Source organism: Heterocephalus glaber, unplaced genomic scaffold (genome assembly GCF_053883595.1).
Source record: "Heterocephalus glaber isolate CG9 unplaced genomic scaffold, H.glaber_assembly_v1.0 deba00001452, whole genome shotgun sequence".
Taxonomy (NCBI): domain Eukaryota; kingdom Metazoa; phylum Chordata; class Mammalia; order Rodentia; family Bathyergidae; genus Heterocephalus; species Heterocephalus glaber.
In genome coordinates, this window is record NW_028258302.1 from 17392470 (window position 1) to 17534861 (window position 142392).

At 46.9% G+C, this 142392-nt stretch overlaps 3 protein-coding genes across 10 annotated transcripts; 1 reads left to right on the forward strand and 2 right to left on the reverse strand.

Annotated features, from left to right (window-relative positions):
- Positions 1-8117: 8117 nt before the first annotated feature.
- Nipal3 (NIPA like domain containing 3) lies at positions 8118-52680 on the reverse strand. Of its 3 annotated transcripts, none has more exons than XM_021263070.2 (12): positions 52388-52479; positions 34960-35028; positions 34498-34690; positions 33070-33241; positions 30275-30334; positions 26242-26387; positions 24641-24737; positions 21467-21602; positions 19611-19699; positions 18261-18324; positions 16083-16177; positions 8118-11780 (listed from the first exon to the last, which is right to left on the reverse strand). In XM_021263070.2, the coding sequence occupies exons 4-12, from the start codon at positions 33155-33157 to the stop codon at positions 11581-11583; spliced, it is 975 nt and encodes a 324-aa protein (XP_021118729.1). In that variant the 5' UTR covers positions 33158-33241; positions 34498-34690; positions 34960-35028; positions 52388-52479; the 3' UTR covers positions 8118-11580. The 3 variants fall into 3 exon arrangements, with proteins under 3 accessions (XP_021118729.1, XP_004850650.1, XP_004850651.1); XM_004850594.3 differs by lacking the exon at positions 34498-34690 and adding an exon at positions 14811-14842 and having other exon boundaries at positions 11596-11780; positions 52388-52680; XM_004850593.3 differs by lacking the exon at positions 34498-34690 and having other exon boundaries at positions 52388-52680.
- A 3414-nt stretch (positions 52681-56094) lies between these two features.
- Stpg1 (sperm tail PG-rich repeat containing 1) lies at positions 56095-106564 on the forward strand. Of its 6 annotated transcripts, XR_015452786.1 has the most exons (8): positions 56095-56265; positions 57123-57266; positions 60974-61073; positions 66605-66742; positions 73352-73471; positions 83350-83451; positions 85208-85283; positions 87079-87172. XR_015452786.1 is itself a non-coding variant. In XM_021263071.2 (6 exons), exons 1-6 carry the CDS (start codon positions 83449-83451, stop codon positions 104683-104685), a joined length of 714 nt encoding a protein of 237 aa, XP_021118730.2. In that variant the 5' UTR covers positions 83350-83448; the 3' UTR covers positions 104686-106564. The 6 variants fall into 6 exon arrangements, 1 of the variants encoding a protein (XP_021118730.2); XM_021263071.2 differs by lacking the exons at positions 56095-56265; positions 57123-57266; positions 60974-61073; ... (1 more) ...; positions 73352-73471; positions 85208-85283 and adding exons at positions 91680-91788; positions 94624-94786; positions 102327-102517; positions 104609-106564 and having other exon boundaries at positions 87079-87249; XR_015452787.1 differs by lacking the exons at positions 60974-61073; positions 73352-73471; positions 83350-83451; positions 85208-85283; positions 87079-87172 and having other exon boundaries at positions 56097-56265; positions 57123-57253; positions 66605-67387.
- Positions 106565-109975: 3411 nt separating this feature from the next.
- On the reverse strand, positions 109976-140529 carry Grhl3 (grainyhead like transcription factor 3). Its single transcript, XM_004850591.3, has 16 exons — positions 140288-140529; positions 128915-129101; positions 126361-126422; positions 124733-125078; positions 124411-124484; positions 123817-123970; positions 123527-123638; positions 122351-122445; positions 120599-120757; positions 119993-120071; positions 119739-119872; positions 118492-118526; positions 117361-117449; positions 116361-116446; positions 114481-114545; positions 109976-110822 (listed from the first exon to the last, which is right to left on the reverse strand). Exons 1-16 carry the CDS (start codon positions 140302-140304, stop codon positions 110708-110710), a joined length of 1809 nt encoding a protein of 602 aa, XP_004850648.1. The 5' UTR covers positions 140305-140529; the 3' UTR covers positions 109976-110707.
- Between the last annotated feature and the right edge of the window lie 1863 nt (positions 140530-142392).

The following is a 142392-nucleotide window of genomic DNA, read 5'->3' on the forward strand; positions in this document are numbered from 1 at the left end:
CACATCGGAGACCCTGCCTTAAAATAAAAAATAAAAGAGGCCTGGGGGGTGTATGTAGCTCAGTGGTACAGTGCCACAGAGAGCTACAAACAACGAGGAAGGGAATCTGTAGTTCGAGGATGCCCTAGCCGTTTTGTTCCTCTGGCCCCTCCTCTTCTAGGAGGCTGCAGGTTGGCTACACAGCTGCCTCTGCATACGGGTCCTGGTCCCGGTCACCCTGCCTTCTTCTGCCCTGGGGGTGGCAGTGGCTCCCCTCTGCTGCCATCCACAGGCTTCTTCGTCACTCCCGCTTGGCTCCCTCAACCCTCCTCACTTTTGTGTCACCCTTACCAAACCCTCTGCACATTAACCCTCTGCTGGAACCCGGACGGCTACGTCCATCAAAGGAAATTCAAGTTCACTACCACAAGAGAGGAAAATGAACAATGAGCAGGAGACAGCGATAAGATTGTGGTATTGGCTTGGGAGAGGTCTGACATAATGCAGACCAGAGATGACTGTGGCCTTGATGAAGCTATGAAGGAAGAAATGGGGACAAATAGTAGGATTCTATTTCAAAGGCACAGTTAAGAAAATTGACTCAGGAGTTATATGTAAATTATGAGCAACAGAGCTGGGCATGGTGGCGCACACCTGTAATCCCAGCACACAGGAGGCTGAGGCAGGAGGACTGCCATGAGTTCGAGGCAAGCCTGGGCTACATAGTGAGTTCAAGGCCAGAATGAACTACTTAGCAAGAGGCTGCCTCATAGGAAAAAAAAAAAAAGCAACAGAGAATTCACAGACCAAAGCAGGTGGAAATCATGTATCTGGAGCCTGAGTGTGACTTGGGAGGGAAGCATGGTGACTGCTTAAGCTCCTGGGTTTAAACGAGGTGACCCGGGCAGGGCAGGAAATAGAACACAGCAAGGCGAAGAGCAGAGTCCAGAACAGCACCAGTCATTACCAGGTGGGCAAAGGAAGCATTGGCATTTCATGTCTATCAACTATATGGGGGGCAACTCCAGAACTGGAGAACAGAAATGGAATCTGCCACATCCTTCTCTCCCATGGCGGCTGGCAAGGTGAAGGGCACACATTGTGTCACACATGCTTGTTATGAATGAACTTGACACAGTTTCGCATTTCTAACCTGCCCTCCCTCTCCCCAGCCCCAAGAGGGTTAAGTTACAGGCAGAGAGAAAGAGTGCGAAAGTGATCCCTTGTGGCCAGTCCATTGAAACCCTGGCCAAGGTTGATAAGTGCTGTGCTGGCCTGGAAAACGCGAGTAGAATGAGTCAAGTGACACCACCCCGCGGCTCTTGCCGAGCAGGATAATTGCCAGACACGATTTCCTTATTCTTTGAGTAGATTTAACAGTCAATACTCTGCAACATCCTTATTAGGTTTGTATATGGCAATCATGCAAGCGACTGAAGATCGCAGGCTCACACTCATGGTGCTGGTGGAGGCCAAAGGAATGAGAGTGTTTTTGGAAACTGTGTTTATCAAGCTCACCTAACCTATGACCCAGAAATTCTACTCCTAGATATATGTGCAAGAGACATGCAGGCAAATAGCCACTGAAAAAAAGCCTTATACGAAAGCCCTCTGACATCTTTATGTATAACATCCCCAAGTATCCATCAGCTGAAGATAGATAAGCTATGCTGTGTTCTCTCCCACCCCTTTCAACACTGGAGATTGAACCCAAGGCCTTCACACCGGGCCACATCCTCAGCCCTTTTAAAAAATCTTTTTTTATTTTGAGACAGGCTCTTACCAAGTCACTAAATTGCCCAGGCTGGGCTTGAACTTGTAAACCTCCTGCCTCAGCCTCCCAGAGTACCAAGGTTACAGGTATGTGCCACCACACCTGGCAAAATAAGGCATATTTCATATTTAAACAACAGCAACAAAGAATGAGCAATGATATGTATATAACAACACAGATACATCTGAAAAATTTTTGTTGAGCAAAAAGAAGCATCTATACACAGAGAGTATAGATGTAGGATTCCTTTTACATGAAGTTCAAGAAGAGGCAAAGCGAGGACCAGGGATTTAGCTCAGTGGTGCCACTGCCTGCCTCGCAAGTGCAAGGCCCTGAGTTTGATCCCCAGTACCAAAATAATAAAAAGAAGAGGAAGAGCGAATCTCTGATGATAACATCAGAACAGCACTGCCTCTGAGGAATGGGCTTTATTGGACAGGGACACAAGGGACCATGGGGATTATGTTATTTCTATGAATACATTAAGCACTTACGGACTGATTCACTGGAAGCTGGTCTTGGCATTGGGACTATAGTGGAACAAAACAGTCCAAGTCTGTGCCATTATACAGATCTATCTTGGTTTTCTTAATGGACTGATAATGAGAATACATTTTAAATTTTAAAAACGCTTCAAAAAAAATACAGCTAATGACAAGTCTGAGGCAGTTTTTTCTTTCTGTTTTTTATTGTTTGTCCTTTTGAGACAGGGTCTCACTTATAGTCCAGGCTGGCCTTGAACTTACTATGGAGCCCAGGATGGCCTCGAATTCACAGTAATCCTCCTGCCTCAGCCTCCTAAAAGCTGGGATTACAGGGATGCACCACCATGATCAGCTTCACTTTTTTCTTATTTCATTGTTTTTAGTTGCTGGAGGAAGGCAGCAAAATATAATGGAAAGGGAACAGGCTTTAAGGTGTCAGCTCTACCACTAACTGTGTGAACTTGGGGCAAGTTTTTAAAACCTCTTAAGTCTTAATTTTCTCATCTGTCATAGGCAATTGATGATACTTACCTTGTAGGGTTTTTTTTTTAAAGTGCCAGACATATTATGGGTGCTCAGTAACATTATTTGGTTTATAATCAGTTTACAAGTAAAATTTTAGTTTTACCCAGTGGGATATGAGCATAAGGAAGCTATCTTAACTGAGAGAGGTAATCATTACCTTTTGCTGTTCCTCTTTTCTCTATTGTGAATTGTGAATATGATGGCTGGAGTTTCAGCAGCCATTTAGACCCAGAGGTAACCTAAAAGTTGGCAACCACATGTTGGATGGTGGATGAAAAAGATGAAGAGTCTAGATCTCTTGTGATACTAGAGCTTCCATACCAGCCTTGGGGTGCCTTTACTCAGGAGAGAAATATTCTTTTATCTTGTTAGGTATCCACTGCACCCAAATACAACCCCAATTTATATACACTGGTGAGTGATCCTGAGTTCTCCTACTTCTTATTTATTTACAGCATTGGTCACAACTGTAATTAAGAGAATAATTGTGAAGTTACTGGCTTAGTGCACAAATCGCCAAGTAGAATATCCAGTGTAAGGACTAGTTTGTTCACTGATAAATCTCCAGATCTTTTTTTTTTTGGTTTGGGGGATTGAATTCAGGACCTTGCGCTTGAGAGGCAGGTGGTGGCACCACTGAGCTAAATCCCTGGCTCCCCAGAGCTTTTCACAATAAGTGGCTCTGGTAGACAGTAAGTGCTCAACAAAAGTGGGAGAGAAGAGGAAGGAAGAAGCAGAGCTGCTCTGGATTATGAGAGGGGTCAGCTCACAAGAGAGCATATAATGAGAAAGGAAGAGAGGAGAAACCACAAGTCTGTCTGCTTTCACTCCACAGGTCCACTTTTCTCTTGCTCCATCTCTCTCTTTCTCTCCCATTAATCAGGGCATGCTGGATATTTAAATTGAGGATCTGCCACATACTCCTGCTCTCCTGTGAGATTTGGCTCGTAGGCGGTGCCTTTTTTTGAAGTCCCTTGAAATTAACCTGGCTTCCAGGTAACAGTGTCCTGAGCTCCCACTCCTAGCCGATTGGTCCCCCCACAGAGGCTGCAGCACCATCCTACAGTCTGCAAGCTCCAGCAGTTTCACTGTTTTTGTTGTTGTTGTTGTTATTTTTGTTTTGGTACCAGGGATCAAACTCAGGTCCTTGTGCTTGCGAGACAGGCAGTGGAACCACTGAGTTAAATCCCTGGCCCAGTTTGACTGTTTTAAAGTGTGGTTCCTGGCACTAAGCATATTCACACTGTTGTGCAACCACCACACCATCCATCTCCAGAACTTCTTTGGTCTTGCAGAACTCAAACTCGGTACTCATTAGCCATTAACTCCCCATATCCCCAGGCAATCCCAGTCTGCCTTGAATTTGCTATCCTGGTCCCTCACCTAAGAACATCTGTACTCTTTTTAAAAATTATTTATTTATTTATTTATTTTTAGAACATCTGTACTCTTGTGCCTGATTTATTCCACTAGTCATAATATCTCCAAGGTTCATTTGTATTGTAGGATGTGTCAAAATTTTCTTCCTTCTTAGAGCTGAGTAGTATTTCATTGTGTGCATGCACCACATTTTGTTTCTCTATTTATCTATTAATGGATACTTGAGTTGCCTCTATCTTGGTTATTGTTGATAATGCTGCTATAAATGTTGGTGTACAAATATGTGTTTGTACACCAATTATCTGCTTTCAATATTTTTGGTGTATAAATTCTGAAGCAAAACTCCTGGATCATATGATTTGTTTCTTTTGGTGGGGGTAGTGGTACTGGGAATCGAACCCAGGGCTTTCACAATGAACTACATTCTTGGCCATTTTTATTTTTTATTTTGAGTCAGGGTCTTGCTATATTGTCCAGGCTGGGCTCAAACTTGTGATACTCTTGCCCAACCTCCCAGTGGGCTGGGATTATGGACATTCACCACTACACCCAGCTAGCAATTCTATTTTTCAGTTTGTTGTTTTTTTCTGTTGTTTTTGAAACAGCATACTTTAGACCGCCCTTAAACTCACTGTGGAGCCCAGGGTGGCCTCAAACTTGCAGTGATCCTCCTGCCTCAGCCTCCTCAGTGCTAGGACTACAGGCGTGTGCACCATACCATACCTACTTTTAAATTTTGAGAAACAGCATAGTGTTTTCCATAGTGGCTATGTCATTTTGATTCTCACCAGCAGGAGTGCATGAGGGTTCTGGTTTCTTCACATCCTCAACAATACTTGTTCTTTCTTCTTTCTTTTCTTTTTTGTTTTTTGAGGTGAAAATGTTCTAAAGTTGTCCGTGGTGATGGTATTATCACTGGACAGTGTCTAGGGAGGTTCCCAAAGAAGGAGGTGAAGAACCTCTACTTATCCTACACATAGAATAAGTCTTTTGACTTCTGTCACAGAAAAAGAATTTTCAGGACTAATCAGTAAGGGGCATGAAAAGATTTAATTAGAAGAAAAAAGTACACGCTCCAGGACTGTACGGTTTCAGAGAATAAGATGCTTTGTTTTCTGGAGCTGGGAGTATCTGTTTATTTATTTATTTATTTTTGAGACAGGGTCTTGTTATGTAGCTCAGGCTGATCTGAACTCAGTACGTAGTCCAGGCTGGGCTCGAACTAGTGGCAATCCTGCCTCAGCCTCCCGAGTGCTGTGATTAAAGGCACCACCACGCCTGGCTAATCTAAAATATTTTACCTAAAATTATTCTTTGAACTCTGTCAATCTGTTCCTCTATCTTAAGATCAGGTTTCTGGGGCCGGGGATTTAGCTCAGTGGTTCCTGCGCCTGCCTCGCAAGCTCAAGGTCCCAGCGCAAGGTCCCGAGTTTGATCCCCGGTACCAAAAAAAAACTAAACAAAAAGATCAGGTTTCCATCCTTTATCAACTAAACTAATTTACAGATTTAAAGTATCTCTAAGGGATTTTGGGTGTGATAGGCCTGGAAGAAAAGAAGCATAAACAAGCCCAGGAAGTACAGATATAAATGAACTTAATTATAATTTTTCCTTGACTCTTTTCTAGCTATCTTTATCTATCCTATCTTTACCTTTACCTTTACCTATCTTTACCTATCCTACCTAAGTTGCATACATCTGTAGCTATACTAAAAACCACTGAACCGCACACTTTATTTTTGTGATGGTTTGCAAACGCTAGGGAAGTGCTCTACCTCTAAGCTACAGTCCTGGCCCTAAATTCTATGCTTTAAATGAGTAAATTATAATGTTATGTGAATTCTATCAATAAAGCTTTAAAAAAAAAAGATCAGAGTCAGCTTTTCATTGCTGAGATGAAATACCTGACCTAACGCAATTTAAAAGAGCTAGGATTAATTTGGGCTCCTGATTTCAGTTCATTGTCCAGGGCTCCAAGGCAGAGGGGGGCTTGGCGGGGGCCTGGCGTTACAAAGCTGCTCCCTTCAAGGCAGCCGGAAGCAGAGAGCGGGAAGACAGCCAGACAGGGAGGAAGGGGACAAAGTGCACTGGTCCAGGTCACGGCCACAGTGACCCACTCTCCTCCACGCTTAGAGACACACATCTGCAGCTGACAGTGTGACAATGTCCATTTCTTGTCTTGTGTTTATTTTATATTGATAACCCTGATGTTTTACCACAAGCATTTTGAAATTTAATGAGGCCGTGGCAACTTGACAGTGCAGATGGGCCAAACACAATGTTTCCCTTACACTAAAGACTCAGACTCTGTTTCCCCTTTTATCTTTTTTTGTTTGGACAAAGAAAGTTGAATTTATTTTGTAGCAAAAATGAATGAAAAAGAAATACATTAAACAGAACAAACTTAACTACAAAGAGTCATTAACCTTTTGCCAGTCTCTGTTTTAAGAGCTGTTTCATGAAATTAGAAAGCAAAGACTCATCAAAATAAAGTAACAACTGAATAAATAATCTCCATTTTAGAGTTGTGCTGTTCCATTAAACAAAGTCTGAGTTTCCTGGATGATTCTAAAATCCCTTCTAGCTCTGGGGCAGGCTTAACTGTAGCTCCTGGTCTGGTCAGAAGTCAGGGGGCCACTGACACTCGGGCCTTGGACACTCAGGGCAGGACCTTCTGTCCTTTCATCCTGTCTCCTGGGATTGTGACTCCCTTCCTGTCCAGCTGCATGGCAGACCTCATGGCCCCCAGAACCCCACTCCAGCACCCTCAGAAAGGCAGTGTGACTGAGAGACCAGCTTGAGTCTGTTCAGCTATTAGACCTGTTTCTTCATCTGTAAAATGGGGATAAGGTGAAAGCTTACCTTGGAATTGTTATAAAGGAGAAATAAGACATACATGAGATTTTTTTTTTTTTTAACACGAGGGGTTTTTTTTGAAACAGGTTCACACTTTGTAGTGCAGGCTGGCCTTCAACTTGCAGTGATCCTCCTGCCTCACTCTCCCATGTGCTGGGATTACTGGTGTGCACCAGCATGCCTGGCTCATGAGGTCTTAATGTATTGTATAGTATATAGTGAGTGCTTAATAAATGTATGAGTATGTATACATGACTACATGTATATATGGTATGAATATGTAGGCACAAGACCACGTGCTTTTGTGAACTGGAAACCCAGACAGAAGAGAGACACGTATGTATGGCACTGCTTTTAAAAAGTCACAAGTATTCATTATATAATTAAAAACCCTTGAGCCAGGCATAGTGGTGCACATAGCCCTGCAATCCCAGAACCAGGGCAGCTGAGGAAGGATTGTGAGCTACACAGCCAGCCTGGACTACAGTGAAGCCCGTCTCAAAAACAAATACCCATTGGGGATGATGCCACACACCTGTAATCCCAGCATTTGGGAGGCCGAGGGCAGAAGGATCCCCATGAGTTCAAGGCCAGTTTGAGACACATAGTGAGACCCTGTCTCAAAAACCCAAAGGGCGAGGGCCAGGGATTTAGCTCAGTGGCACCGTGTCTGCCTTGCATGTGGAAGGTCCTGAGTTCGATCCCTGATACCGGAAGAAAAACCCACCACCACCAACAAAAACAAACCCAAAGGGCAGGGGCAGTTAGGGATGTAGCTCTCACACACAAAAAAACATGAAACTAAGCCAGAGTCTATGCTTTTAACCACTGTCAGGGGGCTAAAAAAGCTCAATTCAGCCTCCACTGCAACTATAGGAACATTTAGATCTACAATGTTAATATAACAGCAACTAGCTATATGTGGGGATTTAAATTAATTAAAATTAAGGAAATTAGAAATTCAGCTCCTTGGTCATGTTTGCCATATTTAACATGCTCAATGTATTCCTGTGGAAAGTGGCTGCCATACTGGACAGCTCTACCATCACAGGAAGTTCTGTTAGGTGAGGCTCTTCCAGACAACTCTATAAAACATTAGCCAAACAAAAGACTCCAACTCAACACGTACTGCATGGATTTTTTTAATTAAATACACTTCATAATGTTATTTGCACCTAGTACACATTTTTTGAAAAATAAGACATGCCATATTAGTCATGAAGTTAACAAAATATAAGCATCCACACAGAATATATTCTAAAGTGACTTCATTTACACAGCTTCTCAGAGAAACACCCAAGCAACTTTTTGGCTGTCAGACAGTGTTGGACTGGAAATCCAGGAGGCTGCAGGGAGGGTTCCCTAACATCACTCAGGTGACTACTGTGTCCACATAGTGGCATCAGAAGGACATGTCAGTCCTCTCTTCTCTCCTTAGCATTCACCTCTACCCTGCAAATCCCCAAACCTACAGCTTAAAGTGAGGGCCTCCTTAGACCTGTGGAGTATCGGGAGGGGTTAAGGGGCTCCTGTCCTCGAAGGCACCAGTCTAAAGCTGAGTCCCAGCCTGTGGAATAAAATGGTACAATGCAGGTGGGCGGGAAAAACCAGAGAACAACTGTGAATGACTTTGCTTTGGGTATCTCGCTTTCTACCTAGGAAGGAGATCGAGGACTTGAGAACTTAAGAGGGCTTGGGGATGTCAGAGCCACAAGTGACAATAAACCAGCAGGGCTGTGTGCGGAAGGCTGGTGTTCCCCTCCCATCCCAGCAGCCAGTGCCGCATGGCCAGTAGTAGTCCATCTACATCCGGGACATTGCCTGTGGGTGGTGAGCCTGGGACACTTCAGAACTCTGGGAACGATGGCTCTGCCGGCACTGTTTGCTGACTTCCCAGCGGCCGAGCCCTGGCCTCCACTCAAGAAGCTACCATATTGCTTTCTGCTCCGCCCGTGTGGTTCAGCTTTGTGATGCCACTGCACCAAAGCCAAAGACTGGAGGCTGCACAGGGCCCAGGGAAGTTCCTGGGTGGCACCAGCCCCTGGATCTGCAGCAGACCTAAAGTTACAGCACACTTTTGTCCATTCATCTCCAGAAAGCTGGCTGACCAAGGCCCAACAGCCTGTAACAAACAGGAAGGGGATTCAAGGAAGGTTGGGAGCACATACGTATCACCCCACATTCTTACAGATCCCCTGGGATCAACATGTTTAAATAATCTCCTGCTCACCTTCATGTCCATTCTAACCCCACCCCCAGGCTTAGAAAAATCACTTGGGAAATGAGGAATACCTGAATAGCAGTGAAACCTGATTTTAATTTCCCCTTTGTATTTTGTTCTTGCAGGCTCAGAGACTGACCTTGAAGGTGGTTTATTACCCCTTCTGTTTCTACCTCCACCATGAACAGTCTCCTTTCTAATCACTGCAGATCCTGCCATTCTGTTCCTCATGAACCATCAAAGGCTCACATGTTCTCCCCAGTCCGTACTTAACCCCCAGGATTTGGCCTCCATTGCTGATTTTTTGAGGCTCAACTCCCACCATCCTCCCTGGCTCTTCTTTGACAACTCCACCTCCTAATCCCTGTGCTTTGGAAATGCTGGCCCCTTTGCCTGGAGGGGGGAATCACCCCACTATCTATGCTTGGTGCGAATCATAGCTGGCTTTGCCACCATTCATCAGTGGAGCCCAAATCGTCTCCAATTCTGAATAGCTTTGGGTTCAAGGCCACCATGACTGTCACTTTCTGTCACCGCCCACCCTGCCAGAGACTCCAGGGCCACTATGTCTCCTCCTGCTGGCCTGGATGGCAGGGACTAAATCTTATGTTTGTAGCTTTGCCCTCTAAATTTGTAATACACAGTAAATGCCTCAAAAATATTGTTGAACTGAGTGGATATTCTTCCTAAGGGGTAAAGCTCCTTGTCTGTTGCCTTCTTGGGCATTTAAGACACAATACAAAAGTGGGTGGCTAAGACAGAATATGAAGTGCTTATCACAGGCAACGATGGCAGAGCTTTGGAAGTCAGGGTCCTACATGGGCATTGAGCGAAGTCCAGACGGTTAAGTGCTGGCTAACACTGGTCTGGTAACACTGGTATCTTGGCTGTTAGTTAAAGGCTGTCTAGGGAGGCAGTAAGCTAGTCCTAAGTGTATTTACTAGGTGGAGAAATGCTACAGATCCTCCAGGGCTATTTCACCTGCCAGAGGAATGCCGAGAGGAAATGGAACTATAATTCTAACTTTCTGGCATGCGTCTCGGAGGTCTTAGTGGTGTCTTCTCCAATTAGTAGGCTTTTGAGGGGTGTGATCTCTGGGTATTAGCATCAGAATCTCGTGGTGCCAGTTCAAAATGCAGATGCTTAGGCTCCACCCCATTCCTACTTAACCCGAGTCTCTGCAGTTGGGGGTGTAAGAATCTGTATTTTAAATAAACTCCTAGGGGATCCTCATATTAAAGTTTGCAAATCTTTCCCTGCCATTCTCAGAAGTGCACAGCCTAAGGCATTGATGGCAAACCTTTTAGAGCTTTCAACGATACAAACAGCCTGGTTTGTCACGAGTGCCATAGATTTGCCGCCACTGGCAGAGGGGAAGACAGTCATGTTCGAAGGCTTCACTGGGTCACAGCGCTCACAGCCGAAGACCTAGACAGTCTCTCAACTGCAGAGAAATGAACCAACAGTTCCGGTGTGGTTTGTGGGTCTATAAAGGAAGGATGGAGCGGAAGTGGGAGAGGCTGAAAAGTGAGGCCCCCCCTATCTTCCCAGATGGTGGCAATGTGCAGGGAAAAAATAACCGATCAAACAGCCAGATTTCCTGCCTATCGTTTATAAAGATGGGCAGGAAGATTAAGAGGGACTTTTCTTCCCAAATGGGCTCAGGTATCATCACCCTTGCTCCCAGCCCTCTTAGTTTTTCTCTTTCTTCTGCTAACTTCCCGGCTCCTTGGTGGGAGGGTGGGGTGGGATCAAGTAGTTCCCAGAGAACAAAAACCAGGTTTGTTTTCAGAGATGATCCAAAATAAACACACACCATCATCCTCATTGGAGGGGCACGGACAGAAGGCAGATGTACACTGCCAAGACACCAAAGACCACATGTTCAGGGCTGGCCTGCTGTGTGTGAAAAGGTGGACATGAATACTGTCAAAAACAGAGATTCAGGAGATGACAGAGACAAGGCATGCACGTGTGGTGGCGGAAGACCAGTGCTCACTGTCTCCAGACTGGTCAGGGTGGAATCTCTGACTTGGTTTTGCTTTGAAGAACGTTGCACTGGCTTTGGTCACAGGCTGGGGAGGCCCAGTGTCTGTCTTTGAGGAGATGAAAAGGCTCCCAATTTCTCTGGACTAAGCCCACCTGGAATTCTGCTTTCACCCAGCTCCCCCCATCCCCATTTGAAATTTCCAAGACCAAGCGAATGTTTGCTTGCCAGAAACTGAGGCTTTCCAAGATCTGCTTCCATAGAACTTGCAGTCTGAAAGGTAAGATCAGGAAGGCAAGTTGTAGAATGAAGGGTGGAGCCACTGTCGGCCAGGCTTGAGCAGTTAAGAGAAGGCAAGTCACGTGGAGGTGGCTCATTCCTTCTTGCTGTGCTCCAGGACACGGTAGGGAACCCCAGGGGTGCTTCTGGAGCTGTGCTCTTCTTGCATGACTGGCAGTGTGGCAGGGGTGTAGATCTCGGATATGTTGTCGTTGTTTTCCAGGGCCCCATAGGAAAAAGAAGCTTTGAGGTCAGGCTGGACTGTCATGCCCTTGTCATGCATGTTTTGCATACCTGGAATGAAATCAATTTCCCTGTCAGGACAGGGTTAGGGGGCCAGGAGGACTGCATCTTCCTCTGTCCCACCACTGACCACCAGGGAGCACAGGGGCTGGTCATGCATACAATTTCCTCAATGCTTCAGATTCAAGAGAACACCCATTAATACACAGTAGAAATATTACAGTTGCTAAGCAACAGGGACACATCTTCAGGAAATGTGTGCACGCACCAGCCCTTGTTGGCCAGGATGAGGTGGGGATGTGTGTTTGGATGCAGGTGGGGTGGGAGAGCACTGTGCTTTGGATGTGGTAGATGCCGACACGTCACTGATGAGTCAGCTCAGGACAGAACCCATCACGCTGCTGAGGGGAGAGGTCATCGGACAGCGAGGGACGAATTGTGGTGCTCAGGGGAGGGTTTCACCTTTAGCATCAACATCCCTGCTGCACATGCAGGGTGAGGTGAGATGTGACTCTACCTATTTCTTCTGGGCACATGGTGTTGGGTTTCTACCTACATTTGAGGGCAAAGACCTTCATCTTTCATTCCTGTAACTTTCCCTATAATTCCTCCTGTCAGGAGGGACTTAGTTACTTTGAAGGCCAACTCTTTTCCTGCCAGGGAATAAAGGCCCTCAGATTCTCCTGCCTTCAGGCAGTCAGAAGAAACAACACAGTGTCTTTCCTAAAACTGTGCTGCCATCTGACTGCTGGATGTGCCCTAGGCACTGGGCTAAGTGGTACCAGTCCCAGCCACAGCAGTAACAATAATGGCTAAAATGTATGAGTGTTTACACAGTAGCATGCCGGCTGGGCATGGTGGCATATGCCTAGAATCCCAGCACTCTGGGAGGCTGAGTCAGGATGATCAAAAATTCAAGCTCCGCCCAAGCAATTTAGTGACTTAGCAAGACCCTATGTCAAAAGAAAGAAGAAAGAAAGAAAGAAAGAAAGAAAGAAAGAAAGAAAGAAAGAAAGAAAGAAAGAAAGAAAGGCAGGCAGGTTGGCTGGGGCTGCGGCTCAGTACAAAGGCCCTAGGTTCAGTCCCTAGTAATGAAAAACAAAACAAAACCCCAAAACCAAACAGAAACAAAACCCAAAAGAAAACAAAATAAAAAACCAGAATGCTATGTGGCTTCCCTTGGGGACCTGCACTTAGTCCCCAAACAATCCTATGACAAAGATGAGTGTCCACCTCATTTTCTAGATAAGAAAACAGAGACTTAGAGAGGTAAAGTGATTTCCCACGGACACAGAGCTGATGAGAGACAGCTGAGATAGAACCTTAGGGCCCGTGTTCTACACAATCTGCAGATGGCCTGGGAAGACCCAGTCTGTGGCAGGGCCCCTGGCTCCATATCTCACAAGACCCAGCAGAAAGAAATAAAAAGACCCAGCAGATAGGCATCTGAAGGCCAGTTTCAATGTCTGAGGTTGTGATTTTGGGGGGAGAGGGATGAGGGGTACCTGTTCCTCAGGGAACAGAGCTGGCTCACCAAGTGCTATTTAGCTGTTGGATTTTGTCAGTGTCCTCCCACTGAAGACCACCAGGAATCCACTTCCAGTCTAACAAGGTGGGGTATACTGACTCACCTCGATGATGAGATGTGCACCACAGGGAGTCATGGGTGTGTGAATAAGGGCTCTGAGAAGGATCTGCTAGGGGATTTGGGCTTGGCTTGGGTGATTTGAGACAGGGATCAAGGAAGTGAGTCTTTGCTTTGGACTCAAGCTGTAGGGAAGTGGGGACACTTCTGAAACTGGGGAGCTTAACAATGAAGAGCAGATGGAGCTAATGCGGTGGCAGGCACAGCAGCAGGCGTCTGCACATTAGCCAGAGTAGGGCCCTTTTTGGTGGCTTGGACAATGTTCACATTTCTTCTGTGCTCAGATCTGAGGGGGTGGTCCTGTTCATGTGGTGACCAATTACAGTCAGAGTGGCCTTGTCTGATGGTGGCATTCTGTGAAATAGTATCTATTCAGCCAGTGACATTACAGCAAGTGGAGGGCCATGTCAGCTGCCAGAGGATAGGGCTGCTCCTCTTTTTCTCCTGCTTTTTTTTTTTTGAGACAGTGTCTCACTATGTAATTTAGGCTGGCCTCAGCCTCTTGAGTACTAGGTTTACAGGCACACGCCACCACATCCAGCTTTTCATGTTTAAAAAGGCTTTGGGGGCTGGGGAGGTAGCTTAGCAGTGGAGCACTTGCCTAGTTATGTGCAAGGCCCTGGGTTAGATCCCTAGCACTGTGAGAAGAAAACCAAAACAAAAAAATAAAGGCTTCAGTTTCTTAATACTTGAAGCTTCTCCAAATTATGACATGTTGAGAATTTTTAGAATTTGAAGTCCCTGAAGATCTCTTGAACATCAACTACTGGTCTATTATACCAACCTAGACAGACAAAAGGCCAATTCCTTTTGCTAACCAGGTAGCAGGAAAAGTGCCTCTGCCTAAGCTTAGAGTACCAGGCAGTTTTATTCTGCATGTGCTACCTGGCACCAGGTCAAACAAGTGTTTGAAACTTTCAAAGTTTGTTAAAGCAAAAAGGAAGTGAAACCAAATATAACCAGGCATCTACCATGTCCCAGACACAGTGCAAGAGGCCTCTGCAATCAATCTGAACCCACCTCCCTGAAAGCAAGAATCCCAATTTACAGGTGAGAATGAGAGGCCCTGGGAGGCCACAGGGCAGGTGCATGGCAGAACTGGGGTTTGAGTCCAGGTCACCTGAACTCCAAGTCCATGCATTTAATCAGAAGTGTCCCCACAACCACTGCAATAGGGCTGGGTCCCCACTCTTCAACATCTGATTTCCAACTGGTCACAAGGTACAAAGAGAAAGCCAAGAGCCACACCCACAAACAGGCCACAGAATGTTGATATCTAAGATTACCTGAGATTACCTTCTACTTTCCACCACAAAATACGTCTGTACATACATGTACACACAAACATGTGTATAGATATATACACACGTATAGTTATAGGTACACAAACACACATATACATACACATACTGGCACACACAGAGTTGACACCTCACCTATCTGGAATTCAGCTATCCAGCGCCCTCATCTATCCGGAACACAACCAAGAAACAAGGAAGTAAGCAAAAAAAGGCATCTGAGCAGCCCGATTAGATGTTTAAAAAGTCCATGCACTAAAGCCCATGCATTTAACTCCTGGGAGAAACCTCAGGTTCCCAACTCGGAGCTCATTCATTGTGGTTTTATTTTATTTTATTTTTTTTGGTACCAGAGATCGAACTCGGGTCCTTGCGCTTACGCAGCAGGTGGTGAAACCACTGAGCTAAACCCCTGGCCCCATTCATTGTGGTTTTAATACACAATCTGAACGGGTGGGGAAAACGAGGAGACGGACATGGAGTCGCTGTACTCTGGGAGGCTGGTCACAGTGAGAATGGCAGACAACAGCTTAATGGCACGAGATGAGGAAAGAACATAAAAAGGAGACAATAAACTAATTTATTGGGATCGTTTAATACAGGGGCACCTCGGCCCACCCTGAGAACACAGCGTCACAGCACAATGACTAAGAGCTGCTTTTGACTAAGCAGTCATCTCTGCCATCAGTGTTGTTTAAATTTTGTTCACTAGCCTGTGTTAGTGGAGAGTGGGCAATTCTGTTTTGCAGAGTTCCATCTTACATATTTAAAATAAAAATTAATTTTGAGTTAACCTAGAGAATTTTGGTCAGCAAACTTAGCTGGGTCTGCCTCAAGGTCTTCATTCTCTGGATTTGACTCCTTTAGGCTGGACAGGCACCCTGTAGTTCTCCCCAGCCCCCACTCCTCCCGACTGCACAGTATTTGGCTGAGTCATCTGCATTACTGTCAGAGCTGAAGGCATTTGAGCTTGTGCTCTTCAGTGTGAACTCTTAGCTCTCTGGAAAAAGAGAACTGCCTGTGGAATCCAGGTGGTGAATTTCATTCATCCTATTTTCCTCTCTGATCATTCCATTCCAAGGAGATGGATGGATTTTTCCATTTGCAGGCACGAAGCCTGGTGCTACAGATCATGATTACATCCAGTGTGAATCAGGATTTTCTTGAAAAGATCCCAAAATAGACATGGGACCTGGTGAGATGTGCTCAGAACTAACCGAGGCACCTCTGCCATTGCCTCTGCTTTTGCATAAGATTAAAAAAAGAAAAACAAGACAGGGAGAGGACAGCCACACCAGGAGACACCGCACACCTCTCCTGTGCCACGCCCAGCGCCTGCTTCCTGTTTCAACAGGAAGCCGCAGTACTCTATAGGGACGGCCAGCTGGACACGTGGGGTGGTCACGTTACCTGGCATGGCATCCATGGAAATGTAGGGCTCAAATGGAATGGCCTTCTTCCTGTTCCGAGTGATTAAGAAGACGCCCAAGAAGGCGATGAGGCACCTGAGGAAGGGGGACAAGAGAAATAAGGGAGGAAGGCTGAGGCTGGGGAGGGACCCGTGCAACAGCAGGTGGAAAGGGGAAGGTAGAAGAAGCCTGCAGAGGAGGCTGCTCCGCAGAGAAGCCCTGAGGGGCTGCAGGCCTGAGATCAGTAGGCAGCAGATGTTGGGTGAATTATCACAGCTGAGGATCCCCATGCCCTACACCCCATTTAGGCTAGAATCAGAATAAATTAGACTCTCCCAGAAAAACTCTTTCACTTCTATTCAGCCAATACTCCCAGAACCTTGCTTTAAAAAATGTTCCTTACATATGCTTTATGGCCCAAATTCAATTACTACATTAATATAGAAAAGTAGGGCCGGGGATTTAGCTCAGTGGTTCCGCTGCCTGCCTCACAAGCACAAGGACCTGAATTCGATCCCCAGTACCAAAAAAAGAAAGGAAGAAAGAAAGAAAGAAAGAAAGAAAAGTAAACATTAGTAAAAACTGGGAGGTCCCTGTACCCTTAATTCTACTTCTGCAGGTAGGTATATATTCTTCCAGAGTATTTTTTGTTTTCTTTTCTTTTCCTTATAAACTTATGTAAACAAGCACAGTTTCTAAAAACTGAGGTATAATTTGTATAGACTAAAAAGCACAAACCCAGCTGGGTGTGGTGGCACTCTGGGAGGCTGAGGCAGGAGGACTGAAAGTTTGAGCCCAGCCTGAACAACTTAGGGAGACTGTCTCCAAATAAAAAATAAAAAAGGTTGAGGATGTAGCTCAGTGTAAAGGCCCTGGCTCAATCCACAGTACTGGAAAAGGAAAAAACAAAGCAAAAGCACAAGCCTTAAATAGTCAGCTGGATGAATTTTACCTGGAGGTACACTTGTGTAATCACATCCCAGGTTAAGGCAGATATATATATTTTTTTTCTTTTTGGTGCCAGGGATTGAACTTGGGTCCTTGCACTTGCGCAGCAGGTGGCAAAACCACTGAGCTAAATCCCTGGCCCAAGGCAGAAATATTTCTATCCCTTCACAGGTCTCGTGCACCCCTTCCCTGTTCACTCCAAGTCTTCATCAGAGGTAACCACTGATTTGCTTGTCTCACATTCTTGTGAGTTAACTCTTCAGTGTGTGCTTTTATACCCAGTGTAGTTTCTAAGATCCACTTATTTTACTGCATGTATTAATTCATTAGTTTTAATTGTTGTGTAGAATCCATTGTCTGAATATTCTGTACTTTTTCTTTTACCCTCCTCTCGGCAGACATTTAGGTTGTTTGCAGTTTGGGCCTATGAGGAATAAAGGGATTACAGACTCTCCTGCAGGAGTCATTCTGTCAATACCCACACTCATTTCTTAGGGGTTAAAATCTAGAAGTGGAAGCCTACCTTTCTTTTTTTTGTTTTTTTGAGGCAGGGTCTCCCTTTGTAGTTCAGGCTGGCCCTGAACTCACTATGTAGCCCAGGCTGGCCTCGAACTCACAGCAATCCTCCTGCCTCAGCCTCCTGAGTGCTGGGATCACAGGCATGTGCCACCACGCCTGTCTCTTACCCTTCTTTTTTTAAAGGGTAAGCCATACTTCAAAAAAAAGTTTGTAAATGTTTGTCTTTTAATGTGTCCTAGATGTGCCTGTGGGCTGGTCTCCATTTTTCGAAACAGCAGCCTGCCACTCTGTAATATGGGTATACCTTGACTAATTCAACTTGTGTTCTACTGCTGGACATTTAGGCTGCTTCCGATTGTCAGCTTATACATAGGATAATTTAAATATCAATAAATAGCTTCATCTAATTATCTTTGTGTCCCCATTCAAATGTTTTCATAAGAAAAATGATGACATCTGGAATACTGCATCCAAAATCGTGCCCATGTAAAGTTATTACTGATGTTGCTACATTGTCCCCCACACTAACATGCTGCTCAGTGTGACAGGCAGTGGCTGGTCTCCTTGTCCTCTCGCCAGCATGGAGTATTATCAGTCCTGCTGGGTTTTGCAAATGACTCTAAAGGACCCAGCGCTAAAGCAATCACATGGACAGGGCCACCTGCCTGCAGTGGACTCCACATGTACACCTGGGCAGCAGCAGGTGACTCACCCCAGTGCAAACATGCAGATGTGCAGCACATCCTCCCCGACGAAGTCCAGGTAAAATATTGCACCTGGACAGGGAGGAAGAGAAAAGATCAGTGAGCTGCTTCCCGAGCACCTGCATGCCAGTCTGACTAGGGTTTGGCTAAGCTGTCTTCCCTATGGGAAACCAGAGTGGTCAAAAATATTGTGACTACGCCCGTGGCTGTAAAACAGCAGAAGAACAGACTACAAGCCACTTAGGGGAGCAGACTGTCTTCATCCCTCTATGCCCCTAGGCTTCTCTTATCTCTATCTTGTTTTCATGGCTTCCCTTGTGTTCTTGAGCTCCTGACCCATCACTTGACTCCTCTCTGACTCAGCCAGTGTTTGTGCTCCTTACAGTGTTGACTGGTTTTCAGTCTTCTTGGCTAAGGCTCTTGACCGTGACTTGACTCAGCTCCTGGCTGTCGGGGGTCAGTGCCCAGTCCAATACCTGGTCCTCAGAGCGCAGGTCCTGGAAGGCTGTACACCCTGCTTGTCCTTGCCCCAAGAAGCAAGTACTACCTGTGCCAAGCACAGTGCAGAGCATGTAGCCAGGCCTTCTGCAAGGCAGCCCTGGGTTTCAGCAGCCTTTACCCTGAAGATTTTAGTAACACTGCCATTTAAAAAACAAGCCCGGAACAGTGGCACCTGCCCATAATCCCAGTACTCTGGGAGGCTGAGGCAGGAAGATCACAAGTTTGAGCTCAGCCTGTACAACTTAATGACTTAGCAAGATCCCGTCTCAAAATTTAAACAAACAAACAAACAAACAAGCAAACAAACAAACAGGGCTGGAGCTCAGTGCAAAGGTTCTGGTTCAATCCCTAATACCAGAAAATAAACAAATGGACAAACCCTCAATAATATGCTTGTAGTCTTTGAATCTACTTCATATAAAAAATTAAGGAGAGGGTAGAAGAAAAAGGAGTATAGAAATGATATTGACTGCTTACTGAGCATCTATGATACTGCAGATGGCTCAAATACTCATGAGCTCTAAATATCATGTAGGAGAGAGTCATGCTGACTCAGCCAGTGGGGGCTGTGGAGTTAGCATGCTGGCCAGAATTTTTGAAGAAACCTTGCCCACAATCCACAAGCAGTATGGAGCGGGGCCGTCTGGACTGTACATACTGCAACCCCAGGGCATGTTATTACTCCCATTCTAGGAACGCAGAGCTGCAGTGCAGAGAGGTTAGGTGATTTTCCCAGAGCCACACCACTATTATGCCTTTGTGCTGGGCTGCAAACCCAGCTTTCTCTGGCTCCACATCCTGGGCACCCTCCATAAAACCAGACAGAAGACAGAAATCTAGCTCTCGACCATCCTTACCTGCTGTGATAGCCACAGTGGTGGACAGGATGTAGCCCACACTGGCGATCAACGAGGAGTCATAGATCTGTGAAGCTTGACTTAAAAACCTGCAACCAAAAGCATTCAGATCAGTGGGCTGCGGGCAGGCTGGAATGGTGCAGTATGGCCTGGAATGCGGGAAGAAGCGTCCCTCAGGGTCATGTGAATGCCGTCTTTGTGTCACGGGCACCATGTGTCCCTAGGTCTGAGGTCCACAAGAGGTTCATGGCTTGGGGCCAAGTGGGCCACACCTTCCTGGTCTCATGCCTTGGACCCTGTGGTTCTTGACACCTCAAATGGGTTCTCCTCATCCCATGTTCCCACCCCCCAAAAAGACCCACTCCTCGTCCCGTCCACACACACCAAGACACTCAGATATGTGGGTCACATTCTGTCCAGTGTTGTAATTATTTTAAACATTTTTTCTTTTTGGTTCAAAAATAATGTGATTATTGCAATAAAAATAGGAAAAAAGAAAAAAAACATCAGTCACCCCAGTCTCATTTGTGCTAGACATTACCTTCATTTCGGGATAGATTCTCTGCCCTTCCTCTGAGTGGCATTCTAGCCAGCATAGTACAGATGCACACACACAGCCACCCTCAGTCACAACTGCCTGTTTATGGCCTGGCCCTGTCTAGGCTCCGGGTGCCCGGAAGGCAGTGGCTGGTTGTGTGCACTGGGCCCTCAAGTGCTGTGCTGACTGGGAGATGAGAAGCTGTGGCCTCTAGGTCATTGTGTGACCCCTGGCCACTTGCACAGAGCCTTGCCATTCACAGGGGCTCCCTGGGGATGACTGGAATTTTAAGTAGGATGAAAAATATTAATAGTGAAAATGGTAGTCGCAGTAACAGTAATCATCATACAGGAAACTAGTGGATCTGGAATGCCATCCTGGGGACTGCAAGGGATGCTCTTAGGTCAGGACTGTTTTTCTCATCTGTGAGTGCAGATTCTGAGCCTTGAAGATTTTGAGCAGCGGAGAGGAGTGTGAGCCCTGGGCTGGACATCAGGTACAACTCTCAGCTCCACCTTTCCTACCTTTAACCTCTGCCTCAGGTCTCCAGGTGCAAAATGGGGATAGCACAGCTCCTTCCCAAGAATCTGTGAGGACCAATGAGTTTGTTCCTAAGCACAGAGCAGAATGGCCTCGCTGAGCTCCCATTAGCAGCAGCTACTGGTCTGTTCCCTTGAGGCCCCATAGTTGGGGAACACAGAGCCCAGGTCCGACCTTCCAGGTGGACTCGGCCGTGTCTTATGTACTGACACAGGTTGCCACCTGCTCCCTGCCGGGCCTTTGCCTGGTCTCCAGGGCTCAGCTGGGAGCAAGACATAGGACCTACCCTCAAGACTGCTGAGTTTTAATCAAATCGTAGGCTTAGAGAGAGAAACAAGCACTGGCTTTTCAACTTGGGAAGATTTGGGGGAGCTTTCTTGAGATGAGAAATGACAACGCTTATTCCCCACCTAGCAGTCAAGCGGGGGTCCTTCTTGGCTGCCAGAGCTTCTCCTGAAGCCCCTGGCATGAACAGATGCCTACTCGGAGAAGGTGGGAAGCAAGGTGCCTCTGACCATGCAGTTCTCATGTTGTGAGGTGGACAGAAAACAACAGCACACGACCAAAAAGTCCACTCCAGGCTTCATGTCCCAGGTGGCACAGAGCCCCACCATGGGACAAATCAGCACCCTCATAGCTCCTCGCTCCCTGATGGAGGCCAGATGCTGGTGATCTGAATGTTCTTCCTTCCCCATGGCTTCAAACCCCAATGTAACTGGGCCCAGAAAATGGAAAATCTGAGTGGTGAGGCCCAGGGGGAAAAGAATTTGCTACTCACGCAGCCTGGTAGACAGCGGTGGCCACCATGCACACGAACATCACGTAGAAGATGGGGTAGTCGAGCTGCAGGTTCCCCTGGATGGATAGGACCAGCATCCCAGCCACGGCCTTGACTGTCACCACTGTCATGGAGCCTGAAGATGGGGAACAAGGGCATGAGGTAGCCTTAGGGAAATGCAGGGAGCAAGACCCAGAAAGTCAGTTATAATCCCATAGGGCTGTGTGACCGAGATGAGAGGGAAGGCTGGTAGAGTCAACTGGGGACTTGCATGGATTGGGTCTCTACCTCCCCCGACTGCTAGCACAGCAAAGTAGGGAGGAGAACAAGACACTGATAGCTATTTTCAAACATCGCCTCTAAGCTCCATAAGAGTGGGCAACACAAGTGCCTGGCACTGTGCTCAGAACATGGTGGGAAGCCCAAGGATCTCTGAATGAACAGATGAACTTCTTTTGACATTAGTCTCATAACAATCACAGGAAGACGTGGATGTGTGGAGAGCTTAGGAGTTATGACTTTTTAATGCTCAGTAACTTGTATTTTTAAAAACATTTCTTTACTCTGAGAAGTCTCTGATGTTTTGGAGCTCTGTGTGTATGCACATACATTCCTAATAGATATGTGTGTACTTATTTCAAATTTATAGTCTGCACTTTTGTGGTGTGGACGTTATAGAACATGGACAGAAAATGTAATTTATAAGGTGGAGGAGAAATTCTCTAAGTTTTAACACTTTCTTCCTATACACTGCTGGACCACCTGTCCTCCTCACAATGGAGACCATCACTTTCCCACGGTACGAAAACAGCATCTGCTGGAAACCAAGAGAGCCCTGTCAAGCAGGAGTTAGCCCACGTATTTGGCGCAGGAAGCCCTCGTCCTGGCTGTGCAGCTGTGCTTTGGGGCCCTGCCAGCTGGCCAGTCAGCTTCTGCCAACAGCCCACCACACCCAGCCTCTTCCAGGCCTTGGCCATGAGGCTACATTGTCCCAACTGAGGACAGCCCTCGTCACCACCGTCCTGTTAGTGACAATGAGACTGCCCCACCTTGGTGTGGCCTCACTACTCCCAAAGAGAGAATGTCCAGAACCCATGTCCTTCTAACCCACTTTAAAAACAAAGTCACCAAGAGACACAGGGCTGAGTCACACTGTAACACAGATGAGCCTCAAACACACCCTCCCTGAAAGAAGGACGCTGGTCACAAAGGGCCACAGAGTACAAGGTGTGGCCAACATAGATGGTGAATATTTAAATTTTAAAAAATGATTACTGTAAAAGATGCACTGCCAATAACCCTAAAAATGCACCCTCCCCCCTTCAAAGACACTTTTTCCATTGTTAGTGCCACTTTGGTCTTTTTTTTCTTTTTTGGTACCAGGAATCGAACTCAGGGCCTCATACTTGCCAGGCAGGTGCTGTGCCACTGAGTTACGTCCCCGACCCTGTTAGTGCCACTTTCTGAAGCAGTTTCATGAAGACCTCTTTCATGAGTGTCTTTAAGAGGTGTGTTCAAAAATATGGTGAATGTAGGTGCCAAATGCCATCCAATGCAAAGACAGGCTCATGAGAACATTACAGTGTGTTCTCATCCACCTCATTCACTAGATCTGGCACTGTGCAACTTCTGGCTCTTCCCCAAAGTGAAAAAGACCATAAAAGGTAAATGTTTTGAATTGATTCAGGACATTGAGGCAGCCATAACAGTGTGACTAAAGATACTTGTGAAAAAGGAGTTTTAGAACTGCTTCAAAAAGTGGTAAGAATGATGGGATATGTGTATTCAAAGTGAGAGGGCGCATTTTAAGGGAGATTAATGGAAATGTGTCTTTTTTTCTTTGGCAATGTGTCTTTTATCATAATCATTTAAAAAAATGTAACACTCACCATAGTTTTTTAATCACACCTCATACATGATTCTATTTATGTAAGATGCTCAAAAAGGCAAGTCTAGAGAGACAGAAAGTAGGTGAGTGATTACATGGGGATGGGGCTGGGAGCAGGGGGCCAGGGAGTAACTGTTAATGGGCCCAGGGTTTATTTTGGGTGTGACAAAAAGTATTCTAAAATTAGAATAGGATGAGGCCTGCACAACTCTGTGAATATACTAGAAACCCTGGACTTGTATACACTCAATAGGTGAATTTTATGAATTCATTCTCAATAAAGTTATTTTTTAAAAAATAAATCAAAATAGCGCAAGCTTGTGCTCAGTGACAGATGTCCATGTGGTTATGTCCTGTTGCATCATGGGGCTCTTGGGGAAAGACAGAAGAGAAATAACTCACACTGGGCCGTCGTGCTCATTTCAATCTCCTCTCTGCCCTGCCATCTGGGTGTTCTCATGTGCCCATTTTTATTTTAAAAATATTTTTATTTTGTTCTGTTTTTTGAGACAGGGTCTCGCTATGTAGTTCAGACTTGCCTTGAGCCCACTATGTAGCCAGGCTGGCCTCAGATTTGTGGTGATCCTTCTGCCTCAGCCTCCTGAGTGCTGGAATTACAGCCATGCACCACCACGCCCAGCCTCAAGTGTGCATTTTTAGAATGAGGACAGTGTGGGTTGGAGGGAGAGCCACCAGTGGGGGCTGTGGTGTCCACAAGGGGCAGTCCTGTTCCCCCTTCTCCTGCTGTGTTTAGTATATGAAGCAACACACAGTTATGTCCCTGCCTCAACCCAACTCAGGAGCCATTCTCCCCCCTTACCTGTCCTCTAAACAGGCAGAAAAAAGAGAGGCCATGAAGAAAATCTGCTTCTGGCTCTGGATTCCCAACCTTTGCTGTTGGGCACAGACTCCTGCGGTGGCAGCACTTGCTGAGCTGCTTCCGCCTCCATCTGCTCTGGGCTGACCTCTGAGCTCACTTGCCACCAAGCTCTGCTTCATTCTTCCTCACTGTCACTGCTGCTCCCAAAGGTACTGCCGTGTGCCCACCTTTCAGAATGGAGCTCCCTGGGGTGGGTGTGTCTGTTTCCTTCTGGGCTATGGACATAGGCCCCTGGTCCTTGGGAGGCCGGAGATTTGAGCAAGATCATGATGGGAGCTGCCATTCAGCAGCAGGGACCCAAAGAATGACAGTCCTGAGCCAGCCTCGAGCAGCTTCTGGAAACAAAACCCCCAGCTCCTTCTAGGGCTAGTGCTGGTGGCAAAACTCCATCCCGACCCCCACTTACCAAGCAAGGCCACCAAGAGGAGGATCACGACGACGTTGTTGGTGTTCTTCTCCTTGTAGAAGTACAGCAGCAGGCAGAATAGGATGATCTCCACCAGCTACAAAGGGACAAGGGGAGGTCAGGGGGCCCCAGAGAGGCTTGGCTGCAGATCCTGTCAGGGTCATGGACACTCTGAGGTGAAATGGAGTCAGACACCCCACATTTCCCAATGTGCTGACAGATCCAGAGGGAAAGGGGCAAGCGGAGTGGACATGTCCAGCCCCTGCACAGCACAGAAGGCGACTCTGTTCGCCTCAGGCTGGAGCTCGGAGTGGGGATACTGACCACACCTCCGCCTGTCCAGGTCAGCCAAGACGCATCAGGCTGAGACCGTCACTCCCCACTTCACCACTCAGGGGTCGCCCCATTAAAACAGGGGCCAGTCAAAGAGGGAGAGGCTTGTTCCCTGAGCAGTTTGATCAAGAATACGCCTGCACACTCCCCTTCTTCATCCAAACCTTGGACACTGAAGAAAGGGGAAGGCATCAGGAGTCTCAGAGACCTGGCAGAACTTGGATCTATCTCTAAGCCTGTTGTGTGACCTTGGGCCTGGCGGTTAACTTCTGTAAACCTTAATTATTCCTCTGTGAAATAGGGTGAGAACTGTAACTCACAGGGCCCTACTCAGAGCTGACACTTAATGAACCCTCATTATAGGCCAGGCACTGTTCTAAGCACTTTACATTAAACTGTTACATTGGCACAATTGTTTTATGAAGTAGGTATAAGCACAACCCCCAGATAGGCCCTATCAGCAGGACCTGGGGAGGATGGTGGCACCAGGGGCCAGGTGGGCCTGGCCTTCACATCTGGCTCTGCTCTAGGACTCTGTGCAAATCCACTACCTCTCTGGCCCTCAGGTTTCCCACCCATGAAGTGAAAAGAAAAACACTTCCCCTATAGGGCTGTGGAGAGACTCTGGGATGAGATCTAAAAACATGGCCGGCACAGGGCTGGGCACAAGATAAGACTACACCTCTGCTGTTTCCCTTACTCCGTTTATGTGTAGACCTAAGGCAGGAGGTAACCAGGGCAGAGGGCTGAGCCAGTGCTGAGGCTCATAAGAACCTCCAGTGTCTCTGGGCTTTAGATCAGATTCTACCTGCTGTGTGACTGAAGGGAAAAATAACATTCTTAAACTGCTTAAAATTTTAACTTTTTTTCTCATCATAAAAATTTTCAATGGTCACTACAGAACTTTTGGATGATGCAGAAAGATGAAGAAATAAAAAATGGAATCCTAATTCCATCTTCCAAAGATAACTACTTGGAATTTCTGCCTTTCTATTCAGTCTTTAATAGATATGTTCTGTCTACAAACATTCACGTCCCTCCAAAAACATAAAACCTGGCATCCTGTGATATGTGGTTCTAGACATCATCACTCAGGACACGAGGGAGGTGGCATCTCCCTGAGAGCTCTGTACTCACATGGGTGCCATCTCCTGTCTTGGGACCTCTGATTGACTGTTGGGTCCTTGGGGTTCTGGTGACTGAGACTCCATCCCCTGCCATCCTCCATTCTCCTGCCCTCTCAGGGAATCACTGGGGCCGCCTCTTACCATATACAGGAGAAAAGGCCAGCTCACGAGGTGCCTGGTGATGTTCTCGCCTGTCATCTTCTCATGACTGTTGGGTGCGAAGGTCACCAGCAGGTAGGTGCCCATGATGGCCAAACCACAGCCAACAAAGGACAAGATGTAGCGCCCTGCGGGAGGGACAGGCTTTCAGGGACTTGCCACAGGGCAGGCCCAGGTGAGCAGGAACTCTCGGCAGTGAAAGAGCAGTCTTCCTCTTCAACACATCAAGACAGTCACTCCCAAACGAAACTCCACACTATCATTTTTGTTTTTGTTTACAGTGGACCCTTGAGTCACGATCAGCCTGACATATGAACAATTTGGGTTACGATTGGAATACACTAAGAAAATTGTTGGTGTTTCTGTAAATTACGCACATTATACAACCCCTTTTAAAACATTATGAAAAAGTTAGTTAAGGGGTGCTTTGGGAGGTTTGGAGAACGCATTATGGGTATTTCCAATATTTCTTATGGGAAAAAGAATCTTGACTTACAACCAGCTTGAGTTGCAACCAGCCTTTGTGAATGAATTGAATTCGTAAGTCATTCATACTGTACTTTAAAAAAGAAATGATTGTTTTTAAGGTTACTTTAAAAATGTTACTTTAAACCTTAGAAAAGCTTTAATAAAGGATGACATGGGTGCACAGTGTGCTGTGTGCACTCTCACAAGGGACAAGGCAACAGCCACGAAACTAGCACCAGGTCAAGAAAGAGGACATCAGGAGGACCCCATGTCTCCACTTGCACCCTCCAATCCTACAGCACCCCAACAGCATAATGTGACTGGACTTCCATTTCGCTGATTCTGTGCTTGCCATTGATGGCTGCATGCAGTGTTCCCTGTGTCTGGTGGCTTGGCACTGTGTTCGGGAGGTTTGTCCATGCTGTGTGTGACACTGCACACAATTCACACCCCACCGTGAACAGCACTGGAGCATCTCCACTCTCTGATCGTAAATATCATGATGCCGTGGACATTCTCGTACGTGTCCTTTGGGAAATACACATGTGTATCTCTGCTGGGTATAAAACCAGCAGTGCAACCCCTGGGATGCTGGAGTTTGCTTTGGGAATTACTGTCAGTTTTCCAAGTGGTTGTGTCAGCGGGGCATGGTAATCCCAGCACTCTGGAGGCTGAGGCAGGAGGATTGCTGTGAGCTTGAGCCCAGCCTGAGCTACACAGTGAATTCAAAACCAGGCTGAATTACAGAGCAAGACCCTCTCTCAAAAAAATAAGCAAAACCTCCAAAAACAAGTGGCTGTGCTAATTCACACTCCCAGGAGGAGAGTGTGAGAGCTTTGGTTGTGTCTCTGTCAACACCCACGCTCTGTCTTTTCACTTTATCCACTCTGACAGTGCACTGGGGTTTAAGGTGCACTTTTCAGGGAATGTTTTAAAGCTAACCCCCCCTTTACAGGCACACTGATAAACCAAATGAAACAAAACATCAAAAGCGAGCCTTCAGAGCCTCAGACCCTTCTTTAAAAAATTACCTCATCCTTTCCCAACTGGCTGTTACCCTCACTTCTGGGGGAACAACAGAAACACTGTCACTATTCCGTCCCACACTCCTGCTGGAGACTGTCAGGGCCTGCCTCTTCCCTGGGGTCCGGTCACATCCTTAGAGGACTTGGTGAGGTCGGGAAATGTCTCAGGGCATCCAGCCCAGCCCCAGGCAGGCTGAAAAGGGCTGAGAATGCTGAGCTACACACGTGATTACAGGCCTCTTGGATTTTTCTGAGACAGAACTGAATAAATCTGTTTTATCCACTGACTCCAGAAAATGTCATGTCCTAGCAAATATCTTTTAAAAAAATTTTAGTAGTACTAGGCCTAATACATGTAGAAGGTGCTCAGAAATAGGTTGTTCAATTGTTTAGTGAATGAATGAGCCCAGTTAAACTGAACAGAGCAAGCCTGTTGTCTTAATTTTTCTCCAGACAAGAAAAGGTCATACTCACTTCCACACCTGCAGTGTACAGCACAGGTCTAGTGCTGAGTGAATGTTTGTCAAATTGAATGGAACTTTAGGCAGGGTGGTCATGTATAGTTATGCAGGTTGCTCACTGTACAAGGTTACCTGGCTCACAGAGTGAGGAGGGTTAAAATCTAGCTCATGCTCTGTTCACCAAGGCTTGTGTCCACAAAGCTACAGATACCCAAGAAACCATCTTTTTCCAATTCCCATAGGGCATGCCTGGACTAGAGTAGCTTTCATTCCAGAACTACCTGGAGATGCTGGAAGGAAGAGAAATCTCTGTAGTGGTCTCAAACAGCCCAAGGTTCCCTCTTGCTCCACCCTGTCCCATCAGGACAACTGCAGATCAGACTCTTCTTGGCATCATGGGTTTGCTGAGCAGTTGCCCCAAAGCCTCTGGTTCTGCTTTTCTCAGTGTAAGATTCTTTCCCTTGTTGGCCTCCTTGCCCCAGCCTGATCTTGTTCAGCACCAGAGATTCAGAACAGTGGTTCCTGAATCTGGCCGGGTGGCCATGACATCTTGGTAGCCTCTTCGCCCTGAAATTCTTTTTGCATTTTTCTGACACACAGAACAGCTGAGAACACTGTACAGTAAGCCCCGATGTCCCATCACCTAGGTCCGCACTGGACATTCGGCTACGCTGGCTGTAGCAGGCATCTACCCACCTCCATCCCTCTGCCTGCTCACTGCTCCATCCTGTTTGTGGATGCATTTCAGATTCAAGTTTACCCATCAATATAACCTCACCTGGGGCTTTATAAGAATGTCACTGCCTGGCCAAGCCTCAACTTCATAATCTCCGGGGACCATCATATCCCTCAACTCCTCAGCATGCTATCAGGCTCCGTACCCTCCAGGCCTTTGTGCCTTCTTATCCACCTCTCCTCACTCTCCACCCTCCAGCTACACTGGTCTAACTGACACTGAGCACACCAAGTTTGTCCCATCCTCAGGGCATTTGCACCTGCTGCTCCCTCTGGGTGGCACACTCTGCCTACAGACCTGGGGACGGCAGCAAGATTGCCTCTTCAGAGAATCTAACCCTTGAGCAGTCTGGGCAAAGTTTCCCCTTCTCCCCAATCTGCCACCAAGCATTCTATTTTCTCAGAAGTATTCACTCTGATCTGAAGTTATTTTGCTTTTTTAGCTATCCACTTGTTTATCGTACCCCTTGCCCCAACACTTGCTCCCATATAGACTAAACTCTGTGAGGGCAGGAGCCCTGGGCTGGGGATTTAGCTCAGTGGTGCCACCACCTGCCTCACAAGCACAACGTCCTGAGTTTGATCTCCAGTACCAAAAAAAAGGAAAAAGAGAGCAGGAGTCCCATCTGTTCTACTGCTGTAACCCAGCACCTGTTAGAGTGTGTCACTCAGTAGGTGATGTTGGGGGAACCCTTCTTCCCCACTCCTTAGGTTTCCATGTGGGACCTCCATGAATGTAACACTTCTGCCTCTTCTCTATTGGTCCATGTTTCTCAATGGGTGGAGCTAATCTATCAAAAATGTTTAAAAGTGGGGACTTTGCTCTCTATCCCCTAATCTATGTAAAGCAATATTTCTGGGAACATATCTCCTCTATAAAGCCAAATGTTTCTTTGGTTGGTGATATAACTAGCAGCTGGGGATTTATGGGGGTGGGTGGGCTGTGAAGAGTCCATCGGGCTTCACACCTGTGCTGCAGGCCCAAATCCTCCTGGTACTGGTACAAGAGCAGAATGTCTGGCCTCTGGGTTTTATTCCCATCCCTTCTGTCCCCAGACAGGGAAGCAGTGTGCCTTTGATCAGGCCTCCTAAAATCCCTATAGATGCTCAATTATTCCTGAGTGGAATGAATGGAGGTCCGTTCAAAAGTCTCTCAGGAGATTCTGATGCCAGCTCGGCCTGGGATCATGGATGTAGGAACCCACTCTCAGGAACCTGGAGAGAGCTGGGCAAGAGGCAGAGGGCCTCTCAACTGGGAGAGCTGCATTTATAGCGAATAAAAAGCATGAGTATAAATGAAGGAAGGGCTCAAATCAATGAACTTACTCAGGAAATCTTTAGGTTTCCATTTTTCTTTGATGAATATGATTCCTATGATGGCACTAGCTGGAAAAAAATACACACAGGGAAAAGAGGGGTGAGGTCACTGTCAGCTATAGGGGTCCCTTTGCCCATGCCCTATGGGTTGACTCATCTGACTGGAAAATGCTACTTCCCAACCTCCCATGGTGCTCTCAGAGCTTGGTCCCCTCCGTTCCTCTATCTCAGGAAGGGGGAACCTCTCTGAGCCTTCCTTTTAAAAGCCAGGAGCACTGTGTTCTGAGTTCTGGGGTGTGACAGGCAATTTACACAAGCTATTTTGGACACACTCATCCTTGCAATTGGGTGTGTTATTAATTCCACCTGACAGATGGAGACATGGAGGCTGGAAGAAATGAAGGACCCACTTGAGATTATATCGTTAGTATGGAGATTTGAACCCAGGACTGGTGGGCCAGGGCTCACCTCTGACATGGCTGGTTCTTTTCTCTCCCTACCTCTTCCACATTCACAAAGGGACTCAAGACTCCCTGTGGCCAGACAGGGCTGGCAGCACTGTGGGTGGATCTGGCTCGCCAGGCCACTTGGCCTCTCTGGCTGTATGCCCTTGCATGAGCTGCTCGCCCTGCACCTCAGTTCTCAGGTAGTGTGCGGTAGTGTGCTGGATCCAGCTGCAGTGGCAAAAACACAGAAAATGGGCCAGAAGACAGCAGCAGAAGGTGGAGACTAAGCTCGATGATTAAATTGCTGGCAGCTTGAAATCAACCACAGTGGGAGTAAATAATTTCGCCACCAGATAAATCAGCAAACACAATGAACCAGGTGCTCTTGTTCTCCTTTCCCACTTCTCAGGCTTTTCTCCCCATCCCTTCCTCCCTCTGCCTCCGCTTCTTTCTCTTCCTTTTTGTCTCTCTTTCTGAGAGGAAGTTTATGAGACTAACACTGAAAATAAGTGTCTTTCTGAGCTGCTGGGGCGATCAAATAAGATAATACATGTAAATCATTTGGCACAGACAGAATGTGCCATAACTAAATTATTGTTATTATTAAAGTCCCTGGAACAGTGACACAGAAGTCATTAGTACTTAATGAGTGGTAGTTATTTTCAATATTATTTCAATATTATTTTCTGAGAGTAGCCTCAGGAGCTGTAAGGGCCCCTTATGTTCAGTGGCTCATATATGAAATCTCATCATTATAATTCATTCTATTATTTTCATTTTATTTTTTATTTTCTATTTTTTGGTACCAGGGATCAAACTCAGTACCTTGTGCTTGCGAGGCAGGTGGTGGCACCACTGAGCTACATCCCCAGCCCTATTATTTTTATTTTTTAAAATTTTTTATTTTTTCGGTATCAGGGATCAAACTCTGGACCTTGCACTTGGGAGACAAGTGGCGGAACCACTGGGCTAAATCCTTGGCCCTATTATTTTTAAGAATTTGGCTATTTATTAAAATTCAAGGACTAATATTGAAAGCACTAGACACCCAGCCACTAATTCCACACTGTGAATAAAGGTCCTGGGACCCCTTCGGAAATCCAAAAAAAGGGCAAAGCAGAGAAAGATGGGTACAAATCTAACTATCTCTAGCGGCTGAGCAGTAGCATGAATGCAGAAAATGGTCCAGAAGACAACAGTAGAAGGTGGAGACTAAGCCAAATGACTTGCCTCAATGAGAAGCACTTTAATTACATCTTTAAAATGTTGGGAAAAAACACAGCATATTGAGGACCCAATCATCTTGTAGGCTTTTAGTTTACCAACACTAATCAAAAAGAAGAGGGGGGTCTTATAATAGGATCAGAGACAGCGAATCGGATTCCACCCTTTGCCACCTCCTGCTGACTGGTAGCAGCTGCCGGAAGCTCTGAGGATTCTCAGGTCCTCTGCAGGCTGGCTGGGGAGGAAAGCTAAGCCCCAGAGGGGGCATCCATTTCTGTGGCTGTGTCCTGCCCTGTGGTGGGAGAGACCCTCTGAGCTCAAGGAGGAGCCGGACTCCCACGTGCCACACTCCCTTAAGAGCAGGGAAGGACTAGGAGGTCGAGCTTGCTGGCAAAATGGAAGGAACATTCAGAGCAAGTTCAGGGTCCCTGCTCCTATGTACAGAAAGCTATTGTTCACTAAACCCCCAACATCTTTTTTTTTCTTTTTTTAAGAAGAACTTTAAAAAATTCTGCTTAATCTGTGATCTCATGGAGATTAAAGCTCCTTTGTATTTTGGTTGGCTCAAATGCTCTGAAACACTGGTTCAGTGAGGGCAAAAATCATAGAAAAACAGCAGGTGAGAAAGGGAATGATGTTATTAGAAAGGTACCAGTGGATGTAAATAGCTCAGAGCAGGAGCTGAATGTGCGTGTCTGAAGAGGTGCACGAAATCTGAACCCTGTGAATGCTTAGCTTATCTGGATGATGTAAAGGAAAGTTTATCTTCCTTCTGATATAGCAAAAAAAAGTTCCAATACACTTCCTGAATCTTAAGCGGGTTCTGGAGCCAGAGAGCCCAGTGCACATCTCTGCCCTGTTACTCACTCCCAGTACAATTTAGGGGAAGTCACTTCATCGCTTCGAGCCTCAGTTTCCTCATCTGTAAAATGGGGAGCATGTTAGTTATGTCCCAAGAAATCCCACTGGGAGGGTTAGAAGAGCACCAGAGCAGGCCTGGTGTGTTTAAAGCCCTTGGGGTTACCAGCTATTATTCTTGAAGCAAAAGCTGTTTGTTAATGAGTCCCTTTGATCCCATGGTCATGTTCTGGGCACACAGGCAGTGTCTAGGGTAAGGGTGGGGTCCGGTCTTACCTATCACTGAGACTGCGCTGAGGGGCACAATCAGTGAGAGTGGGGCAAAGGCGTAGGAGGCGAACACACCCAGCTCGCCCAGCAGCATCAGGAACAGGCCCAGCCACCATGTCTTGGTCTTGAAATAGGCCCGGGGGTCCTTGGAGCCTGCCAGGCGGATGTGGCAGTACTTCTATAAATCCAAGAAGGAATTCGGCTTGCTCAGAGGTTTGGAGAAAAAAAGTGCTGTGAAGCGTGTATCCTGAATCTACACCCACTTTAAACATGAATACAGTTAGACCTGTAGAGAAGTGTAAAACAGTAGTCGTCTAAAAACTAGCAGGCTATTCTAAGACAGTTGTGCTCCAGCTGACTGAAAAGCCTTAAAACTTCCCTGGGGAGTTTTGCAAAACTACACACTGGGCCTGATCCTCAGATGGGCTCAGGAGAGGTAAGGACAGGGCCTGGAGATGGGGATTTCTAATGCATTGCACAGTGAGCATGGCCCAGTGTGGGAACCATAGTCTGAGGATCCCCACTTTGGCCAGGCTCTTGGTTGACTTCTCCCTCTGGCTGCAGCTCCCAGGAGTCCCCACATTTGGGGAGTTCACTCAGCCATGCTCCCTTCTGCAGGAGGGCTGGCAGCTCCCATGAGCAGCCCTGTGGGTAGGTGAGCCCTGCCCTCCCTGGGGCACACACATGGCTGAAGCATGGCCAATATTCTTTTCTTTTCTGGAAATGTGAACTTGGGAGACAGAAACCAAGGTAGAAAGTAAAGAAGACTAGAAAGTCAGATTGACTCAGAGGTCAAGCTTGCAATCTGGGGAGGGTCACGCCCCGGCCACATGGATGCAGATAAATGAGCAGAGAGGCTAGTCTGCAGAGAGGATGAAAAGAACCAGACAGGTGGCCAAGGGTCCACATTTCCCCAGAAACACATAGAGATGCTCACACGCACACACACACACACAGCAGTGAGATACGCAAAACACAGATGTATGAGACACACATGTGCATCCACAGGGATTTGGTCTCTTGGCTGCTCCATGAAGGCCAGTTCCTGCCAGTGGGAGGCTGGTAGGAAGGAAGCCAGTGTGCTGTGGGATTTATCCTGCTAGTGGGTGTCAAGTCTTAGTTTGGGTTTCTTAGAAGCAGTCCCTGAGACAAGAATATGGGAGCAAGTAGTTTCTGTGGAGATGCTTCTAAGAAGTACAAGTAAGGCAGGAAGAGAATGAGGCAGAATGGAGAAGAACCAATGAAAGCTGTATTAATGATTTTTTTTGATACCGGGGATCGAACTTGGGTCCTTGTGCTTATAAGGCAGGTGGTGGAACCACTGAGCTAAATCCCCGGCAGAGGTGTATTAATGAGCAAATTAGTCCTGTGGGCACTGGGACTCAGGGCTCCCATTCTCCAGGGGTGTTACCACTTCCTCCCTGCAAGACGTGCCTTCGGACAGGGAGCCAGTTCCTTGGTGCCCTCCAGAGAAGCTCCTCCAGCTGCCAGCTTGTCCCAAACCACAGCTGTCTGAACACAGCTGGACCCAGGGGCTGTGCTTAGAAGCTGCTACAGGGTACCCTGGAGGCATCTAAGTGAGGAGCAGTGCTGGAAGGAGAGTTGAACACTGGGATATCCTGGTAACCTGGCAGCAAGGCAAACAGGAGAGGGCAAGAAGCCCATCAGGAGGAGAGAGAGAGAGAGAGAGAGAGAGAGAGAGAAAACAGGAGGCCAGGGGTGATGGTGAGGAGGGAGTGGGGCAGAGTCCACAGACTCAGGAACAGCCCACAAGTAGTGACCCAGGAGCAAACTTGGGTGGAGCAGGCAGAGCCCCAGGGAGGGTTCGGCTGGACCTGGACAAGACACCTGACTTACCTGCCGCATCTGTCCCAACCGTGCTGGTGACTGACTTACCTGGAGGTTAAGCGCAATGCTGACCACGAGGTGCCCAAAAATCGCCAAAAGGGCACCAATCAGGTTTTCCTAGAAGGAAAAGTCACGGAGCAGACATGAGTCACACCCAAGCCAAAGGGACCCAGGACACATCTGACACCCCAACGTTTGCTGTCACCCCCAAAACCAGAACAGTGTTCATCATTCCCCTTCACCCCTCATTCCCAGAGGGTCTATTGGAATTTGACTACCCATGGTTAACTTGGCCACCTTGCTGGTTTCTAAAACCATCCTGAATTGGATACTTCTGGAAAATGCTATCCTTTGGCTGCCCGTGGTCACCATGACCTGACAAGGCCTAAACCCGCCTGCTCTTCCTGGCCCTGTGCTGATTTGCCACCATCTTGCCCAGGAACACAACTTTCACAAATCAGAACCTGTGAGAGCAATACAGGATATATTCTCCCCACCCCCTGCCCCGGTACCTGGGATGGAGCTCAGAACCTTGCACTTGCCAGGCAGGCGCGGCACCACTGAGCTACATCCCCTCCATCCCCAGCCCCCTTTTTGCTGTCTTAACAAAGAGAGTTCATGTTCCCAGAGGAGCTCAGTGTAACCCTTTTATCTTGCTAACTTACTTAGTGAATTTTCAGTTATTTACTTTATAAAAAGTTAACTGACATCACTTTATGAGTAAAGTTCAAATTCTTTGGCATGGTATTTAAAAAAACACATAACTACCACTGCCATGCATATATTCATTGTAGACTAATGAGGGAAAATACATAAATAAAATAATAATAACATGACAGAAAAGCCACCCAGTATTCTTTAGCCCCAAGATAATTACTACAGTTTGGTTCCTATTCCTATAAATGTTTTTCTGCCCATAAATGTAGATATCAATGGAAATGTTAATTTACTTTAGAAAAATAGGATTATAACATATGCTGGTAGAGATGACTGTGAAGAGCGGAGTGGCATGGATTTTTTTTACTCAACATATTGAGAACACATTTTTCTGTCAAATCTAATTTCATCATTTAAAAAATGTCAAATAAATCATCATTTGGACGAGCTATACTTGATGTCATTGTGCTGCTATTATTGAATACTTAGACTGTTTCCTTTATTTTAAACTAGGCTGTGGCTGAGTATGATGGTGTACACCTGATATCTCAGCTACTTGGGAGGCTGAGGCAGGAGGTTCACAAATTTGAGGCCAGCCCTGCAAAACAACTTAGTGAGACCCTACCTATAAAATAAAGGGCTGAGGACATAGCTCAGTGGTAGAGTGCTTGCCTGGCATTCGTGAAGCCCTGGGTTCTATCTTCAGTACCACTAAGGAAAAAAATCCAACAACCCCAAAGCCCCCAAACAAAAACAGTACTATGTTGAATATCTAGTGGACATATTTATGCATTTATGTGGATCTGTCTCTTGGGATAAACTCTCAGAAGTGGAATTTCTGGTCAAAGCATACTGAGCATTTAAGCTACATGATACACCTTGTCCCCAACACACCCATCAGTGTTATTACACCACTACATGCTAAAGAAAGCTCTACTTAGCCAAATATCAATCCTCCTTCCCAAGATGTATCTTTCCCAGTGTCCTTTGCTCCTATGGGTCACGCCCTCTCTTGGGAAGCCCTGCCCAAGCTTCAAGGTGTGGGTCAGGCCCTGGGAGTCAGCAGTGACGGAAACCACACAGTTCTTGCTCTCACGGGGCTCCTCGATCTGGGAAGAGACAATGAGCAGGCAGCCCCACAGCGGCCAGCATTGGCTGGGGCCTCCTCCTCAGCACAGATGACCAGTAAGGGGTGAGGCCCACCCTCCTGCCCTCCTCCCCTCTCTCTCTTGAAATGAAGAGGGGCAGCTAGCATGAGTGAGGGCAGGAGGGGCAGAGGGAGGCCTATTGGCTGAGGTCACCATGGTCTGGTGTCTTTGACTCCCCTACCCTCCAGCCCCAGGGCCTCAGTGTAAGGGAAAGTTGCTGAGGCCAGAACCAAGAGAACAGCATGTAGACCTGGCACTGCTGCCACTTCCCTACTGCCTTAGACAAGTCCCTGGTTAGGCCTGTGTGACCCCATCAGGAAAAAGTAAGTTCTGGCCCAGATGACTGCTAAGGTCCCTCCAGGCCTACTCCACATCAGGCGCCCACAGAAATCAAATGAAGGATCAGGTCAGACCAAAATGGACTCTGATTCAGTTCACGTACACACAGAGAGAACAAAGCTCTCTGAAGGCAGAAGCTGTATCCTGTAGGATTTCAAAGGGTCACAGGAGGTCAACAAAGCCAGTGTTCCCCTATCTGGGTTGTCAGAGATGTCAGTGTCTTATGAGGTTCCACGGCTCAACAACCTTTCTCTCTGTGGGACCTAAAGCAAATCAAACAGGATTTGGTCAGTCTTTGCGATGATCTTCAGAAATATATAGATGCCTTCCAACATTTTGCTCATAGTTATGGGTGGAAGAATGGCAATGCTACTTTGGGACAGACTCAGAGATCCAGAAAGGTCCTGAGTAATTGCAGGGGCCGGATGTTATCTGATGACTTACACACTTCCGATTACAGGTGTCCTATAGGGCCTAAAGCTGCCCCTGTCCCCGGTCCTAAATGAGATTATACTGACCCTAATCACATGTGGAACTGGAGACATTGAATCATTTGCATTCTAGAAGGGTAAAGGCCAGCAAAGTCAAACTGGTAAATCATGTTGACCACAGCTACCACTGATCGGGGCCAAATGAAACCCTGAGTTCCTTAAATGACTTAAGGAAGCCATTCGAAAGCATACCATGCCTGACTCTCAATCCTTCATGGGATGAGTACTCTTTGAAGACAGATTTCTTACCCAGCCAGCTTCAGATATTAGGAAATTGCAAAAGATATCTTTGGGACACAAAACTCCAAACAATGACCTTCTAAATGCTGCTAATTCTATTTTTTATAACTAAATATGGAGAAGGGAAGCTAAAAAGAAAGCTAAGACTAAGTGAGAATGAGAGGACCAAAAGTATGTGAAGCTTCTTGCTGCATTACGTTATCTGCTGGCTCCTCCCCTGAGGAAAGGCAGCTGACTGGTAAGTGTCATTGTGGGTAGCTGGGCCACTGAAGAGGGACTGATCTAATGTTGGGTGGTTTTCTTTTCTTTTTTTTTTCATTAAATAAATTTATTTGTTAAAATAATTTAACTCCAAATACAACTATCGAATTTGCATTGAGTTATAACTACAATTCATGTTTTAATTGAAATGTCAAGGTTTAACAACTGACACTGTTATAAAACAATAAACAGTTATTCAATTTTAAATGGTCACTTGTATTAGAGCTCAACAACTAACTGTGAACTATAACCTCTGGGAAACCCCAAATCAATAATGATAAGTCTGTTTTCAAAACCTACCGCAGTCATTCTTGAAACCCTAATCAAGATTTAATAGATGAAAAAAAAAAAAGATTTAATAGATGCACAATTTCTGGGTGTCTTTCTAAGTCACCTTACTCTAACTGTGGCAAGATGGGACACTGGGACTTACTGTCTCAAGGATCAAAGGACCCCTGGTTCAGAGCCCCAACTGTCGTGCCTGGAATGAGGAGGCCCTAGGCTCCAGTCAGCCTCTGGCTCAATCATCACCATCAGTGGGATGGAGCCTTGGGTGACACTGGATGTCACAGGTAGGACCATCATCTTCCTCCTTGATGGTGGGGCCTCTTACTCTCTTATCTCCTATTCCAGACAATAGCCCTCAACTGTGCATCAATGGGACTCTCATGACCAAATGCTTTATTCTTCCTCTGTGTTGTTTATGGCATAATTTTCTCCTTATCCATGGCTTCTTGGTAATGCCTGAATGTCCAATCCCTTTACTGGGTTGAGACTTATTAAAGATGAAGGACCCAAATTATCTTTGGCTCACCTAGCAACCCCACAATATTGACAATGGTTGCCTTTTCTGGCAATGCTGATAATGATTCTATCATTACAAAGGGCTGTACAAGATTATCAACCAAGTCTCACAAGCTTATGCTTTATGCTCTTAACAATCCCCAAGGATCTAAGCCTCCTCCTTCAGTGGCTCCTGCACAAAGCCAATTCCAGCCAAAGGGTTGGTAAGTTGATTCCCCCCCAGTTGTCTCCTTGCCAAGAGTTTAAATACCTACTTGTTTTTATTTTATTTCATTATTTATATCTTTACAGGATGCATGGAAGCTTTTCCAACTAGGGCCTTGAGAGACCCCACATCATGGGAAATCTGAAATACCTGTTCAAACACATTTCAGTTCATGCCTCACTATCCCCGCCCTACCTTCCACCAGAGGGCTGCATGCACCCTGCGTATTCTTCTCCTAATTGGAACCTTTAGCATAATTAAACGTCTGCTCACTTGTGTTTCTAGAGGACACAGACTAACCTGTTGGTGCTTATAAAGAGGCCCTATAAATCGGGTCATAAGGAGTTCAGTTGCCATCTCTTTTATTTAACTATATTTTATCTTTTGCTTCTGATGGGGTTGTTGTCCCTAATCTGCCACACTAAAGAAGAATCAAATTCCCTTCTCATTTGGGCTCAGCAATATGCTCAGGACATAGAACATGTCATGTTGGGTACTCCCCACTTCCAGCACAGCAGGGTTGCCATGATGGGTCTCACCACTTAAGGATGATGATTGGAACAAATTACAACATTATATGTGGGAGAAACAAGAAAAGTCTATATTATGTATAAACACTCATTCAGATGGATACCAATGGTCCAGTGATTTCATCTTGGACCCAAAGGGACATGGGAAAAACTTCAAAGAATGAAACTGATGCCATCCTTTGGAGATATACAAATCCTCTTCTTTCATAATGTACAGTCCTTCCTGTGATCAGAAATAATATCCATCACTACCAGGAAGGATGTGTTCAAATATGGGATGACTATATATGGCTCACTTCCACTACAGGAAGGCTTAGTCAGATGCCTCCTCTTTGCTGTGAGCAATGCAAGCACTCCTAATACGCCTGGCCCCAAACTGCCAAATATTTGGGCTGGACTCCCCCTGAACAATGTGAGAATATTTTCCTCTTACTAGCAGAGGATTGATTACCTGCTGATTGGTTTTTAGGGCCCAGAATACATTGGGCTACCTCAAATGGCACCCAATGGCTTTGAGGTGCTAATCTTTGGCCCTGGCTACTTCCTGGCTGGATTGGCCAATGCACCTTGGGTCTCCACTGGATACAAGGGTGATGAATAAAAACTCTTGGCCACTCTGTTTTACAACACAGAGGGACCTGTAGTGTGTTCCACTGGTATGATCCCTTGGCCTCTATTTTTATTCCTTCCATGGGATTAGAGGATGTCATATAGCATATAGAACCTGACTCAATATACTCAGAAAAAGTGTGAATGACACCACCCAAGAATCTCTTTGTTAAATTCTGAAGTCCAACTTATGAAAAGGCGGTGTTGCAAATCAGATGGCACTAGACATTTTAACTGCAGCACAAGGAGGAACCTGTGCAACAATCAAAATTGAAGGCTATATAGACACACCTGACAACTCTGCCAATATCTCTTCCGCCTTGCAGGATTTAAAACAAATCTAAGCCACACCCAATCTCAAGCCTAGCTTTGGGGAAATGATATGGGCCTGGCTCTCAGGGTCAAGTTGGTGGGAAAGGTTTATAACCTTTGCAATGTTTGTCCTTATAATCCTTGTATTTGGGCCAATAAACTGTCTCCTGAGCTTTCTATTTTCCTGTTTCTTTCTTCTTATCCACTTCCAGATGATCCCGCATCCTTCTAATCTGGCTATCTATCTACCGACCCCTCAACCAACCCTCTAGGCCTGAATGTCAGCAAGAGGGGTGACCCTAACTTCCTCCCTTGGGTCCCCTCTCAGCAGGAAGTACCCAAAATGATGCAGTGCCCGATGCCCCAAGTCATTTTAGGGCCCCACCTTTTGAGGGGGAAAATATTAGGCAGAAAGTTAGACATTAGCAGGCCTGGAGACAGGCAGCTGGTGTGTGTGTGGGAATATACAAAACGCAAAGACGATGTTATTTTTTTTCCTTAATTTTCTTAATCATTAGCTATACACAAAATACAAACAAATTTAGGGTTTCAAACTTTAGCCCAAGAGAATATAAACTCCTCTGAGCATGCTGATAAGATCCAGGGCCCATTCAAAGTGCAGGCCATGGGTGAGGACTTGGAAAAAAACCTCAAGGACTCAAATTAAAAGGAAACATCCCATCTGGGAATAAACAGGAACCCTACCCCTTTGAAGTTGGTCCAAACAGCCCAGTTTCCTTGTAAAAGAACCATGACCTCAGAGGGAGGCAGTAATATTCTTTGAAGACCCCATTAATCATATAAATGTAGCCTGAGACTTACTTTGGTGCTGGGACCATCTTGGCACTTGCCCACTTTCAATGGTTGAAGGTGCACTCTATCGCCCTAAAAACCAATCACTTTCCAATAAACTCCACCCTACTACTGCCTACGCATCTTGTCTGAAATCTTTCTTTGAGGACACAAGGAACCAAGGTGGGTTGTCAGTCCCTTGCAGTGAGCACTAGGACCCAGCTTCCTAACACAGTGAAGCTCCGGTGCTTTGAGAATGTGGGACAAAGCTGGATCTAGTGAAGGCAGAGGCTGGCTCTGAGGAGGTTGACTTCCACAGGCCCTGGAGACCCAGAGCAGTGGCATGGGGCGGAGAAAGCCATTCCACAGCCACAAGAAGCCCACGCAGAGGGGACAAACATAGGTCCTTTGAGGACTGGAAAGAAAGCCAGCGTGAGGGGAAACCCAGGAAAAATGGGTTTAGGGCAACTACGAAGTAAGGCAGGGTCCAGGGAAGGAAGAAAACCAGAGCGACCAGGGAGAAGGCTTGAGAGGTGGTCACCAGGTGGGGAGGGGGGCGCCTCTCCTCTCTCCCTGAGGGTCTGCACTTGGGCTTGGGATAACAGGAGCTCTGAGTGACATTATTTGAATGATGTTTCTAAAAGAAGAGTCTGAGTGGCAAGGACAGAAGGCCATCCTCTTCAGACTGGGGTCTGAGGCTTTCTTCACCAAGGGTTTTGCTGATGTTCTAAGTCAGGGACTTGATCCCGGTCTCTTCAAGCCCTTCTCCGGCCTTACCCGGCCCCTGTTCCTTTCCCTTTCTCACCTCACCTTGCACAAAGCCTTCTCCCATTTTATCAAAGGCGGATCTGTCTTTCACTTATCTTTGAATCTTCCTCTAGCACATTGCCCAGAGTTGGAAAGCCACCAAGAAACCAAGGGGAATTCTGAAATGTTTCCTTGGAGGTTCCTTTAGTGATAATCAAAACTACCAAGACACCCAGTGCATGAATGACCCTCCCTTCCTCCTCTTCTCTATATTCTTGTTAAAGTGTGACACCAGAATAAGATGCTTCTGTCCTTGCTGGAATATTCTGAAACTAGAAAGCCTAACTTGACTGATGCGAGGACAATAAGGTCAATAAGGTTTGATTCTAGATCGATCACAAACAATGAATGGGCCAAATATGCAGCTCTAAGTTTTATTCAGAGCTTGTGATAAAAGCATTTATAATTTTAAAATATACACATGTATTTGTGATATTCACATTATGTTTTATAATATATATATATACATATATATACAAATATATGTGTATTAACGTATACTATAGGTACTGGGGAGGCTGAGGCAGGAGGATCATGAATTCGAGCCCAGCCTGGGCAACTTTGCAAGACCTTGTCTCAAAAAGAAAACTAAAAAGGGCTGGGGGTGTGGCTCAATGTGAAGGCACTGGGTTCAACCTCTAGTGCTGAAAATAAAGTATATTATAGGCAAAGGTAGGATAAAACTAACTATTTTACTTTCCCCAACCCTTTCTGGATAGGGCGTGTTAACTCAAAATGTCATTAAGTGAAAAAACTTATAGACATAATTGATTATGCCCTTTTCTTTTTTTGGTACTGGGGATCGAACTCAGGACCTTGTGCTTGCAAGGCAGGCGCCACTGAGCTAAATCCCCAGGCCGATAATGCCTTTTTAAAAGATAAATTTGATAGGAATAGTGAAAGCAAAATAAACCCTGTGGCAAACTAGATGTGTCTTAGCACTTGGCTTTGAACAAAAACTGAGGATGTCTTAAGCATATTGTTAGCTGATGTGCCAATAAGAGTGGTCTATCACTATGTGATTTTTAGGATGTAGCTTGGAAGGAGTTCAAAGAATTCAGTGATACTGGTACAACAATTCTCTACCATCTCAGGTATTTACTCTAATGTGAACAAAGTTCTTAGCACTTCCAGAGATCCAAATCCAAACTTGCAACAGAATTGATGCTAACCTCTACCCTGTCCTAGAAATCTATGTTTGTCTTGAATACAGCTACTAGCTTTTTTTTTTAAAGCCCCATTCTTCTTATTCAAATATTCATTTCTAATATAAGAGTTTTGGGCTCAATATTTATTTGTAAAACTGTATAGTGCATTAATCAATTGCTTGTATCTAAATATACTAATAAAAACCTTCTTTTGATTGAACCAACTCTTATAAACCTCACATTCAAGAAAGTTTTAAAAAATAAACCAATTATATGATTTACATCTGTTCTTATAAAGATGAATTTAAAAAATTTATTTTTATTTTTATTTTTTTTACTGGAAGGCTATTAGGCTGAGCCAGATCTAGTAACTTGGGTTACTACGTAAGCAAACTAATCAATGTAAAACAGAACTTAAACTAAGCCAATCAGAAACAGCCAGCTAACCTCTGACTAGGGATTTAGGGGTTGGATCATACCCAAACACAGAGCTATAGCCAATCAGACAATTTCTTTGCTTCTGCATTCACTATGAAAGCTTGCTGCCCATACTGTTAAGGGGAGCTCTCCAGGCCTCTCGGGTTTGGAGGGCTGCCCAATCCATGAGCCAGTCTTTGCTCAAATAAATCCTATTACATTTGCCTAAACTTTTTAACAGAAGCATGCTAGATGCACAGAAAACTTCTAAGTGTTAAAAGACTATTTTGGGAAAAATTCTGTGAAGGAAATACAAATTCAAGGAGAAAAAGAAATGAAGTCTAATCTTCAACAGCTAAGGGACTTGGTTTAGGTATCTTTCAGAAGGCTAGTGGTGGGTATTGGATGGTTCCAAGGGCTTCAGTTAGGAGTGTGTAACAGATTTTTAAAATACTAGTATTTATATACTTTACAAATAGAGTATTAAATACTCTATTTGTATTAAAATACTTGTGATGAAAAATTTTAGATGTCAACTAAAAGATGTGTGAGAATGTAGGTAGTGTTTCTTAGATGGTCAAGTCTGAGGCCTCCAAGGGAAGCCCTTCATTAAATGTAGCCCTGTAGAGGAGACAAAGTAAAGCCCAGGAACCCTGACCTAGGACTTAGGCTAATGAGGGGTCATTGCCTAGGGCACGTAAGGTCAGAAGGACTCTAGTTCCCTAAAGACACACCAAGGCTGCCCAGGCTCTGTGGGAGACAAAGGAGAGCTGGAGACAGGCTCTGGGAGCTGGGCAGAAAACCACATAGCTGTAGCAAGAGGGCAGCTTTCCCTAAGGCCAGGTTTCTTCCTCCTTCACTAGTGAGGAGACAGCACCTTCCTTTCGGGGCTGTTCTGGGGACTAAAGTACCAACTTCAGTACTTAGAATTAAGGCCAATCACATGAAATTGCCTGTATCTGACCATACAAAATGGCAGTTTCTTACCATTCAACCTTTTACTGTTACCCACTATTATTTTTGCTGTAGCAGACGGAGTTGTCCTCTTAGGTGATGTTGACTAAATCCACAGAGGTGTCTGAGAATGTGCTGTTGACTTGCCTCCAAGGGGAAGGAAAAAATAAAAGTCCGGAGGAGAGCCTTCTGCCACACAGACAAAACACCCATTAGGGACTGGATATAAACTGTCCCCCAAAAGGCTCATGTTGGGAGCTTGGTCCCCAGTGCAGCAGTGTACAGAGGAGCGCTTTGGGGGAAGTGACTGGATCACAAGGGTTCTAACTTCATCAATGGATTAATCCACTGATGAGGCGGAGCTTAATTAGGTGGAGCAGGTCACTGGGGTGTGCCTTTGAAGGGTGTAACTTCTCCTTGGCTTCTTCCTATTTGTTTTTTTCTGCTTCCTGGCTGCCAGGAAGTGAGCTGCTTTCCTTGGCCATGCCTTTCCGCCATGATGTTCTGACTTGCCCGAGGCCCAAAGTGATGGAGGCCATTGATCATGGACTGAAACCCCTGAAACTGTGATCCAAAATAAATCTTCCCTCCTTCAAGTTGATTTTCTTAGGTATTTTGTGAAGGCAGCAGAAAGCTCACTAGTATACCGTCATTTCAGGATGGGGAATGGTGAGGGGCAGAACCTGGAAATGGAAACTGTAAAACTCCCAAGGATAAACGAATCAAAGCAGTGAAAAATCTCACAGTCAAACTGTCCCTATGACAATAAAAGCTGGTATTCACCGAGTGCTCACAACAAGAACAGTGTGAAGCTCATTTCCTGAATGCTCCTTGGGCTGCAAGCAACCCTATGAAGTAAGTGTAACCATGAGCCCTACTCTTAGCACATATGATGAAGGAGTTTACAGGTAAAGAGTGAGCCTCAGGGAAGTGGAATTACCCGACAAGGGTAAGGACAGGACAGAAATCTGACTTCCAGCCTCCTGATGACAATGGCACCCCAGACTGTTCTCTGAGGTGTCCTTCAGAGGGAGCAAAGTAAATTAGGAAAAAAGAAACTCCAGCTTGTAAGTGCTGCATCCCCACTAATGACACAGGCAGCCAAGGAATCTTTAAGAGCCATTTCTACAGCACACTGACCTCCACACATAATAAGCAGGTACAGACACACATGGTTAGCAACACCAGACATAACTCACACCCTTCTATCTGGGTGTCTCCAAGACCTCATCAATGCTAATTATGCCCCTGAACCCTTATGAAGTGGGGACTGATTCAGTTTTATGAGCCTTTAAAGTCAGGCAAAGAAGCCGCCACCACCCAGGGGTTACACAGTTTGAACAAACACCTCCCACCTCCCATCTGCCCATGCGGCCTAGCATGGGCAACTGAGGTACAGAAGGACCCAGCCAGCAAGCTCCTCCTGCAAACCTCAGAGCTTGCTACTGTCAGATGGTGCCCAGTTCTGGGGCAGGAGGGAGGACAGGGCAGTGCAGGACAGCTTCCTCCTCTGGACTGCTGGCAGTATCCTCAAACCACTGGATCCTGCTTCGCTGAGGACCACTTGGGTTCTCACAGAGGTTATTCAGGGTGAGAAGCACATGTGAGACTCCACCAATATCACACAGTGGCCAGTGGCAGGGTGGCCTCAGAGGACAACAGACCTGGGCTGGGCTCCTTCCTCTGCCACTTACTTGCTGTGTGACCTCAGGTAAATTCCTCAACTCTCCAAGCCTCATCTTCCACCTCTGAACAACAGAGCCTTTTGCAAACCCTCTTAGGATCATGTTACATGAAGTAGGGTATAGGTTGAAACATCACATGATAGAGTAAATACTAAAGCAATTCTAGCTGTTACCTTCATTTTTTTCAGGGCTGGGACAAGTGCTCTACCACTGAGCTACCTCCCCAGCCCCTCTCCTCCTTTTTAAAAAAATTTGAGCTGGGTGTGGTGGCACACACCTCTATTTCCAGCACTCAGGAGGCTGAGGCAGGAAGATCACTGCAAGTTCAAGGGCATCTTGGACTACATAGTGAGTTCAAGACCAGCCTGAACTACATAGTGAGACACTGTCTCAAAAATATATATATCATTTTTTTGGAAACAGGTCTCACTAAGTTGCCCAGGCTGACCTTGAATTTGCAATCTTCCTGCCTCAGTGTCCTAAGTAGCTGGGATTACAGGTGTGTGCCATAGTGCCTGGGTACTAGGTTTCATCTTTATTATCATTATTACTAGCATAGCTCTAAGGCCCTCTGACTCTGATATTTTCTGACCCAAGAAGTGATCTTTTTACTGCCTACAACTCTGAAAGAAAATAAACTCTTCTCAGGAAGGCAGCTCCAGGTCAGAGGTAGGAAACCTTTTGGGAATATTGGTATCCTCGGCTCAGATCTGCCATCCCCAAGGTCTGCTTCATGTCTGCTACCAACACCCTCCATTTAAATACCACAGTGAAAAGACCAGTCATCACTTGCTATTTAGACTGATCTCCCACAATGCCTTGGGTTTGAAGTGCAAGCAGATAAATACTAATTCCTGCACTCCGGCTTGTTCCAGGGTGGCTGCATTCCAATGCAGGGGAAATATCAGGCTGGCTCATTGGCTCTGTTATACTTGTCACCTGACCTACCCACTTCCCTGACACCTTCTCTAGCAGGTGAGACACCACCTTCCCTGCGGCTGTCATTTCCACACTTAATTCCCAGTTTCAGGGAGCAGAAAGTGTAGAGTACCAAGCACAATGCAAGCAGCACAGAGTGGTAGACAGAATCAAAAACCTTGGCAGTGCATAAACTTGATTCAAATCCCAGATTTTCTACCTATTAACTGTGTGGCCTTGAGCAAGTTAATTAATCTCTCTGTGCCAGTTTCCTCACAAATAAAATGGAGTTATGACAGAATCTACCTCATGGGCTTTTGTGAGGATTAGGATGGTCCCTGTTACACATGCATGCACTCAACCAATGCTAGGTGCTATTATCATTGTTATAAGGATAGTATGGTAATTGGTGATGGATAAAGAATAGCAAGACAGACAAAGATGTCATGGAAAAGGTGATGCTGGAACTGGAAGGATGGCTAGGATTTCCCACACAGAAACAAAATGGCACAGATAGCTTAAGCTTCCTCATCTGTAAATTCAGGTCGTCCTTGTGAGCACTCTCCCAACTACAATTCATGCCCTGCTGGGTAGTGCAGAGGGTAAGGCTTCATCCCATTGATCAAGCTAGACTTGGGGCCTCTTGTTGTTTTCCTGCCCTAAATGTAAAAGATGACTTGGGGGCAGGCCTTCAGCTTGCACAACCATTCTCCTCTGGGAGTGGCCCACAGTCTTAGAGCCTCAGAAACCACTTTTGGTGGTTGGCCACACCTCCTGGCCAGCGCCACCCTTTTGGTTATTACTGATTGAACCAGAGCAGACACCTGACCCCCACTGGGCCAATCATGTCTTAGTTCCCTACCTTCCAAGGTCCCCTGCCCTTCCTGGTGTCATGAGCTTCCCTGTAACCTCATAATTTCCCTTTTTGTCTCAGCTTCTCTGAAATGGGTTCTTATTTCTTGCAATCAAGTAGCCTTAATAAAGTCCAGGAGGAAGGAGGCAGCTCCCCCTTACAAACCCCTCTCTCCATCCCCAGCAGAATTAACTATACCTTCCCTGGACTGCATGCACCTTCATCTGTTCTGCCCAGGGTCCCATAGCATTTCTAAGTTGAGCATCTGCTGTGTGCCCAGCACATGGTCAGGCTCTGGGTGAGGCACTTTTTCACTGGTCCACACAGTTGGCCTAAGGTGTTGCTACCACATTCTACAGATTCCCTAACAGAATCTGGGGGTCAGGGAGCCCTATGTCCAGGGTCACTTAGCTAGGGAGGAGCAGAGTAGGGATAGGAACACAGGTCTTCTTCTCTTGACCCCACATGGTACTTCAGTGGGCTCATAACCATCTGTCCACGTGCCTGTCTCCAACCTCAAGTCTTACACTCCTTGGCGGTCACCATGACTTATTTATTTCTGTCCTGGCATGAAGACATTCCATAATAAGCAACTGAGCTGAATTTGTGATTAAAATGGAAACTTATTAGAAATCTCATCAAGAAGAGTATTCTGTTCCCTTGGACTCTGTATCTGTCCTTTTGGCAGCCATTCATCACAGGGCCAGCTGAATTAACTCCATCTCCTTATTCTCTGAATTCTTGATGCTCTGGCACTTCTGGCCTTGCTGTCTGGGGAAAGACTGCCCCTCACAGGGCTGGCAAAGGAGACAGCAGAGGAGCCCACCTCCCCTATGCCAATTAACCAATCAGAGCTCACACTTCTCTCAGCTCCTTTATCAAGCTCTCATATATCAATATTTCCCCTACCCTACATTAACCAAGGGCTGGGTTCCAGACAATAAGGACAGTTCCTATGTTCCAAAGTCCTCTGAAATTATTCAAATTAGCCAGTCCCAAGATGTTACCCTGCCCTGTCTTGTCCTTCCCTTGGAAATCACAATGAAGGCTCTGATCAAGACTTTTCTCTCTCTGCCTCCTGACCACCTCAAGCGTACTGTATGTGGCCTTTTCTTGGGAACTATAAATAAAAAAAAATCTTCTTTCAATGGCATTGAATGGCATCTCCATACATCACTCTACCACCTTTAGAAATGAAGACTCAGGCATAACTCAGAGAGAACAGCTTCCATCATGACACTGAATGGTATTAACTTCTAGATACCAAGAGGCAGAACGGGGTGTTCTCGTTGCTTCACAGTGAAAGCACTCAGCACCTTCAAGATGTAAGGCCTTGGTGGTCTTCGTTCAGTCTGGCCCAAGGCTCCTAAAATTCCTTCCAGGGCCGGGGATTTAGCTCAGTGGTTCCACTGCCTGCCTCGAAAGCGCAAGGACCCAAGTTTGATCCCCAGTACCAAAAAAAAAAGAAAAAAAAATTCCTTCCATGTCAAGACTGTCTCATTGTCCATATGTTTGTTGACTCCATGGGAGGGTGATTATCCCTGAGGGAGGGAAGGACATGAGGAGACTTTGGGTACTACTAATATTCTGTTTCTTCATTTGGATGCCAGTTATATATGGACATTCCTAGTTAAACTTTATCATCTAGTGTTTATGATTTACATCCTTTCTGTGTGTATATTATATGTCAATAAAATGGTTAGTGCAGAAAAAAAGTTTGGACTGAACAGTGAGCTCTACTTTGAATAATGTACCTTGAAGCTCATGGGCAACAAAGCCAATCACAGAAACACTGTCCACTTGAGAAAGGTTGGCTTTGCTCACTACACAGAGCAGTAAAGACTAAGACACAGTGGCCTGAGATCTTGATCTCTCAGGATGATAAAGTTGGGGACTTTCTAGGTCATCTGGTCTAGACATTCCCACACTTGATTGTCTGATTCACCTGGAGAAGTTTTATAAAATGCATATTCAAAATTTCTAGCCTAGATATGCTCAATTTGAAGGAGGGCAGAGAGAGATGAGCCCAAAGCTGAGAAATCTGTGCATTAAGAGCTCCCCACCAAGACTGGGGATCATCTATGAACTCTGTCCCTTTATTTTACAGAGATGCAATCTGAGGCACAGGTGAAGAGAGGAGATTTGCCTGAGATCACCCAGCCAGTGATGACAGAGGTGGGGCAAGATCCCAGGTCTCCAATTTTCAAGCAGATGCTCTCCCTGTCACGGCCCTAGAAGAATATGGTAGCCACACAGGGAGGGGAAAGAACAGGCTTTATGGGAAGAAGATCAAGGAGCAAGATGCCAAAACTGAGAAAAGCATGTGACCTTGGACATGAATTAGCAGGTCCTCCTTGATAAGAGAGTCTGCTGTAAGCATCAGAGTCAGTCCTTACTCCAAAATGAGTCCAATTCCAGGCAAACTTTCTTAACTTCCATGTATGTACACTCTGCCTGGCTGGTCGGCCTGAATTAAAATGATATGACCCCTCTTATCATCCCTAGGGTCCCCATTTGTTTCTCTCTGCCTTACACCATCTTTGGCATATGGGGTGATCCAGAACACCAGAGTGTGATGGGCAGAGAGAGCTCTGGCTGAGGAGCCAGAACACCAGGGAGGCAGTGGTTAGGAGCATGGGTGCTGCTGTTGATCTGTCCCAGGTTTGAATTCTGTTCCACTGAGGCCACTGAATCACCTCTCTGTGCCTCAGTTTTCTTGTCTCCAAAATGGGGATGAAAATGGCAATAGAAGGCGGATGATAAAATTGGCCATTATTTGTGGGTGACTTATACCAAGTGCTTCTCATAGCTGAACTCATTTACTCCTCATAACTGCTAGGAGGCAGCTATCTCGACAGAAAGACAAACTGTGCCTACTTTTAGTGCTGTTATAAAGATAACCTGAGAAAATACATATGTAGAACTTAGCACAGTGTCTGGGACAGAATAAAAAATCAATAAATATTAGTCATTATTCTTATTAACATAATTATTATCCAGAATTAATAATAGTTCTAGTTTTGTCTTTCAATTTGCTAAGTATGTCACTTCTCAAATTTCAGCTTCATTTTCCCAGTCTATAAAATAAGAGAGTATGAGAAGGTTTGATGAGATGACCTCCAAGTCTCCTTTAGCTCTAGGGTATTATCAGTCTCTCACTAATCCAGAAAAAAAAAAAAAAAAAAAAAAAAAAATATATATATATATATAATTAAAAAAAAATAAACCCAGATGTTGCATTGCTAGATGTTTCAAATGTTGCATGGAGAGGTGTTTAGAAATGTGCAAAACTGACATTATAAAAAAACCCCTTATTTAATGGGGAAAAAATAAGAACCAAGATACATCATGTACAGGTACAAACACCCAATGATAAATGTAAACGTATTGTATACCTAAAATCTACCAATAAAAGAATTTAAGCGAAACAAAACAACAACAAAAAACTTCCTTATTTTTAAAAAGGGTAATTTCCTTTGACCTATTCATCATACCTATCTGACTAAGGAAATAATCAGATTTACACTCTGGGACGTTCATTGTTCTTGCTCTTTTTTTTTATACTGGGGATCGAACTCAGGACCTTGTGCTTGCAAGGGAGGAATGGTGCCACTGAGCTAAATCCTCAGCCCACTGTTCATTGTTGATAGTCATTGCAGGTTATTAACAACCTGAATATCCAATAAGAGGGCACCTGCAGTGTACATTTTCACACAGCAGCTCAAGAGTACTGGGCAATCATTCCAAAAACATGCTTTCAATCCCTCATAATGCCACGGGGAAATATTCCACAAGCAAGACTGCATCCAACAACCAAGTTCAAAAATCCTACGTATAATATGGCCCCACATCTGTAATACCAGAAAAAACAAGGAGATAAACTAAAATATGAACAGAGATAGTCACCAAGTAATAAGTAGGTGGTTTCTTTCTCTTTTTTTGGAGACAGGGTCTTGCTAAGTTGCCCTTGCTGACCTTAACTCCTGATGCTCCTGCCTCAGCCTCCCAAGTAGCTGGAATTACAGGTGTGTGCTATCATTCGTGGCTCAGAGTAGGTAATTTAAAAAAACTCGATTGTTCTAAGTGGTTATGGCCTCCCCTCATGTTTCTCTACTTCCCTGTTTTATGTATTTGAATGGGCATTTCTTTTCTTTTGGGTCCGCTCTGCCCTGTATATGTAGAGAGCCTGCCTGTGTCTGCCTGCAACAAGCATGCACACCCTGGACTCATCTCTCAGCTGACGCTGCATTTGTTGCTTTCCTGTTAGAAACATGCAAAAGTCCCATATTGAAAAATGAGCACTTGCCTTATAGGAGAAGGAGACTTCATTCACACTCACGGAGGTGGCGCTGCTAGTGGGCAGAAGCTGCTGCAGCTGCAGGCCTGCGCCGGGGGCCGTGTCCATGGTGGTCTAGTGGCACATCCTGCCCAAGGTGACTGAGAGCCAGAGCAGATGCTAAGCCTGGCCCCAGCCGGAAGCCATCTCTCCTTGCATTCACCTCCCTCCAGCAGCCATCTCTTCCTCACGCCAAAAGAGTACTTGAGGCTCTTTTGGCTGATGTACAGGTTTCTCTTCAGGTTCTCTAAGAGAAGAGCCAATGTCTGTGTCTCCTGAGCAGGCAGGCAAGGGTGTATTTTCTGAATCTTGCTGTGCTCTAGGGTGGTGGAGAGGAACATTAAAAGTGGATGTTCAGAGAAGCAGTGAGCCCAGCTTTGCTCCCTGAGACAACTATGAGAACAAAACACAACTAACTGGCCATGAGAAGTGAGGCCAGTGAAGACATTGTGGCACGCCATCGGCCCTTTAAGGGAGATATCACACATCTACATCAAAAGCTTTCTCTCTAGCTCTATACCTCCTCTTTCCTCTCCTACTCTCCTTTCCACCCATAATTTAAACTCTTCTTTTCCTTATAAGTTCTTAAGGACAAGTAGTAGAACACTACCGAGTCCACTACTCCACATCTCAAAAACAAAAAAAAACAATCCTGGACCATTAAAAGGGAGTCATCATCTGGGTTCCAATGTAGGAAGAAGCAAAGAATGAGAAGAGAAGCTAAACTCCAGGGAAGATGGAAGAGCTGCCTGCTACCCAAGGTCTGCCTGCACAGGTGAGGGGGTGCTGCACTGGGAGGTGGAAGGCCTGAGTGACCGGGTTCCTTTGCCTCTTAGAGACTCAGCGTCCTCATCTGTAAAGTAGGGGTAATACATGGCCTCAAGCAGAACCAGCAAGGATGATCATCCCTGTTAATTTCATTGGACTGATACTCTCTCAAGCTTTTCTATCAAATAGAGAAAAAAGAAAATATACCCATAGTGTTTGGGGCCAAACCCTTGCTAATGGTTTCATGTATTTAAAAAAATCAACCCTGGAGTAGGGATTTAGCTCAGTGGTTCCATCGCCTGGCTCAAAAGTGCAAGGTCCTGAATTCAATCCCCGTACCAAAAAAAAAAAAAAAAAAAAAATCAACCCGAACACCAAAACCAAAAAGCCCCAAACAAAACTCATACGAATTTGGATTCTACTGCATATTCTATGTTTATTCTAATATAAACATGTTTTAAATTGCTTTTGATCTGCTATGTACTGTATGTTCTATCTTGGCCAGGTTACTTAACTGTTTAGCCAGTTTCCTTAGCTATAAAATATGGGTAATAATGTTCTTATCCTACAGGACATTTGTGCAAATTTGATGAAATAAGGCATGCAAAATTCATGCACAGCAAATGGTCAAGCGATGTCAGCTGTTATTAGTATTAATTTTGTTCTCACTAGTTTATTCATTTAATTTATTCATGCTTATCCTTTCCTTTCTATCAGGCATCCACCCAAGGAAGAGTTATTGAGGGCTCACTGTGTGCTAAATAGACACAGTTTCTACCATGCCCCAGGATTCAGAGAGCTGACTATTCTGTAGCTTCTGCCATCACGCGCTAGGCCCAGGAATTCTGGTACCTGGCGTGAATTGCACCTGCCTAAGTCATAGGTCAAACACTATATCCAGTACCTAGGAGATAAAGATGCAGGCTTAGTATGGTGCAGCTACAAGATCATTTGGCCCTCCCCTTTATCAAAGGGCCTCACAATTAAATTACTGCTCTGCCTCCAGTTGAGGTAATATTCATACAGGAGATACACTCATCAGGGAACTCTTAACTCACATCCCACAACCAGACTTCCAGGCCTGTAAAAACCTGTGAATAAGTTTTTGAAAAATTATGGGGAAAGCATAATTATCCTTCACTAGACTTTTATGTGCATGTGAAAAGCATTCTTGTGTTAAATTTCTGTATCCAGTCTTGGCATTTTTAATATAATGAGAGTCATAGAAAAGAGTAGCTCAGGGTTCTTTCTACCTCTGAGAGGTTCTGGGAGGTGTCCCACCTGGAGATGAAGGCGGACTGGGCATAAGTTGCAGAAAGGTGTTTGCTGAATCCCCTGAGATCTAGCCCAGGGCCTGGTAAAATGACTTGTACACACACACACACACACACACACACACACACACACACACACACACCCCGCCTCAGCCTGACTGCAGGCCTGTTAAGCACCTGGTGTGCTATGGTCACTTCACAGTCAAAAATGCCTGACTCAAGCCCAGTCAATCACAACTCTGAAGCAACAACAAACAGATATACCCAACTCCACCCACAGCATTTCAGGGAAAACAAACAGGCCTCGGGGACCTGCTAAGAGGGTGGCAGGGATCCAGGCCTCTTAATATCCTTTTAGCTTAGCTGCTTTTCTAGTTTTGCTTTTGTTTATGGTGGTTTAATTGGCTTTTAAACAGCACCTCCCACCCCCAGGAAACCCTGGGCCTCTACAGCATCTCTTAGAAGGACAGAAGAAGGTTCTCTTTCAGCTGCTGGAAGTTTGCACTGAAAGCCTTGGTGGAACTCTGCAAGTTTTACTTCCTTATAAGGCACACGTTCTTTGCCTAGTGACTCTCTTTTCCTGGTTCCAGGGCTAAGATGTTGGCATATATGCTCAAGAGGTAAGCAGCCACCTCCATGATGACAGTCACAGGTCATGGTCATTGACTCCACAGAAGAAAGAGAAGTCATCAGGTGCTCGCCTCCACTCCCATGCCCCAGCCCTTATCGCAATGCATTATTTTACCAATCTCACAGAGCAGGTTTCACAGAGGAAGTCACCTTGGCTCGTGGCCGCTAAGAGGAGGGTCTGTATTAGAATTTGACTCTAACTGAAAACATAAATAAAATATGTGCTTTCCCACCACCTGACGATTTGGCTTCTGGCTGGTGAGTGTCAGTTACATGCCAAGCTTTCCCTGTCTTGGGCTTTGGCTCTTGGGGAAGGGTTTCTCCCCTCCCATTGAGCTAGAAACTGCAGGTGCAGTAAGGCAGACCTCTGTTCCAGCAGCCAGCGTAGACCAAGAATGCATCCCTTCATCCCACCTGCCAACTCCACCATCTGCTATTCCAGAATGCCCGAGCCGGCATCCAGAGAAATCATTTTGGCAAAGTTACTGTATTTCACTTCCTTCCTGATTTGGTAAAGCCTGGCATCATCTTTATTAAGGCAAGCCCGTGCCCCGTCCCCTCTCTCTGCTGCAAAAATGGATTTAAAAAAATAGAAGAACTTCCAAGGCAACAGGATCCAAACGGACAAGGTTGGCGACAGCAAGGCGAGAGGAGGGTGTTTACACCAGGGCTTGTTGGATGATTATAAATGCATAGCTTTCCTGAAAAACTAAGGCTGAATTCAGGTTCCCTTTCTCCCCAGTCTTAACCACGACTCACCGGTGGCGTTTCCTCTAAGGTCCACCTATCAGAGGTTTCTGAGAAATAGTTTGGACTCTTCGCGCAACCAGGAGGCACAGCCTCCTTAATTTCTTCCTCACTGGGAGATGCCAAAGTGCTGCAGTGTTTTGCTTTCAAAGATCGCGATTTGATTTGTCGGGAAGCCTGCCAGTCAGAAGCTGGCGGGGGTTTCGAGCATGCGAATGGCTGTGAGCAGGGGTTGGGTGGGACAGCCTCTGGCAATTGGCTGCGCTGCTAAGCTTGCTTGAAGCGTAGGGGAGAGACCTGGGCTGGAGCCTGCCGCTCACCTGGAGGGGTCCCCTCTAGCGGCCACAGGAAGAACAGTGGAACTCCTTTCCCCCATCTCTGGCTGTCCTGAGGAGCTAAGGTGATTGCTCACCTCCACCTGCCTAACAGGTGAGCTTGGCTTCAGCAGCTGGCCAGGGATCTTCCCTTATTCTCGCAGCCACCTCCAGGGTTTTGCTCCTTGCTCTTTTGCACCCCACGTTCCCACCAGGTATTCAAATCCTAAGCGTCAAGACCCAGCTCCTCCAAAGGCCTCGCGGGTCCTGGGAGCCCTGAGTACCTGTCCTGTCCTCTCTTTCCTCCCACCTGTGGGCTCCAGTTCAGTCATGCTGAAGGGCGACAACCTGCCTAGCGCTCGATTACAGTTTCCCTAAGGTTCGGCAGTCATAAACATGCGGATGGAGCTCTGCAGACGACAAAAAGCTTTTCATCACACACGTTTCCTTTCATGTGCATGCTTTTTGATTAGATCCTAGCAGCAATCTCTTGAGTGATACATTAGGATCATGCCCGTTTCACCGACAAAGAAGTAACATTTGGGAGCGACCTCTTGGTCCATAGTGGACCACTATGGATCCACAGCCTGGGACAGGGAGAGCTCAGAGAACACACGTAAGAAAGAAAAGAGCTGAAACAGTGCAACAACTGCCCTCAGGCCAGCAGCACTGCTGCGAGAAGTTTCTGGGGCGTGGGTGGCAGAGGCTGCGACCAGGGAAGAACGTGCCAAGGTCAATTTATGTTTGGATTTCATCGTCAATTCAAAGGGAGCCATTGGAGGGCTTAAGCAGAGAAGTAACAAGATCACACAGTTGCTCATACCAATCTCTGTTGTTTGTCATAAACAGGGATTGGATACTGGTAAATCCTCTCGAGTTTATTCCTGGAAGTAGTTTTTGAGTGAGGAAAAAATGTAAACCTTTTGATCTATGACAAGAGTTTTGATAAAAATCCTATTACTTCTCCCACAGGTCCTGGGATAACTAATTTAACCTGAACCCCAGAAGTCTGGCCTCTTCCCTGCGAATTTTGAAACAGCTCTCATGATTGGTCAACAACTTTTCACGCAAAAGAAACAGAGGACACTATTGGCTGAACGAAGGTGGCCGGCAAAGGTTAGGCGGGTGGTTGCCATAGTGACCGGGAGGTTGGGCCCGCCGTACTGAACCCCCAGGACAGACAAGGTAGGAGAGGGTTGCGGTTGAGAGACCACTCAGTCCTTGAAGTCATGAGGAGGAGGATACGGCTCACGTCATGGGGCACCCACTGAGACCTCCGGGCTCTGGGTGCGTGCAGAGTAGCTGCGCCAAATGAGGTGGTCCCTCAAGAGTGGGAAGGTGCTCCTTCCTGGGGACATGTCCTCCGAGTGTAATCCCCCGGAAAAGTGTTCCCTCGCCGCGCCTTCGCTTCTTCTTCTTTTTTTTTGGTACCGGGGATCGAACTTGGGCCCTTGCGCCTCTGTGAATGACTTGGGGTTCAGACCCCTCTGCCTCAGCGTCGCGAGTGCACAAACGTTTTTCGAGCTCTGGTGCACCCTAATCCCTGACCCACCCAGCTAATTGGGGTGTCCCTCAGCAAACATTTTCCCTTCTCTGGGCCTCGGTTTACCTATCTGTAAATTGAGAGGGTGAGACTGAGATCTAGTAATCTCTAACTGGCCAGTTAAATTCCTTTCAGCTCTCTGACACACTTTCTCAGACTAAGAAAAATATCAAATGAGTTATTTACCTGAGAATCCCTTTGAAAAATGTAAAAATACTCACAAGATGCTTAATAGCATTATAAAGTGGAGAAAAATCACCTGTAGTCAAACCTGCTTATGTAAATTTGACATTTCACATAAAGTAACCGTATACCTGGTTTAGGATATGTCAATATATGTCCTGTACAATAATACATACAGGTGTATAAAACATATGATAATACTATAATTTGAATATATAAATAGAACAATACGGTAGCATATATCATAACTTTTTTGTAAAAACAATTGGTAAATGAAAGCATACCTATTGTTGTAACTGTGAGTTACATACTTACAGAATCTAGCTCTGGGAAGATCATAAAGTAATAAATACACAAAATACTTTGGATAGTGAAAAGTGCATTAAAAAGTAAAGCAAAAACAAAACAAAACAAAAAATCAGAAAAGACAGCCATAGTGGCGCATACCTGTAATCCCAGGACTAGAGAGGCTGAGGCAGGGGGTTCTAGGCCAGGCCTAGGATACATAGTGAGTTCAAGGCCAGTCTGAACTACATAACAAGAGCTTGTCTCAAAAACAACAAAATACAGCTGGTGCTTCTTAAGAGAGAGCGGTTGGGGAAGTCATTCCTAAGGTTTGAGGAGAAACCTAGATGAATCTGATCATAGGATCAGAGGACACTGCTCTTTATACTGAGGAGAAGGAAACCCCCACACTATGAGGATGTATTGAAAATGCCACTGAGGGGCCGGGGATTTAGCTTAGCGGTTTTGTTGCCTGTTGCACAAGCGCAAGGACCTGAGTTCGATCCCCAGTACCAAAAAAAAAAAAGAAAATGCCTCTGAGAGCCCATGTGGGGGAAGAGGATTAGTCTTTGGGTGATGAGATATGACAGCTGCCTTCAAATTCTTGAAGGACAATCACATATAACAGTGGTTTTCAAAACCATTTTGACTGTTCATGGTAATAAATGCATCTTATGTTATGACCCAGTGCACACACATGCACATGGAAATGTCATAAAAGACTATGGACTATTATTTGAATTTTGAAACTCATCAATGTACCAGAGGAATGAGAATTATGCTAAGTTGATTCCAAGGGTTGGAATTAGAATGTCCTAAAAAAAAAAAAAGGAAGAAAGGAAAGAAAGACTTTGATATGGGAAGGAACTTTCTAGCAATTAAAACTTCCCAACAGTGAACTACCTCAAGGATTTTCAAATTGTGTTCTGGAGAATCCTAATATTCTGTGAAAATTCAAAACAGTCTCAAATATTTGGTTATATTTTGAAGATTGTATATGATATCCTAGCCTTTTTTTTTTTTTTTTTTTTTAGTACGGGGAACAAACTCAAGACCTTGCGCTTGTGAGGCAGGCGCAGCGCTGCTGAACTAAATCCCAGGCCCCATCCTAGCTTTTAAATATCAACCATATCCACTCAGGGGTACTAAATGTCAAAATTTAGCATGTTAAGTGTGTAATGTCCTAAGGGTTTTCATAGAAGTTAAGAGTGAGCAGAAGTCAGACTTCTTGAGTTCAAAACCTGATTCTACCTTACTTCTGGTGTAACCTTAGTGCAAGTCACTTAGCCCTTCACCTTGCAGCCTTTTCATATGTAAAATAGAGGTTTCACCACACTGAATTATTGCAAGGATTGCATAAAGCATTCTATACCAGACATTTAGGACTATAAGAGTTCAATAAATGATAGCTCTTATTTTATGCTGTTAATACATTATCTCTGTACATATATGGAAGTCTAACAATACAAATCTCCTACAGGCAGTAAGCTTTAACACTTAATGTGGCTCATGTTTATCTGCACAAGCATATTAAAAGGAAGGTACTCATATCATTTCCAGTTTATGGAAGAAGAAATAGGCCTAAAACTTTAAATGACTCATCTAAAATCAAAGCTATTAAGTGGCTATTAAGTGGATGTGTGATGTTGATTATGAAGACAGTATATCTTCACTGCACTTTATTAAATTCTAGGTCTATGAAAACCTGTCATAAACAGTTGTATGAGCAGGTGCACTAGTGAGGCACATGTGGGCAGTGCTCTGTTTACACCTGGGCTGGACTGGTTCCCCTGACTTAATCGGTATGCAGTGGAAGACTGGAAAGCATGATCAACAGTGCTGTTCTTAGGTGGCAGGATTATGGATTGTTTAAAAAATTTTGTAATTCTTATATTTTCTAAAATTTGTACAATTTTAATAATTACTATTATACTGAAAAGCTTATTTTTCTAATCACTCATAATTCTCTAATGCTGATGTGCTTTTATTTTATTTTTTTTGGTACCGGGGATTGAACTTGGGACTTTGTGCTTGTGAGGCAGGCACCAGAATCACTGAGCTAAATCCCCGGCCCCTGCTAATGTGCTTTTAAATAACAGCTTTATTGAAGCCAGGGAAGTAGATGGTTCTTACTAAAACAATATAGCATTGAAAGGTGGTAAGTGAACAGTGGCTGCTTTTGTAGCACTAAAAGACATAGTGGAGTGGTGATTGTACTATGATCATATTGATTTGTTCTGTTGTTCTGAATCTCCTAATTTCTTGGAGAATGTTGCCAATAATTCTATTAAATAATACTTTTTAGTACAGATTGTCAGCCAAAAAAGGTTGAGAATAAAGTAAGGAACAAATACTGAGGCAGAAAAGTCTTAGCAGAGAATAAAATCATTTATTCAATACCTCATTCATTATTATTAAATAGTTTAAATTCCTTAGAAAAAATGAGCAGAGTGAAATACAAGTCTGCTCATATAAAAGTTAGCTATGGAAATTAAACTGTGCTCATATACTGTTGACAATTTAAAAAAATAGATAGATACAAGGTGTGATCAAAATATATGATGAATATTTAAATTTTAAAATATTTATTACAGTAAAAAGCACATTGTCGTTATATATACTTCCCTTCGCTTCACACTTTGATCATCCTTCTTGCCAGTTTCTGAATCAGTTTGGGGAGTCCTCTTTCAGAAATGTCTTTATGATATGTGATTAAAACTATCATATGGTGAATGCTGCTGTGAGTGCTATTCAATAGAAGGACAGGTTCAAAAAAACATTACAGTGTGTTTTTATCTACATTATTCACCAGATCTGGCACCCTGTGACTTCTAGCTCTTCTGCAAAGTCAAAAAGACTATGAAAAGTAAAAGTTTTGACTTGACTCAGAACACTGAGGCAGCTGCAACAGTGTAAGTAAAGACATGAAAAAGGACTTCCAGAACTGTTTGAGAAAGCGGCAAGAATGATGGTGTTGTGGTTTAGATCTGGAATGGCCACCAAAGCCTCATGAGCTTAGAGATGGGATTTGTGGAAGGTGATTGGATTATGGGAATGCTATAGCTGCCTTGCTGTTAGGAGGTAGGCCTAGATAGAGGCAGATCATTAGGCTGTGATCTGGAAAGATATGCTTTTCTCCCTGACTACTTCCTTTCTTTCTCTGCTTCCTGGCAGCCAAGACATGAGTAGCTTTATTCCACTGAGGCCCTTCCACCATGTGGTTTCTATGTTTGAGCCAGCTGAACATGGACTGAAATGTCTGAACTGTGAACCAAAATAAACCTCTTCTCATTTAAGTTGTAGGTGTCAGGTATTTGTATCCTAGTTACAAGGAAAGTGACTAAGACAGATTTTGGATCAGAGAAGTGGTGTCATTGCTGTGAATATACCTAATCATGTGATTTAGAAGACTTTGGAACTGGTTTGCAGGAGGAGATTGGAAAGATTTGGAGGTGCCAGCTAGAATCCTGTGAGTTGAGCTTTATGGGAGATTCTGATCAGAGATCAGTTGGCCACAGTCCTGATAAAAATGCAGACAGTAAAAGCCAGACTCAAGAAGTTTCAGTTGGGAATAAGGACTCCATTGACAGTTGGTCTCCAGGCCATGTGTATACTCCAGCAGAAAATTTGTTAACATTTTTCTCATGTCCTGAGATTTTGTGGGAGACTGAGATTAAGGGCAGCAGAGTAATTTATCTGGCAGAGGAAATTTCAAGGCAGCCCAGTGGTCAGGTTGTAGCTTGGGTACTACTGGTGATTTTTAGCAAGATTTACACTGAGAAACAGGAGCAAAAATCTATTTTAAAAGTTTTCACTTTCCCCAGAAAACAAAGCCTTATGCATCGTGAACATTTTGTGGTGCCCTTGAGAGTGAGGTTGCTGAAAATATTAAGAAGAACCCAAGTACTTTTCATCTGGACAATAGGAAGTATGCCTAAAGGCAATCTTACCAAAAAAGAAAATAAAAGACCCAAATCAATGCAATTAGAAATGGAAAAAGTGAAGTCAGAATTAACTCTGGTAACCCAGAAGATTATTAGTAATTACTTTGAGAATCTGTACTCTAATAAAATGGAGAATTTAGAAGAAATTCCTAGATACATATGAACTATCAAAACTAAGCCAAGAAGACATAAAAACCCCAAATAATCTAATATCAGGTAACAAGATTCAGGAAGTAATTTTTTTTCTTTTGGTACTGGAGATCGAACTCAGGACCTTGCGCTTCCACCGCAGATGCCAGAACCACTAAGCTAAATCCCTGCCCCTCAGGAAGTAATTTTAAAAAAACTTCCAACTAAGAAAAGCCTAGGTCCCACTGGACTCATAGGAATCCGTTCTATAAGAATCAAATTCTACAAGAACTTTAGGGAAGACCCAATGCCAATACTCCTCAAAATCTTTAATGAAATTGAAAGGGAAGGAGTACTCCAAAAGTCATTCCTGGAAGCTAGCATTACTCTAAATCCCAACCCAGAAGAGGACCCAACCAAAAAAGAGAACTATAGGCCAATCTCTTTAATGAACATAGATGAAAAAATCTTCAACAAGATACTGGCAAAGAGGATGCAACAAATCATCAAAAGATCATACAACATGACCAATTAGGATTCATCTCAGGGCTGCAGGGATGGTTCAACATATGCAAACCAATACATTCAATATGTCAAATAAAAAGAAGCAAGGGCAAAAATCTTATGATCATCTCAATGCAGAAAAAGCCATTGACAAAATCCAACATCCATTCATGATTTTAAAAAGCCTGAAGAAAATAGGTATAGAAGGACCTTATCTTAATCTGATAAAAGCCTTTTATGATGAACCAGTAGCCAACATCATATTAAATGAGGAGAAGCACAAAGCTTTCCCTCTAAAATCAGGAAGAAGACAAGGATGTCTGCTATCACCACTACTGTTCAATGTAGTTCTCAAAAAATTAGCTAGAGCAACCAGGCAAGAGAAAGAAATGAGATGTGTATAGAAAAGGAAGAACTGAAATTGTCATTATTTGCAGATGACCTGATCCTCTACATAGAAGACCAAAAAAATTCCACCAGAAGAGTCCTAGAATTAATAACCAAATTCTGCAGCATAACAAAATACAAATTCAACACACAAAAATCAATAGCATTCCTGTACACCAATAATAAACTCACCAAGAAAGAAATTAGGGAAATAATACCTTTCATAATAACATTAAGAAAAATTAAATACTTAGGAATTAATCTAAACAAGGAACTAAAAGACCTCTACAATAAAAACTATAGTACTCTGAAAAAAAGGAGATCAAAGAGGACAACAGAAAATGGAAAAATAACCACTGTTCCTGTATAGGCAGAACAAATATAGTCAATATGGCCAGAGTTCCAAAATCTGATACACAGATTTAATTCAATTCCAATTAAAATACTAATAGCATTCCTCACAAAATTAGAGAAAACCATCCCCAAATTCACATGTAACCAGAAGAGACCTAGAATAGCAAAAGCAATCCTGGGCAACAAGAACAAGGTAGGAGGCATCACAATTCCAGACTTTAATGCACTTTCAGACCCAGCTGTTTCTGAGCACAACTCAGGCTGGGCCTGGCTTCTCATCATGGAGGGTGGGGCCTTCCTGGCCTGAGTTTAAACTTCTCAGGAGATCTCTTTCTAGTCCACTCCCTGTCTGCAGCTATCTCCTCTGGCTGTCTCTCACCCAGTCACTGTGGGAGGGTAACATGGGGAGTCCTGAAGTGAAGTTATTTTTGAGTTGTTCTGAGTCCCAGATTTAAATAATCAACACCTTCCTGAAATGGTGCCTGATTAAGCATATTCTGGTGATAGGGAAGGTGTCTGTTACTTGAATCCCTCTCTGGTTGTTGCCTGCTGTGTTGAAGAAGTCCCCTTGGAGCAAATCCTTGCTATGTTTTTGGAGCTCATAATGTCTGTGTGCTCCACTGCCATTTTTCTTTTTCAGTACCAGGAATCAAACTCAGGGCCTTGAGTTTGCCAGGCAGGTTCTGCACCACTGAGCTACCTCCCCGGTCCCTCCACTGCTGTTTTTCCCCAGATGTCCCATCCCTGGATGCTTACTTTGTTTCTAGGGGGCCGGGTTCCTTTCCTCATGAGCTGCAAGCCATGAGCTGGGAAGAATGTCCAGACTGTTTCATTCTTTTCTCTGGATTGTGTACCATCTTTGCAACTTCTCTGTAGCTTCTAATTTTTCTGGTCAGTTCCTTCCTGATTCTAAGTGATCCATTGTTTTTTTCTTCCCCAAGTTGTTATTTTCCAGTGTCTGGATTCTGGATATCAGAGAGGGTGAATTTTGCTACCAGTCACTGTGATAGTGAACCGGACACCATGCTGTGCCTCAATGCCATTTTGTACTTGTGCTTGGACAAAGTGCTTGTGCCTGAACAAAGCACCCAAAACCCCTACATCCTGCTTGGCAGTAAACTTGCTGCAGTTGCAGGATGTTTTGTAGCTCACCTAGTGTGTGAAACTTCCTTGTGCTCCCCTCACTAACCTGGGATGGTTCTGCTTCTGTAAGATTCTGTTTGCTCTCCCCTGACCCCTCCCCAACTGAAAGCATGATTTAAAAGGAGAAATCAAACCACTTCCCATTGGCAAGAGAACTTTCTGGGCTCTAGCCCCTGCTCAGCCCCCAGCTATAATAAACGGGCTCGAATCTGGCACAGAGTGTGGTGCATCTCTATCATTCTAACTTGTCCACAACATCACCACTCTGCCATTTTCCTTCTCCACTACCAAGAACTTTTTTTCCTGCCACTGGGGTCAGTGTGGGAAGCAGTATACTCAGCTACAATACAGGTGGCAAGAGCAAAATTAGGCATCTGGGGGAAGTTCCAAGTGGAGAAGGTTTTGAAAGTCAGCTGGCTCTAGAATTGTACACTTGACACCAATGAATTTTATCATTTGTAAATTATTTTTCAGTAAAGCTAAATGATTAAAATGAAAATAAAATTAAACAGTTCAGTCACTTTGTGAGCAATATCACCAGTGAACTGTTGCAGAGTTCTTACTGTAGACAACACACTGTCCTTTGGACTTGGGAGGTATATCATAGAACTTGGTGAATCTCAGCCTCTACCTCACAAGATTTTTCAGTCTAGCCTTCAGACAGAACAGAACCAAATCATGGTAACAACAGTGTGAAATGATGCCTATCTGGGGGTTTCTTTTGTTGACTTTGGATAGAAATCATAAACTGGCACAAAGTGCAACTCCCTTGATATTAACAGCTCTGGGCTTTGAGGGCCAGTGCCTCTTAGCTGTTAGTGTTAGTTCTTAGTGTTATAGTTCCTGTGGTTCCTGTCCATCCAATAAGCTCCTCAGCAGCCAGTGTCCTCAGCCCTCTTATCAGCTTTAAGAAGCTCTCCCAGCAGCCTTTGCTGTCTCTCTAGGGCTCATCCATTGGTCTCCAAAGGTCGCTGAAGGTTTCTGCAGGTCTCTGCTTGTCTCTACCAGTTTCCACTGTTCTCTGTCATTCTCGGCTCTCCATTGTTCTCTGGAGCTCTTCAGGGCTTATAACCCCTAGTGTTACTAGCTCTTTTTAGTGTAACCCATTCAGCCTATGCTATGTGAGAATAAGAATCATGAGTAAGCAATAGGACAATAAAAGCAAGGCTTTTATCAGGACCTAAGCTGCAACATTGGAGGGTAGTGTACGGAACAGAGCCCTTCTAGACTGACTCAGGGACCTTAGGGTAGTACTACTTATACAGAGGATAAGTGGGACCATGTCTGCAGTCTCCTGCATTTTGTGGGCCTATTTGGCACTTCTGAAATGGTGACAAAGGGGAGCAAAGTCATCTAGAGGTTTCAGGGTAGGGTCATGTAGGACAGGTCCATGTGTCAAGCCAAGTGTGACTAAGGTCAGTACCTCCTGCAGTGGCCATGGGGCATTTGGGGCAGCCTCAGCTGTCATGGTGACAGCTCTATAGAACTATGGAGAAATAGCTGCTTGACTGACAGCTCCTGTTTCTGGAAAAAAAAAAAAGGTGGGATTTAAATCATTACTGCTACTGCTTTGAAGGAGTTTCCAGGAAGGGCAGCAGCATCGATCATGGCCCATTGGGGTTTGAGGATTTTGGAGATTCAGTAATGGGCCCAAGCCTGTTAGATGTGGTCCTTCACCACTCCTTACAGAAGCAGCAATAGTGGCCTGGAAGAGGGGAAGGTTATCACAGCTATAGGTCAAGCTGGGGCTCCTGTCAAGACTTTGGGAGTGAGCACCTAGGCTGCTGCTGAGGGAACTATAGAGGTGGCTGGCAAGAAGGCACTGGGGCTGCCACTCCAGGGCCACCGTTGGGGTGGCAAAGGGGAAGAACATGATGGCTGTCAGTGGGATCACCCCACCTCCCGGCTATCAGAGGGAAAAGGGGAGGGTCAGGCCTCATTTACCTATCTCACCTATAAATATTGTTATTTTTCTCTTTCAGGTGCTTAGAAGAACATGTAGCAGAGGTTTTTGTCAGACAAATGGAACATATCACAGAACTTTGCTAACATGAACTACTCTACACAGAAAGCTGAACACCTTGGCAAACATTCCAGATTTGCAAATAAACTAAAGAAAGGTCTAGTGAATTTAAATAACATGTGCTTCTGGGAGAAAGAGAGTGCTCCTGAGATATGTTTATTTTAGAATACAACAGCACAGGTGGTGGGAATATGGTAAACCTTGGGTTGATCGTCAAGGTCATCCTTAAGGCATGTCAAATGGATTGCCTTTCGCCTCTCTTCCCCAAGTGTGATGATTGGGAAGAAAGGATGAGAAGAAAGGATGAGGAAAGAAGAAGCATGTGTCTTCAAGAATAAAAGCAGGGCTGGGGATTTAGCCCAGTGGTTCCTTCACCTGCCTCACAAGCGCAAGGACCCAAGTTCGATCCCTGGTACCAACAACAAAAAAAAGAGTAAAAGCAGACTTATTATTTCCATGTATCTGGCAAGAATCATAGAACAGATATTTCTTGTTTAACATACCTATTTAAAGGTTGTTTAGATTTATGACTGAGGCTAAAATGTTAGCTTGAATGTCCTTTTTTGGTACAGTTCTGTACATTTTGTTTATAGAGCCCCAGTGTCTTTTTTTGTACAGTATACCATGTTTATACAATACTGTGATTTTTGCTGATTGTACTGTGCAGTACTGTAGTTTTGTGTTCTGTTATATATTACAGTACTGCATGTAAGAGTTATGCAAATAAAAGCAAAGTCATTAAGTTGGAGTTTCCTTTGACCACTTCTTTGTTCTAAATATTGTAATATACATACCATATACAATTCCTCATTTAGTAAGGAATGGAACTCAGTTGTTAAATGAGGAATGTCTGTGCTCAATTTTAGATATGAAAGAGATCTTGCTTTCTTTATTTCCTAAAACTCAAGTTCTGACTGCAAGTCCTTCTTTTTAAAAATTAAAAAAAATTGGGGTCAAGGATTTAGCTCAGTGGTTCTGCCACCTGCTGCGCAAGTGCAAGGATCTGAGTTCAATCCCTGGTACCAAAAAAAATATTTAAAAAAAATTTATTAGTACATGTTTCATTACTCAATGAAGTCTTTCTTTACTTTTAACTTATTTATTTTTAAAGTATGTTTCTTACAGGCAGCATATAGTTGGGCCTTTTTTCTTATCCAATCTGACAATCTCTGTCTTTTTTTTTTTTTTTGGTACCAGGGATTGAACTTGGGTCCTTGCACTTGCAAGGCAGGCAGTGGAACCACTGAGCTAAATCCCTGGTCCCTGACCCCTGTCTTTTAATTGGAATATGTGGACTACTTAAATTTAATGTGATTATTTCTGTATAAATTTAAGTCTATTGTGATTTGATTTCTGTCTGACTCATCTGTTCTTTTTTTCTAGTTTTTTTATATTGAGTATTTTTATGCTTTGATTTCATCTTCTTTGTTAGATTATTAGGAATAACTCTGTGCAGTATTTCCCTAGAGGTTGCCTTAGAGAAAATGTTGAAAAACTTTGGGCCAAATCTGAATATATATATATTTGGTACTGGGAATCAAACTCAGGGCCTTGCACTTGTGAGGCAGGCACAGTGCCACTGAGCTAAATCTCTGGCCCCTGACCCACTATATATTTTTTTTGTTGTTGGGGGGGTACTGGAGATGGAACTCTGGTCCTTGCGCTTGCAAGACAAGTAGCGGAACCACTGAGCTAAATCCCTGGCCTCTGACCTGCTATATTTTTATAAATAAAATTTTGTTGGAACACATTTATTTCTATTTATTTATTTATTTTTGGTACCAGCAATTGAACTTGGGTCCTTGTGGTTGCAAGGCAGGCAGCAGAACCACTGAGCTAAATCCCCGGCCCTATCTCTATTTATTTATCTATTGTCTGTGGGTGCCTTTGCTCTATAATGGCAAAGTTGAATAGTTGTAACCAAGACTCTATAACCTAAAAAATCTAAAATATTTATCTGGCCCTTTATAGAAAAAGTTTATTGATACCTACTTTAGAGTTTATAGTATACAACTTCAACTTATCACTACCTGCCATCAAGTGATGTTATAACACTTCACATATAGTAGACCCTTGAAGAAATATACTTTTATTTTTCTCTTCCTGGCCTTTGTACTATTGTCATCAACATTTTACTTCTACATATATTATAAATCTCATGATATGTTATTATTATTATTATTATTATTATTAGTTTTAAATAGTCAATTATTTAAAAAATTATATACTTTTCTTGTAGCACTGGGAATTGAACCAAAAATCTTCACACTGAGCTACATCCTCAACCCTTTTTTTATTTCTTATTCTGAGACAGGGTCTCACTAAGTTGCTAAAGTGTCCCAATTGCGCTTGAACTTGTCTCCCAGAGTATTTAGATTTTATATATCTATTTAAGTGGATCAATTTATACTTGTAACTTTACATTTTATATTTGCTTAAATGAATGTTTAATATTTCTCAAGCTCTTCATTCCTTTAAGTAGATCCAGATTTCTTTTTTTTTTTAGATCCAGATTTCTAATTGATATCAATCATTTTTCTTCTGCCTGAAGGAGTTCTTTTAACATTTCCTATAGCTCCAGTTTGCTGGTGATTAATTCTTTTGATTTTTGTATATTTATATGTTTTCATTCAGCTTCTGTTTTTGAAGTTATTTTTATTTTTATTTTTTTGAAGTTATTTTTATTGGGTGACAGGATTTCTAAAATTTTCATTACCTTAAAGATGTTTCAAAAAAGTAATCTGCTATTATTCTTTTATTTGTTTCTTTGTATAAAATGAGCCTTTTGCCAGGCATGGTGGCACATGCCTATAAACCCAGCACTTAAGAGGCTGAGAGAGTAGAACTTCCACGAGTTTGAGGCCAGCCTGGGCTACTAGTAAATTCAAGGCCATCCTGTCTCAAAAAAAAAACCCCTTTTCTGTCTGATTTAAAATTTTTCTTTCTATCCCTTTTTTGGGGGGATGGGTACTGGGGATCGAACTTGAGACCTTGCGCTTGTGAGGCAGGTGGCAGAGCCACTGAGTTAAATCCCCGGCTCCTCTTTCTATCCCTTTTTAAAACTGGTTTGATTATTATGTGCCTTGATTCTTCATGTTTCTTGTGTCTGGAGTCCATTGGCTTTCCTAGATCTCTGAATCAGTATTTTAAAAAATGAAACATTTCAACCATCTTTCCTTGAAATGTTTTTTCTAGTTCCCCTCTCCTTATATAGTTAGAGCCTCTACATCTGCTGGACCTGAATTTTCAGATTCATCCAATGGCGGATCAAAAATATTTTGAAAAAATTGTGTTTGTATTGAACACGAGGACTTGTTTTCTTGTCATTATTCCCTAAACAATATAGTATAACAAGCACTTACATGGCATTTACATTGTAGTAAGTATTCTAAGTAATTTGGAGATGATTTAAATTATGAGACAGAATGTGCGCAGGTTGTATGCAAACACTGTGCCATTTCATAAGAGGGACATGCACATCTCAAGATGTTGGTCTCTTCAGGGAGCCCTGGAACATGGTCCATGGAGACTGAGGGACGATTTCTTGTTTGGACATCCGATTTACTGTAAGAGGCTTGTTGAAGTTGCCCTGAAGCTCTCTACACACTGTTACTTTCAGTCCCTTTTCTCTTTCACTTTTTAAAAAATATTTCTATGTTTGTGTCTTTAGATTCATTAATATTGTTTTCCTGCAGTGTCTAATCTCATCCAGTGTAGTTTTAGACAACTTAGCTTTCATATTTAGAAGCTTGAATTGAATCTTTTATATCTTCCGTGTCTTCACTTACTCTGTTCAATCATTTCTTCCAACTTCTATGTGGAATACAGCCGATTTAGTGGTTATAATCAATGTTTATATCTATTAATGCTATAATCTGTATAACTTCTCTGTTAGTTTTGATTGTTTTCTAATCATTTTGAATTATACCTTTCCTTCTCCATACACCTATTGAAGTTTTTGTGGATGACAGATATTTTGAATTTTACTTGTTGGGCACTCTTTCTGTAGTCCTTTATGTGTTCTTGTGCTTTGCTCTGAGATACAGGTAAGTTACTTGGGAACAGTTTCATCTTTTCAGATCATGCCTTTCAGCTTCATTAGCTGGACCAGAGCAGATTTCATCTAGGAGCAACTGCCCCATCTCTGAGGCAAAGCCGGTCTGTGTGCTGGGTGTACAATGAGTTAGGAGGTTTTCCATTACAACTCATGGAAGCAGGAGCTGTGCCTGGCCTGGCCCCATGTGAGCCCCAGGGGTTGCTCCCTAGAATTATCTCAGGTGGTTCTCACCAAGGCTCTGTGTAGTTTCCCCCTGAGTGTGCTAATCTGCTCAGGAAAGCACTTGAAGGGAATCACCACAGAGCTCCACTGCTCTTGCTCAGTTAGCGCCCTCTTCTCTGTGCAGTGCTGTGGACTCAGGTCACCTTGACTTTTCTGGATTCCTTGGCCACCTCCTCAACCCAGGGTGACTATGGCTTCCCCAGATGGCTCTGCACTGGGCAGGGCTGGGAGCTCTCCCTGGGCACTGAGCGGGGCACACTCACTGCCACCCTCCTTTATGTCTTGTCTCTGCCATCCTTGCCTGATATCCAGTGTCTTGATTGTTTCATACATTTTGCCCATTTTTGCTTTTGTTTCTCAGCTAGGAGGGGAATCCAGTCCCATTGTGGCTGCAAGTAGGGATTCAATTACTTAGGGTTTTTCCAAATTCTGTATTTTAAATTTATTCTTATCAAGAGGGCAGCTCTGATACCAGCCACCTCTGTAGCCAGAGCCCTGATCACAATCTCAGTCAAAAGACCACCTTTCCCTGGGAGACTGGCCCCTCAGCCTCTCTTCTGACCCCTTCTCTTTACTACCTCTTCTGCAAACCCTCTTCATTGGCCTGCGGATTTAGGCTTTGAGAGCAAAAGCCATTCCTAGCTACATCTGTGTTTTGCCATCTGCCTATTTAAATGAGGAGGAAAAGAATGAACATACCATTTACTGATTTCTCCACATGTTTACTGCCTGAATATATGTTCAGCTGCCTTTAAATACTCTGTCCTCAGCCCAGGCCTGAGTGTCCCTCTCCCTGTTATTTCATTCATTCATACCTGAGTGCTTACTATGGGCCCAGTTTAGGAAGAGAAAGCATAGCAAAGAACTTAAGGGCCTGGGATCAGGACATAAATTGTGTTCAAACTGCAGCTCTTTCATTCATGGCAATTGTGAGAGTGATTTGGGTGAGTAACTTCTCCCTCTCTGCCTCAGTTTCCTCATCTGTTAAACTGATTCCTAATAGTCCCTCTTGAGGGGCCCCTTTTGGCATTGGGCCTCCCTCTCTGAAAAATAGTGTTGTGTTTTTCAAAAGTTCAAAGACTAAGAAATGGGCCTTAAAGATAGTTTCCATGCCCACCACTCCCTGCTGCCACCCACTCATACTGTCCCCCTTTCTCATGGCTGTCTTTGTGCCCTGGCTATGTGTACTTCTCTCTGAGGGTTAGGACGCTGAGGTGAAGATAATTTGGCTTACAGTATGGACTGCCCAGAGTCAGGACAGCCCTCATTCAAAATCTGGCTTGGGTGTTGGGACTGGCAAATCCACATGCACACTCAGGGGCGGAGAAGGAGGTTTATTACTCCCAGAATGAGACTTTCTGGGGAGTGCAGGATAGGCTTCCTGAGATAGTCTAACTATGAGGGGCAAGGAGGATGCTTGGAGAGGGATTCCTTCTGGTTAACAAAGGTGGCCCTGGAGAGAGAGAGGGGCTTGCATGGCTTGAGCTTCCAGCTGGCGTGATGGGAGGGAGCCCCAGGGCCTTCCCATCAACCTGTGCAGTCAGGGGAGAAAGGAAGGGGAGGCCTGAGCCTAAATTGCTATCAGGCTCCACTGCACTCACAGGTGAGAGTCTGTGATCCCCCACTCTGGGGCTGGATGCTGCCAGAGAAGTTCTACCAATCATAGCAGCTTCCCAGAGGTGGGGAGGAGTGGGAGGAGTGGGAGGGGTTATACAACATGTACATCCACATCACAGTCTGGTCTTAGAAAACTCAAGCCTGATTTTCTTCTACTTTTTAACCCTATGTCTGCTCAAAGCAAAAACTTAAACTTTTCTTGCATGGCTCTCTGGAAAGTGAGAGACATCCACAATCTGGGACACCCCTGGACTCTCTGGATCTGTCAGTGCTTGGCTGGTGTCTGCCTCTGGGCCCAGGAGGAGTGGGGATGCTGGCCCTGCCCTTTTCCTCTTCCAGGCTGCTGACTTTCCTGTCATATCCTTCCTTTGCTCTGCGGCAGTCCACTTCAATGCACTTACATGGCCACATCTCAGTAGATGTGAGTCTGGACAGGGGAAAACCCCAGTAAATTCCAAAAGGGAAAGAAAATGTGAGAGCTGGCCCTAGTGGCTCAGGTTTGTAATTCCAGCACTCTGGAGCCGAAGGCAGGAGGACAGAAAGTTCAAGCCCAGTCTGGGCAACTTAGTGACTTAGTGAAATGGTTTCAAAATAAAAAATAGACTCCAGATGTAGCTCAGTGTGAAGGCCTTGGGTTCAATCCCTGGTATTGATTTTTTTTAAAATGGTGAGTGCTTTTTTGAAATTATGGTTTCATGTTTCTCTTCTGCTCCATTTAAAATAAAAGTTTAATATATTAATATACACCTGGATTTTTTTTCATTTGTCATTTTGTTATTTTGTACTGATTTTTATTTTATTTTTGTTTAGGTTTTACTGCTGCATATCCAACACAATCCTCCATTCCTTTTAAATCCCAAGCAACAATAATTAAAGAATCATTAAAAAAAAGGATTTAATAGTCAAGCCAAAAGATTTTGTCATAAAAAGGTAATGGCATTGTCTTACAGATTCTTTTCCTCTGGATTTTAGCCTCACATGACAGGCTGTTGTGTCCTTCTGTGAACAGTAGGGGACAGTATCATCCAAGGAGCCACAGCTCGCTTGGGCAAGACACATGACTAGGATTGTAAAATGAACTTGGGAAATTGGGAAATGTTATAAGGGACAGTGGGAAGGGGACGACACAACCATGTCCAGGAGTATGGAACCAAAAACACTTAAAGAACGTATTAAAATCGTAAAAGATAAAGTCCCCTAGATCTCAGGGGTATTAAGTAAAAGGTAAAAATCCCTCCACTGCAATCTTTTTTAAAAAATTAATTTTATTGGAACATTTTAGGTATACAGTATAATGAAATTCATCATTGGAGATTTGTACCTTTACATAATCCATCTTAGTTCTTATTTTTTCCCCATTCCCCTGCCCTCCCTTCAACCCTTCCACCCCTCCCTATTTACAAAAACTTTGTTTCCATTTTTTCATTTTCTCGTATTAATTCCATTCCCTTCTTTCCTTTCCCATTCCCCTCCCACTTCCTCTTCCCCTTTGCACCTTTTCTTCCTATTTCACATTATCTATTATACATTTTGACCCGTATTTACACTTTCAGTTTCTCACACTACAGAAACTATGCGATATTTACACGTGTGTCCTATTTATTTCACTTAAGGGGATGGCCTCAATATGCATCCATTTAGCTATAAATGTCTCTAGTTTCTTGTTCTTTATGGCTGAATAGTACTCCATTTTATAAAAAAACCACATCTTCTTTATCCAGTTGATGGACACTTGGGCTGTTTCCAAGCTTTAGCTATTACAAACTATGCTGCTATGAACATGGGTGCACATATATCACTGTGCTATGATTCTTTTAATTCTTTGAGGAAGATACCCCCAGCAGGGGAATAGCTGGGTCAAATGGGACCTCTAGTCCTAGTTCTTTGAGGTATCTCCGTACTGATTTCCACAGTGGTTGCATGAAATTACGTGTTTTTCTTCAGTAACACGAGAAAAGAGTTTGTTGAGAATTACCTTTATGATGAGATCTGCTCCCCCCTTTTTAAAAAAACTTCCTTAAACAATGTCCTATTACTGTTTCTGTCCACACTCTCGTCCCCAGATCTCTGTTTCCACCTCTGATCTGGAAAGTTTGTCTTGCTTTTGCTTCGGCCACCAGCAGGGGGTGGAAGCAACTCACAAGTGTCCTCAGAGTCTACATTTTTCATTCTTTCATTTAAACCAAATTTTAGGAATGGCATTCTTTCTTTCTTTCTTTTTTTTAGGAATGGCATTCTTTAAAAAAAATTTTTTTTTATTAGTACATGTATACAGTTCATAGTGATTACATTCACCATGGGGAGTTGGTACATGTACATAAACATCTTAAGGAATAGCATTCTTTTGGAGGAGTGATCATCCCACTGACCTTTTGCTGCATTCTAAACATTCTTGTCTCTGCCCACCTTGCCCTGGTGCCAGAGCAAGTTCTGAACACAGGGGAGGCTTGAAGCTGAGGGCCTTGGGCAGCCTCTCCACTGTGGCCTGATTCCTCCTGTATAGAGGAGCAAGACAATGTTCTAAGTTCCACTTCTGATAGTTTAGGAGTCTAAGAAAGCAAACAATAAAGAATATTATATATATATATATATATATATATATATATATTTTTTTTTTTTTTTTTAATTGTAGATTTCCCCAAAGATGATAAATACTTGCTCAGCCATTTTCTTTCTTTTTCTAATTTCTCTGTAACTGTCAGTCTTCCCCATTTTCTGTTTGGCTTCCCATTTGTCAACTTAATGATAATATATTGTCCATCTCCAGAGTATCCATAACTCAGCTTCCAACAAAGGTAACAGTGGCCACCATTTACTGATCCCTACTATCTGTCAAATCTTGTTTAGGTTGTATCTCTACTCTTTGGAACAATGCTGAAAGGAAGGGTTTATTATCTTAATTTAACAGAAGAGGAAACTGAGGCTTAAGGAGGTTAAATGACCCACCCAAGTTCATACAAAATGGGGTTTGGCACATAAGAGGCTCTAAATAAATATTTGCTGAATCAATGTTGAAAGAATTAGACCTCAACTCTGGCCTAGCTCACTGCAAAGCCTCTTACTTTTTCCACACCAGGCCACACCTGCCTTTGTGGCCTACAAGGCCATAAATTTGGTGGAGGAAAGTCAGCAGGTTTCTGAAAGACCATTGGCAAAAGAGTCTGGGCTCAAGAGTGGGCAAAACATGTGCAGAGCCTCTGTTCTGTGTGATCAGGCCTGACGACTCAGCCAGAAAACAAGCGGCCGACTTTGAAAGTTAGCATTTAAAATACTGCTGTTTCCCCAGAACATTTTCTACTGTGGGAGCCAAGATGGCAGCCAGCCAAAACTACAGGGGAGAAAGAGAGAAACCACTTGGAATTTTTATTCCAACTATTCAAAAGTAGTTGTATTTGGTTGACAATGTACAAACTAAGTATCTTAAAGCATTTTTTTTTTAAGTGGAATTTTCTGGAAAGGTCAGCGCTTCATAAACCAGGTTCTGTCACTAGCTAGGTCCTTGCCTTGAAACTAGCCACTTATTTTTTCTGGGCTTCAGTTTCCTCATCTGAAACATAAAATTCGGATTATGTAATTCTTGAAGTCTTCTCCAATCCTAAACAGAAAAATAGATTCTTATTCCATGCTCATTATTCTCATCTTTCCTGAGTAGAATGGGCATTGGAAATTAAGGAGCTTGTTCAACATCACCCAGTAATTTAGTGAAGCAATACAAATTAAAGACAGATTTTAAAACTCCAATGGCTCACCACCCTTCTTAAGACAGAATCGCACACACCCTTGCCCGGCCGCATAACTGGGCTGTCTCCTCACCTCAGTGCGGTGACCCACTTAGTACATCTGGGACATGGAGAGTCAAGGCCCTCTAGACCTGCACTTTCCTTCTTGCCGGCTCACAGTCCCCATGAGACTCTGGCTGCTGGGCTCAAGGATCCTTCACAGAACTCCATGTCTAGACGGGTAGTTTGGGCTGCTAGAAACAAAGTGTGTTTTCCTGAGCTTTTAATAATTATTTACACATGTGCTGTCAGCTTTGCATTCGTGAAGAGACATGCCTCTGTGTGACAGAGCCCAGCCCTGTGGCCTGCTGGGCATTTTCTTCCCCACCTCCTGCTTCTGTCTTCATCTTACCCTGGGGTGGTGGTCACTGTTTCCTGAGCTGTGTGACTCTAGGGCAGTGATGGCGAACCTTTCAGAGACCCAGTGCCTAAATTGCAACCCCAAACCCATTTATTTACCAAAGTGCCAGCATTGACTCTATATTCACTGTTATCTGATGCTCGGCTGCTGGGGCGATGCTGGGGCAACTTGGCTCTCATGCTGACAGAGAGGGCTCTGTGTGCCCACTGTGCCACGCATGCCATAGGTTCGCCACCACTGCTCTAGGGACACCACTTAGTGCCTTTCCATCTCAGTTTCCTCATTTTAGATAGATCTTTGCCAGGAATTACCAATCTCTGCTTCTAAACCTGATTCCTTCCAGCCCCAAATGTGCATGTACTAGTAGGGTATGGGGACTCTGTCCTCCAGCTGGGCACAATTTAAAACACAAGGTGACTCCATACAGTGCTGGACAGGAACTCTGCCTTCCAAAAGGTAGTGTGTCCCAGCTATGTGTTGTGGTAAAATTGTATAAAGTCTATACTGTTCCTCACTGACTTGATAAGATCCTGAACCAGGGGTCTTGTACATGTCAGGGACATTAAATGACAGGAAGTTCTGTTAGCTGAGATCACTATGTTCACGGAGGTAACTGTCCACTTGTACCCTCAGTAGGTTCTGCCCTACCTTCCCTCTGCGCTGTGAGTCAGTCACCAGCTCCCCTTCCTAAGAGGACTGCAGGACATGGTCCTGAAAATATCAAACCCTTGGCTGACCCTAATGACATGCCCCTTGAAGAGCTCTGCGTTTATTAACCCACTTAATCCTTATAATAACCTGTGGCCCAAGTCCCTTCATTATCTTCACTTTTCAGATGACTCTGAGACAAAAAGATGGCTAGGTAACTTACCCTGATAGGGTCAGGCCGGGCCAGGGCACTGCTTCTCTGGCATCTCCCTGGGCAGGCCCCCCCGCCCCCCCCGCCAGTTTATGTCCCAGCTTCCTCCTCCTTGCCATGATGGTGACTCGTGTGCCATCCATCCAGGAGCTCCGTGGCAGCAGCCACTGATGTGTTTTCCACGTCCCTAAATCCAATGACTGTCCCGATTCAAGTCTCCATTTCCCATGGAGTCACAGGAAAACACATTCTCTTTGCACAGGGTTTTTTTCTTTTTGAGGTGCTGGGGTCTTGTGCACGGTAGGCAGGGACTCTACCACTGAGCTACACCCTAGTCAGTCCTCATTTTCACAGTTTGGATGCAGCTTTGTCATCTGCTTCATGGAGCTTGGGCGTAGCTGACGGGCTGTGCCAGTGTCCTTGTCGTCCCCCTCTCCCCATGCAGGTCCTGGCCCACTGTACGTAGGGTCAGTTAGTGTCGCTGACTGAATCTTTGCCCACATCCTGCTCAGGGCATCCCAGAGGGCTGTGAATAAGCTGAAGCCAGGTGTGAGAAAGAGGAGAGCCCTGGAAAAAGAGGCCCGGAGGTGCTCTGAGACGAGACTGGCTTGAACCCGTGCTCATTTCTGACCTATCCAGGCCAGAGTGATGAGGACCTTCTCAGGTGGCCATTGTCACAGTCACCTCACTTTTTCCCTACGTCCTCCCCTCTGGGAAACTAAGAAACATAGGTTTCAGGAAAGCAGCTCCTCATTCTCCTTTCGGCCACTCCCTCAGGGCTCCCAGGGACCTTGCGGTTCTGGCGCCCTCCCCCATTCGGAATGGGATAGTGGCATCTGCTTGTTCGAGTCCCCATTTCTGTCTCTCACTCTTTACCTGTGGCTGGAGTGTGGAAACTCTGGTGCTGGAGAAGGCGGAGAGGCCCCAGAGAGGGAAGGGGAGAGGCAGATAGGGAAAGGTGTCTCCTAAGCGGTGAGGCTGAGCATCTCGAGCAGTCGCACCAGCGGGGCCTGTCCCTCTGGGACAGCATCTCCTGCTGAAGCCCAGCTGTGAATCGGGAACCGGAGCTGCTGTTCACAGCCAGCCTCTGTCTCTCCCTGGGGTGCTCTTGGGAGCCAGGAGCACAGTTGGAAAAACACAGGCCTTGTCCCACCTCGGCTTTTTGTAGGTTTACAGCAGATGAAGGAACTGTGGCCATTGGAGGTCCACGCTAGGGACAGACACTGGCTCCCCCGCCTGCTGCTCTGTGTTCCCTCCACTTCCTGGGCCACAGTCAAACTGAGCACAAGCTTCCTAGCCTTGGATGAAGTCAACAGGGTGACCCAGGCATTTGTAAAAGGCAACCATTTCCTCAGGAACTCTGACTTCCCCGAATGGTTTTGCTGTGGAGCAGCCACAAGATTCCCTGAATTTCCCCCTTGGGCCTGGCCTTCTGTTTACATCTCCAGCCCATTAGCCAACTCTCCATTTCCTCTCATGCTCACCTGAGAAACACAGGTTGCCTGCCCCCAAGAGTCCAAAGCAAGTGGAATGGCTTTGAAGAGTCAAAAGCAGACCTGGGGTCTTTAGCCCATGGCTTAATGCAGACCGAATTTTGTACTAGAAAATTTTGTACTAGAAAATCCAGTACATATGAAGATGTGACTGGCTCCAGGCTCTGGAATACTAAGTCCTCCGTGACCTGTGGAGACAGACACCTGGGGTGAGGAGGAAAGTGCCCTGCTTCCTTCCTTCTTCCTCCTCCTCCTCCTCCGCACGCCCAGCCCACCCCAAGCTCACAGGGTCGTGGGTTGTGTCCCACTCCTGGCACACAGTCTCCTGGCAGACGCTGCCCATTCAGGACTTTCATCTTCACACGACCTCTCAAAGTGTGTTTCAACGGAATGTCACCCCGACATGTTACGAGGGGGGAGGATGGAGATATAACCCCAGCTACCCCTGGCCCAGCCCCGCTGTGGAGGTCTTCATGACCACGTGACGGTCCTGGCTCCGTGAAGGCTGCTGTGGCCACTTCAAGTGTGATGGCGCAGGTGAAGATGAGCCAGGCACAGTGGTGCACATCTGTAAACCCAGCTACCACGGAAGCAGAGGAGGAGGAGGATCACAAGTTTAAGGCCTGCCTGGGCAAGACCCTGTCTCAAACTGAAACATTTTAAAGAAGGCTGTGGGTGTAGCTCAGTCGTAGAGCACCTGTCCAGCGTGAGCAACCTGCTGGGCTCCATCTCCAGCACCACCAAAATAAAATTTACAAAAGGACAATGATGTCACCATCCTTTGACATTACCCCTTTTACTGATTAAAGTGCTTATTTAATGCTGAGGCAGGTGTGGAGACAGCAGGTACAGCCTCCAGCACTGGGGCTCCACGGAGCACTGTCTCAGGAGGCAGACAGTGAGCTCTAACCAATGTGCATCCTACTCCCTCTCCATTTTGTTTGGTTTGTTTGGTTGGTTTTGCCCTCAGCCAAGAAAGGTTGCTAAGTTCATGCCAATCTCAGCTGGGATTCTTTTTCCCTGGTATTATATCCTCTGAAAAGCCCAAACTCGCCACTGTCACACAACATTAGTGACATGAACAGTAAAAGTTCTGGATATTTTGTGTCCATCCAGAGAGCCAGAGCACACCTCTAGCTGTTGCAGGAATACGTGTGACTTCTCTGCAGCTCTTTTCTCCCACAGAACTGACTTGGGCGTTGCATGGAGGGAGCAGCGTGCTGGGAAACCAGCTCTCCCTTCCACAGAGTCAAGTCCCCATTGTAGCCTTTGCCAATTTAGGTGGTGTAAATACTCCTACCTTGGCTAATCTCAAGTTACCACTGGCAACATTTATTTTTTTTAGATTCATTTTAATTAAGTTTATTGGTACATTTTAGATATACACAATGATCGCATTCATCATAGGGAAATTGTACCTGTACATGATATATCTTGTTTCTTCTTTTTTCCCCATTCCCCTCCCCTCCCTGCAACCTCTATTTACAAAAGGTTTATTTCCATTTTCTCCTTATTTTCTCATTTCCCTTCCTTCTTTTGCTCTTCCCCCCTCCCCAGCTCCCCTTCCCATTTGAACATTTTCTTCCTATTTCATAGTATCTATTATACATTTTGGTCTTTATTTATACTTTTGGTTTCTCACACCAGAGAAACAATGCGATGTTTACATATGTGCGTCTGATTTATTTCACTTAAAGAGTATGTCTCAAGGTGCATCCATTTACCTAGAAATGTCTTAAGCTTATCCTTCTTTGTGGCTGAGTAGTACTCCATTGTCTAAAAAACCCCCACCACACCTTATTTATCCATTCATCAGGTGATGGGCATTTGGGCTGTTTCTAAGATTTAGCTATTACAAACTATGGCTGTATAAACATGGGTGTGCATATATCATTGTAGTAGGATGCTTTTAATTCTTTCAGGAAGATACCAAGAAGGGGAATAGCTGGGTCAAACGAAACCTCTAGTTTTAATTTTTTGAGGAATCTCCACACTGATTTTCACAGTAGTTGCACCAGTTTACACTCCCACCAACAGTGAAGAAGGATTCCTTTTTCCTCACATCCCCGCCAGCATTTGTTATTGGTCAGTTTCTTGGTAGCAGCCATCTTTTCTGGAGTGAGATGGAATCTCAGGATTGTTTTAATCTGCATCTCTCGAATGACCAGTGATCTTGAACATTTTTTCATATATTTACTTTTCTGTTTCTACTTCTTCATCTGAGAAGTGTCTGTTTATTTCAGATACCCATTTTTGGATTGGGTCTTTAAATTTGGGAAGGCTGATTTGTTTGAGTTCTTTGTATATTCTAGATAATAGTCCTTTGTCTGAGGAACAGCTGGCACTGGTGACATTTATTTTTAACAGTTCCCTTCCCCAGCTGCCACTGGCCAGCACACTGTTTCCTGGAGGACTCCTTTCGGACACTCACTGGCCATTCATTAAAGGCACACGGGCAATCCTCTGTCCCTCCAGGCTGAGAGGTGACAGTCCTCTTGCTGTTTGCCCTGGACTCGAGCCAGTTGGCCTTGTGGCAGGGTTAAAGTATGATTGAGGCCCAGCAGCATTGTCAGATTTAGCAAATAAAAAAACATAAGATGCTCAGTTAAATTAGAATTTCAGCTAGATAATTATTTTAGTGAAAGTATATCCCAACCATGTCATGGGCTATACTTGTGCTAAATTAGCTATTTGCTGTTTATGTAAAATTCTAACCAACAGGGTGGGGTGGGGGGTGGCACAGCCATTCAAGTCTTCAGTTTTATCTGGCAACTTCAGCTCGCCAGAGAAAATGAACATCCATACAGTTCTCTTGAACCGATGGCAGTGTCAACCGAGCTCGTAGACTGAACTCCAGGCCTGGGCTGTTTGTGTACCTCGCTGTGCTGTGCTTTTCACTGCCTGCCTAACTCTCTGTCCCCTCTGTCCACCCAGGTCCCCTGTGAAGCAGAACTAGTTCTCCTGCTCCCACCTGCCACAGGGCCAGGGCCAGAGGGATGCACTGTATTTAAAATTAGGCACAGATTGGGCCAGGGATTTAGCTCAGTGGTTTCGCTGCCTGCTGTGCAAGCTCAAGGTCCTGAGTTCAATCCCCGGTACCAAAAAAAAAAAAGGAGCAAAATTCGGCACAGAGGGGCCTGCTTGTGGCACGTGTGAGTCTATCCTTTATCACACTGTCTTAGCCAGCCTGGAGTCCTGGGAGGAAGCTCTCTTCCTGTTGGAGAAAAAGCAGTAGGGACAGTTGAGTCTGGAGGTCCCAGGGTGTCAGAGACTGGCAAGCTGGGGAGTTATGCTTCCTGGTTTCAAATCTGGGCTTCATCACTTCCTGGCTGAGAGCTTCATGTCTCTGGGTCTCACTTTCCTTCAAGTGGCTCTAATAATACCCACCCTGCCAGGGAGTGGAGACAGCACACACCGTACACTCAGCACTGAACTTGGTACTGCCGCTTACAGCAGTGGGACTTTCAGCAAATTCATCCCTGTGTACCTTGGGGTCTCCAACTGTGAAATGGGTACAGTGAGCCCTTCCTCACTGAGTGATGATGTAAAGAAGACTGGCTTGGGAGAGCTCCTGGTGCCCAGTAGGTCTGCTACAAACTCCCAAACAGTAAAACATCTTCATATTTTCACACCGCTCACTGGGCCAGCTTCTGTCAACACGGATGTCCTCCTGGCAACTCACGCAGGAAAGGAGCTGCAGTGGCTGACACAGCTGTGAGCTCAGCGCTGTGGCTTTCTCCCCAACATACTTGCCTCAGTCAGCACTTGAGCCCCCTGAGCCCACTCTTTTTGTCTGAGAGTCAGAAATGATCTTGTATGGAACCAAGGCTGTTTTTGTTTCATTTTTGCTTTATAAACAGAAACACTCCTGATTTCTCTTGTTAAAAGCTGGAGGAAGCTGAGTCAGGTGGGGTGTGGTTAATGTGAAATCGCCACCCTTCCCTCACTGTGGGTTTGGCTTACCCAATCCCTGCACGCTGACTTGCCCATCAGTCATGTTTGGTGTTCCTTTTTACACTCATTTCTCTAATGACATGAAAAAACAGCAGCTTTCTTGTGCAATGCAGCATGGCATAGTGGAAAAAGCATGGGCCTGGGGAGCCCCAGCCTGGGTTGGAATTCCTGCCCCATCACTCAGGAACTGAGGTGGAGATGGGTAGCCTGGGAAAGGTGGAGCTGGGCTTTCATCCACCAAGTGGCAGTGGTGCCTCTCTTGTAGGATTATGGGGAGGCTTAGTGTTAATGAATGCAAAGCTGGTGGAAAAGCACATTGGGATTCATGTATCCTCATGACACCACATTCTCTCCCCTTTCAGAATGATGTCCCAGGCCCTGGGTCCTACAACATCATCCACTGGTCTCCAGTGTTCAGCAGTGTCTCCTTGTCCAGGAAAGGGACCTGCACTTTTCCTTCCATGGTGAGAGTCCCTCTGGGAGAGCAACTGGTCAGTAATTTCCTCCAATCAATATATAATTGTACATTGGATGGTAGCTCTTTCTCTCCAAAGGCCTGTGGTTCTGATTAAGAGAGTAACCACCATCTCCAGTCTCGTGCACATAAACTCCACTGTCATATATTCCCAGGGTGGGAAGAGAAGCTAGAGGAATATGCAGGACTTGATTATCCAAACCGATTTTTGTCATCATTGAGTAGATTAAGCAAGCATCTCCCTGAGAATTTTAGGCAGGTCAAGAAAATGTTACTCTTTTACATCTTGCCAGAATAGAAATTTTGCTCTTGCTTGATTTAATTGAGTTGTTCAAATTATTGAGAAATCTGATGGGACCAAAAAGAAAGCAAGGAGTGGAGCTGAAATTTATTGATTCCTGACCCTTATTTCTCTTCCTTGTGCAGTGTGAGACTTTATCTTTATTGAGAGCTCTAACAATGAAATAGCTGTTTGAGGTTGTACCAGTGACCTTGGCTGGACTTGGGAGAAGATAGTCTTCTTCTGTTTTGTTGTTTTTGCCATGCTGGGGATGGCAGCATGTGTGAGCTATGCCTTAGCTTGAGAGTCCTTTTCTTAAAAATATATTCATAAATGGGCAAGAAAAATAGATTATAGCAAGGTGAATGAGCCAAACAAGGGCAGGGATAGCTGGAGTAGAAAAGTGAAAAAGAAAGCAAAGCCAGATTCTAACATTATCAAAGCACATGTGCCTTCTCGTCCCTTGAAAGGTTATAATAATCTCTCGAACAGATGTATTATGATGCCTGACATTGGAATTGATACATCTTTTTTTTTTTTTTTAAACTACACAAAGGAACCCTTTAAGACACACTGAATGTATCCACTTCTTACTGGAAGTCAACTTTGGCAAAGTTGAATACTCCAGGAGAAACCAACTTTGGAGTTAACTCCCCATTACCAAAGAAGCTGAGGAGGCACACGCCTCCAGGAGTTCGCAGAACAGCCAGGCCTCTATTTGTCTGTTCCCCCACCCCCATCCCGCTAGAAAAGACTCAAAAGCAATCGGCAAAAGGAGTACCATCTCACAACATCCTCGCACAGAAAGCAAGCCTTAAGATCTAATCCTGACTCAGCCTTGGAGTCTCGATGTGACCTCAAGCACGTCACCCTTCTGTGTCCCAGTTGCCTCATAAAAGCGGAGACTCCCTGGAGGCTCTGGGCAGATTGCAGGGAGCAAAATACCCTTTGAAACTGCAAAGCATTATACACATGCTAAATATTATGATTGTTACCACCTGAGTCACGAATAAGACTTCCTGCAACGCCCAAGACTTCTGTCCGAGAACTTCTTTACCAAACAGTGGCACTGCCTATTCCTTCTCAGTGCCAAGAAAGGGACTGCATTGGAACCTATGATCAATGCCCTGCTGGAGTTCACCTGCAATTTACTTTTCAAATGAGAAGGTCGGGCTGTCTGGAGCCTGAGAGAAGATCTGAGTATTATAGCATCTAATCAGGCCTTTCAGATCTTTGAAAAATTCAAAACCAGACCCAGAAGAAGGCAGACATTGCGTTGGCCTCCCTTTGGTGGTCATAGGAGTTTGTGTTTCTAAACACTTGAGTTTCTGTATCCTTGGGTAGGGGCCTTGTGCGGTGATGAGGTCTGTCAGGCGATTCCCTCCATCTTCCCTAACTCGTATATGACCCGGAAGAGAATGTCTTACCGCTGCCCTCCCACATGTAGCACCTTTTCTACTTCCAGATCCCAAGACTCGGAGGGAATTAGAATAGACCTCATCAGAGAAAGATCGCCATGGCCCAGAGGAGTGTGGTGATGGGTGAGGCTGACCAAACAACTCTGTGGGTCTATAAATTTTAGAAACTTCCTGATGCCTGTTGGAACAACTCCACCCAGCCTTTTGAGAAGACCTGTCACCTCTCTAAGTTCAAATGATATAAAGTGCCTCCTTAATACACACCAAATCTTTGCTCTACAATTGTACACAGTACTGACTAGGAAGTTAAATGAGGCAGGGGGGTGGGGACTTTGGTAGCCTTTCTCTGTATGCACATAGCAGGAGTGGTGTGGAGAAGTTAGTATGTGTTGGAGAGAGGTTCATAAACACCAGCATGTGGCCAGATTGGAGACCGAAGGTTGGGTGGGTAGCCCAGGGGTGTGGAGTATTGGTGAGTGAGTGTTAATTTAGCTACACTCTGAAACAAATCCTTTTATGATACCTTATGAAACTTGCCCTTATTGGGAATATTTTAGAATATTTTTTTTCCAAAATGTAAAATTAATAGGTCTTTTAAGCCAAAAAAAAAATTCCATGGTCAACTAACTTCGCTACAACCCCGGGGCCGTGCTCTCAACCCATTCCTCTTTGGAATCGGGTATCTGACCATTCTGTAGGGAAGCAAACCACCTGGCTAAGGATGTTTGTCTTACCATTTAAGTAACAGAACTTTGGTTTCCTCATCTGTAAAGTGGGAGTAATCACAATACAGTACCCACCACTCAGAGTTGTCATGCAGATTAAAGGAAACACAAAGTACATGGTAAACAGTTGGCCAAAATGCACAGGCAAATGTTTGTACAAGGCTGGTGGGGGGGTCCTTATGTCTGAGAAATCAACAGATTGCTATGGTTAGAAGGAGGCAGAGCTGGGACTCGGACCCAGGTTAGGCTCTGAATGAGACTTCAGGGTCTGGTAGTTCACTCACCTGCAGACCACTGTGGTCCATGAACCAGACCTGAGAATCATCACCACCGGCACAGGGCAAAGTGGGGCCCGGAGCTCATGCCACCCCTCGGCTTCCCTCACATTGTGCACTTGTATAGTCATTGACCCCATCAAGCCCAGAAAACCCAGGGTAATGTTCTCAAGCTTTTAACCATAAAATTGTGGGAAATGTTTCGTTTTATCGGACTCCAATACTTGCCATACTCTCGAGGGTAAAGTGATGTTATCGCTAAGTTTCTATGGCTTTTGTCCCTGTTCATTTGGCAAACACTGATTGTGTTTGTTTGTTAACTGAAAATATTTTGTCGTGGCTTCCTGAAAGGAATGGCATTAGTTCTGTTGAGATAGCAGAAAGATTGTAGGGTTTTATGAAAACAGTAATTCGCCCAGCGGGGGTAGGAGGCACGGGATGGGGAGTTTTGTTCGGCCTTCTGACTCTGAGATGTGGGAACCATCTGTGCTTAGGCCATTTAGCCCACTTAACCTTAGGAACAAGATGTAAAGTTTCATGCAGGAGGAAAGGCTTGGTTGGGAGAAGAGAGTCAAACCTCCCATTGCATGAATTACCCAATAGCTGATGAATCAAGTGTACTTGGCCCAGAACAGGATGGGTGGAAATGCATTTATGGCAAAATTATTTTTGCCAAGTCCCGAACAGAAGATGAATAATTTGAGTTGGCTTATAGCAGTCAAACAGGCCCAAACTTGCATTTTCCAAGAGCAAATGCTCAAAGCCTGAGGTCACTTTATCATTGTCACCTACCACAGTGTCACCTTTTAGAAAATACTTTTAGACCTGGTGCTGGGTACTATCTTTTTGACACCTGACCTTTAGAGCCACAAGATTCCATGACGATGCTGATTCCTCTGGCTTTTTCTCTTCTCACAGAGTGCCCGATTGGACACCATTATTTCTAAATATCCTGCGGCTAATGCGTACACTATCCCATCCAATTTTGCTTCGAAGAAAGACTTCAGTAATTCTTGTTCCAGCATGTTCCAGTTGCCAATCTGCGTGAAAGTGCTCAAATCTGAAACTCCTGCCCCAAACCATTATAATGTAAGAGCACTGCGTATACCTGCTAAATATAAATTGAACGAATGGCTTGCTGATATGAAAGGGAGGGGGAGCTTGGGAAAATAGTATTTGAATTCTGTTTGTAAGACAGGTAGCATTTGTCGTCTAACCCATGGGTACTAATTCTGTGCAAGAATCTGACAGGGACTTTGCTGAACCCAGTGAGCGGTGTGGGTGACACTGAGGCCGGTGGGCAATAGTAGGAAGACCCCTGCCCTGAAAAATACTTCTATTTGAATCATTCCAGTCACATAGCCTTTCAGGGACACACTTTTCTCATCTGTAACAATGGTACATTATTCTGTACTTTATCGGCCTAGTCACAATTCATTTAATTTTTAGGTTCTTATTGGGAAAATCAACTTCTACCTTTCCATGTCAAAAGATTTTTTTTTTTTGTAACTATTGCACTCTGCCAATTATGGTACAGGTAGGTTCGGGTCAAATCTCAACCTGCAATCTAACCATATGGCCTTGGGCAAGTCCCTTAGTCTTTTAGGACTTAGTTCATTGGGCTGTAAAACAGGGATATCTGTTTACCTCATAGTGTTAATGCAGATGTGAAATGGCATATTCTAGGCTGGGCAGATGCACACAAGGACTATACAGGACCTGGAGAAGGCTAGGGCAGTCTTTGGCAGGTCTCCCACCCCCTAGAGCCACAGTGGTAAAACAGAGTTCATTATCCCTGCCCTGTGGGGTTTTATATGAAGCCAGTGAGACAAGAGTGAGAGCACTCTGAGATGCATACGATATGAGTTGTACAAAAAATAGTGAGCCTACTGTGTGTATTTAAAAGTATTTCACCCTTTCATTACTTCACTTTTCAATTTCCTCTTTGGTAGTATTTATAAACCATATTTATTTTTCGAACTACAAAGAGCCTGCCTATCTTCCTTGATTGAGCCCATCAATTCTTTTTTTTTGTACTGGGCATCGAACTCAGGACCTTATGCTTGTAAGGCAGGCGGCAGAACCACTGAGCTAAATCCCCAGCCCTGAGCCCATCAATTCTAATAAGTTCAAGACAACCTGAGTCTAAGCCAAATGTAATGGGATCTAGTTGTGTTGTTTAAAATCTTCTGGTAGCCATATTTAAAAAGTAAAAAGGAATAGGTAAAATACATTTTTACAATGCATTTTGTTTAACCTAGAAGATCCAGAATATTATTTCAACATATAATCAGTGTATAAATTATTAATTAGGAATTTTAGGAAGATTCTTTTCTTGTCCTAAGTCTTTAAAGCCCAGTGTTTTTTGTTTCTGTTTTTTTTTTTTTTTATACCGGGGATTGAGCTCAGGACCTTGGGCTTGCAAGGCAGTCGGTGGCACCACTGAGCTAAATCCCCGGCCCCCAGTGTGTATTTTGATAACCATATTTCCAGCTTCGATAGCCACAAAGACTCATAGCTACTGCACTGGGTGGTACAACTCCAGAAAGTCTTCCCTTAGGATAACGGGGTGAATGCGGTGATGATGGTGGTGTACTTTTCATGGACTAAGTGCTAAGAGTTATTTATTCATCATATTTAATACTCACAAAAATCCATGACATAGATGATCTTACTCTCAACTTATAGAAGAGGAAGCTGAGGCTCAGAGAGGCGAAGGGACTTGCCCTAGGTCACCCAGTTCAAAGGGATCATTTGGCATCAGTGGGCTCAAGTAAAGAGCTGGCGAATAAGAGGTCCTGCTGTTCTGGTCCAGCCAGACTTCCCTTCATGAGTTCTGTTTCTACTGTGTGCCAGCCTGGTGTGGTACAGTGGTACTCAATGGGGAACTTAGACAAGAACTGGTCAGACAAACAATAATTACAAACTGTGGGCAGCTTTGAGGGAGAAGCCTGCGAGAGAATATGTGGGGGCTACAGAAGTGGCAGTACCACCCTTCAGACTTGGTGGTCAGAGAAGGCTCAGAGGCTGAGACCAAGAATTGAAAGAAAGGCCAGAGCTGCACAAAGGTCCTGGGACAGCAAAGAGCCGCCCATGAGACCTCCAAGAAGGTGGAATGGCTATCGATTGTGAGCTAGGAGGCAAGGGAGGCCAGGCAGACAGGCAGTGGCCAGGCAGCACATCCTAAAGACCCCAGGAGGGAGTTTGAACTTTCTTCTCTGCACTGGGGAGCACCTGAGGGGGTGGGAGCGTGGGGTGATGTGATCTGAGGTAGCTGCTGTGTGGAGAATGACCGCAGTGAGGTGCTGGAGAACAAGCGTGGAGACTGCTCGGCTGACAGGAGAGAGGACAGGCTGTGGTCCATGGAAGCACCACGAAGGTGCGTGGCCTTCATTCTGAGAGGGCGGGGCGACTAGGAGATGAACATGACATGGACTGTGCATAGGCCCCGGATGCAGCAAGCATGTGATGACAAATGTCTGTGACATCGAAGGACAAACCCTTTGTTCCACCCAAATATTAATCTGGAAGCGACCATTTCCCAAGTCAGAGTTATATCCTCCTGCCAACGGATCAACAATTAGTAGGGGCATGGGGTTTGTTCATTGTAATTATTTTTTGCCATCTTGGTTTTATTTTTTTCCTAGTTTTTATATTTTATTAATGTATGTTTGCCTCACATAATGATTATACTCCTTGTGTGAAGTTGGTACATAGCACATTTTAATTCCTTCTCTAATCCCCTTGCCTCCCTTCCCTGAATCTCCTGATTCCCTCCCCATTTGAAAAAGATCTATCTTCCTACTTCCTATTGTCTTTTATTATTCATTATTATTTTAATGTGACTCTGAGTATAACACATGCTCAGCATAAAACACGTCCAGCGCTATGGAAACCCAGACTGCCAGTAGAGGACCCCCGTAAGTCTGCTTGCCAAGGCGACCCATGGCCAACAGCCAGGTGTGATTTCTTTCACACTCTCCTCCCTGGTCCCTCCCACAGAATCAGGATCCTGCTGCACCCCAGTCCACACACATTCTCTGCTTAACAAGATCTTGGACTTCTCTCCATGGCAGTCCAACAGCTCTGCTCCATTCCCTTCTAACCAGCTGAATATTTTTCTAAGGGCAAAATCTTCCCATGTCACAGGGCATACAAAATGCCCCCCTTTTCCGTGGCTTTTCTGTCTGGGTGAGGAATAAAGCTGCAGTGCTGTTTTGTCTGCAGGAGGCTTTTTTTTTCCACCCAGGAGAACAATAGTGGAGTCAGCTGGTGGGAGTAGAAATCCGATAATCTTGTTAGCCACGCTGCACTTTGAGGTCTTTTGGGCCTCACTTTGCCTGGGCCACTGCTATTCCCCCCGCTTCTCCTTTCCAGTCCTTTACCTTGGTACCATATTATTACCTACTCTCTGGTGACCTGGCTCCTCTCCCATGGCCAGTAATTAGCCTGCCCATCTGGCCTTTTTGTTTGTCCTCTCTGCATGCCATTAGGACCCTGGGAAAAGCAAAATTCCTCCACTTTTGTCAACACCAAATCAAAATGCCATCTGCATTTGTCAAGAAACATTTTTTTGACAAAGGAATATCACAGAAAAATCAAACCATCCTGCCTAGTAAACAGAATCACTTGTTCAGTAAATATTCCCAGGGAGTGATGGCAGGCACGCTTTTTATTGCATCTGTTATCTATAAATATAGGAGACTGGCTGCAAATTGGCATTTAAAATATTTGTGATTCATGTGTAACAAAAGAATGATCTCAGGAGTTTGCTTTTTCCTATTAGTTTGAGAGATCAGGACGTACTGGGCACCCTTAAATGGATATTACATGGAGTAGGCAAAATTCTTAATTTCTGGTTAGTCCAGAAAAATTGAGCCAAGAGACTGCTTATAATCTCAAATGGTAGGATTTTTGTGTGTGCCCCAAATGCTCTGTTTATAGAGGGACTGTTTGAACAGTGAGGAATGCAACTAGGGATCAGGGTGGGGACAGGTAACACTAAGTGTTCTGAAAAGAATAAATGCAGAAAAAATGATGAAAAGTAATTTACATGTATAGCATTACCCCCTTAGAAAAACACATTCCTATAGATGATTTCCGATGACCTCTTGAATCCTGCCCCCCCCACCATAGCCAATAGAGCAGGGAATTAATTATCAGATCCATTTTAAAGACGAGAAAACGCAGGTTCAGAGAGGTTAAACAGCCTGAGCAGGGTCACCCAGGGACTGTTGTCTGCACCACGTTGGGTGACCAGACTTGCTGGGGATCACAGCTCTTTTGAGCTGGGACAATTGTGGAGGCACAGTTTGACTTTCTCAGCGCCTGTCAGTTCACTTTCTAAGGACAGGTTTAAATTTGACTTTTTTTTAACTGAAATTTTCCACCTGTCCAGGCAGAGAGGGCGAGAGAGAGAGGAAGAGACAGAGAGAGAGACAGACAGACAGACAGACAGAGACAGACAGAGACAGAAACAGAGAGACAACTGAGCACACCAGGTGTTTTTCCTCCCCCAGGCCTCCACCTCTTGCTGCCAGCAGCAAAATAATGTCTCCGGCCGAGCTGGGTTTATGTCTGAAACCCAGAGGGGACTGTTCACTGCCGCTGCTGTGGGACCCGCTCTAGGTGAGCAGCTCCTTTCGCTGCCCTTCACCTACACTTGGCGCTCCAGCTTTGATACACAGGCACCTGTTTCTTTGTAGGGCATCTCTGTGGACAAAGCTGGGCCTTGGGGAGGAGGAGGAGAGGGGTGAGGGCCTGGCTCTGCCAGGGGGTGTGGCTGGCCCCCGAAATGTCCCCAGCAGCCTTCTTGCCCCTTCTCCTGACCAAGCTGGGCAGCCAGGTGGGAAGTGGCCTCTCTCCTCAAAAGTCACACACTCACATGCTCCAGGTGCCATGGCAGCCCCTGGCCAGGGAAAGTTCAGCCTGCTCCTTTGCCACAGACTTGCCACTGTGCCTTGTGACTTTGTTACCGAATCCTAACTCGGTGGGTCTATCAGCTTTGTTTCCTGAACCTGCTCCCCGTGGTGTTTCCCATGCAGCCCTCATGTGTCTGTTCTCACAGCTCCATGTGCTTAGCCCTGATTTCCGGGTGAGGAACTGGAGGCTTAGAGGGTTGAAATGACTTGTCCAGTGTCACCCAGCCAGTAAACGGCAGACCCAAGCCCAGAGCTGTCTGACCCAGGAGCCCGCTGGCCTGTCTCACCACAGGGCCCCCTGGAGCGTCTGGACCCAGAGCAGCCTGGCTGCAGGAGCCATGGTGCTTCTACGCTCGAACCACACCCTCCATGCTACTACATCAGTCAGGGGGACTCCCACCTCCCCCGCCGGAAGCCTTGGGCCCCAGAGCCTGGAAGAGGGTAGGGAGGCTTGGCTTCTGCAGTCACACCCATTGCACAGGGGGGTGTGGAGAAAATTGCAGTGCCCGTCAGATTTCAGCAAATCCAGATTAAAATTGAGAAGATTAGTCTGAAGCTGCAGAACAAACCCAGCGCTAATTAAGAGGCTCAACCTGGGAAAGCTCCTGCCTTCCATCATCTGAGGGCAAAGCCCCACCTTGTGTGTTTGCACAGAGGAACAAAGCTGGCATCTCTAGGGGTTGGCCAGAGTCCCTGCTGGTGAGCCCTGGGCTGTGGGCACCCCATAGCCAGGCACAGCTCCTTCTGGTCCTGTCCCGGTCCTGTATTGTCTCCAACTCTTTATAATCCAGAGCAGGAGGAGGAAGCATCCTGGCACCTGCTAAGCACTCACCATGTGCCAGGCTGAATGCTTCATAATTCCCCACAACACATGCTCAGGAAGCCATCGTTCTTTTATCCCCATTTTACAGGCAAAGGTGAAACATAGTTCCCAAGCTGGGTGGTGCACACCATAATCCTGGCTATTTGGGAGGCTGAGGCAGGTGGATCACAAATTTGAAGCCACTGGGACAACTTGGTGAGACTCTGTCTCAAAATAAAAAAGGACTGGTGATGAAGCTCAATGCGAAGGATCTAATTTGATCCCCAGTTCTGAAAAACAAACAAACAAACAAAAACAAAAGGAAAAAACAGAACAAAACTAAACAAACAAACCCTTCCTTTTAAAATTACTTAAAGTGGAATGGCTAAGGCAAAAGGTATGTAAGATATTTAAGAATTTTGATACTTGTGATCAAATTGCCCTTCAGTGCAAGGGTAATTTATCCTCCCTGTCTCAGGGCACTTGTCTTCCCTCACTTTTGCCATCACAGGAGATGATCTTTTCAATAAAATCTTGCTGATGTGGACCCTATTGTTGTTTTTAGAACTTTTGGAATGGAAAGGTAAATTCTATTTAAAACAATTAAGATGAAATTCTGCTCTGAAAATTTGAAACACTTCTAGGCTTTATTTTTTTTCCATTCATGCATATTTTCAAAACAGGTCCATGTGGCCTTGTGGCCTTTTTCTGTGTCTTTTTTTTTTTTTGATGCTGGGGATTGAACTTGGGACCTTGCGCTTGTGAGGCAGGCGGCGGCACCACTGAGCTAAATCCCTGGCCATTCATGGCCTCTTTCTTTTTTTTTGGTACTGGGGATGGAACTCAGGTCCTTGCGCTTGTGCAGCAGGCGACGAAACCACTGAGCTAAATCCCCGGCCCTCATGGCCTCTTTCTGATTGTCAGCGCTGACAACCCATCAGATTGGCCCTGGTACTAACTCCACCCCTGGACTGGGAGTTTCAGGCTATTTCCAGATCCTCAGCTACTGGTGCTATGTGCACCCTAGTATCTCAAACCTTTTCATTCTGTTGAACAATCCCCTTAATTTCCAAGGAATAGGAAGCTTGGGTCCCAGTGTGCAGACATCTTGAAGGCCTTTGCCTGGTGTTGCTGCTTTTACCTCAAACACTTGCACCCATTTTCAGGGCTACTAACAGTTTAGGGAGTCAGGCCTTTCCTTCATCCTGGCTCAAGGCTTTTTACTCCCTGAAGTTTTATACACAAATTAATGGGCTTCTTCCCCAGTTTCTTCAGATACAGCATGGTGGTGTTGTGGGAAGCTTGGGCTCTGGGACCAGGTGGACCTTTCTCTACGTACGAGGTGCTCGACAAATACTTGTTGCTTGTGTAATGTTTACAAGGCAACCATTAAAATAGTATTCCATAATCGTAAGACCCCTGTGATGAGGAGCTTTTATTATTCTGGGTCTGTAGAGGAAAGGGCTGGGCTTCATCGAGGCTGAGAAATTTGTTCCTGGTGAGAGTGGAGGGGTTGTGCTGCGGCGAGGACCAGGCAGCTCAGTGTGTGACACATGTGGCCTGTGCTCTCTGAGCAGGGGTGTAGCTCTGAGCTGGCCCAGGTCACTGTGCCATCCAACCATCCTAAACTGACCTTGGTTGCCTTATAGCTATTACTTAGATGCTTAGGGGATGGTTCTGCTTTTTATTTTTTTGTGAAGAGTTCTTTATTCTGTCTTAAAATTTTTTTTTTCTGTTTAGGGCATTATGATGTCAATGAATCCCTCGTGAAGCAGTCACCAAAGATATTAATGTCTTGTTTTAAATCAAAAACTGACCGTGGATTAAAACTGCCAACAGGCCGAGGGCCCGGTTATTACAACCCAGATGATCACACCAAGGTTTCAAAAAAGTCTGTTATCCCGTGAGTCCTGATTCTTCTTCTTCTTCATTTCCCTCTCCTCACTCTTTTTTGCAGGGTGGTTCTGGGAGAGAACCCTAACACGGGCAGAGGGGAAGAGGGGTCAGTGCTGGGCCACAAGCCCTCACTGACACAGAGTAGGTGCTCAGTAAATACTTGTTGAATGCATAACATTAACTAAGCAATTTCTACATTCCAGGAACCTAAAAGCTCATTCAGTTATGATAGGCCTATTGTAAAAATAATTACTTACTTCATAGAAGAAGGTAGGCTTCAGTGAGGCTGAGATTTGCCTAAGTACACACAGCTAATGTGAGGGCCACAGACAATAGGGCTCAGAGTTGTCTGATATTCCCACATGCCCCATGATACTACTCTCTCTGAGTGCTGACATTATTCTGTTTTCATAAGATAAAACCTCTGTGGAGGTGGCAAGACATATGGAGGCAGTGCAGTTTGTACTGATGGAGATTTAAAGTCCAGATTTTGGAATTGGTCAGACTTTCAGAATTTGAATTTCTCCTCTGCTATGTTTATGCTGTGTGACCTGGGGCAGTATACTAACCTCTCTGAGCCTCCATCTTGCCTGTAAAGTGAGAGTAATTTATGCTTCATAGGGTTGGTTTCAGAATTTAAAATATTGTACATATTAGATGTATAGTAGGTACAAATGATGGCTTAATAAATAGTAACAGAAATTTAAAATTTGGAAACTGATACTATATTTCCATTTTAATATCCAACATATTCAATGTTACTTTCATCTTAGATGCTTAAAAATACACAATTATTTAGCCCTCAGATTGTTATGGAACGTCTAGAGCTGATTGCTATTGAGATCAGACAGATTGCTGTCTAGGCCCTCGCCCCATGGAGCCCCTAAGGCAGTCCTGGCCATTTGGGGGGCAAGGCTGGGACTGAGCATAGCACCACCTGGGCTCCTCCAGAGAGGCAGGCAGGTGTCTGGGGCCACAGGCACAGGGAGCTGAAAATCAGGCAATCAAGTCCACCTGGTTGCACAGGATCTGGAGGAGGAAGCCTGACCTCTGATGGAGGCCACTGGGGAAGTCCTTTCTGCCCTTCAGGCTTTGGGTCTGGAAGTTGACCCAGGGCCAGTGTCAGGAACAGCTTCCTCCAAACATCAGGGACTTCCTGCCCCCACGCTGGCTTGGTCACCTTCACACACAGCCTTTTCTCACCTCCACCAGCAAAACAGAGTGGTTGAGAGGCCAGACCTAGTGGGTCACAGCCCTGAGTGTGAATACAGCTCTGTCTCCTCCTGAGCCTTCGCCTCTGGGGGTCTCAGGTATAGTGGGATTGAGAATCTCACCTGCACTGGCTCCTGTGAGGATTTGATGGGGAGGAGCTGGGAAACAGAGGTGCTCTTTTCTCCAATCGACACATGCAGCCATGCACATTTACGGGGCTCCCTGTGCTGTCTCAGTGCACGTGGGTGTCACCTGCTGTTCACACTGGGCGCAGCATCACCAGCCTCAGACAGCTGGCTGCTACTTTTGCTGTAGCTGTCCCCGTGCATCCTGTAGACAGAGTAGGACATGGGATGCAGCTGCTCTTGCTCAAGCTCTCAGCCCAAATCTGGAAACTTCCTCAAGGTAAATGGTGAAATAAGACAGAAAAGTGGAGAAGAGTTTGTTGTTGTTGATTTTGTGTGTGTGTGTGTGTGTGGTGCTGAGATGAAACTCAGGGCTTTACATTCAGTTTTAACCTTTTTACCAGGGAAGAGTCTTTCAGCTTTTGCTCAAGTTTGGAGGAGCAGTTTAAAATCATTCTCATTTCATGGTATTTTCCCGTCAGTCAGCAGGCCCTTAGGGCTCTGGTTCGGTACCGCAGGCTGTGGGGGTGCTCAGATGGATGGAACCCCACACTTTCAGCCAGCTCACCCAGGAGCAGGGGAACTCACAGAGAAAGCTGACTCCCAGGGGCCCGAGCTTGCATGGCCACTCGCATCCCCACAGGAGCAGTAGGGAGCATCGGGGGCAACCAGTGCTCACCTGCTCTCTCTGCGCTCTGTGCATGAAAGATCCTTGGTATGCACACTGGCCCTCTGCCTCTGGGAGCATCCCAGTGTACCCCAGCATTTAAAGGCTCTGAGAAGTTCTGCAGTAAAGGAACTTGTTCAACCCAGTGTCTCCTAACTTGGGTCCCCTCTGATGAGTGGAGGGTGCCTCAAGGTTTACAGCAGGAACTTTGCAGTTCACGGCTGCTCTCAGCTCTTCTCTGGGCCTTCATTTCGCCTTGCGTGCCCTTTTCTGATGCTTCAGGACCCCAAGTTTTCTCAAGGTCACTCAAGGGAGCACACAGCGGGCAGTGCATCTGGACCTAGAAGAGGAGGTCCAAAACATACATTTTAAAACTGACCCAGAAAGGGTGACACTGGGAAGTCTGTTTTATTTTATTTTATTATTATTTTTTGGTACCAGGGATCGAACTCGGGTTCTTGCCCTTACGATGCAGGCGGCAGAACCACTGAGCTAAATCCCCGGCCTTGTTTTATTTTAAAAGCAAGAAGATGAACAGATAGGCTTTGGACTACTCTTAGAAAGCCTCCCTCTCTCATGCTGAATGATGCAGGATACGGGGGAGGAGAAGACCAGACACAGCCAGATGGTGGGGTGTTGCAGGGACATTACAGCTCCAGTCTGTCAAATTCCAGTCCTCTTTCCTCCTGTGGCCCTGGAGGGCAGCAAGGGACAGAAGTCTCCTGGGGCCATGATCTAGGGTTGTTGGGTCCCCAGGAATGTCTGCATTGCTTCCTCCACATATGCCTGTCACTTTTATCCAGACTCTGTCCACATCAGACCTGGTCACCTGTCACCTCCAGGGCCACAGGAGCTGTGCTGGGAATCTCAGACTCATCATCGTCTTCATCCCTTGGAAACTCGTGCAGCCTGAGCCACTGGGTTTCACACACGAGACACAATATGAGAACTGCCTCATTTGTTCCGGGTTGGAGTCGCTTGCCTTCTGTCTGGGCGGGAGGGTGACAGCTTGCAGAAGAGTCTGCCAACTTTACTTTCTTCAGGATGAGGAGAACTGGAGTGGTGTGGATCCCCCACCCCCGGCATCATTAGTCCCGTATTGCTGACACAGAGAGGTGAGAGGAAGGGTGACCTGACTCATGTGCTCAGGAGGTGGCCACCAGGGCTGGAATGGGCCAGGGAGGCTGCGCAGGCTGCATGGGCTTGGGTCAGCACAGATTCTGACACAGGACATGTGGCACCTCCTGCCTTCCCCTTGGGCCAGCCTGAGAGCCTGTGAGGGGGAAAGGTCACTCAGCTCCCAGGAATTCAAATTCATCTAACACCTCATACCATGGGTACTGCAGTTGCCAGGGTGGAAGGAGATGGCCCGTTGAACTCCCATGGCTCTACTTGAGCCTGAGAGCAGGTCCTTGGTGACCCTGAGGGGCATCACTGGGCCAGGCTCACGGTGTGTCACATCCTCTGGCCATCTTGCTGACTCAAAGCTGGAAGGCTCTATCAGTTCGAAGGTCGTCTTGGGAAGCCAAGTACGAGTCAGCCAAGGTTTCACTTCGTAAAGCCTTTGGTACCAGTCACGGTGGTGACTCAGTAAGGTACACTGGGTCAGATAAAGGCTTTGGAGATCACAATAGTTCTTCCTCTGCCACCTTCCAACCCGCATTCTGGAAGCCCCAGAGACATGTTTCTAACCCTTTGGTCAACTTCCTGGAGCTCTTAAGCCACTAGTTTTGCACAGACACAGTCTTGTCAAGCCAGAGCTGGAGGACCAAGCCCCTTGGCCCTGCTCCAAGTTAGGTAATTACATCGGACCCACCTAAAGTTCCCCAGGATTTTCAATTAGATATGGGATGCTTCTTCCCAAGCAGTTGTAATCTGTCACCCACTCCCCCTGTTAAACAGATACTGCATTCCACCCAGAGGCAATTGGCTGCCCTTTAATGTTGAGAAAAATGGCCCCTTTCTCCCTCCCAACCCTGGGAATCCCTGAGGCAGAATGAGCCCGTGCCTGGGAGAGTAGGAGAGGAGAGGGTCTCGGATGCCTTCCCCAAGTGACCTGCTGAGTCCTTGAGGACATTCATTATTTGGGGCCATTTGCAAACAGCTCACCTTGGAAGCTGCCAACGCAGTTAATCAGGTAGTGACCAACTCAGAGCCTTTGATGGGAGTTTTCTTTCCACAGGGCAGGGCCAGGGTGGCTGTCAGAGCTAAGTGATGAGGCTCATAAAAGCCCTGCTCACCAGGCGCTAGGGGCTGCCCTGGGTGTGATCTGCCTGACCTTAGTGATTTTCCACCCCACCCTGACATGAGGTCCAGGGGGCCACCCTGGATGAGGGGAACATGTAAGGTGGGACTCAGGGTCCGGGACCCTTACTTGCTTCAACCTCTTTGCTTTCTCTGCAGTTCAGCAAATGTCCCCAGAGCAGGCATGGGTGCCTCTACGTTGAGTCCAACACAATCTCGTCCCTTAAAAAGTAAGGCAAGCACACAGCATGGAAATCCAGGTGTAATAAATGGAGGAAAGAATCCCCAAATATCTGGAGAGGTGGATGCGCTGAGCTGAGGACTTGGCACAGGAGTCTCCTAGTGACATCGCCACCTCTCCTCTGGGGAGCAGTGGGACTGGAGTCCACTCTGACGTGCAGTGCCAGAGCTGGGGTGGGCCTCCGGGCCATCTCCCTCCAAAGCCCATGCTGCTCTGTTGAGCCTCAGAGAGGGAGCTTCCCAAGGCCATCACCGGGAGGAGGTGGAAGGAGGCTTCCAAGGTGTGGGAATGGGAAGAATGAATCAGAGCTTGCAGGGAAGGCGAGTGTCCTGGCCGCAGGCACAGAGTGGCAGATCAGTGTTGTGCCGGGTGCTCAGGAAGGTGAAATGGGAGCAAGGGGCACAGGCCAGCAGGCTGGGTTGAGCAGCCTAAAGATAACTTTCGCTTTGACGTCTCATCAGGTTGGTAAAGGGTGCTGGGAGCAAGACAACAACCAGAAATCCCAAATGGGTGGAGAGTTGAAGGCAGCCAAGGGGACCAGCCCTGTCCCCTTGTGTCCCAGTCCCTCTAGGTGGGCTGTGTTGCTCCCCTCTCCCAGGTGTGCACCTGCTGTGCCTACAGCAGAATGCCCCTCCTCACCTTTCTGCTCAAGGGCAAACGTTACCTCTCCAATGTGGATTCCTGGATTCCCCCAGTTGGAATTAATCTCTTAGCTCTCCTTTTATTTTGTATTGGTTTTCTTGAAACAAGGTCTCACTATGTAGTTCAGGCTGGCCTTGAACTCACTATGTAGCCCAGGTGGCCTTGAACTTGTGGCAATCTTCTTGCCTCAGCCTTCTGGGGTTACAGGTATGCGTCTCCACACCCAGCCAGTCTCTGTCTTTCTTAATTTGCACTCAAAGCACAGAGTTTTAAACTATTTTAACAGCTCTCATGTTTATAAGTAATCCAAGTTAGTCAGTTAATCTGTTCAACAATCCTGGGTAGCAGATGTTCCTACCCACTGTTTCACAGACACAAACAGAGGGTTAGGGAGGCCAAGGAGCTTTTCTAAGGACACATAGCTGGTGAACAGAGACATCCAAGCCCAGCTTTGAGTGCACAGCTAGACTCCCTTTGCTGTCACCAGTCATGATTGTCACTAGCTGTGGACTGCCCAGTCCTTGGGGACTTCAGGTCTGGGCCTTAGCACTGAACAGTCTGGACTCCCCCATGCCTGGCAGGGAGCTGCACACATGGCTGGTGCTCACCAAAGACCCCTAGCTCCGGGCTTAAGGTGCTGAACCCCGCCTGGGATGCTGGTGGAACGAAGGAATCCCTCGGCCTGTTCTGGCCAGTATCGGTGGAACACAGGACCAGCAGGCTGTACCCACACCCAGGTGGCCCTGGTTAGGAAAGTGGCTGCCTCATGGATTTCTCAAAGAATGAGAGGTGACCCAGACTAACAGGTGACCAAACACATTGATTGGCTCCATCTAGCACTGAATTCCAGCATTTAAGCCGGTCTCTCCATGAGGCCAGTCACCCACTCATCAACTTTCTGGGGGTGCTTTGAAGGGCGAGCCACACCCAGAAGAGGGAGAAGCCAGCACTTATTTATAAGCAGAGAGGTTGCTGATTTCACCCTGTCATCGGTTCTTCCATAAAGATTGGGGGACGGGGAGAAGTGAAGCAATGTGTTCCATTTCCTGTGGGCACCTTCGTTCTAAATGTAAGCATCCAAGCCAGCTGTTCCTCCATCACAAGGCCTAAGCCTCAGGCAGATTTATGGCAGCTTCCAGCCGGAGGAGGGTCCCCTGCCTCTGGTGAGTCTGGTATGAGGGGGCCCAAACTCTCTCTCCTGAACCTTGGTTGCTCCTCTGTGGCAAAGCAGTACATGTTCATAATAAGGACTGCTACTTCTATTGGCATTTAATTTCTGTGTGCTGGCGCCATGCGAGGTGCCTCATATACCTTTTCTGTATTATCATTTCACCTCTATGAGGAGTGAGTGTTCTTGTTCTTTGTTACTGACACAGAGTACAAAAATTCAGGGGCCTTGTCCAAGGTCTCACAACCAGGCAATGGCATAATTGGAATTCAGACTCAGGTCTGTGTGACTCAAACTCAGGCAACTCTGCCATGATGCTTTCTCCAAATTGCTGGGCCCCAGAGGCGTGCATTCTAGTGTCTCACCAACTTGCTCTGTGATCTGAATGTGTCACTTTTTCTTGCTGGACAACAACTTCATTAACAAAATAAGGAGGTTGACTTGACATTTCTTGGCTCGGTTTCAGAAGATAGTAGCCCAAGGGCAGCAGGGTCTCAGGGGCCAGGAATCCCCTGTTCCCTCCTCTGTTTCAAGGTAAGGTGAGGCTCCCTGGTTGTCCTGTGCTCTGAGAATCTTCTGTCCCCCTTTGGTGAAAGGCCTTGGAAGAAGTTTTGGGAATAAGGCAGGAGGAGGCAGCCCTTGCCCTGCATGGTGGGCAGAGTAGCTTGACTCTGCTGACAATCTGGAAATGGCAGGCCCTAGCAACCCAGTGGAATTGTGAATCAAGGCCTGATAGAGGGTCACAGCTAGAAGGGACCTGGGTGGGATGGTTTTTCTTATGGCCTGGCCATGGCAGATATCACAAGTGGATCACCAAGACCAGCGAGGCCTCATCTCACAGAGCTCCAGCCAGGTACTACTAATCAATCAAGAGTCAGCACATGAGATCAGTGCTGCTTGCCCCTCCTCATTGGCCCAGCAACAAAGCTGCAGCTATCACATCCTGAGTTCTCACTGTGTGCCAGGCCTGTCCTGAGAACCATGTTTCAGGTACATCACCTCATGTAACCCTGACTATGAACCTAAAGGGTTGGTACTGCTATGATCACCACTGTGCTGAGGAGGAAACTGAAGTCAAAGACCCTGGGCTTACAGGCAGAGGAGCTAGGGGTTGGCTCATGTCTCTTCAAGCTATGTCTGGGTTTCTTGAAGACCTCCTGATGCTGAGCAGGCCTTGGCTGCATTTAAAGGTGGCATTGACTCAATAGAATACTTTAGTGACATCTTCCCATTTTGTCTTTTCCAAAGGAAAAGCCCTGTCCTGAACTTCTCAGCCCAGCCCTTACCTCTGCCCCCAAAGCCATCTCTTCCAGGCCCTGGTCAGTATGAGACTGTGAACTACGCTGGGCCCACCAAGCATTTCGTCTCTAGCTCGTCCTTTGTGTCCAACACCAGCTGGTGGATAATGGTACCTTCCCAGCCAGGCCTCCCTGGCCCAGGTCAGAGGACTGTTTTAAATGATTGTAAAACCTAATCTGGACTTGTTTGCCATTCCCGTGCCATCAAACACCACTGGTTTATAGGTTGTTTGCCAAATAGTTTACAGGGGTGAGAGCAGATTTAGAAGAGTTATCAGCTCATATTTTCAGAGTATAAAAATATTTTGTTTTTTTAAGGTAAAAGGGCTCTTAGAGATGATCAGGGTCAGGGATTCATACTGAGGACCAGGAAGGTCCATGAGGTCACAGATGGGCTGTGGGTGGCCGGTGACTCCGGACTGCAGATTTGGAGCATGCAAATGCCATACTTTTATCAGATTGTCAGAAAAGTTCTTGTTCTTAAAAGTAGTTAAGCCACTGGTCCTAGTCTGGCCAACATGTTTTACAGAGAGGAGGGTCTGGATAGTGAGATGTCCACAGCTCCAAGTGCCTTAGCAGCACAGCAGAGGGCCTAGGCACATCCCCTCCTCCTCATGCCTTGTTTGTGATGGAAGAAAACAGGCACTGTCCGATGGAGCTGCTCTGTAAAGCTGTGTAGCTCCACTCCCTTCCTACAGATGAGTTTAAGCAGTGGCCCTCGTTACACCTGGGATCTCCCTGAGAGCTGACATCGTGAGGGGCTCACTCCCATAGGTGGCCTCTGTACCTGTCTGTCTGTTTGTAGCTCTCCGTAGCTCCCCTTAGCTATTACCACTCCCTGACAATGGCCAGAGCTGGTGGCATTGGGGATTGACAGGTGCGGCAGGTGCATGGGAGAGGAAGGCAGAGCTGGGATGCCCACTTTTCATAGTGCACCAAGGATGCTCCCAGCCTGGGGGGCTAAGGTGACAGGGCTAGAGCTCATCCCCCAGTCTGGTTAGGAGAGACACTCATGGGTAATAAAAATGTCAGGGAAGTGGGGCAGGAAGAAAGTCATTATCCTAGTTTTGGTAGCTTGGGCTTTGCAAATGCGTTGATAATCAGACCAACAAGACAGCCCAGGTCATCTGGTTGATCCACAAGAACATGATTTAGCCCAGCAAATGTGCGCACTTCCATATAAGTAGTGAGCTCCCAGAGGCCTCAGAACAGGTGGGGACCCTTGTCTGACCCTGTTTGTCCCCGTCCTCAAGGCAGTGATAGCGAAGCTTTTAGAGACCAAGTGCCCAAACTGCAACACAAAACCCATTTATTTATCACAGAGTACCAACACTGCAATTAAGCCTGAATATCTAATGCTTGGTTGCTGGGACAACTTGGCTTGTGTGCCGACAGAGGGCTCTGCATGCCCACTGTGGCACATGTACCAATGGTTTGCCACCACTGCTCTAGGAGCTTCATCTGAGTGTGAGGTGCCCGGCACACACGTACAGGTGGCTTCCTGCTGCTGTGCTCACCTTCACCAAGGTGACATCCCTCATGGCTTCCAGGGGATGCAGACAGACTGGGCAGCCATGGGCTCCCCTTAGGATCTCCCCGAGAAGACGTTCAAGGGGCCCTCACTAGCCAAGTCACTCTGATAGAAAAGTTTCCCATCACCTCGGGCTGTGGTCCCCAAGCCTGCTTGTCCTGGCTGCTCATCCCTAGAGAACCATGTCTTGCAGCTGTCATGGCTTTCACCTTTCTGGAAATTTCCTGACCAGATCAAAACAAAATCTACCATGATAACCCCTTGCTTCTTCAAGAACATTGCTTTATTCAGTGTGGTTTTTGATTTTTGTACAAAAATATTTCATAAATTTTGTTCTGTTTAAAGAATTTAAAATGTTTTAAAGAATGCTGAAAACCATAGTGTTAGTTTGGCTGAGGCCAGTTGAGAGCCATGTAATATGAGGCTGGTCTCTCTCCCTCTCTCTCTCTCTCCCTCCCTCTCTCTCTCCCTCCCTCTCTCTCTCCCTCCCTCTCTCTCTCCCTCTCTCCCTCTCTCTCTCTCTCCCTCCCTCTCTCTCTCCCTCCCTCCCTCTCTCTCTCCCTCTCTCTTCTCTCCTTCTCTCCACACTTGTGTGATGGAGGGGCTGAAACAGGGTTCCCCTGGCCTTTCCAGTTCTGAGGTAGAAAGCTCTCTAGCTCCTGGTCTTTCTCTCCTAACACCATCTCTCTCTCTCTCCTCAGCCACATACAAGCCCGAGCACCCAGGGAAGCAGTCCTTCCTCTACAACGAGGACAACAAATGGGTCCCAGTAATGTAGCAACGCCACGTGAGCTCAGGGAGAACCTCAGCTCCCAGGTCCCCAACCCCAGCTCCCCAGGATATTCACTAGGAGAACCTGTGCTTTGTTTGTGGCTGCTGACAAGGTCACCCTGCCCAGTGGTGTACCCTGGTTGCTGAAGTGGCCTTGTCTCGAGCTGCCTTGGGAGACTAACTCAGAGCCAATTCCAGTGTTTTCCTGAGTAGCAAGGAGGAATGGCCAGAGGCCCTGGTCACTTCCCTAGTCATCTGTGCAGGTGGCTCTGGAATGACTCTTCCACAGATTCCAGGGACTCCTGAAGCACAGACTCCACAGAGGAGAGTCCATCTTCCATGAAGGTAGCTGCTGGCAAATTCCCTGTCGATAAACCTGGTGCCCGGCCAGGTCTCTGGGGTCTGAGAGTACCCAGGTGCAGACCCAATCAACTGCCCTTGGCTTCCAGACTCTTCCTCATTTCCAAGAGCCAGGAAGGGCCAGCAGCTCCTTGGCAGACACTCGAAGGTATTGCCAGCCGCCCTGAACCTTCACATGGCACTTTCCCGAAGAACATGGAAGCTAGTTCACCTTTACTCATTACTCACTGCTGCAGAGGCTGCTGCGAAGTTCACAGGCTCTGCCTCAATAGCAGATATGACAGCACTCTGTGGAGCTTGGGCCCCAGAAACAGCAATCCAAGGGGCAGGAAGGCCATCCTGTGCCCTGTGCCTACAGGCTGACACCCCCAACCCTCCCTGCCTGCGCCTGCTCCATCTACCCCCTCGCTGACCCTCTGCACCAGTGTCTGAGGAAGACTTGTTGACAAGTTTGTCAGTCTTTAATGGATCTCTTCTGACTTGCCAAATCTTTTCCCTTCTGCAAGAGGAAGACTAAAGAACTCAGATGAAATAGACCTAACCACACATCCTCTCCTTCTCCAAATATTGATGTTGTCCAGCACTGCTGTCAGTGGGGCTCTCTGTGCATCCTCCCCACACCCCCCCACCTCGCTCCCCCACACCAGGCTCTCACTTCCCCACGCTCTCCCCCTGACTGTGACTGTGAGTGGCACAGCTGTGCCTTCCTGTCAGAACTTCCTGCTGACTGGCTTTGCCTTTGGGAAGGCTGAGGGACAAGGATGGGTATTCTATTCAATTAAACTGAATTCTTGCTTCCCACAAAAGCTGGCCTTTTTCTTAGATACTTGAAGAGACCCCAATGGCCTTGGAATGAATGAGAGGCAGCCTGGAGTGCCTTGCCAAGAGCAGGAGCTCTGGATTGAAGGGCAGGGCAGCCTCCTATGTCTGTCTGCACGGGCCCGTGGCTTTTTCTTGAAGGGAAGTTCTGGCAGGAGTACAAGGGCTCCAAGGTCCAATGTTCCTGGGGCTGTGCCAGTGATGCTCTGAGTGAAACAGGTGGGGCTCCAGGGGCTGGGGCTGCTGCTGTCTGACGGTATCTGGAGCAACCCCAACCAATGGCTTCCGGATCTGCCACTGTCAGTAGGATGGAAAAATCTTTACATGAACCCTCCTGGCCGCTCAGAGGGCTCCACCAAGTGAAGACTGTGTCTCCCTGAGCTCCTCTAAGTGAGTCAGGAGAGAGGGCTGGGGAGAGAAAAGCAAGCAGCTCTCAGTCAATCACAATCCACGTTCCACAGCCCACCTGGCCAGGCTGACACCCTGAGCTCAGAGAGTCTGTTTTGTGGCCCACAGCCTCTCTTAAGCTGTCACAGGCTACCCACATCCCTGTCCAGCCCAGAGGTCCCTGAGCCCCAGCTGGCTATTAGGCTCAGCTCAGGAGCATGCCGGGGCCCCAGCTCTCAAAGTTCTAATTTCATTGGCCATCGGTATCTTTATTAAAGTTCTTGGTGTGATTGTAATGTAGCCAGCTAGGCTTAAGATACACAGATAGCTCAATAAAGTAGTTCTTGAATTTTAGTATGTGTACTGATTACTTGGAGATCTTGAAATGCAATAGGTTGGGAGTGGGGGCTGAGAGTTTGCATTTCTAACAAGCTCCAGGTGGAGCTTAGTCCAGGGGCTATGCTTAGAGTAGCAAGAGTTGAACGAATGCTTAATTAGCTGAGTGTGGTGGCACATCCTATAATCCTAGCACTCTGGGGGGCTGAGGCAGGAGGATCATGAGTTCAAGCCCAGTTTGGGCAACTTAGAGAGAACTTGTCTCAAAATAAAAAATGAAAAAAAGGGCTGGGGATGTAGCTCAGTGTGAAGGGCCTGGGTTCAATCCCAGTGCCACACACACACAAATTATAAATAAATAAAAACACTTAATTGTTCAGTTCCTCATCTGGGCTTCCATTTGTCCATCTATCTGCTTGTTTATCTTCCCTCCTTTCCTCCAACTGTCCTCCTCCCCTCCCTCTTTCCCTTCCTTCCTCTCATGCCCTTAGTCATTCTCTCCCTCCTGCCTTCCTCATTCATTCCTTTCTGCTGTCTCATGTGCCCTAATCCACTGGGTGACAGTCACCTGCACACAGGTGATGCTCTCCCCACCAGCCACCAGCTGCCTTTCCAAAGTGATCACCTTCTTTCTATTCCTTTCACCTTCTCACCCTTTGCAGCAAAATATAATCTTGGAATGGCAGCTGCGGGGCTCTGGAGCTGCTTTTCCTCCCTGACTTTTCACAAGGGCAGGATGGAACTTTCTCAAGGCTTATGAGACTCTCCTTGGGGCCCAACTGGCCTTTCTAGGCTCCACTGCCCTTGTCTGTCTTTGTCCCAGTAGCTTTGCTGGAGGCTGCATGGATGCAGGAGTATGGGACGCTGCCGGCTCCCTCCCAGAGCTCTGCAGAAGCAGGCTGTACGAAGATGCAGATGATGCCTTAAGTGCAATATTCCAAGCAGACACCACGAGGTTGCAAAGGTTTGAGGCCTGTGTGACTATAAACTGTGGATCAGCAGCCCTCAGCCTTGACTGGACATTGTAATCGGCCAGGGAACTTCACAAAGTACGGATGCCTGGGTCCCTGCTTAGAAATGCTGAATGCATTGCTCTGGGGTGGAGCCTGGGTAGTGAGGAGAAAGATGCCCAGGTGATTCTAATATGCAAGCCTAGTTGAGAAACACCAGCTTCTGGTTTCCTACATGGCTCCTGGCTCCAGGAAGGAAGCTGAGCAGAAAGCACAGCAGGAAGTGAACATTAACTCTAATACCTGGTGCTGCCCTGCTGCTCTGCATTCCTATCATCTGACCTTCACACATCACCTCACTGTGACACTTGGGATGATGTCACAGCAGCAGTGAGGATTGGGCCAGGCAGAGCAGGGTCCCATGGGCATTTCGGAGCCTGAGGCAAAAGGAAGTATGGGTAATGCTGACCCCTTCTGTAAAAATTTGAGACTTTATTCATCATGGATTTTTCGCCTTATTTATTTAATGTACTGGGGATTGAACCCAGGGCCTTCACACTGAGCTACAGCCCCAGCCCTTTTTTATTTTTTCATTTTGAGACAAGCATCTTGCTAAGTCACTACATTGCCCAGGCTGGGCTTGACCTTGCCATCCTTCTGCCTCAGCCTCCCAGGGTGATGCGATTACAGGTATAAATCACCACATCCAGGCTTTGCCTTGATTTTAAAAAGATTAAATTGAACTATTATATGATTTCATCAGTGAGCTCTTCGGCACATCTTAATTTTGAGGCTGAGGCTAGTGTTTCACTGTCAATCGGCAAGGCCTATGGACTATGGACTGTTTAGAAGCTGGGAGGTTTTTATAGGAATCTTAGTTTTCAAACTTTTTAAAAAAAGTTTTATTCGGGCCTGGGATTTACCTCAGTAGTTCCAGCACCTGCCTCACAAATGCAAGGTCCCGAGTTCGATCCCCAGTACCAAAAAAATAAATAAATAAAAAGTTTAATTCAGACAAACATTTATAAGAAACCCTAATATTTACAAAGCAAAGCTGTTGGGATTGAAGCCAGGGAGGCACTCAGGGTGCTGTCCCCTCCCTCACATTATGGGGCTCCCAGGCCCAGCGCAGAAACCGAGGCACTAGAGATGATAGCCACAACCAATGTAGAGCACACCGTGCCTTTACAGCCAAAGAAAGAGGACAGGATGGAGCAGTGGGAAGCCAGGAAGCCAGGAAGGAAGGAAGCAAGCAAGCAAGCACTGATTTGTGAGTTGTTCTCTAGGGGAAATAAAGGGCTTGATTTATAGTACTTTTCAGTATCCATGGCCTAAACACTTTTACCCTGGCTGATTTCAATGTCCCAACATGAAGCCATGAAAAGAGATGCAAAGTAACTTCTAGTGTTGTGCCCAGATCGCGAAGTCCCCAAAGACCATCAAGGAGCCGATTCCGATGTAAACACACGAGGGTCGTTTATTCAAGCTCGAGCAGGGGCACTCAATCGTCACCAACGCAGCGGACCAGGATTGAGAGCCCCGAATTCCAAATCAGCAGGGTTTTTATTGTGGCTACCACAAGGTTTGGGGATGTTCCATTTAGCAGTTACATGATTGGTTGATATTTAGCAAGCATGGGGGCTTGAGGGGTGGCTACATGTAGAGTTTATGGGAAAAAGGAACAATCAGCACATTGACAGAATGTTCTATAGATAATGGGCCTGGGAGCATCTGTTTTCTGGACAGACAGAGGATTGAGTTAGGAGCTGTGTCTTTTTTTTAATCTGTTGTCCCACAGCAAGGACATTTTATCATTAGTTTATGGGCACAAAGGAGACTAGGGGAATAGTTGACTTCAGTGAAGTGGAAGTTATGTCAAGGCCATTTTACTGTCTTATATTTAAGATGGAGTCAAACTTTAAAATGGAGTTAGTTAGGTCTCACACTAGGACCCAGGAAGAGCCATCTCCAGGGAAAGAGACAGCCTGGGGAGTAGGACTTTGGGCTGAGTTGGCCCAAGACTCAAGTCTCATGGCTTCCAGCCCTGGGCTCTGTGCACTGGCCCCAGCTGTGAGGTCCTTGACCCCAGGTTGTGAGGTCATGGCCATTCTGGCCTTTTCTAGACCTGTATGTCAGAGTCAATGATCCTAAGGTAGTTAAATTGGCCTTGTTGGGACCACATTCAGATTCTGCTGCCTGCCAGAGTGGGTGCCTGGGGCCGGGGATTTAGCTCAGTGGTTCCGCTACCTGCCTCACAGGCGCAAGGACCTGAGTTCGATCCCTGGTACCAAAAAACAAAACAAAACAAAACAGAGTGGGCGCCTCGGCTTTCGAGAGCTCACAGGTACCCCCATCCTTCACAATGGGGTGGAGAGAAAGGAGAGGTCTCCCTCACCCCGCCCTCCTCTCTCCCGCCAGAAACTCAAAAGGAGCGATGCAGCGTGTAACTGATACAAAGGTAAGATTTTATTACTAAATACTATGAGTATACAAAATGTATAACTGATTAACAGCTAAAAAAAATAGTCCAAGAGATGTGAAATACACACTTTTTGAAATGATAAAAATGTATCCATGAAAAATACAAAATGTTGCATATATATATACAATATATACTTATATAATATATAACATAAAATTGTAAATAAGAAATGTGTACAACAGTGAGTGGCAAGGTGATAGTTTTCTAGGGAGGTCACTTTGTTCCAGTCAGCTCTGTTATTTACATCTTGCACTGAAGAAGTCAATGAACACAATATTGTTTCCACTACAGTGTCTTTCAAAAGTCCTTCGCTGACCAAAGGGTGAGAAATCCTTGGTCTGAGGGGTGGAGGAATCCAGAATGGAGGAGGGAGCAGAGTTGAGCTGGCGGGCTTCACCTCCCAGGCAGCCTACAGGGCACGTGAGGAGGAGTCAGACAGTGGGTTCCATGGCAAAAGGCACTGCCTTAGATGGGCGGTGCTGGCCAGAAGCTCCAGGACTGGATTCAAGCACAGATGGGGCTCAGACCAGGGGACCTCCAAGGTTGCTTCCTGGCCCTGACATCTGTGAGTCCCCTGGAGGAAGCATTCAAGTAACAGCGCTGAGGCACATGGACAGGCTGCGTGTGGCGAGGCTGCTTCCCCGCAGGCTCCAGGCCTAAGCTTCCCCCAGGCTCTGAGGTATGGAGCGCAGGCCTCACAGCTCCTTCAGGATGATCTGAATCTTGCCGTCCAGCTCCCCCATGTCCAGCAGGAAGGCCACGTGGTTGCTGTAATGCTGGATGATGTTGTTGTCCATGTTGACCAAGATTCTGGAAGAGAGGAGTTATGGTTGGAATGAGGCAGGGCCCCTGTTTCCTGGTGCTTGTTGTGACCAGGAGGATGCCAACACTGCAGCCCTGAGAGCAGCACAGAATTCCCTGTGTCACCAGGTGCAGGCTCGGGAGGTGCGGCAGTTTGGGTTCAACAGGAGTCTATGATGTGACACCCAGTGGTGCCTGCCTGGGCCAGAGGGTGCCACGCCCACCCCTCTCAGTTCCATCCCGACAGGGCTGAGGGGCTTGGCCTCTTCTCCCCACACTCTAGGTAAGGACCTGGCTAACCTGAGACAGAAAGAACCTTCATGGGTGGGCCCCCTGCAGGGTCAAAGCCAGAGTATATCCCAAAGGGCACTCCTCCAGGAGCTGCCACCCTGACCAAGGACCTGCCAAGAGGTGACCTGAGATGATCACATCAGCTGTCCCTTGCCCCTTCCCTGCTAAGCTGTGGAGCACCTCATGGAGTTGGGTACATCTACCCATCCCTCACCCACTCACCCATCTATTCACCTACTCACTATCTACCCATCCTCCCTCTACCCACCCATCATCCATCCCGAGCATTTGCTGAGGCTTTTTCATCTGCAGTCTTGCTCCAAAACAAGGTCACAAGGAGAAGAATTAGGCCTAGGCCTTGCCCTCTGGGGGACAGACTCTCACTCAGATTGGGGGAAGGAATCCTTACAACTATGTTACTCCAGTTTGTAGATAGGAAAACAGGTTCAAAGAAGTAAGGGTCACATAGTTCATCTCAGCAAGACTGAGAGTTGAATCTAGACTTTTGTTTCTTTCCACTGTATCATTTTTTTTAACAGGAGGAGGAAGAAGAGGAAAGGGGAGGGGGAGGAGGAGCTATTGCCCTGTACATACAAATTGGGAGGCAGGAAATAATGAAAGGCAAAATACAGGATTAGGGGAAACATTCAGACAAGGATGAGATGACTTTAAGTGGGTCACAGATAGGCACCTGCTTTCATGAGGCTCCAACAAGAGAGAGCTCTGGGGACAGCCGTGAGCCTGAAGCCCACAGTCTATGTCCAGCTGTCTCTGCTCCTTTCAGGAAGAAGGTGCAGCTCAGGTCCCCAGAGGCCCAGGCACCGACTGCTAGTGTTAATTGCAGGATCCCCTTTCCTGGGTCCTGTTTGGCATTCCTAGACTTCACAGAGGGACCTTTGTCTGGGGGTTGGAGGCTGGGAACAGGCAGAGGAGGCCAGAGTTGGACAGAGGGGTGGGCACTTTTGTCAATGTCAGGGTGCTTTTGTTTGTTTCCTCTGGTGGCATTTATTGGCCTCTTCCAGGTGCCAGGCACTGGGTAGGTGCCCTACATGCAGTGACTTGGAGCCTGACTCCTCCCACCCCCAGCAGGGCTTCCCAGGGCCCAGAGCGCCAGCCCTTGGGAACGAGACCCTCCCTCAGAAGCCAATGACAGCTGGGCCCTGCACATACGTGCCTGTCAGGAACTGCTGTCACTGAATGTAGGCCTCTTGTCACTTTCTAGTTTCTAGCTGTCTTCTGCCCTGGGCAGCATTAAACCTCTGGCCAGCTGCCAGCAGAAACAATGTCTTTATTAATCTTTGAAGCACTCAGTGGTGCTTGTAAAGCTGATGGTATCTGCCTTTGTCCAGAGGACTTGCGGGAAGGCTTTGGGAAAATAAACTAGGCCTTGGATTAAAATTTCCTGTTCTTAGATGAGGACAAATGATGAAGCAGCAGACTTGCCTGGCCTCCCCTCTCCCAAGAGGTTTTTGGGGAATATTCTCATTCAGACATTTTGGACCATCCTGGGGTTGGGGTTTCCAGGACTGTGGGGTGTGGGGTATGCAGTGCCTCTGCAGGGCTGCTAAGTGATGCCATAGGCTAGTGGTGGTGAACCTATGGCATGATTGCCTCAGCGGGCTATTTGTATCATTGAAAGTTATAAAAGGTTCACCATCACTCCCCTAGGCCATGGGACTGGGCAAATAGACAGGCCTACCTGGCCCTAGCCTTTATTTGCATATTGTTTAGTGATTAGAGGAATAAGCAGGAGGCAAGGAAAAATAGCAGGTGTATGCATAGGCTTTAGGCATGTGGGATTCCTTCTGCCATTACTAACTCAGGACCTCTGACTCCTCTGGAGCTGTTTCCTCATCTGTAGACATAGATAATCCCACCAGGCTCAAAGGGTCAGTGAGCTGATGGAGGTGTTGTTTAGTCGAGCGCCTGGCATGTAGGAAGTGCCCCACCAGCTGCTTGAGGGGGTGTAAAGGCATCTTTGTGGGTACCCTTGGCTCCCCTATCATACATAAAGCACCTCCTGGACCCTCAGCCAGGCCTGGGGTGGGATCTGTGAGGCTGGAGCCAGGGGACATGAACGTGGCACTGAAGGGGAAGTAGGGAGGGCTAGGCGAGTCTGGGCAAAGCAGAGCAGTGAGGTGGATTCAGCTACAGAGTCTGTGTGAAGCTCAGTTTGAAACTGAAACTTGGAAACACGCATGTGCGTGCACACTCATATAACCACTCATATAACCCAAACAAAACGGGCCCTCTCCCAGGGCTGCAGGGAGAGACACCTTCCCCCACCTCAAGCTTCTCTAGGAGGCTGGGTGGGAGCCACAGAGGAGAGAGGAGCCTGGGCCCTGGGCCCAGTTAGATGTGGCCTTAGCTGGGGAGGACACCACCTCACTTTGCAAAGCCTTCTACAAAGGAAGCTCAAGGAGAGCAGCGTGGTGGGGCCTGAGCCCCTTCCCAGGCTGTTGGTCAGTGCAGCTGGAGTAAGACTGTCTGGAGCAGGACTTGGCTCTGAGCTGGGTGGAGGGTGAGGTATTTCCCAGGGTCCTGGTCCTGGGTCCTCTGGGCTGGGAATGGCAGTGACAAAACCTTACTGCCAGGGTCCCATGCTGGGCTGGGAAGGTGACCTTGTCAGGAACGGCTACAGAGGCCCAGATAATGATCCTGGCTCTGACCAGGGGACTGAAGCCTGGGAAGACAGTCACCACGTGCCTCTCCTCCCAGCCAAGGGGTCTCCTGGGCAGACAGGAAAGGATGCTGGCCAGGCACTGTGCAGGGCCCGGAGGGCAGAGCCTTACCTTCGCCTGTGCAGTCCAGCCGGGAGGTGGAGAGATCTGTGGGGCACCCCTGATGGCACTCTTCACATGACTCCCACTCACAACTCTTGCTCCTTCCTACCCTGACTTCTCTGGCCCTTCTTGTGTCTGTGACTTTGTTTCCCTGCTCCTGCCTGCAATCACTGGTTAGCACCTCTGAGCCTCAGTTTCCCTATCTGTAACAAGTGGGTGACAAGATGCCTGAGCCTAACAACCGACAGACACACAGTAGGTAGTCAAGTAAATGGTGTTCACTGTAATCATCATTATAATCAAACGACTTGGTTATCCCATGGCCTTGGAACTTGAACTTGGGTCTTCGGATACATGACCCTGTACTCCCCTCTCCACCCATGAGGTCACATCTACAGATCCTTCCACCTCTGTCCCACTCCTGTCCTTCCCAATAGCGATGTGTCTGGTCTCTGCAGGTGGAGGTGACTGGTGACCTTGGCCTGATGCCTCCACCCCAACTCCACATCCGCTCAACCCCTTGAGGAAGGCCAAGTACAACCCTGCTCAGCACTGAGCAGCCAGCAGATGAGAGGGCTGAATGGAGCACTTACCCCCGCTTACACTTCTTGTAGACTTTGTAGATGTTTTCTTCAGGGAGCCCGTACTTCTCAGAGATCTAAAAGAGAACAGTAGGGCATTCAGTGTCTGTTGACAAACTGGAGCACTTCCTGATTATAGAAGTTGTGTGTGTTGTGTGTGTGTGTGTGTGTGTGTGGTTATATACGTGAAGTTAATAACTATCTGTCTATCAGTAGAGAGATATAAAGAAGAAAATTACAGTCACCCACACTCCCATTTCTCTGAGATGAAGACCATTAATATCTAGGTGTATGCCTTCCCATCTGTTGGCCAAGTATATAGATATTTTTGTATTCCACATAGGTAGTTTTACATCACTTTTAAAGCATCATCATATGATAAACCTTCCTGTATCACAGCAAACACTTGGCAAATAGCATTTTTAGTGGCTGTAAAATCTCCTCATGAGCATCTACCCCTTCCCTTAACTCCTGCCTGGTGTCATTTGGCTTGTCAAATGTTTAGGGCCACCATCCACCAGCTGGCAACCTTGTGCAAACTCCTTGTGGAGAGAGCTAGTACCCACCTTCCCAAAGACCTGTGGGAAGCATTAAATGCACGGATCCCATATGTTACCTAGGACAGCTCCCAACACTCAGGAAGCCTCCCTCAGGGGTCACTGTCATTATTATGGAAGCCGAGTGATGGCCGCTCCTGGTCCTGCTGTGAGGGGTAACCCACATTTCTCCTTCAGCTGGGGTCTACTGACTCCAGGTAATGCTGTGCTTGCTGAGCTCTAACAACCATCAGACAGGAAAGTTCTTAAGACTCTCAGTTTTACCTGTGATGTAGCTAGACGCTACCAAGGAGAAGATCTCAAATCAATCTAAGGAAGAATTTAGAACCTTTCTAAACATAGGGTGAATAAATTACACAAAGACAGCATGGGCTGTCCCAGAAGATAGTGAGCTCTCTGTGCCCGGAAGTATACAACTCAACAGCGGACACAACTCAGAAGAGCTGTGGGAAGAGAATGCAAGCTCCAGATGGGAGCCTGACCCTTTCAGCTACTACCCAACCCCAAGATTCTGAGTCTGTATTCAAGTGACATTAATGGCCTTTTGTGAGCCCAACTTCCCGGGGCTGATGCCAAGCAGGATGACAGTATGGGAAGAGAACAGGGCAGCACAGAGTAGGGACAGCGTGGGCTGGAATCATGGTCTGTCGCTCCCAGCCTAGTCCCTTGACCTCTTGGGGCTGGACATGAGGAGGAAGGAACAGTGTCCACTTTTCAGGCTTATCAGACAAGGGGGCCAGCCAGCAAGGGCAGTGGGCCTGACAAAACACCGGCCACACAGTGGGCCTCCGATGAAGGCAGCTGAGGTACCTGCTCCACGGGAGACCTGAGAGCCATCTGCCTTTTCTGAGGGGTTCAGCCTTAACACCAGTGTGGGGTGAGCCGGCTGTGGGGCTGCTCACGGCCTGGCTGCTCCAGCCCTCTGGCGCCGGGGGCCAGGGAAGGTCTCCTTGCCCAGACACCGGCCCAGCCTGAACCCCTGCCATGGACCGCAGAGAAGGAATGGGGCCCCCAGGAGAGAAAAAAGAGTGTCTCTGGGCCTGGCCTTTTTGGGTTTCACTCCCATTAAAACAGAAACAGGTTTGCAAAGCCAACAAAAGCCCTGACCTGTCAGACAGCAGCCATCAGATTAAGGAGGATTTATGGTGTATGTGACTCGAAGGGTGGAGCCAGGGTTCTTGCTGGGAGATAACATCGCAGGCAACACCCCCTCCAGCAGGGCTCCTGGCCCCCCAGTGGGCGGGACCGGCAGGCTACCAGAAAGCCCAGGTTCCGGCTGTTCCTTCCTAGACCTTCCTGTGGGAAATGAGAGACGTGGGGCCCAGGCCCTCTTACCGCATTTCTCAGCCCCTTCAGGTCCGGGGTCTTCAGCATGAGGGCGTCAAACACCTCCTCACTCTCCCTCCGGACGTATAACAGAACTGAAAACCAACAGGGTGGCTTTTAGGGGTGCAGGGAAAACCTTGAGGCCAAGAGAATGTCAGAGGAAGGGGAATCTAAACCATCTTATTTTAGGTGGATTTCTGCTGAGGCGCTCCCCCAGCTGGGAAGCACTCCGCCTGTTTCCAGGCCTGTTTCCACACACAGCACATCCATAGAGTGTCCTGATTTGGGCAGGTGTGAATTCCTGTCTGCCACCTGCCAGCCAACCAGTAGCCTTGAAGAAGCGATGGTAACACCACTCAGATTCATTTTATTTGGTATGCAAAACGGGGGCCTACACACTACTTCAGAGTGGTTATGGGAAATGCTGATGGTATTTGGAGACACCAAGGGCACTTGTAAGCTGGTTTGGGGCTGCTGGAAGGTTTTGATCAAGTACAGTTGCTGGTGTTTTCTTCCTGCTGGTCAGAGGTTTGGGGCCTTGTCACTACGCCTCTCAAGAAGCCACAGATTTACCATCAGGTGCATCAGCACACGCCTGTAATCCCAGCACTCAGGAGCCTGAGGCAAGAGGATCTCTGTGAGTTCAAGGTCAGCCTGAACTATGTAGTGAGACTCTGATTTAAAAAGAAAACAAAACAAAAAATGCAGCCACAGATTTAGATTTAGAGGGTCAAAATTAGAAAACTAGGTTCTGAAACCCCATCCTTCTCCTCCCCCTGTCAGGGAGAGGCAGGGGCCTTGGCCAGCACAGTGGGCCTGTTGCCTGAGCCAGCTGCCCTGGGACACAGTGTCCCTACAAGGTCAGAGCAGGCAGACGCCTCTGGCCCTACAGGGCCCTCTGTACCCACCCCAAGTCTCGGCTCAAACCCACTCCAAGGGGCAAGCAGCAGCCCCTCCTGCCTCCCAGGAGACTGGTGGCTCTGAGGGCACACGGGAAAGTGGACACTACCTCTCTGAAGATCATCTTCCTTGGCCTGTTTGGAGGGCAGTGGCTCAAACTCCTCAGTGAAGGGCGAGCAAGTGCGCTTCAGGGGCAGCCTGTGAGGGTGGCAGGGAGGGCTGGTGAGGACCCTGCTGAGCTTCCAGGGCCCCTGGAGGTGGGGAAGGCCACAGGATGGGAGGCACAAGGCAATCGAACTGTGGGGGAAGAAGCAGGTCTAGGGCTGCACAGCCTGAGTTCAAACCCCAGCCCTGCTGTGCACTGGGCATGTGCCCTGGACTGAGTTCCTTTGCCTCAGGTGACCCCATCTATAAAGCAGGTGATCCAAAAAGTACAAATAAGCCCGCAGGAAGCAGTCATGAGGCTGCAGGATGTAATGACACAGCATGTGGCCTCCATCAAAACAGACTTTGATCACCATCAACATTGATCCTTTCTAAAGAATCAGGTAGGGTGTGAATTGCCAGGAGGAGGGAGGATTGTGGGATTTGGAGTAAGACAGGCCCCCTAACAGCTATGTGATCCCTGCCCTGAGCCAGCTTCCTCACCTACTGCAGAGAGCAGTGATTCCTGATGGCCTAACTCAGAGGTGGCAAACCTATGGCACGTGTGCTGAGGCAGGCTGTTTATGTCACTGAGCACTCTAAAAGGTTCGCCATCACTGACCTAACTCATGGGCTGTCGCAGGTGGTGAGTGGCACAGTTTGGGGTGAAAGCACTGTAGAAAAAGTGCATCTAAAATGCTCAAGTGCTGACAGAGGCCAGCGCCGGGGCGGGGGCTCCTGCAGTGGGCGTGTTAAGGGAAAGGGCTGGGGCTCTACCCCCAACTGCCCCAGCACAGCACCCCTCCATGTTCTCCTGGCCGGTACTCCCCCCACCCCACTGTCCCCAGAGGCTTTTTCTTTCCCTTTTTACAAGCAGGTGTCTCACCAAAGATTCGCCAACTTTTCACATAAAACAAACCCATAAAAACCCAGGCAGTTTCAGTGAGGAAGCATAACCAAAGCGTGGGGGTTGGGGCAGAGCCTGTGGCCTCTTCTTCAGGCTGCTGGCCCTGGTTGGGGTAGCAGAGGAAAGGCAGGCTGGAGACAGGGTGAGGGTATGGGTACAGTGGGGAGCCCTTGGCTGTTTCTCTGGTACCTGTTGGAGCTGCTGTGTCCTGCCGAGGGCACTGCCTGCAATGAAAAGACATTTCCATGTTGGGGGCTTTCTGGGGGGACATGCTGTGGGGCAGGGGGTGCCATTTCAATGCCTTCTGCTCGCTCAGACGAGTTCTCTAAGTGGGCTAGGTAAAGGAATCACCCAGCTGGAGAAGCTGTGTCAGCACTGTGGGCAGAGCAGGGGACCCACCCAGCCAGGAGTGGTGCCTGGTCCTACACCTGGCACTGGGCAGTGGGAGCTGAGGCAGCAGCAGGGGGAGATGGAAGCCTTTTTGATACCAGTGTGCCTGGCTACTCCTAGAGAGGCTGGTGGATAGAGAAGGGGCTCCCGAGCGTGCCAGAGGCCACATCAGTACTGGTGGCCCTTTGCACTCCATAATCCTCCTCGTCCTCAGCCAACACACCAAACACATCTTGCGCACCGAGGCCTGTTTCTGCACATGTTCCACTGCCTCAGTGGGTGGAAGGAAGTGCTGAGACTGACACAGAGGCAGATAGAGCCAGGCTCTGGGCCCTCAAATCACTGTCGTGTGCCCCTGACTAGAAATGGGGATGAGCAGGGTCTCCCCAAAGGACTGCGCCTAGGAGTGAGATGATACAGCCCAGCACTCAGCTCAGCCTGATCCTGGCTTGGCAGGTGCTTAGTAGCAGCCCCACTGGCTCAACAGATGGCACAGCTAGTGGTTATGGATATGAAAGGGGTTCAGATATTAGAAACCTCCTCTGTGTGTACTCCAAGCATGAGTATTTTGATGGTACAAAGTGTGTTTCTTCACTAACATTCTGGTTTTTTTTTTCCGATACTGGGGATCAAACTCAGGACCTTGCACTTCCAGGCAGATGCAGCACCACTGAGCTAAATCCCCAGCCCATACATTCTATTCTTCAATACAACAGGTCACTGGATTCACAAGGGTGCAGAGACATTTGCTTTGTGTGTGTGTGTGTGTGTGTGTGTGTGTGTGTGTGTGTGTATGGTGCTAGGGATTGAACTCAGGGCCTTGTACATGCCAGGCAAGTATTTTACCGCTGAGGTACACCCCCAGCCCCAGACATTTCCTTTCCCCTGGGATTCAATACAGATAGTTTGATCTTGACTTTTTAAATGGCAGGCCCTAGAAACATCCCAATGGGCCGGTTCTGACAAGCTGCAGTCGCTCCCCACCTCCCTGGCTTGGTCTGTAGGAAGGCAGAGGCTGGAACCCTCTCAAATGCCCTCACCCTTACCCCTCCAGGGCGCTGCAGGCTGGAGAAGTGCACATTGGGGATGAAGAGCACAGGTGGGGTCTCCAGGTCAGCCTCAGGCCGCAGGTAGGTGGTCTCATTGCCCCGGAAACCCGACAGCAGGCAGCCCTTGAGGCCTGATGGAAAAGGAAGCCACTGAGCCCTGAGTTTCTCCGCTCAGGTCCCAGCCACCCACTCCGTCTCCATCTCCCTCCCCACACCCCAGCCCAGCTGGTCCCTGGCCCATGTCCACTGACCACTGTTGCTGGAGTCCGGACACTTGACCTTCCGCCGGAACTGCTTCCGTTCATCATCCCGCATCTTCCTCTCAGCTCCCTGTGAGGAAAAGGGGAAGTCACCCAGGGTTCCAGAGGAGTTGGCTACTTTCACAATGACTGCTTTGCATCTTAACTATGGGCCAGGCTTCCAGTTCTGGTTTTTTCCCACAGGGAGGCCAGGAAACGGGAAGATCCCAGCTTGTGGTCCAGCTCAGCCCAGCCTGGCGCTGCCTGCCTGAGGTCAGCATAGGCCATGAGAGACCGAGAGAAGGAGAGGCTTAGAAAGACAGAGAGATGGGCGGGAGGTGGGGGGGGGGGTGGAGAAGGAGAGAGAAACTGAGAGAGATGGGCAGAAGAAAGAGAAAATTGAGAAAGACTGACAGAGAAAAAGAGAGATGGAGCAAGACTTATAGAGATCCAGAAACATATCTGCTGAGAGAAGAGATCCAGAAATGCAGAGACAGGAAGATGTGCAGAGAGACAGTGATTAGCATGAAGACAGAGACACCAGACCGGAGATGGATGCAGAGTAGGGCCTGAGGATAGCGACAGGGGCCCCAAGGGTCCAGTGGAGGGTCTGCCCACCTTGTCACAGAAAATCTTGATCTGGCAGACAGCACGGTGCACCAGGTGCTCAGTGCCTGAGCCACAGTCATAGGTGTCAATCTGCAGGTTCAGGGGGACACCCTTCACCCCCTTCTGTGAGGAGAAGTCTGTGCTCAGGCAGTTGACACCAATGAACACCTGGGGGCAGAGCAGGGTGCTGGGTAAGTTAATCAAGCCTTCTGTATACCCAGCGAGTACCTGTAAGACTCACAGGGCCCCCGGAAGCAAACATCACCACCCCTCTTTTATAGACTGGAAACTGATGCTCAGTGGGCAACTTTCACAAGGTGACACAGGTGGCATGTGGTGGGGCTGGGTCTGCCCCAGCTCAAAGTACAGGCCTTCTGCCACTGGGCCCCTACTAGCTCACCAAGGGCAGCCCACCAGGGGAGGGCCACTAAGGGACTGCAAATCCAGAGTGATGTCTTTCTGCAATGCAGAGTGAGCCAAGGACACCACTTTCCTGCTGGCCCAGGGCACAAAGGTGAGACACAACCATGCCACTCCTAACCCCCAGCTCTGGCATCCTGGGCTGCCAGTGAGGGATTCATTCTTCTCATTTGGTCCCAGCCCCCACCATCCTGCAGCCATGGAAGCGCTGAGCAGGGTCACGGGTTGCTGACCTTCCCCAGGAGTCAGGGAAATGATGTGGGGTCCCCCAGACCTGTGGTGGGAAGCTCTGTGTGGATGAACTCTCATGGAGCCTCCATTTCCTTATCTACAAAATGGGGATAATTAAACCTGTCCTATGTGGCTGTGAGAGAGGGTGGTGACTGTCTGATATGCTGTGATGTTGTAAGAGAGGTTGTAAGATGGGTCCCTTTTTAACCCACAGCCTGGGCCAGTCTCAGCTGAGTGAGCCCTGGCGGCTATACCTGCCAACCCCTGTTCTCGGGAACATTTCCCTTGGCAATGACTCTGACTTGAACAGCGGGGTGGGGAGCCTGACAGACCCCTTCTTGGCGGGCTGTGGAGCCAGGCCCTAGGTACATGCCAGGCATTCTTCCTCCTCATCCCCCACCAGCCCGCCCCTGAGAGACCAAGCCTGGGGCCTGAGAGGCTGTGAGAAAATCCCCACCGAAACCCACCTCTCCCTTCCCACGAAACTTTCCCACCTCTCAGAGCTGCAGGCTGGACTCCTCCTCCAGCCCACTCTGTGTGAATAACAACAGCCCCTGCCTTTGGGCCTCCCTTTGTGTGCCCCAACTCCTTCCCTCATCTTCTGCAGGCAATCCCTATCTCCAGCCTGCCTAGGCCAGAGACACCTTTGAGGCGAGCTGTACCCACCCCTAGTGGGTGATGCAAGTGTGGTCCAGGGAGGGAAAGGGTAGATCCAAGGCCACTCAGCCCCTGACTCCAGGACAGACCAGCACCCTTTGCACCAGGCCAGCTCTCCGAGCAGAACCAGGACGAAGTGAGGCCCATGAGCACCTGGCAGGCTGGTGGCTGGGGTCGGGCTTGAGGCCGGAAGAATGGTAATGGGGTAAACGCTGGCATGGGAAAACCACCAGCTGCTTTGCCTCCCTGGCCTCCCCACTCGGCCCCGCTGTGGAACCCTCACCACAGCCCTGGTGGGCAGGTTATCTATGGGCTCCATCTTGCAGCCTCAAGTAGTAGGGACTGAATTTGAATGCTCGGCTTCCAGGCTACTAAGCACTTCTCCTGGTACAGTCTGCACTGGCCCAGAAATCACCAAGCCCTCATCCTAGCCGCCACCCAGCACTGACTGACCTTGGCTTCCTCACTGATGTTCCACACGAAGGACAGCGCATTATAGGCCACCTCCTCGATGTGCTGCACTGTGTTGAAGTTCTCTTTGCAGTCAGCTGCAATCACAGGGGACAGAGAGTCAGGAGGGAAGGGCCCTGGGTGACATGGGGGGAGGGGGCATTAGGAACTATGCACCCTCTTAGCAGGGTGTGCATCCTGCCTCCTAGCAATAGTGCCTCAGGTCAGAAGGAAAAGGGACATTGTAGCCTGAGTTACTTGAGGAGAGAGGGCCTGCAGAAGAGCATTTGCCCAAAGCCCCTGAGGAACCCTAGCTCTGCTAACAAGGCCAGGGCCCCATCACTCTAGGAGGAGGTTGTACTTCCCATGGGGACTGTGATGTTGAAGATCTCTCAGATATAGCAGCAATAGTGGTACAGTAATAATAGCAGTATTATGGTAGTAACAACAGCAGTTAAACTGGTTATGTTAGCAACTACCATTTATTGAACACTTATGTAAAGGCAAGCCCTCAGTTAATCCTTACGACTCTGCTATGAGTATTCAGTCTGTATATGAGAACCATGAAGCTCAGAGAAGTTTGGTTATTTGCCCAAGGTCATAGCTAATAAAAGGCAGAGTGGGGCCTGGCGCTCAGATGTGCCTCCTCCTGACCCCATCCCTAACCACTCTACTGTCCAGCCTCTCAGATGAGTCACCCAATAGTCCCCTATTTGTGTCCTGTTTTCCAGGCCAAAGTCAGCACTGTGGGCAGCCTGAGCAGCTGGCCTGGTGCCATGTGACAGAACAAACTGAGATCAGGGTGGGGAGGTGACCTGGGTCACACAGCCAGGAGGAGGGGTCTGGAGCCAGAGCCTGCAGACTCAGAGGTGAGCTGTGCCCCCAACTGTTTCAGAGTGGGCCAGACCCAGGTGGCACACATGGGGGCTTCCCTTTTCCTCCCTGCTGACAGGGTCAGAGGGTCCCAGCCCCAAGGCGGATGTGACTGTGCCCAGCGTCTCTCAGCCTCACTCCCGTGGGGACAAACAGGCCAGTGCTCAGGTCTCTTGCCAAAGCAACACAGAAGAGCAGCGGTTGCTTCCCGTCAGCAGATGAAAACCCCTGTGCCCACCGGGTTTGACCTGGAGCTAGAGGTCAGGGTCAGGGAAGGGGCGGCAGGAGCAGGAGGGTCGGGCTCACCCACGTCGATGACCCGCTGCTTGGCGGTGGGCTGCCGGGAGTGCCAGTGCTTCCAGAACCGCAGCTGCTCCACCGGCCCCTTCTCGTTGTCGAAGACGATCATCACCACACTCTGCAAGCAAAGCGGCCATGTCACTCCCACCAGGGAGGCCAAGGGCCCTTGCCTCAGTCTCCCCCAGCCCAGGGCAATGGGCAGTTACCCAGCAGCCTCTGCCTAGGGCCCTGGACGCCTACCGGCAGGCACCTTACCCCCTCCCAAACCTCCCCAGGCCACTCTGGGGGACACGCACCTTGACTTTGTTGGAGGACAGGGAAAGACCTTTGGAACTTGCTGGGGTCCGCAGGGTAACCGGGTAGAACTGGCCCTTGTTGAGGTAGGCCATGGGCGACTCCCCCGACTTGATGTGGATGGCTTTGGGGGAGCCCAGAGTGTACTCGAAGTCACTGTGGGGGAGAGGACAGTGAGCCTGGCTCCAGGCAGAGGCACCCCAGGGGCAGGGGACAGGACGCCCGAGGGCCTGGCATGGGCTCAAAGTGTGACCTTCTAGCTCACTTTACTCTCCTGGGCCATATTGTTGCAGGTTCTATTTAATGGCTCTGCTGAGCCTCAGTCCTGCTTATAAGGAGGCCCAGTGAAAATCAGAACCCCAAGAGGTGACAGAGTCACAGGGACAACTAAGCTCAGCTGTCTAACAGGGTGCTAAGCACTGAGCTCCCTGTCGCAGGCCAGGAAAAGGATGTGGAAATCCTCTCCCCTTCCCTCTGCCTTTACTCCTCTCTTTCACTCATGGACTATGCAGGCTATGTCCTGGGGGCAGTGGGAAGTGCTGTCTGTAGCCCCCACCCACTGCTGAGGTGATCAAGGGTCCAGAGGGCCAAGTTACCTCTTGAGGCTAGGATAGTCCTCTAGACATGGGGGCTCCGGGGATGTTTTCAGGATATCTGGGAAGAGCAGCGACTGCAGAGAAACACAACCGCAAGAGATTAAAGCACCATTTCAGGCTGTAGGAGCCACAGCCCAGGGTTATAAATACAGCTATTCAGGTTGTGGAGTGAACAACTTGGACAGTAGTACATGGGAATCCTGCTTCAGCTCTAGAGTTCTTTCTCCCATGGATTCCACGCTGAGCTTACTAATCTTTTCTCTTTCTGCACATACTCACACATTACCAGGGATGCTGTGAGGGTGTGGGAATGGGCCCTCACCTCCTGTGGGTCATCTTTGAAGGTACTGTCTGGCTGCCAGCGCTGCGTGGGTGGCACCCCATGAATGTTCTCAAATAAGGAGCTGAGGGAGCCATTATCATATATGTCGCTTGTGGGCAATAGGTAGCTGTCCACGGAGCTGGCTTCCAGCTTGCTGGGGCCCAGCGGGAGCGGAGCAGCCTTGGCAGGGGCAGACACAGTCCCCTCCAGGCTCATCAGGTTGTTCTTCTTGAGCACATCGGGGTATTCCTGCGTTGCAGACACGTTCTCGGTCAGGAATTTCATGAGGTGTGTGGGGCTTTCGAGGGGTGTGAGATCCGTCTCATACTCCATGCCGTGGTAGAACCTGGGGAGGGCAGAGCAACCCCAATGCTGATGCCTCTGGTCCCGTGTGTGTGGTCGAAGGCCCGTTTGTCCCAGGGCGAGAGGCAGAAGGCATGGGAAGCAAGCCCTGTGCAGGCTCAGGGTTGGGGAAATGTCTGTTTCATCCACTACCAGTCTTGTTAATTAAAGAGACTGACAGTTTAATCTTTATGTCTTAGCCAGAGTCAAACGTCCCTGTGACAAAATAGACAAAATATCCCCACTTCAGACCAATGGTGCTGAGTCAGCCCGAGCGGCGTGTACAGGAGGGGCTGTGTGTCTATGAGTACAGTAATCTATGTTTAGAGAAAAGTCTAGAGGATGCACCCCACACTGCAGGGGGCAGGAATAGAGGATTGCAGAATGATTTTACTCTTTATATATTGCTACAGAACCTGAATCTCTTGCAAAAAGCAGACATTGCATTTGCAATCAGAGTATCACTTGTAAACTCATTTTGAGAAAGGCCTCTGTGCACCCAAACCCACTGTCTCAGCAGTGCCAGGGAGTGGCCCTGAGCAGCCATAGGCTCACTACGGGGCATGGGAGGGTGAAGCAGTGCCTGCCTCAGCAGCCTGGGTCTTCTGGGCAGGGACAGGCCCTGCACAGCCTTGCCTGGGAGGCCGGAAAAAGAAAGCAAAGAGAGGGGGCCAAGGTCCCTCTGACCATAAGCGTAGCCTGGGGTGCACTCCACCAGGAAGGGGACATGGGCAGCCCAAGGCACTAATGCCAAGCAGAGGCCCAGGAAGCCTGGAGAGAGGAAGTCCAGGAACTCAGCTGTCCCCTCCACCACGGACAGGCCAGCTATCCCTCCCCACAAGGCTGCAGGGAGGAGGGTTTTGGAGCTGGGACAGAAGCTCCAAAAAAGCTCCAGGGCTTTTCCACTACTACGGCTTTGAAGTTTGTTTTCAGTAAATGGCAACCCACAGGGCCTGGAGGCATCTGGTGTGCATGTGTGTGTGTGTGTGTGTGTGTGTGTGTGTGTGTGTGTGTTGGCTCTTCTGCCTTCACCAGCCCCTTCAGATGTATTTTGAAATATCTTGTACAGTTGTACTGGTATGGAGACAGATCTAATCTGGGTTGGATTATATTAATTCTTTTCTTCTGATTTTAAAAGAAATTAAAACACCTCCACCCTGAGTCCCTACAGGTCCTGCGGGCCCCCAGGCAGGGCTTCTGTGCCTGATGGGCAGCTCAGCCTGTGTGTGAGGAGGGAGTGGGGGTGTGGGGTGAGGGGTGCACAGGGACGCCTCAGCAAGCCTCACCTCTTTCCTTGGTCGTTCCGGCCCCCAGTGCTGGAGGACAGTATCCGCTTCTCCTTGGGGCCCTGAGAGGGAGGAAGGAAGGATTCTTGTGTTGTTCTTGGCTAAGACCTGGCTGTTAGGAGCCACTCCCCTTCCTGGGGCCATGGCCAGGCACTGGGACACTGAGAGAAAACCTGAGTCCTTCAGGTTGGCAGGAACTGTGGCCGCCATTGAGTCTGAGCCCCAGCTCAGGGTGCAGGGAGAAGTACCCCAGGTCAGGCAGGGCTGACTTGAGTCTTAGCTTTACTGCTTAAAAGTGCTGGGTGACTTTGGGTAAATGAATACACCTGTCTAAAACTCAGTGTCTTCATATGTCAAGTGGGGAATTATAAAGATTTACTAATAAAAGTAACACTTGCTTTTTGGTACCGGGGATCAAACTCAGGTCCTTGCGCTTGCACAGCAGGCAACGAAACCACTGAGCTAGGGCTCCCGGGGGGACCTAACACTTGCTTTTTAAAAATAGAGTACTTCCTATGCAGCAGACCTTATATTAAATGCTATTCTCTAACTGAACCTTCACTACCACTCTAGATATCTAGGAATGTAGAAGAGGACACTAAGGGCTAGAGAGACTCCACCAGAATTTTGGAGTATGGATTCTGAATCCAGACTTCTTAAATTCAATCCCTAGATCCACATACTGGCTGTACAGCTTTGAGCAAGGTGCTCATACTAACCTCAGGGTTGTTGTGACTGCTTAGAACAGCACCCCACATGTGGAGAGCATGGCCATATAAATGTGTCCTCTCACACTTATAATGTCATCTCTTAATTCATTCTAATTCATTCGTTCTAATTCATTTGTTCCTAAGGTCTAGAAGGCCGGTACCAAGACTCCAACCCTGTCTGATGGCTCCCAAGCCCAGGCTGTTACACCCAGGGGAGAGTATGAGACATTCAGTGAATCAGTAAGTGGTCACATTTGGCATTGTATCACCCAGAGCCGCACTGACAGTTTGTAGCATGACAAGGTCTCAAATCCCAAGCTGGCAATTTGGCCCTGTGGTCAGACCCAGTCCTCACTGCCTGCAGGGCTGCTCTAAACCCAGGCCAGCTCTCACCAAGACACCATATCTCACAAAAACCAAAACAAGCATCCCTTTCAGAGCCTGGCCCCACCATTCTGGCCCTGGGAATAGCCTCTTGCCCAAGACAGATAATGCTGTATTTTATTTTGTGGTCTAGCTTCAACCTATAAATCCCAGCTGGGCTTCAAACCCAGATAGAAAGTTATGGCTCCCATCATGTCCCTGTGCTGAGCAGCCATTCACATTCTTTTTCCGCTAGCCTGGGCTGGATGCTATCAGGATGCTCCCAGTCTGCTGGGGGAGAAAAGGGAGGGAAAACACACCAGCCCAAGGTGAGAACAAAGCCAGCGAGATGGGCAGGGACCTTCTGTCTGGGACCATCTGCCCCACCCTCCCTTGGCCTCTAAATTCAGGCAGAGAACTTGGCTTCCAGAGGGTGAATAAAATACTTCTTGAGCCAGTAAAGTTGAGGACTTATATATAAGGTGGCTTTAAATCTGCAACTTCAGGGCAGTTAATCTCAACAATTGGCTATACATGCACCTTATCCTCAAATCCAGAAAAGTCTCCTGGACCAATCTCTCAGGCCAGGGACAACACGTAAGTTTGCTGTCTTGTCTTAATTCAGACGGGTGGGTAGGGCTGCCTGGAGTCCTGAGTTGACAAAGATCCTGCAACCTCATATACCCTCAGTGAGAATGCAGGCTGTAATCCATTAGTAATGTCTGGCAGCAACACTGGATGTGGTAGAGGTGTCACGTATTTCATATTTATGATAGATTTAAATAGTTAGAGAACAATGAAAGGCAGCATGGTGGCAGGGGCAGGATACTCATGAGAGAAGAGGTAATATGGCAGAGTGGAGTCCAAGGAAGGAAAAGGAATGGGTTAAAGAGCAGAAGGTATGTTCTAGGTCTGGGGCAGGAACAGCTAGGTGGGGATGGGCAGGAAGATGTCATAATCCATGAGATGGAGAATGGAAGTTGGGGTGTTGCTGTGATACAGTGTACCTGGCCAAGGCAAGGGCTGAGCCAAGCATTCATCCACTCAACCCATATTTGTTGGGCCCTGGGTGGCAGATTATGTGGGCTGCTGAAGACTAGCAATGATCACAGTGTGTTCTTGCCCTCCGGGACCTCAGTCTTGTGTGGGAGATGGAGATATAAATGAGCACACAGCTCTTCCTTATAGGAAGAGGCAAAGAGGATGCTGGTATGGCTGAGGGAGCCCAGAGGAGGAACAGAATGGGAAATCCAAGAAAGCCTTCTCTCCCCTATCAAAGAATGAAGTGACGTCTAGGCTGAAATTCAAACTGAGAGTGGGCTGAATCAGGAAAAAGGAGGAGAGGGTCAGGAACAGGAAATAGCCAATACAAAGGAGTGAGGGGCTAGCAGGGGGGATCACAGTGGGCTGCTAGTCATGGGGCCTGAAAGCAAGACACACATTCGGTCAGAAGCGGACATGCACAGGAGTGGCGAGTGTACCATGTAGTAATCGTAGAGGAAGCTCAGAGCTGCAACGCTGTCGTCGTCCCCATTGACTCTCATCATGGCCTTCGTAGCAGCTGTCAAGGGGTTTTCCAGGTATGTCTTCCAGGCCTCATCCTCGTTAGCATAGGGGAACTTCTGGAAATTGACTGGGTCATTCTTTAGCAGCCGCACAGACCTGAAACTGAAGGCAAGTAGAGGGTCAGAGTTAGGCTGTCCCTGAATGGCAGCCTCAGGCCGATGCCCAGTTGTCAGCCTTAGGAACTGGGAGCTGCTTCCTCTGTCACCATTAAGAACGGAGGGACAGCGGAATGGACATGAGCACTGGAGCTAGATCAGTAACAATGCTGCCATGTAGAAGCTGCGGGCCTGGGCCTCAGTACCCTCACCTACCACCCAAGGACCTTACAGTCAACCCTGCAAGCCACAGAGAGGAGGCAATAAAACGCTTCCACCATGGACACCTACTCAAGGGGGATTTGTGTGCTAGGATAGGAAATGACAAGGGCATGCTGCAAAAAGTGTAGTTTCCAGGTAACCCAGCATTTGCTCTCAGAAGCACTTGTCCTCAAGACCATGAAAGGCACAAGAGGCTGCAGAACATTGTGATCAGAAAGAAAACGTGGCAAGTGACAGAGAGTGCCAGGGCCAGGAAGCCCTCAGGCAGAGCTTGGTCTTGGAAAGTGGCATTTCAGATCAACATTTATTGTAGGGTCCCAGAGCAGTGCCTCAGATGCCAGGAACCAGAGTTGAGTGCTGCAGGGCACACAGAAATTGGCAGAACCTGGGCACTGTGCCAAGATGCCTGGACAAACCCAAGCCATTGTAACTCAAGAGACAAGCCCCATGGGCTCAAAGGAAAGGGGTCAGGAAAGGCTTTTTGGAGGAGACAGACATTTTTGTTGAGGACACCCAGCACTGTGGACTATCTCACTCAGGAGTGGTGGGAGAAGGGAGCAGAAATGGGAATAAAATGTAGAACAGTGATGTTGATAAAAAATAATATCTACTCTTTGGTGAGCATTGGCCATGTTTTGGGCAGTGGGCTAAGCACTCTTCACAAACTATCATCAAACTTAATTCTCACAACAACCCTGATAAGGCAGGCACTATTATTAAATCTCTATTTTACAGTGGAGGAATTGACACTCAGGACAGTTCAAAGGGAGCTTTCTCAGGGCCCACTAAGGGAGTGGCTTGGAGGGGCGGTGGAAGGGGCTGCTATACAGGATCATGCTCTTAGACTTCTGCTTTGTGGGATGGAGACAGCAACCCAGTTGGTGGGCTTGTTAACACCCAGATTGCTGGGCCCAGTCTGGAGTCCCTGATGCCCTCAGTCAGGTAGCTGCGAATTTGCATTCCTAAAAGTTTCCCTGGTGCTGCTGCTGCTGCTGCTGGTAACCTGAAGCCTACTCTTTGAGAATCCCTGGTAAGGCACCCAAGCTCTGTCTTAAGCTTGCTCATTTTAGGCCCGAGTGTGTGGAGGAAGCAGTAGGGGACAGGACGGGCTTTCCAGATTTAGGGGAGAGAGCCCCAGAGATGAAGTGGATGCTCTCTAGTCTGCTGGTGCCCAAGGCCACACTTTCTATATCTACATGGGCCTGACTGACTCACCTATGTTGAGGACACAAACAATGCCAGCTGCCATTTACCATAACACACATGAATACTGTCCATGCATTAGCTCTGCTCCAAGGTAAGGTCATTCGCTTCAACTCACAGATGAAGAAACCTGAGACTTGGAGGGGAGCGGTAAGTAATGCTGGTATCATCCCACCGGAAGATGATATGAACAGGATTTAAATGGGTTTGGCCAGCACCAAAGCCACGTAATGCACTAGTGGTGGGAATCTAGGTGCCGTGGCAGATGAGTGGGTGAGTTAAGGACCTCATGAGACATGTCACAGGAAGTGCCCACCTGTTGCCCAGTGGCTCAAACCTACATTCTCTGAGTCAGAGTGGAAATAGCAGCCCAGGGCAGACCCGGGCAGATGAAGGGTGGTATGGGGGACAATGCAGCTCTTCCAGGGGCATCACCCAGGGCAGTGTTTCCCATGTCACTAGGTTCCAGGATGCAGGGTCTTAGGCTCTGAGAAGGAGGCAAAAGGAGCTGTCACATAGGAAAGAAAAATGACAGAATGCTTCCTGCTCCAGGGGTGTGAAAGGGAGGCACACCTCGAGTTTCTGCTAGTATAAATCAAGGAACCTCAAGCCAGAAGGTGAGAAGAGGCCCCTCCTAGCTTCCTTCTGGGCCTGGGTCAGAGGAACTTACTGAACAAGCCCAGGGTAGCTGTCCCTACCTCCTATTCCATCCCAGGTTGAAGAGAACTCCCAAACTAAGGAGGTTCAGGACAAACAAGAGAAAGGCCTGATGGGCCCTACCTCTCCTCCCACCCCAGCTGGTCATCACCACTGTTTGTCATCTGTAACTACCTCTAAGAAAAGTACCTGCCAGGGAAAACTATGAGGATTAAGCGTATCAGCACTTGAGCAATGCTTAGAACTGTGCCTGGCACATGTGTTCTTAATACATCATGCAAGCCACGACTGCACTCGAGGCTTAGAGCTAGACATTGAGAGGTTCCAAAATGTTGTGAGATATGGCCATCCAGGTCTCCAGGGGGAGATCTGGGCCTTTGGTCCCAATGTGCTGACAGATGGAGAGACCATTGTCAGCTTTGAGGAGCTATATTTTACCCTTTTTATAAAAAGACATTTTAGAAGACAGCAATAAAGTCATGGCCAAAACAAAAGAACATACAATGTCTTCTGTTTACCTAGGGACCCTCCCTGTCTACAAGGGTCTCTGGTCCAGCCTGTTGGGATCCCAAAGTCTGATTCTTTGATAAACAGCAGCTGCTTTACCTTAAGCATTTTCTTTAGTAGACACGATGCCAACTGTTTTTGTGTGACGTCTCAACTGTCACACAACAGCCTGTAGAAATAGGTTTTATCAGTCGCTTTTATAGAAGGGGAAATTGAGACTGAAACAAGGTACTCAAGGTCACTCAGTCGGTAAGTGATGGAGGTGTAACTTGGATTTGGACCTGTGTGGGACTCTGAGATGCATCTCCTGAGCTAGTCCTTTTCTAGACACCTTTCCTATTCTGGAAACTTCCCTCCTTTGGAATACACTGAACTATTTCTCTGTTGCAAAGCAGAATGGAATTTCTCACCCACACAAGGCAGAAGACACTAAGTAGGAAGGCAAGACAATAACTAGAAAAGCTTTTGGCCAAAACTGGGAAGTTTTAGGGTCCTGGTCTCCATGCCTGCTCATACCACCAGTCAATCTCATGTTCTAAGACTACACATTCAGCCTCCAGAAAGTCTCGATTATGGATAAAATTAGCATTGGACTGTGTGTCAAATCCTGAAATCCAAGAACTTTTGCTTCTCTGCTCTCTTAAAGGTTAGGTGGGAGGTTGAGGACTTAGTGGATGAGACAGAGAAAAAAGTCCCAGGAGCTGATACAGGATGAATGTGAAATGAGTTATAAGAAGGAGGTAGGTTTATTTATGAGTGATGGGCCCGGACAAATGGGAAACTAGGAGATTCCTGTCTATAAGGCTCCTCTAGAGCCTATACAAAGTATCTGTGGGTACACCTGTCCACGATGGAACTCCTGAGCTATGAGGGGATGAAAGGGTAATTGGAAGGTCACAGAGGGTGAGGACTTGGCCTTGGGTAACCTTTTTGACTTCAGACCTCTCCCAAGGCACAGCATAGCAGAGCCTGATGGACCATGGGAGGAAGTAGCACCAAGGTCACAGCCCATGAATTTCTTAACTGTATCCTGGAGTAGCCCCTTAGTCCTTCTAGGCCTAAGTCCTCATTTGTTAAATGGGTTTACTGAAGTCAAGGACTCTTCTAGGCACAAGGAAATCAGCCAAGAACAAGACTGATAAGGCCCTGCTCCCAAGGAACTTACCGTCTAATTGGGAAAGTCAGACCATAAACAAGTAGGTAAATGAGTTAATTTTAGTTAGTGATAAATGCTGTGAAGAAAATTAAAACACGGTAATGTAATGAAGAGTCACCGGGGTGGTTACTTTACAGTAGAGTTAATCTCTGGTTGTTAGGAGAATTAAGAGCATTAACATAAGAAATTCGTTTAAGCCTAAAGCTTGCCAGAGAATAATTTCAGTAAATAATAGCTATCGTCACCATCATCACCCTAGAACCCTAGAATGAGAGTTAAGGGGAGACTATCTCTAAGGTTCTTAAATTATCACTGCTCCCTCCAAGTCTCCTGTCTGTGATCCAGGTTCTATGTCAAAAACAAAAGAGGCAGAGTAATAACCCCTTGCCTCGACTGTCATGAGATTCGTTATCTCATAGAGCCTGCCAACATACATGGTATGTTATTATTCCTACTTTATAGACCCAGAAATAGACAACAGAGACATTAGGTGACCTGGGATCTGGCCTGGGAACTCCACAACCAGTCACTTTTCCAGAGTGGGACATAGAAGAAAGAAACAACATATATTCATGGCATCCATCCTTCATTTTACCAAATAACCACTGGACAGCTAGATCCTGTCCTAGTTTCCCCTGTCCTAGATTGTCCCTGGTGTCATGGAGGATATATTTTGGTGGCAGCAAGACAGACACGACTACAAAAACAGCTAATAGCAGAGAGGTTAAGAAAGCTATGGAGGAAAAGAAGCCAAAGGGCTTCTTACCTGGCTAAACCTGGGGAATGACACCTGTGTGTGAGGGTGGGAAGGTTAAGGAGAAGGGTAAGTGGAGATGGGTGGGGAGACCTTGGACCATCCAGATGAAAGTAAAGCCTGGTGAAGCTCCCAAAGCCCATCTTCCTACTGTGGCCAGATATGAGCCACGTGCTTTGCATACGTTTCACTGCCCAAGGAAGGCTAGCACACTGAGGAAACCCAGTTGAGATGTGATAATTCCTCACATTTGCATGGTGTATTATATTTTTCAGCATGCCTCTCATGTATCTGTCATACTTGAGATCCTACAATCCCCCTGAAAGGTAGGGAGGGAAGGTATGACTGTCCCCATTTGATAACAGGAAAAACAGCCACTGGTGTGCCTAAGGCCACCTAGCTGGCACCTTGAGGCATCAGGCCTAGAACTGAGGTCCCCATGTCCCAGAGTCAAGAACTCTCACAAAGCTGCCTCCTGGCCTGGCTTCTCCTCCATGGGGGAGAGAGCTGGAATTAAGACCAAGAGAAAGGAGCTCAGCTGCCACCCCGCACTTGCTGAGGGCTCCTCTCACTAGTCCCCAGAGATGCAGGTGGGACTTCCCTCTCCCAGCAGCTCACTCTGGGCCCATACAAGGGGTATGGTGCCGACTGCTCCATGTGCAGTCAGCCTCTTGGCCTCCTGATCCTGACGTGCATCATTCCAGGCACCAGGATGGAGGAGCCTGAGAGTGGTGAGGTGGGGTTTCAGCCCAACAAGTCCCTTTGACATGCAGCGCTTTCTGGCTGAGCTGCCTAAAACTACCAGTAAGACTAAGTAGATGCTGTTTCAGCCATTAGTTGGGGTCTTTTGGCTCATTTCCTTCTGTTAGAATCTAACAATTTAGGGTACACATGAGACTTTGGAAATATAGTGCCAGAGAGGAGGTATGCTTACCTCAGGACACACAGCATACCAGCAGAACTGGGACTCATCTCCTAGCAACCCATCCGATGCTAAGTTCCACCACTGCCCTGGGTCACAGGTAGCTCAGTAATACAGACAAGGAAAAGTAGAGACTCTCACTCAATTTTGCAGAAGGGGTGAGAAAAAATGTGCCACCAAAGGAAGCAGCCTCAAGCCCCACCTATGGAGATCTGGTGAGCTGGATCCCAGCCTTAAGAGGAAGAGTTGCAGGGGCCACCTGATCTGGGTGTTGACACCGAAACACCCAGTCAGTGACTTGCCAAACCCTGCCCTGAGCCTCCCAGCCTCATCAGCAGTGATCAATCAAACTCACTAATCGCCCACAGGGAGGCCCTTCCTCAACTGCTCATGGAGGAATCACTTTGTTCAGCTAGTCCCATGCAAGGTGTTCCTTGGGGATGACAGGGATGCCCCAGGGTTCTTTCATCTGCCAGTGGCCCATCTGGTTCTCCAGATCCAAGGGTTGTGAAATGAACCTTGTCACATGGGCTGGGTTTAGGGGCCTCCCTGGAGAAATGATGGTGCATAGCATAAGGCGCTGTAGTGACTCCAGTTTGAATGAAGTGCTATGAAACACATGGTTCCACAGGGAGTGTGCTCAAGAGCTACACAGACCTGGGTTCCGCTCCCAGCTCAGTTACTTATAAACTGTGTGACTTTAGGAAAGTAACTTCACATGTCTGTGCCTCAGTTTTCTTACCTATAAAATGTGGAGAGATGAGAGTACTAATCTCACAGAATTATTAAAATAGCTAATGTTCATTAAGTGATTACCAAGTACCAGGTGCTGGGTAAACAATTTCTAGTCATTGTCTCTTTAACCCTTGCAGCAACTTTGTGAACTGTTCCTGTTGGAAGATGTAATGAGATAATGCAGTAAAGTGATCACCACAGTGCCAGCACATAATAGTGGGAACTATTATTAGTATCACTGTATTTTCTGCAGTAGCTCCAACAAAATCCAGAATTCACAGCTTTACTTTCTCCCACCTGTAAAATGGGACATCTCTTCCTAGCCAGTAAGCAACAGCCTTGATGCTTGGAGATTTCAAGATAATAGGGCAAAGTATCATCCACTTCCTCATCAGAATCCAGGTGGGCAAGCTGAGGGCACTGGGGCTCCAGCAAACACTTCCAGTGGCATGAAATTCATTATGTGCTATTTTCTAATTATACCAGAAACTCACTTTCTGCCCTTTGAAAAATTCTTCCCTGATGGAATTTTTTTCTTTCATGCTATATTCTCTTGGTTTCTTGTCTAATAATCTATTTTGTTCTCTGTTATTCAATTGAAGTGTTAAAGAAGTTGAAATCTATCTCTAAAGCCACAATGCCACTTCTCTTCATTCACTCACTGATTCATTCAACATTAACTGAGGGTTACTCTGTAACAAGCCACCGTTAACATTGGGGACACAAAAATGACCACTATACCGTCTCTGCCCTCAGATGTTCCCAATTCTTGCTGACCTCCCGGGAAGGCCCAGTGAAATAACACCAAACATCATGAGATAATTTATCTGAAAGACTTTCACTAGATCAGTTGCTCCAACCCTTTTAGGAAGCAAAGGGAATGGAAAGATAAAGGAGCCAGCCAGGGTTATTTGCTGCATGTTACAAATGGGAAAGCCGAGTCCAGGAGGGGGAGGAGGGGAGAAAGGGAATGAATCAAAATTACTTAATACAGCAGATCATGTGTCTTTTCATTTTCATGTTCTGTGAGGTAGGTGTTTTTATCACCATTTTACACATGCAGAAATGGACACTTAAATTGAAGAGCCGGTGGGCAAGTCAGCCCATCCATAGATGGCAGAGCTGGGCTTTAAACACAAGTGTGATCTGAAGTGAAGCTGTCAGTCTGCTGACTCAGCACCTACAGGCAGGTCCACAGCTCTCTGGGAATCTCCTGCCCCCATTGTCCCTCCGGGTCTTCTAGGCCAATGGTTTTAAACTTGAACATGCATCAGAATCACCCGAGGGCTTGTTAAAACACATAATTTCAAGCCCCACCCCCAGAGTTTCTCATTCAGTAGGTCTAGGGTGGGGCTGAAAATTTGCATTTCCAAGTTCCCAGAGGATGTTGAAGATAGTGATGATCCAGGGACCACACTTGAGGACACTGCTCTAGGTGAAACAATAATTCTCCTTTAAAATAATGGACTCCCCCCGCCATTTTCTAAAGTACATTGGTTTGTAAAATACAAGTACACAAAAATGTGGAACCTACAAAAGGCAGCAGAGAAGAGAGTTCATTCATCTTCTTTCTCCCTGAGAACACTGTAACAGTTCAGCATCGGTCCTTGTCTTTTGCCTGTGTCTGGGCACAGGGGAAGCAGAGTGGCATATCTTTGTGGCACATTGTTCTGGTCCCTGGTTAAGCCATGGTTAAGATCCAGCTTCTCTGCAACTCCAGGTAAGCCTGAGCCAAGCTTCAATCTCCTCTTCTGTGAAATGCACTTACACTGCCACCCATCTCTGGGTTGTTGGGAGGGTTAAAAGAGACAGTGTATTTTTCAACATTTCACACAAGATCTGATGTGGAATCAAGGCTCAATATTTGTTCTTTCTGTTTTAGCCCCAAGGATCCTAATTCTGTTTAAGCCCCACTGCCCTTCCTCTCTGTTCCTCAGTGTGGGACCTCTGATGATCTGCTTGGTCCTGCCACTCACTGTCTCAGCTCTAAGCGCAGCACCCCAAGACACCGCCGTTAGAGTTGTCTCTAGTGCTCTCTGGGCCCAGTTCGCCTGTTTTACAGCCCAAGCTTAATGAGGGCTTTTAACTTTCCATTCACCAGCAGCATAACTCCACTTTTAATAACACACCTTGTTCACGACAAAAATTTGCTCCTGGCAATCATGGTTTCGACCACAAAACCGCAGTGGGGAGGCGTTCCTGGTTAACTCTTTCAGCGCTCCAGGCAGTCTGGAGCCTGAGCTGCTGGAGATCAGATAGACACTGTGGCTGGCTGGGCCTCAGTCATTGGCTAGGTCTCGGCCCCCCCACCCAGCGGCTTCTCTCCAGGGATTTGGGGTTGGGTGTAGGATTCCCAACCAAAGAGGGTGTCCAGACTGCGCACTGAGGCAGGCAGTGGGGAGGATCCTGACGTGCCTCCTCCAGCTGATGGACCTACTATGTGCCAAGTCCTTCGATGTGGCAGAACCCTGCTTTCCTCGGTTGTAAACTGTGGCTGACTCAAGGGTCAGGGCTGGGTTCTACAGGTGTGCCAGGCACACAGTAGGCCCTCAGGAGACTCGGAACAATAGAAAGGGCAGGGAAGTCACCTTGCACCTCCTGGTCACCAGAGGCCACAACATCCAACCCACTTAGGAAATCCCACACAGGCAGTGTGCAGGCACAAAAGCCAAAGCACAAGCACTGGCTGTGTGCACACGAGACCCGCTGCCCCAAGATCCCTTGCAGCCGGAAGCAGCTACGGGGCATGGTGAGACCATGAGCTGGAGACACACAGAGGCCTGGCTGAGGCCGGGCGCTGGGCTTGACCACATGAAAGGCCTGGGCGCTTGCCACCCACCAGCCGCCTCAAGCTGGTTCTGACTACATTGCCAGGCTTCCATGCTCCTCACAAGAGGCCTTCGAGATGCCGCCCTCCACCTAAGATCTCATAATCAGAATGACATTTATGGAGCTCCTACTCTGGGCCCAATGGTCCACATATTGAAGCTCACTGTTCCACCCTGCCAGGTAGGTGTTCACAGTTTACAGGAAGGACACACAGATACTCCCGGATCCAGCAGTGGGCAAGTGGCAGAATTGGAAGTCAGATGTAAGCCTGACTTTCCCCACTGTACTAGGGCTGACAAGAACTGGTCATTCTATCAGGCTAAAGATGAATCCTTGGACCAGTACTCTTAGGGACTTTTTAGGAGAATCCCCTGCAAGAGCGAGGCCACAGCAGTAGCTCAGAACTTGCAAGGTAAGCACTTGGCACCTTATCCCCATCCCCCTTAATAGGAGCAGCTGAGTCCCCAGGGTCTGCTATTGTAATCTGAAATGGTGGCTTCAGAGTCTTCCTGCAATTACTCAGCAGGCATAGGCTTTTTCCAAGAAAGGAGAAGACTCATCAAGTCCAAATCATTGAGGAGAAAAGTAGAAAACCTTTCTATAAAGTAACCAGCTTCAGGACATGGATCCTCTAAGGAGCAACATGAATAGGTCTACATGGAATGGTAGTACATCTCAAAACTTTTTTGTGTGTGGAAAAATGGAAAATGAAAGGGTTCAGAATTGCTCAATTGCTTATTTCTGTATGAAGTAACAATTGCGTTACTAGTTTGCTCCCTACCGGGCTTGAGAGCAATCACTATTTTAAAGTTGTTGGATTTCCTAACTCCAATAGGTGGGTACTACTGTTGGCCACAATTTATAGGTGAAGAAATGGAGAATCAGGTGATGTGACTTGCCCAAAGTCACACAGATAATAAGTGGCAGAGCTGGGACTTGAGCCCAGGTGCCAGCACAGTGTACCCACTCTTATTCTAGTCCAATTGTCAACCCAGGGAATTTGTTCAAAAGAAATCATGCCAGTTAACCACAGAGATTTTACTGTGAACGTAGTTGGCCAACCTAGAAGAACCCAAGGGCTACCTAATCGTAGTATCCTGATTGCAGCCAGGACCCACCAACTGCTCTGCCCGTAGGTCTTTAAATTCTTAAAATACTATTGACCAGTAGCTTAAAAAAATGGTTGTTCCACTCACCTCTGCCCACTCACATCTAAGAGTGGCAGGAAGAGGAGAGTCACGGCTTAAGAAGTTCTGGCTTCATCTGCCAGCTCCTTGAACCCAGGCTAAAACAGCACGGATCCTATCCTCATCCCACCTTCTCTGAGGTCTGGACTCCATGCAGGGTGTGCATAGTGAACGTCAGCATTAGCCAGTGAGGATTCTGAATCCCAGGTGTGGGCAGGAATGCACCTGCATCCTTCCAGGCAACAGAGATGACCTCATCGAAAACCACTCCTCAGCTTCCCCAGCCTTAGAACTGCCTCTGAACAAAATGAACCACATTTTATTGAAAGCATCTGCCACTCTTAGCTTTGTGTTAAGCATTTTACAGCCTTTAGCACACTTGACTCTCAAGAATCCTACAAAGCATACTTGTACCCATTTCCCAGATGAGGAAAATGAAACTCAGATAAGTTGAACGACCTGTTCAAGGTCCCACAGCTTTTGAGGGATAGAACCTGGATTTGAACCTAGGTCAAACCCCCTACAGAGAATGCACATGCTAAACCACCACGCTGTAACCTTCCTGCTTGGGACTGTTCCAATTCAACAAAGAAGTGCCTTTAGAGTAACCCAATTCTCTGCTTAAGTCAGCTCTTAGAAGCATCTCAAAGAAGTTCCTTTTGGCAAGGAAATAGAAAGCCTCTATGGGGCTGGGGTTGTCTGATTTCCAAGGCCCCTTCAGAGTATCAAAAAGTGGTGCCAGAGTTTCACAGAGTTCACAGTTTCAGTCCTGTGTTTCTCTGCCTGGCTCGAAACTGCTTAGCCGAGGGAGAGAAAAACTATTTTCCCAGGCAATTGCTCAGCTCTAGCTTGAGACCAGGGCTTGCCTCAACACGCCAAAGCAGGATCGTCAGCCCATTCATTTACCCTTACAAATTGCCGTGTGAATTCTGGCGCCAGCCTCCCTGCTCTTCCTCCTCTTGGAAACCCCATCTACCCTCTATGCTCAGAGAGCACCAGGCATCCACAGATGTTTACTCACTCAAGTTCATTCGACATCTTCCTGCTCCCAGGCTCCGGTGATCTGCACTGAGGCTCTGATGACCACTTTTCTCTAGTTTTTGCTTGACGCAGACATTCCCTTCCCAGGGAAGTGTTTGATTTATGTTGAGGTTTAGGTGTCAGGATTTTGCTGACAGGTAAGTTCCCAGCAGCGCTGGTGCTGATTGGCTGTAGGTACAGGTGCCGGTGCCGGAGACTGCAGGTATACCTCAACAGGTGCAGCTGTTAACTCTTGGCCCTCCAGTAGGGGCGGAGCCATGAGGGGCTGGCTGGGTGTAGCTGGCCAATTCCTTCCTTGGTGAGGGGGCGGCGGGGGGCGGAGATGAGGGAGGAGGAAAGAGAAAGAAACGCTGGAAAGAAGCAAGAGAACTAGAGGAAAAATACAGAGACAGATACTCGGCTTAGAGGAAATCTAGATCGCAATTTCTAGTTAGTGTCCTGGATCCCAGAAACATCCCTTCCTCCAAATTCCTCTGTCCTTTTCTATCACTGGGAAATCTCAAAGGAGAGAGCAGATCTTCCCCAGGTGGGTCTTTGTTTAAGTCTCCCCCTGCCCCCAGCTTTTCTTTCTTAAGACTTTCCCCTTATTTATGAATAATATCTTAGTTATTCAAGTGATTACTTTTGATTCTCACAGTAGCCCAGTATGTTGACTTACTGCCAGTTTACTCTTCCCAACACATGCACATTACAGATGAGGGAAGAAAGGGAGGCTGGAGAAGTAAAGTGACTTGCGTAAGGGCACTAAAGTGACTGTCAGAGCTCAGACCCAAATCTTTGATCCGGAGTCTGGGTGCCCCTTGAGCTGAAGCCAATGGCCTCGATTCAATGGATTCTCATTGAGCATCTGCTGTCTGCAATGCCCTACTTTGGATTCTGGGGAAACAGAGGCCAAAAAACTAGAGTTACAACTCTGGAGGAGTTTGCCATATGGGGAGGGCATGGGGGTGGGGGCCAATCTTTTATTTAGTATGATACAGATCTGAATGGGATGTGGGCAAACCACATACCTCGGGTCAGCACAGAAGGGATGGAAAAGTTGAAGTTCGCCATCTTTGAAGCCTTAGCAGACTGGTCATTTCTCAAACTCTGAGCGCTTCTTTCTGCTTTGGGGGCTTAGGAGAAGTCAGATACCTATTAGATGAAGTATTTGTGGAATAATTGCTGTGAGCTGTCTTCTATAAAGAACAAGGTTGGTAAACCCAGAATATCCACAAGCAGAGAATGCTAGAGCTTTTTAAAGAGAGTCTGCCAGAAATAATTTGAAATTAAATTTAAGCCAAAAATCTTGGGATTTTTTTCCCCCTTTCTGTCCCTCTACCCCTTGCTCCTGTCAAATTCTCTCTTTGCTCTGTCTTCCTGGGAGCTTCACTTTGCCCCATTCCTTTCTCCTCTAGGGAAAGGCAAAGGAGGTTTCGGCTACTCTTGCCAGTTTGACAGGGGTTTTCAGGGTAGAGTCAGAATTCAGACGAGACCTCTGGGGTTGGCAGTCAGGCCTGTGGATAAGGGATACTGAGCTTGAGAACTTCCAGTTTGGTTCCTCACTGGAGGTGGTGTAGAAATCACCCCGAGGGGCCTAATAAATAATAGTAAATAACAATCACTGATAAAGCCATGTCTTCAGAGCGGCCCTCTGCACTCACCCTTGCTAAAGTAGACATTCAGTTACTTTCTTGTCACAGCACGTGGTATTCTCTGCAAAGCCTTACGACTTCTCGATATTTTTGTAATTGTCTATCTCCCTATCCTATGGAACATAAACTCTATAGAAGCAAAGACCCTTGTATCTTTCTCACTCCTTTCAGTGTGAGGCACCTAGCAGGTGCTGGATACAGCAGCTAGATCAGGCATTGGGCAGAGCCTTTACATGCATTATCTCATTTGATTCTTATGACAACACAGTGAGTTGCTTTTATTATCCCCATTTTATAGATGAGGAAAGCGAGGGACAAAGTGATTAAATAAAACTACTCAAATAGAACAAGGTAGTGGTAGAGCTAGAGCTGGGATTTAATCTGAGCGCAGAGCTTGGGTGCCCAGCCACTCCACAGAAGTTACTGGTGCCAACTGTAACTGCAGAGCTTG

Coding starts and splice junctions, on each gene's coding strand:
- Nipal3 (XM_004850593.3), bottom strand. CDS start 52,486: ATGGACACGGCCCCCGGCGCAGGCCTGCAGCTGCAGCAGCTTCTGCCC. Junction 35,029..52,387: donor AAGTCTCCTTCTCCTATAAG/GCAAGTGCTCAT, acceptor TTTTCCTTCTAG/GAAAACCTGATTGGTGCCCT. Junction 19,700..21,466: donor ACCGCTGTCTACCAGGCTGC/GTGAGTAGCAAA, acceptor TTTTGGTTGCAG/GTTTTTAAGTCAAGCTTCAC.
- Stpg1 (XM_021263071.2), top strand. Junction 87,250..91,679: donor CTGCCCCAAACCATTATAAT/GTAAGAGCACTG, acceptor TTCCTCCCCCAG/GCCTCCACCTCTTGCTGCCA. Junction 102,518..104,608: donor GCCAGGCCTCCCTGGCCCAG/GTCAGAGGACTG, acceptor CTCTCTCCTCAG/CCACATACAAGCCCGAGCAC.
- Grhl3 (XM_004850591.3), bottom strand. Junction 122,446..123,526: donor GCAGCGGGTCATCGACGTGG/GTGAGCCCGACC, acceptor CTGTGATTGCAG/CTGACTGCAAAGAGAACTTC. Junction 110,823..114,480: donor TACAAGAAGTGTAAGCGGGG/GTAAGTGCTCCA, acceptor CCTCTCTTCCAG/AATCTTGGTCAACATGGACA.